Raw genomic sequence first — 144,179 nt, 5'->3', positions numbered from 1 at the left:
TTGATGCCAGTCAGGATCTACTTTATTGATTACAACAGTCATTTTTATATCTTTAGACAAAGAATGAGCAGTATGTGCCTTAAGTTGATTGGTACAACAGCTAATCACCTAATACATATTACAAAAGCTAAGCTCATGATTGGTTAGCAATTAAGCAACAAAATTCATTATTACTTCTCCTTTCTCCCGGCCCCCTCCGCGTATCCCTTGGCCACTGCATCCTGCTATTGTGCGACTGACAAGGGCTCGCTAGCCTTGCTCCTTATCAGTACAGAGCCTTTCACGCTGAGTTGTTCATATCTTGTGCAACTCTCGGCTTACAAGGTCTAGCACATCCTTCCTTATCAGTTGAAACTCACTAGGAGTCCTTCTAAGAGAGATTAAGTCACCCCCGTCATCTCCCCCTTCTTGTTGCACAATAAGGACCTTCTTCACTGAATTGGCTATTAGGTTCTGCACACACTGCAGGAAACAGGGTAAACAGAGTAACAAAAGGATGAAAACAACCAAAGCATACACAATCATTTTTACAAGGCTTCTTAACCATCCCGATAGGCCCCAACCTCCAAAAAGTTTGTCCAGCCAATCCCAGCTATCGTCTTGGTGGAGTTTAGAAACCCCATCCTTGAGTTGCTGTATACTAGCGTGAATCGATTCAGAATGATCCGAGAGGTTCATACAACACATACCATCAAAATCCTCACAGCCATGTCCTTGTGCTAAAAGCAAAAAATCTATAGCAGCTCTATTTTGCAAGGTAGCATGGCGAACACTATCTACATCTAACAAAAGACCAGACAACGCCTGACTAGTAGCATTAGTTTGTTTTGCAAGCCAGCAGCCTAACTTATCTAGAGTTGCCAAAGCTTTGCCAGCAGCAGCTCCGGGCAATAAAAGCGAGGCCGCAAAACGCTGACTAAAAGACCAAAAGTCCACATTATCATCGTCAGGAGTATAGGCATGGACACTGCGTCTTGCTCTGTGAGAAAAGCGATGCTGTAAAATCGAGGAGGTGTTGGGAGTTAATACTGAGAGGCGTCCAAGACTACAGGGGCCTCCTCTTATGTGAGAAGGAATAACAGGCCAAGCTCTATCCCCACAGATAAAGAATATGCCTGGGGGTAACAAAAGGGGGGTGCTAGCAGATTTAGACAAATTTGATGCTGTATAATTACACCAAGCACTAGCATTTCGGAAAATGGGATGAATAGGAGAGACATCCCATACTTTGGACTGGTTTTTGCCTGTATAATTGAATTTCACACAAAAGTCCATCCTTATTGACCCTAAAAGTTCAATTTCTTGAGGTTCCAAGGCAGCAAGCGGAAGCTGGGGAGTCCATATGTCCCAGCATTCTGTTATATTTTTAGATACATTTCTAGGTGGGAACAGTGCCTCGTGCCCAGTAACGGTCAAAAGCCTGGCAATGCTAACTTCTTTTTCTAAGCAAAACTCACACCAGCGTCCAGCAAGTGTAGCCCGACGCCACCATTTTTTCGCACAAGTATAACATTCACACAAAACCCAAGGGTCACAATTTTTGCATAAACCACAGGCAATTTCTGCAATGGACAGTTCTCGATACTTATTCATGTAATTTCTCCTTTGATGGTGGCATTTGGTTCCTCCAGCGTTGTTTTTTCTCCGGGTAATTCTTCTGTTTGCTGTCCAGAAGTCTGGTTGGAGCACTCCGGTCCCTCTCCCTTGATAAATAACGGGAGCAACTATTTTCTTTGCAATTTGTAAGTCTCCCTCTTTCAGAGCTTGTCGTCTAATATTTGCCCACACATCATGAGGATCGGGAGGATAAAGCTGCGGCTCCTCCTCTGGGTCCACTGGTCCTGGATCAAAAGGATCATCCTCTGGGGGGTACCCCGTGGCACACACCTCTAGCGGCGCAATGGATTTTTGACCCTCCGATGATAACGGGGGTATCGCAGAAGGGTCTTCCTCTCTCTCTGCTTTGTCTTTGTGACTTTTTTCCTGGGCTTTTAAAGTCTCAAAAATAGCCCTCCACCATGGAAGCATGCGCTGTGCCTCGGCATTCCCCATAGTTGCCGCATCCCATAGTTTCACCTCCACATCATCCCAAAGTTCCCGCGTAAAAATAGTAGATGCAGTTACGGTGGGTATTTTTACTTGTACCCATTTAAGCATTGCTTTAAGATCATGTCCGGAAATATTCTTTCCATGCTTTTGAAGAAGAGCTTTCATAAGCTCATATACGTCTCTCTCAGGGGAAGACGTTTGATTCCCCATGTTTCCCACAGCTCACCTCTCTACTCCGGAGGGATTTCAGGCCGGCCGGCTCCTGCTTCCTTTCAGCAGCTCATTCAACGGTCTGTGGGACTCGCAGCATGCCACGCAGATAGGTGGTTCTTAATCCCGCATCACGTCGGGGTCACCAATTTGCCGCGATTGAGAGACGGAGACCCGGCTTGATGCAAGTCAGGATCTACTTTATTGATTACAACAGTCATTTTTATATCTTTAGACAAAGAATGAGCAGTATGTGCCTTAAGTTGATTGGTACAACAGCTAATCACCTAATACATATTACAAAAGCTAAGCTCATGATTGGTTAGCAATTAAGCAACAAAATTCATTATTACTTCTCCTTTCTCCCGGCCCCCTCCGCGTATCCCTTGGCCACTGCATCCTGCTATTGTGCGACTGACAAGGGCTCGCTAGCCTTGCTCCTTATCAGTACAGAGCCTTTCACGCTGAGTTGTTCATATCTTGTGCAACTCTCGGCTTACAAGGTCTAGCACATCCTTCCTTATCAGTTGAAACTCACTAGGAGTCCTTCTAAGAGAGATTAAGTCACCCCCGTCAGTAAAGGAGGCAAAAGGCAGGCAGAATAACGGCTGCAGCATGCCCTCTCAAGCAGCCTGGGCAGCCCAAAATGAAGGAGAGCCCTCATCTCCCTATGAGTAAGGAAAACAAAAGGTCCTACACAAAAGTAAAAGCTTTTGGCTGTTGCCAGGAAGTTTACATCACTTGTTGATTGATATTATGCCTGTTGACTGTTTGCCTAGGACCTTACCTCTAGGATTTATCCCTCACACAGAGATGACAGCTTCCAAGTAGCTGCACCTAGCTTTACAATGTTCACCTCTGCTGCAGGCACAGGTAGTTGGAGAGGGCTGGCAGGACACCCAGCCCCTGTTCCTGGGCAAAAAGGGGTCAGCAGGCAACATTTAAGTCAGGCAGGGGTCAAGACATGAGTCAAGATCAAGTCAAACACTGGAAAAGCTTATGCAGGCTGACCGTGGAGCAAATACCATGTCTGATGTTCCCAGTGTGGATGTGTTTAGGATGCCCTAAGGCGCTGGACTCAAAAGTATTTTAAAGAGATTGTATGATATATCCTTTCTAGTACTTTATGAAGCTATTTATAATAGTTGAATGTCAGGAGTTTAGGGTTTTTTGAAAAACAAAGCAATTCTAGAAGTAGCCTTTCTTTTCTTTAATCTTGTTTTTTTATGGCAGATGGATAACATGGAGTAGTCATATTACTATTTCAGATTGGCATGTTCTATTAAAAATGAGTCAGGAGCTACCCTGTAATGTCTCCTGAATCCAACAGAGTTAATGCAGATTTACACTAACATTACTGAAAGGAGAAATTTGCCATTTTTGGACATCAACATTTTCTAAGCAGAGAGATATGTTGTATCTCCAGTAAGGCTTCATAACCCCTCATTAATGGGATTTATGGAACTTGAACAGAAAATGGACTGCTGGGCAACAACTTTATTCTTTGCAATCTGTGCAAGTTAGTGATACTTACCTTTAATAATGAAATACCTGCCCGGAGCACCTTTTACACTTTTGCTTGTCTGTGCATTGTGTCCAAGTATTTTATTTCTATCAGATAGCTATACTATCTGTAATATAATATGTTATACCTGAAGAGTTTTTACAGTGCTTAGTAAAGTTCTGTTTCCCTAAAATTGGATTTTGGAGTTCCCAAGTAGGGCATTCTCTGTAATAACTTTCCATCAACTCTTCCAACATTCTTTGTCTCTTTTGAAAATCATGGCTGATTAAAAGTCTAATGCAACAGCTGTTTGTGATCATATGATTGATATGTTTTCTAGACAGATGTGGAGTATTAGAAGCAGAAACATTCTTAATTCTTGGCAGTGCTCAAGAAATTTTGAACCAATACTTTTTAAAGTCACAGTAGGACAGAGCTGCCAGGCAATGCAGATTCTTTACATACTTAATTAAGAATTGGTGCAACTCCAAAGGTTGATCACACCACACAAAAAAAAACCCATAGGCATGACATTAGGAGGTGAAATTCTTTGCCTGCGTGAACGAAAAAGTGCTCTTAAAACTTTTAACAACTCACTATACCCATAGACTACTGTGCAATTTTTTTTTTTTTTTTTTTTCTGTTTAATGTCAGAAGTGAAGTCCCCTTGTGAAAAAGCATACTCATTAGCTAGCGTTAGCTGACCACTACGTAACAGCTAGCTGAAGGGGGATGAAACCAGCAGAAGTTGCAGGAGGAGCACAGCACATACAGCTTTTAAACAACTTGCAGTATGGAAGACATTAGGCTTTGTAATTGCCTTTAAAAAAATCAAAACCCTTGCAGTCAATCAAGGGCAGAAGTATCCCTGATGTCTGTTCTAGCCTCTGAAGAGTAAGTAAGCCTGCAGAGGCAGAGCCCTGCTCCCACACCTTTGGTAACATGTCCCCAGTTAGGTAACACACATGGATGGATTCTGAAGGCTGTCAGAACAGCTTCTTCCAAGGCCTGTCCTGACCATTTCCACCTCCCAGCTAGCTGGACGTTTAGGAGCCTGGTGGCCCAGCTGGACCCTGCAAACAGTTCACATTTAGGCACTTCAGGCAAATGGCCTAATTCCACTCTCTATATTTCCCCCTCACAACAGGCCCTCTACCCAGATGCTGTCAGGAGCCATCTCCCAGCAGCCTCTGTGGGGAGGGAAGGCCTCCCACAGCATACCTTAACTACCTTCTGCCTTGAGGCATGGCATACCCTAACTGCCTGCTGCCCTGATCGCTCCAGGCTGGGGAGGCATTTCAGAGCACCGATTCTCACTCAAACCTGCACCATGAGCCCGGCGCTGAGGCGCTCCCTGGCACCGAGAGCAACACCTCAGAGAGCCCTCACCAGCACCCCGTGGAGCACACTTGGCCTGCCTGGTGCTGGTTACGGCTTCAACACCCTGTGCTGTAGCTCACAGAGCACAGAATAACTCCCTCCAGCCCTTATTCCTCCTGTGAGGAAGCTGGAGAAGTAGCTTCAGCAAAGGTCTGCAACACAGCATGGCCCTCAAGGCACAGCAGCTCTGTGGACACGGCCCAGACGGGAGGGATGCACAGCACCTGGGCCCTGAGGGGCTGCACCTGTGCCCAGCCCAGGCCCAGAACCTTCCCCTCAGCAGAAGCTATATAGGGCCAGTCTCCAGCCAGCAGTAAACTCTTTGGGGTAGGTGCTCAGGTGGTGCCTCAGAAAGAGCTGAGGTACTCAGGTGAGTTGTTGCTGTTAACATCCCTTAAGGTCCTGACCCACTGTTGGAGTAGTCATGTGGGTGGTGAGAGCAAGGGGAAGGGAAGGTTTCCTTCTTATCTGGAGGTGTATTGGGGTCTGAGATTTTAAATGCCCTTGCTTCGCATTTAGGGTAAGGTTGCTCTTGGAGCAGCTGCATATGCTTGTGAAAACTTCCCTGTGTACATGCAGTTTCTGCTCTGTTGTTCCCAGGCTCTTCGTTTCACTTAGCCACCGTTGTAGTTTGAGGACGCTGCGGCTATGCATGTGTGCTGCGATGCAGAGAGGAAGCTTGGGCCCTTAAATGGTGCGTATAAGGAAACTGGGGAAAAGTTTCGATGAAGTTGTGCTCTAATTGCAGGGTGATGTGATTCCTAACAAACATTCATGAAGGAAGTCTGAATGGTGCCCTTATCTCTTGTACATGCTCTTAGTATCACTGGTTGTCTCACAGTGGTGTTGTCACAGATCATGAGCTTGGGTAAGATATTCTTCCTATAACAAACTAGTCTCTGAAAAGTAGCTGAAGATGTTTAATGTTTTTTTTTAAGGAGGAGAAATCTTCAGTGGCATGGCTTTCCTTCTAGGAGATGCATAATGTTGACGGTCAAATTGTATATACAATTTGTCTTTCTTGGTACTAGGAAGATTTTCCCTTTTTTTTTTTTTTTTTCTTTCCTTACTGGTAGGACCAGAAATTCTACTTGGATTCCAAAATTTTTATCACTTATCTCTGCAGCATGGACAAAGAAATACAAAGTAAATGCATGGCTTGCATTCACATTCTACCAAAGCTACACCTTAAATCAGTTATTGGTAGTTGCTTGGATTAAGGGCAGGGAAAAGAAGTTTATTCCATTTTGTGGAGTTAAATTCTATCTGGTCTTTTTATACACCAAGACTAAGGTCAACATAAAGTGACGTTTGAGAACCTAGTCTTGCAAATAATAAAAAACTTAAACATGGTGGTGTTTATCCACTCCTTGTTATTTTTCAAGGAAGATCACTTTTTATTGATAGAAGAATTCAGTCATAAAATGATTATTGTATAAATTGGAGAAGCAAAAGTAATATATTAGTTAACAGAGGTAGGCAGTGAACTTTGATTCTAAGAATACTACAATAATTTATGCTCTCGGCTATCAAACATTGTGTGTATGCTATGGGAACAAATAATAAACAGTATATGAAATGGACATTGCAAAAAAGCCTTATTCCATGTAATATGCAAGACAAATAGCCTGTGTGTTAAATCTGTGGCCCTTTAATATAGAGCTCGAAGAAAATTTCTGTTAATGGGAATCTACTTCTTGTATTTGGTGTTGAGCCCAGTTTGGCAGTGGTGTCTTTAGAAGTTTGACTCAAATGCAAAACCAAATAAATTTGTTTCCTACTTAGGAGAAGTTAAAGGAAAAGAACAGGACTCAGCACCTGAAGGGGTACAGAAAAGGCTTCTGAAAAAAGAGGGGACAGGGATAAAATCAAATATGTATCCTGAGTATTCCTATATTTGTGAAAGCATGCTTTGGGACAGGAGGAGCTATGTTTCTTCCATAACTATTGGAAGTTTCCCTTCAGCTATAAACTGATTATAAACACAAACATACAAAAATCTGTGGAGATAAAATGGTATGCATTCAGTTTGTCGCAGTTTTTCAGCCCCTTATAGTAAAGGGTTGTCAAAAAAAATTCAGCCAGGAAGTTGAATCAATGTATCAACACATACAAAAATATCCTAAACCAAATACCAATTAAATATTTCATATTGTTGTTTGCTACAAAGGAAAACAATAGATTTAGATCAGTTCAGATGATCTCAAATACAAGCTAGCAAATGTGTATGAACTGCAAGTACCCATATATCAACTGGTTCTTGATAAATCTCATTTTTAAGTTGCCTACCTCATTATACAGGGTGGAAATACTTGTACAGGTTCCTAAGATATAAACTACTCTCAAACTTGGGCCTAAGTGATGGTTTAATGGAAGTACTTGTAATAAACCTAAGCATATGCCTCTAAGATTTTTTTAGCTGATTTTTCTTTTTTGTATTTTCTTTAGGTATTTCTGCTTATGTTAGTAATGTGCCACACTTTTCACTTCATTATATCACACACTTAGTTTGCCTTTAATAACAGGAGCAAAAAAAATGGGTAGCTATCTAACATGAATGATGTCACTGAATTCAGGCTGTGTGACTAGAACTGTCTATAATATGTAACTGTAGTCCCCAGAAAAGCACTGCCTTTCTTGGTGTTGAGAAATGCCTTTGGAAAAAAGAAGGCCAAGCTGTATAGTGACTTACATAAAGCATAGCTTCCCTGAAGAAGTTTCAGTGGCTTTACTTCAGTTTGGTTTCTTCCATGCTTCATCAGGATAATTTCTTTTAAGCATGGATGCAATTGTAATTTTTACATATTCATGGGACTACTGTGGATCATTGAAATACAATAAGTTTGGGGGTTGTTTTCCATGTGGAGTAGCCATTAATTGTAAAATTCTTCTAACACAATCAGGGCTGATTAGCTGGTTGATTAGTTATCTTCTAAAGGAGCATGTAAACATCTGGGGAAACAGGTGGTGCCTCTCCTAAATGCATCTGCAAGAAGTGGAAAGCTGCATTGAATGTCTGCCCTGCTTGAATCTAGAGACTTTGTCTTTGACTGCCCATGAGCATTTTCCTGTATCTGGTCCCAGCTTCTGACTCAAATCGGATTGTGTCCATATCTGGCATTGTAACTATTTAAAATGCCACCCCTGTTTCTGGTGCCATGGTAAGAGCTCCATTGGTTAAAAATTGAAAGGCTTCTTCCTAAGTGCTTTCTTAACCCCTAGTAGGTTACATTCAAAACAATTTAAAGCAGATATCAGTTTTAGAACACAGATGGACAAGCTCAAGAGAAATAAGAGATCCACAGCTATGTACCCATAGGAAAGATGGATAAACTGATATGGAATTAAGTGTTGTATCACAAGACATCCTGGTGAATAATTTATATATGTATATTCTGGTAATATGGGTGCAGATGTAGTCTGCCACACAGCTTGCTTTATTAAGCAAATGTGGTTTTGAGGGAGTTCTAACATTATGGTCATAAAGACAGCTTTGCTATAAAGCTGACTCTGGGGAATTTAGGGCATATGTTTGTTTATTAATGGTGTACTTTGTACTATGTATATAAAGGAAGGCCATCAAAAAGTCCATTTCTGATTTGTAGCTTGAAATTCAGATCTTTATTAAAGTTTGTTTCTGTGCCAAATATTTGCTTATAAAGATACATGGGTTTGTGTGCAGTTTAGATATTCTGAGATTAAACTAGTGAAAAGAGGCAAGCTTGACTGCTTTGTTTATTAATGGGCAAAAGCACTGTCTGAAAATTTTACAATAGAAGAGTAGTTCTAGACAGACAGCAAGGCACCACTGTGGGAGCTGATTGCTCATTATATTTACAGATAAGCATAGAAGCAATGTGTGAAAGATTGCTTGAAGGGGTGAAGTTTTCTAGTATATGATATGAAGTACCAATTGCTGTTTCCGAGAGCTGTTGAGAATACAGATTTAGAAATGGGACCCTGTCTTTAACAGCTGCTTAAAGATAGCAAGTGAGAATCCTTTCTTTTTAAAGACTTTTTTTTTTGAAGTTGTAACAGCTTTTGTTGTGTGAGGACTTTTAATTAGCACCTGACTCTGTGTGCCTCATGAGTGACGAGAAACTTGTGAGCTCTTGAATAAAGGTCTATCAGAATGTTGCCTAATCTAATATCTGGGGTTGACAATAATCAGCAGTACCTTCACTTAATCTAATTTAGTCTTTGATTTACTTTATTTAATGTCCATTTGAAGCTGGTGGGCAATTCAATAAAGAGCTGGCTTCCCACTCAACCAGTTCAATGCACTGTGTATTTAGATAATACTTGAAAGTTGGGTGATCAGTATTATACCTGTGTTTTAACAGGGTCATTTTCCATGCTTGGGAATTTCTTAGACTTATCAAAGAGTACTAATTTATTTTTTAAGAGAAAGCCTTATGTAGCATTAAGTATGATTTTGAGACTTCGGACTTTAATTTCTGTACTCTGTTGAACCTAATGTGATTAATTCAACTTAAAAATTAAGCTTTTTCTTCTGAATCTTGTGTAGTATTAGAATTGCTGTAGCTGACATTTGAAACTTTCCTGTAATTTCTCTTTTCAACTTTTCTTACCATGTGCATTTTTCAGCCACTTCTGTAGGGAAAGACTAGCCAGGAATATCTTTCTCCTCCAATGACATGTTAAAATATAGGCTTAAGAATTGTATATGTCACAATTAATCTGTCTCCAAAATTAGCACTCTGAATTTGTTATTTGCTCTTTTTAAGTCTGTTACATGTTTGAAGTTTGAAACAATATAGTCTATGTTATACGGTTGTGTGGCTTCTCGTTAGAAAGTTTTGAAATTCTTTCTAGAAAACAAGCTGCTTTATCACCTCTTGTAGTTTGTGAGCTGACTGGAAGGCTAGCAAACCCAAATGTGTTGAAGTGCTGGTGGTATTACTGATGGACTGAAATGGAGGTCTTCCAGCAATGGGTCTGCACAGCCTTTGCTGTTTTGTGTAGGGGCTGTGACAGATATAGCAAAAAGATGCCAGTTAGCAACATCCTGTATCAGGTTCTTTCAGTCCCCACTTTAAGGTCACTGCTTGCTGTGGTTCCTTAGTGATGTTGGTGGGTTTGGTTTTTTTTTCCTTGTATGTTAAAGAAGGTGGCCTAACTTCAGACTTATGTCCCTAACTTCCCTGAATGCCCTGGGTGTTTGGGTACTGGCACACTCGCTTATACCTGGGACACTCGCTTATACCTGGGACACTCGCTTATACCTGGGACCACTTTTAAGTCTCAACAATGAATAAAAACAATATTCTAAGATTAAATATCTTATTCTGTGTAAGTTTGAAGAACTTTACAGCTACTGTAATGAGATAATATGCAACAAGTATGCATGATAAATTCTGTATTGCAAGCCAGGTTCCAGAAAATTTTCTAATGTCTGACTTCTGTCAATTTTTGCACATCTTATTTTCAGGATGTGTTAAGGAATTAAGACTGCTTTTGGCTTACTTTTTTTGAAGCATTATGTGCTTTGATTTGCCAAAGCAGCTGTACATAGAATCCCATGTTCATTGACTCTTTAATCTCAAAAAAAAAAAAAAAAAAAAAATCCCCCCCCAATCCTGAAAAAACCCACCCAACAAAAACACTACACCCACCCCCTCCCCCGAAACTAACACACACACAAAAATCCCCAGTGAACTGCAAGTTACATTAACCAAGATGTAAATTCCAGTCCAGGTTTCTGATGCCAGTTCATGGTCTCTTCTGTATTCTGCTGTGCAGATTTAGCTGTTCTATGCTGATATGCACTATCATTTTGGCATTTTCATATCAAAAGCATTCAGATGGAATATTGAATTGGGTATTACACATCAGGAAAAAAAACATTTTCCAGAAACAGTGATGAAAGAAGTATTGCTGATCTCATTTCAGTTTCCCTTTTTAGAGTAAGGGTAACAGCTCTGGAATGAGACTGACTAGGGTATTTTTGCCTTTATAATGGGAAGTAAACAGGTCATCTTGTCAGGTTTCCAGTACCTGAGGAACTACCTGGGTGGAAAAAAGCAAATACTGGATCCTCAGAGCTAAAATAAAGGATTGTGTTTATCTAGATTTTGCTTTTTTGCTTTATTATTACTTGGGTTTTCCAAGGTGACCAAGATAGTCATGTATTCAGTTTTTACTCCTAAAACATTGAAAATCCCAGCCCAAAAAGTAACTGAACAGACCAACAGCAAGTTTTCTGTCTCACAGAGACCACTATGGTAGTTGAAATTACCCTGCAAAATATTTCTTAATTTGCCACATTTCATTATCACACCATTTGACTTCATTCTTTATCTAACACAGCAGAACCTGGTTGCCTGCAAATAGCTTTGAGGCATGTTTCTGTGCTGCTGCTTGTGAATGATAAAAGCTTAACTTGCTTTCCTAAGGACCCTGCTTTTTAAAACTACTTAAAACTAGCAAATATAGAAACCGAATTAGTTTTGGACAGCTGCAAGTAAATAAAAATGCTACTTTATATCACCTTGTGCTGTGGAACCTCCCCTCAACCTTGAAGATCCATAGCACAATTAACAGTTACTGTGTAGTTTGAACAGGCTTCTCGGATTTTTAATAAATATTCATATAAGGAGAGACTTGCTTCTCAATATGCCTGTAAATTTTTGGAAGGGAAAGGGAAAGAGTGGTAATGGGGGGTCATTGAGTACCATAATTTATCATTATATCTTCACATGTTGGTTGTCACTGCCTTTCCTGCACATTTTTCTTGGACTCTGTTATGAGTAAATACTATTTTTGTGTGTACACCAAAAATGCATAGATTCTGGTAATACCTTGGTATGAGGGAAAGTTGAAACATTGCAGGAAATTATTTCTGCATTAACACTACCTCTTTTTGCTCATGCTTCTGTGCTTGTATATAATGTTTATAAAGTGAACGGACATCTGCTTCCCTTTCCTCAATTGTAGTCTTTGGATCCTGTGAAACAGCTTTGCCATATAATATTTAATTTTTTGAAGTGAGGATAGTTCTGCCTTTTAATGTGGATGTTGGTCCTTGTGCTTTTGGAGTTACTGCATGTCTCTTTGGGTGAAAAAGAGACAATCTGGGGCTTAACTGTCATGGTGGCAGCACGGGCCCCTTCCTGACAACAGCAGTAAAGCTTACTGGAGTGGAAAAAGTGTAAAGGGAGCAGGAAGATGGCTCAGTTCTGTCTGAAATTATTGTGCAGCAGGTTCCCTGAAGTAATGGTTTGTCTACTGCCAAATGTTATCCTTAGTGGTGTCCAGAGAAAATTGTATGGATTTTGCCCCCAGCCTACCAGTTTGGTGTATGACCCCTGACAACATGTAACAAAATCCTAACAAATTTAAAGATGTTCCTTGCAATATAATTAAATACTGCTTAGCAAAAGGCTTTGCAATCTTCCAGTTATACATGTGCATCAAGGCACAGATGTTAAATAAACCTGGAGTTTTTCAGTTCAGTGATTGAATTAATGCATTTGAAAGGAAGAGAGAGGAAATGGTTTCAGGACAAACCAAACCAGATGGGAGAAGGTGGGGGTTAGATTTCCCATCAATTTCTTTTGGGTGAACCCAAATATATGGTCTGAAATTAATGTTTTAACTTGGGAGTTATTATATATTTGTTTAATCTATATTAAAAGAGAGGTTATTTTTTTAGATGGAAAGTGTTTAATGTTTGCTTTAAAATACTGAAACAAATTACTCCGAGCTTCCAATTTTTGCCCTGTCTGTTTTGATTCACATTGATCATGCAATTTGACTGGAAATCACAAAAGGTTTCTTCTGAGTAAATGTATTTTATGGTTAATTGGTTAATTCATTATTTTACCGGGGGGGGTGGGGGGCGTGGCGTGGCAGGGAAGCCCAGTTGTTATGCTGAATGTTTTGGCTTGTTTATTGCATGTTTAGCTGCTGTTATATGTTCCTCAAGACTGTGATCTGAGACAAAAATGATTTCTAAGCTTGAGTTGCACTGAATGTCAGGTCTGTCCATATTGAATGATACAAAAAATGAACCTGTTGTACAACCTTGTTTTAATTTCCCCCAATGTCTCATTGAGGTTTTTTAGCTCAATATTATTTTTAAAAATTTATTGAGATAACAAATTACTATCTCTTCCCTGGATTGTGTACAGTAATACTAGATTTGGAAGCACTCATTTTTTTTATTCAAATAGAATTTTTGATGAGAAAAATGATAAGTCTTTCAGATCAGCAGAAATACCCACTGTAATTCTAATTTTTGAATCTCACTTGGTTAGATGATAAAGGCAATAGTCACATGTGCTAGTTGATGGAGCTATTTTCATCCCAGTCATAAAAGACTACACAGACTGATGCTATATATTACTCTGTTTACTTAGAGGATGATGTGTGTGGACAGTTGGAAAGGTTAGTGCTGTGGTTTCTGTACTGAATTTTATAGGGTAGTCTTCAAATAAGGATGTAAAAGAGCTACACAGATTGTTTCAAATAGCAGTGAATACTGTGGTTTTGGCTCAACATTTATGTCTTTCTAAATGAAAGTAGAACATAAGTTTGTTGGAAGCCAGAAGATTTTTTTTTTATGAACTCTAACAGTCTGGAAAAAAAAAGTTGGCTCAGAGAAAAGAAAAATGAGGTGAAAAAAATTAACTCCTGGAAAACAGTTTTTGCCACTTGCAAGAATATCACAAATGCCTTCATTGTTCACGTGTTCCTATGTTCTTGCTAAGTTTTGAAGCAGAAAGCAACAGCAGTCTGACTTCTAATGTCATAGGACAGAACAACTTCAAAATAGTATTTCAAGAGCATGAAAGAATTTAGCCAGGTACTGCTGCAACTTGTTGCCTAAAGCAGATGGGGTTTCACAGGGTATGCTTTCTGGATGGGGCTAATCCTCTTGTGCATATAAAAACGTCAAAAAGTAAAGAGCTGTTACAAGAGAAGTCCAACTTGTGAACATTAATAATTACTATAGTCACAGTCCAAAAAGATACTTATTTCTTAAAAGAAATGAGAAAATATTAACCAAATCAGGGAACAAAAATTTGGACTGTTTGTTTTGGTGTGGCAATGCAAACAACTGCACTGTGAGACGCTGAATCAGCATCTGTGCATGGGCATAGCTGTCTGAGGGTGCTGGCAGGAATGGGATGTTCATCTTCAAAAAATCCACCCCAAACCAAAACATTTCAATAAATAGAGAGCAATGAAATGTTTAAGGATTTTAGCCTGGGTCTGGCTACAAAAGGACTAATATTTATTTTCCAGAATTCACAATACATTTGAGACACTATTTTCCTTCAAAATATTTAAACCCTTCAATTTTAGAAATACCCACAAAGAGGGGGAAAAATCCAGTGGTTATACAAGCAAACTTAGAAGGATCAAAATTATAATCAAACTCTCAGTTCCTATTGCAATACTAGGAAAAGGAAAGCTTATTTTGAAGGTGAGGTAGCAAAGATTATTCTATTGCTACATTAGCAAATACCATCTTATTCAGGTAGCAGGGGGAGTAGGACAGACCTCTTTAGCTTGTGAGTGAGGGAATAAGGCCAATGACTTGCTAGATATCACCAGTCTGTGATCCAGTATAAACCTACCTTTGCAGTGGACTCCATTCCAGTGTCTGACAGCTCAGCCAGATTGCTAACTTAAATGAGGTGGTCTGGGAAAGGTGGATATCTAGTTTTGTAGAACTACACATGCAGACATAAGCCCAGCTGGATGTCAGTATTTCATCTTTTTTAAACTATCAAAGGGATTAATGATTGCAAAGGGCTGTTATCAAATATGGAAGTGAGCAAGAAGAGGGGTACAACAGCTGTATGCCATTTATTGCATGTCCCTTCATGCTCCTTTTTCTGATATATTTATTGACTTGTTTTCACCATTCCTGCAAAATGTCTCGCCTCTTCTTGCTGAATTATATTTTGATCTATACTGAGACACCATCTGATGCTTCTGTAGTCTCTCATGGCTTTTTTGAAAGATTTCGTTTCGCACAACCTTTCCAAATTTTTCCTCACTGGAATCTGTCTATAAAGTGCTCTTTTCTTATCTGTCAGTACTATTCTTCCTCCATCCTGATTGTGCCTCCTTCTTCTGCCATTCTTACCTGACCTATTCCCCAATGTCATTCAACTGTCATTGGTGTCCACAGTGCCCAAGTCACTCAATCACAGCTGTGCTGTCCCAAAGCAAGGCTACCTAAGACCAATACTGATGCCTTCCTTCAGGCTTGCACCATACTAAATGTCACTTGTTCCATTTTACTGTTGGTCTGTAGTGAGAAACTGGGTCATGTATTTTTGTCTACAAGTTTTTCTTCTGTTGTACTTCTGCTCAAGTATTTTTTTCTCTTTTACTGCCAAGTGTCTTGTGCTTGCAGTGTCAATCATCTGTAAAACTCCTTAGTTTCTCTCCCAAAATTTTTCCTGAAAAAATTCCTGAAAGGTGTGCTTCCAAGGAAAGATCTAAAAGCTTTCTGGAGGACAGATGATGGCTAGAAAGAAAAACAATCTTTCCTATCTTTAAAAATTGGGAACAAGGTAAGAGGAGTCACAGAATTATTGGTCTTCTGGTTGAAGTTAAATACCTTGAATTAATATTGGAATCAATGGTCCAACTTTTTAAAAACACTTGAAATGTGAGGAGAATGACAGTCACCATGGATTTGTAAGAAGCAAACTGTCAAATTAATTTCTGTTGCAGTGGGATAATAGGAATTGCTGAAAACAGAGAAGCCATAATTGTTTTCATTTTGTTAGTAAGGTTCAAGGTAGTTGTCAGTTATTTGCTCTCAAAATGAAAAGGTATTGAATGGTGGTATGCAAAGTTCTGTCCCAAGTCCAGGACTATTCAACAGCTTCACTAAGAACCTGGTGTTGAACATGAGCATCTTCACTAGCTTTACAAATAAGAATTAAATTGGGATAATGGGGGCTGCAAGTATATTGGGGAAATTGAAGAAATGGTTGGAAAGTGTATCCACTGTAGTCAGCAGTAGTAAAGCATCATCCAAATTACTTCATAAAATCTTGGGTGTGCCACTTCCAGAAACACTGAGATCCTAGAAAGATCATTGAAAATTATCAGGTATCTAAACTGGAAGAATCTGGGTGCTTTGGCATAAGATAACAAAACTGAGGGGAATGTCTTAAGGTATAAAACTTCCTCCATATAGGAAGAGGAAAAAAAAGCTTGTTCTCAAAGATATTACAGGCTTAATCATAGCATGAGAAATGAGGTGGACTTGATGTGACTTCTCAAATTACCTTATGGTTTCAAAATGTCATATGCTGGTAAAAATGTAAAGTAGCATTGTTTTAGATGAAAACACAGCTTATATACATTATATACATACAGAATAAAGGAGAAAACTGTTAATAGATTTTTTTGTTGCTCATATTGTATTGGACCATACGTCGTTAACACTGTTGAACCCTTGTGAGTGAGGAGTATAGACACATATACATGTTGCAGTTGATGATCTGCAGCTTAGAGATATTAGGCAACTGCCTTAGTCTTAAGCAGCTGAATTAATGTCTTAAGCACGCACATACTTTGATTTTCTAACATAGCATCTGCATGGATCTGAAAAGAGAATTCAGCTGTATAGTCACAACTTCTCTCCTTCCCACTGAGAGAATACATGCTTATGTATTCTATAATCTGAATACCTCTAAAATTTGGAGTGGAAGACCAAACTGTTATGTTTTTTCCCCCAAATCTTTCATGGACTAACATTAAAGCCTTTTGAACTTTTGAATGCATGTTTAAAGTTGTAATTTTATCTTGGGCCAGTCTCATGGAATTAAATTTGATACTGCTGACTTACACATTGTATAACTACCTCATTTTACATGAAGTGAATACATCTCAAAATTATTATTTCTTCATATGGGTCCGTGAAGATTTAGTAAATTTAATTATCCCAGACTAATATCATATTAATGGTATTTTTTCACTCCAAAGAAAAATCCTAGAGAATGGTGAGGTGATGTAATGGTTAAAGAGATAGCATAAGAAGAATTGATACTAGTGCCTGTCCCAATAGGAGTACATTTCACATATGTTATTTGTGATGTGAAGTGCCACTGGGGACAGATCCAGTAACTATGTACATAGTAATACCTTTAATTAGACTAACAGAATAAATATTGCACACAGGCTTTAGGGATCTCATAAAAGCTTTATCCCTGATGAAGAGGAAATTGGTGCAACTGCAGGATGATAACTCCAACAGGAACTGTAAACTGGGAAGATCGATATCTCCTAACTTGTACATTGATTCTTGCAGCACTTATGGATAAACTTACAATTCCTCTATGGCCTTTCAGAAGAAAACCTTCCTGTGAACTTGGAAAGCTTAAGAATAAAACTTACTTGTCAGTCAAATAACAAATGTCAGGTGAACTTCTGCTATCATTGTGCCTATATCAAGATTTTAAAAACAAACAAACAAATCTCTTTTGTAAGCACTACAGAGTTTATTGGAGCAGAAAAATATCTTTACCTGAGACTATGCTGTCTCTCCTCTGGGCTGCACTGCCTGAGGTACAGAGTTGAAGCTTGGGGGTACAAAGACTTCGAAGTTAAAAGCATAACAGCCTCTTTGTTTTCTGTTTTCCTTGCCATAAAGAGCACACAACTGGAGTGACAGAGTTCAGTGAATAGATGCTTTACATGGCTGCCCATTGCAACACCTGTTGGCAGCTGAGTGTGACACCACTGCAAACCTTTACCCATGGCACAGGAAGGAACACAGAAAACCCCTTGTTCAGTCTTGTGTTTTATAATAGTCAGAAATATACATGTGGTGGCTTGCATTTTCCTCATTCTTGAAGCCAGTTTTTCCATGTGTTTCAGTCAAAGCAATACCTGCATACATTAAGACTAATTTTCCAGCTCAGTACTTTAGAAGTAACTATGGCAATGCTACAGTCATATTGTGTCATCCTTAGCTTGTGGGGCTGGCTTCAATGTCTTTACAGTGGTCTGCAGGCACAGTTAGGTGAACAGGATATTTTAATAATATTGATTGTGCCTTGTAGCTTGTGTGTATCTTGAAATAAGACCAACTGGTCAGGCTCCAGAAAAGAAGACAAAATGGGGTTTTAAAATTGGACCTTTTTGTATGGTTGGTGCAAATTGAGGACTTCCACTTGAATGCTGATTGTGAGAAAGGTGGTAGGGGAATTAAGCTAACAAAACACTAAGCTGAACCTTGTGGGTGGGCTGGACAAGGTACACCCAAAACAGTGGAACCCCAATAACCTCTGTTGTAGACCCACTCGCATGACTTACTAGACTCCAGCTTGAAGCTGTCTTCTTTCCGTGCTCTGTTATCCTTTGCATGCCTTGTTCCATTAACATCACTCTTTGAACACACACATTTGAAGGTCAAATGATTTTTTTTTTAACAGTACCTCTCTAAATTGCTTAGTTTGGGTTTTTTAAATGTCTTTGTCCCTTGAAGAGTTATGAGAACTGCTCTTACAAAGAACATATCTTACAGCACCCATCAGATCTTTTTCTGATTTTTTAAATGTTCATTTCCAAATGCAAGGCTTGAAAAAATAGCAAACCTATATACTTTTACACAGTAGATGCCTCTAAGCCATGTTTGATATGGAATAGTTTTTTTTTAAATTCCAATGTTAAGTCTTATCTTAAGAGTTAATATCTTAATTTATCCACAAAAATTTCTATATGAAGTGAAAATTAATGTCTCTATTTTGCTGTTTAAATTTTTATCTGAAACAGCACTAGTGGCTATTTGCATGAGATGCAGGCTAAAACCTTATTAAAAGTAAAATCTGAGCACCCACTGCAGTATTTCATTCTTTATTTAGTTTTATTAATAGTTGAGAGCTTTCTTGGTAGGAGAAGTTATTCTGATAATCATAACATAAGAAAAAATTCTATACACGTATAAATAAAACTTGGTGATGAAAAGTAGGTCAGTCCTTCAGTCTGGCTTTTAGCTACATCTTAAAGATTTTTCTCTGCAGTGATTTGCTGATCCACTTATTCTTAATATAATCCTTAAATTTATAATCCTCAGTTATAGTTAATGATTGCTAACATGTATAATTTTCCTCATCCGGTGTCAACAGTGCCAGTGATACATTTGGTCATGTGTTCATAAGTGGCTGTCTGTTTCAGAATCTGGTTATTTAAAGTGTATCTAATTTAATTACCAAACAGCAAATACACTGTCTGCAAAAGTCACTGACCTAGAATGTTGCCTCTAAGCTTTTAAGCATGGGTGATAGTGAAATGACATGAAAGCTGAAGACATAATTGCTCATTGTGAATCTTTTTTCTCAGTAGCTAACATTATTCCGAAGATGAAAAGTGACAGTTATATATTTTTGGCAATGTTTCCCTGTAGGAAAGGAACATGCAACCTACTTATTTTTGCTGCTGTTAGGGCTGACTCAAAATTATATTCATAAAGTTTATTTACTGACATTATGGGCTGAATTTTTGAGTGGTCTCTAATTCAGGGCTCTTATAGTCTAGGTATGTAGTCATGCAAAATGAGCTGTTAGAGGTTTATCCACAAAATATCACAAGAGTTATTTCTAGGAGCAAATGCTGTGTTTTGGGCATATATAAAAAAAAAAAGTGAAGTATCCAAAATTCAGATGCTGCTTCTGAATATCTGGCCACACAAAACTTAAAAATGCCATCTGGTGACAGCTTTACCTTCTATACAGATTCCACAAGACTCTGAGTGCGTGTGTGTTCCCATTGCTTGCAAATTTACACTTGTAACTGATGGAAATGATACATGTGTGAAAGCTTAGAAAGCAGTTAGTGAGCAACCTTATTTTAAAAAGAGCGGATAAAATGTAGCAGCCAACAACCTTAAAGTGAACATGGAGCCTGAGCACATATTGCAGTATTCTGTGCTTGTTAAGTGTGCAGGCTCTGTGTTCACTTTAACACTGACTGTTACAGTTTCTGATGATAATAGAGGTACGTAAACTGCAGTCGGCTCAGGAACCTACCAGTCTCGTCTATGTGCAATGCAGAGATACCAACTTTATTGCTCAACAACTTGGGAGGGCTTGTTAAAACTGTGGCTCTTCCTTTTATGAGGATAATGGCACCAGCACCCTGTGAGCTCAAGCACATCAAGCTGCTAATGTAATCGTATTGATTTGAGGATCCAAGTCGGAATTTCTTTGTAGATGGGACGTACACGAGTCCATTTGTGCTAGAAAGATGGCAAAAGAATAGCCTGTGTAATTCTAATGACTACAAAGAGTCCTTAAAACATGGTCTATATTATTTATTTTAGGTCACTTTAGTTACCTTTCAGTTTCAGTTTGGCAAAGGCTAGTATATTCTCCTGGTAAATGTGTCCTCACAGAAAATGAATAAGGCAGGAATACTTCTCTTTCAGGAAAATATAGCTTAGGTACCTCATCTAAGTAGAGAGGAACCACTAGCACTAGATGTTATGACTGGTCAAAACTTGCTGGAAAGGTATGCACCTAAGTTCTAGCAAAAAAATATTTGTGCAGGTATGCATGTCTCGGACTTGGATTACTCCTGAGCAATGCTCCCGGCTCCTCACTAAACAGCAATAGATACAGTAGAGCCCCCAAAATCTCAATACAAAGTTTAAAGCAGAAGTCACGTTCCCACACAGGTAACAGTCTCTATAAAGGGGAAGGAAACCTAATGTGGTTTTGTTGTTTGTTTGTTTGTTTTTTTTTTTTTTTTTCCTTAAGTATGAAGTGTTTTAGGTGCCTGTCTGCATCCACAAAGACATTGATGAGATCAGTGGTGTAGCAATGGAGAGAGGGGAACAAAGGGAGGGCGTTTTGGGGTTGGTTTAATTTGTTGGTTTGGTTGTCGTTGTGTTTTGGGTTTTTTTGTTTGTTTGGTTTGGTTTTTTTGTGGAGTTTGTGGTTTTTGTTTGTTTGTTTTAGAATTAACTCTTAACAGTCAGTTTGTGGTGTTCACTTTTTCACTTTACTCTTGATGCATGTCATCTGGTTCCAGAAGGTGCTTCCAGTCAGCAGTTACAAGCATTTGTACATGTACCTGCATTGTCTGAAATTTTGCAGAACATAAATCATCTCTTGTAAAGGTTGATACAAGTCTGAAGTCAGTATGTGGTTCTAGACCAGAGAGGGGTGCTAATAGGGACCCCAAATCAAGGAGCTCCTGGATATTGTGACAGAAGGTATTTTAAATGTTGTGATAATGTTTTGCTTCGCCTTTTTTTTTTTCCTCAAATGTAACCAATGAATGGCTTAGTTTTACTACCTCTGTGTCAAAATAATGGGAAATTATCTAAAGTGCACAATGTGAAGAGAGAGAAAGGAAACAAGCTCCCGTTGCTTCATGTACACTTGTGCTGTGGGAGCCATCGTCAGACAAAAATATGCTATGAACTCTCTCCCACCCACATACCTCAAGCTTCATGAAGCAAAGGAGACTGTCATGTGGTGGCAAAGGCCAGATTATCATAATGTGGGTGTGATGTTTCTGCCCCAAAATACTCTACTGCTTGTTGTGTTCTGAAGCTCCTTATTTGTACCTGCAAAGCAGTAATCTGCACAAATGGAGTAGTTAGGTGTCCAAGTGCTGTGTGTCCAGAGCCACCCACAGTTTGTTCGTGGACAGAAATGTGCTTTCTGTAGGTGGGAACATGTGTTTTTCAAGTACATGTTCTTTTGTCCCAGCCCCAACCCCCACCCCCCCACCCCCCCCGAGTGACATCTACCTCTGACTACATTTTTATTTAGTGTAGGATGTGTGGGACCATACTTCTTTCACATTTCTCATGTGTTGGCTTGCCAAATCCTCAGCTTGTACAAATTGGCATAATTCCACTGAAATCAATAAAAGCATGTTGACTAAAACAAGCAGAGAATCTGAATTCATTAGTTAGCAGATCATGATCCACATGAACTTCTGGAATGATCTCCTGCAATGGTTTTAGGGATGTACAGAGACCTTCTGAGCCTGGAGAGGCTACAAAGACTTACTTTAAGATATTCTTTAGGCCACAGCTGGCTGCTGTCTTTAAAGTACTGTCTTTTTTTCCTGTTGTCTTCTACAGTTACATCCTGATGTCTGTCTGAAAGTTCTTTTAGTTTTGGTATCCCTCTAGCACTTTGTGGCTTCTCTATTCTGCAGGACAGTGGATGCAGTAATTTCATCATGTCTGTTAGTGTGGTAACCAGTGGCACATTGATACTGAGACAGTGAACTGGATGGCATTTAAATGTAAATCTATTGTCATGAACTTTAGGCTTATCATGGCTTGTTATTTTGAGGCAAACACAGTAACTGGTATGGGGTGTACTTTATGATAATTAGGAAGGTTTTACACATCAGATGGTGATGTTGACTTTTGAGGGAACCACCTGGACTCAGCTGTCACTAGCTAAAATTAGTATTTTTGTATTTCTTTTTATTTCAGTGTTTCAAAATGACTATGATAAAAATTTTAACTGTTTAGTCACTAAATAATAGATCCATGCAATCAATTAACTTAACATGATTTTTGGGATAACTTGCCAATACCCATAGGTGACAGTGTAGTTTAGATAAATAGTTTGTATAGTGTGGTTTATCTTGAGTGCAAAGTGAAACTTCAGCTATGCAAACTGCAACTTTGGTTATCTTAATGGCCAGGTGAATGTTACTTTCCAGCTCTCTTGCATCTTTGCCTGACCTGGTATCTGAACCTTCTGAATGCTCGTGTCCTAGAATTGTGGTATCTGGTCCATTTTAGACTTCTTTTTCATTATAAAGACTTAGTGTGACATTCCTAATAGAGAAAATATTGATGATTAAAAAAACAAAAAACACTAAACAAAACACAACAACTTATATCATCAGGAATCATGACAATCTATTTGCAAACTTAAGATAGGTTGAAGTGGCTTTATTAAAACATCATCAACATTTTTAGGGCTAGCTTGGAAGCATCTGTATCTCATGAAACAAAATTGGGAAAGGCCAGACTATATATCATTGGCATATATGGTAGCTGCAGAGCTAGGGGGCTTATTTCTGATGTGAAACAGCGACAAAGTTTCTGTTGTAATTCATGGCTTGTGTGGATTAGAGTATCTGCCCCTGAAGCTTTCCCTAAATTTTTGGTATCGGTTCAGATCCAGACTGAGGAGGAGGAGACTATTTTTCATTCTAGTGACAATGTGAAGGCAGTCTCATAACCAGCAGATGTAGAAGTTGAGCAATTCTATCAGTTTTTTTATAAGCCACATCTGGAAGCTGTGCGATTTGAATACTTGCTCTGTTTCCTCCTCAGATCAATACTTCCTAAACTCACACATAAATCTTTCCTTACATATATTGTCAGACATATCTGTGTATTCAATTTGTGATCACTGGTTGTTATGAAGTGAAGGCTCTAACATGGCAATGTAAAATGCTGAGCTTGTAAATACACTTTGGATGCAAACAGCAGGAGATGGCAGTTAACCATTATACTTGCTACATGAACAACGGAGGAGGATGCAATAATGTAAAATAGTGCTATCCTTTTACTTCTAATACGTTACTTATTGGACAGTAGTTAAGTTCTGTAACTACATTCCAGAAATTCTGTTTGCTTAAATTATATGACAGTATCTGCAGTATCTCCCAATAGTGACAAATGGCAAATGTTTTAAGGGTTCTCTTATGTCTATGCACCTTGAAGATACACTTCATTTATATGAGAGGGAACATTTTTTAAGCTTATGAAAAACTTGCTGGTTTTGTATTTATTCTTTCTATTGCCCCTTTTGCAGTTTGTACTTTTAAAATAATGTGGGGGAAATGAAACACAATTGTAAGTTGAAATATTTTCTTACTAAATCATGATAGACTTCTGCTGGTATTCAAAGTTCATTCCTACTACTACTTGCTGCCGTGGTTTCTAAGTTTCAAAACCTTAGTGATTTTTTGTGGGGGGGGAGGAGCTACATTTGGGGGGAAAAAAAAAACCAAAACAAAAACCAACTCTAAGTTAAAAAAAATTGCACATGCTGCATTTCAAGGGGATGAAATAATCTATTTCAAACTAGGAAAGAACTTGTGGACACTTCTATATCTATGGAAATAATGTTAGATAAATTTAAATGTGTTAACTGTGTGGTGCCATTACAAATGCTATTTTTGGCTAAAAAGGATCAGTACTTGCTTGTAAAATAAGGAGACATCAGACTATGTCAGCCAGCCTTGGCTGGGCTGTTTGGAATGTGGTCTGCATTTCTGGCACTTGCACTTAAGGAGGATGCACAGGAAGACTAAAAAAAAAAAAAAAGAAAGAAAATTATACAAACCTAAATAAAAGAAAGAGCAAGATATAAAAATTAATCTGGAGTGGGTGTCATCATGAAGTGCTTTAAAAAAAAAAGGTTTTCATTGTAACTCTGGCAAGGAACAAAGATAAACATCAAAGGAAAGAAAAAAAGGGGGTGGTCAGCAAGAAAAACATGGGTGTTCACATTAGGGAAAAGTCAGGATTACAGGAGCATGCTTTTTTTTTTTTTTTCCCTCTCCAGAAAGACACATGATTGGACTCCAAGATCATCTAGATACTGCTTGCAGTTAAGCTATAGACTACTTCTATATTTAACTCTTTAACTTACTGTATGGCACTTCACCATCTGTAAAGCAAGAGATGTTAATGTGGTGGTGTTAGGCTGTTCCAAAAAGCAAGTCTAACATATTCATCCTACCATGGTCCTCAATATCACAGACTATTTCTATCATAGGAATTCTTTGACTTGCAGTTTTAGAGATAAAACCAAGTGTCTTTTTGTACTTGCTAAACAGAAGTTATAGACTTGATGCAGAAACTGTTGGGTTAGATGTTTTGACCCATCTTATACCAGAAGTCAGGGAAAAAACCAAACCAAACAAACAAAAAAAACATTTAGAGTTAAGTAAAAACTTCAACAACTCCAAAGCTTATAACAAGCCCTTAGTACTGTCTCTGCTCTCTTTAAGCACAATACTGTGTGCACTGGGGAACGGCAACTATCTCTCATGTATGGAAAGTATACTCCTTCTCCTCTGCTGCTGTAAAACTAGTGCTCCTATTATGTCAAGGTCTGTTGTGTTTACTGCGACTTTGATATGCTTGACCTAAAAATATTGCTGTGAGTGAATTATTTACAATGACACTGAGGAGCAATTTTCTAGAATGTCTCTATGGCCTGTGGGCATTGCACTGAGTACATATGGATTGTATTAACAAAAAACATGAAAATGACCATGAAACCTTTCCACATTATTTCACAGCTACTGTTACCAAAACGAAATTGTTCTGTGGCTTTACAGCATAAGGAAAGACATGTGTGAGCCAGCATCTCTTGTGGGGTGTGGAATAATGGTATTGTTTCACCAATGAACATTCTGTAAATTACTAGTCTGTAGAAGTTGACTTTTAAGTTGTATGAAATAATATATATCTGTACACTAAGATGATATTTTTCTATCTCTGTATGAAAACATGTCACCTAAATCACTGACAAATTTTATACCAGGCACCATTAAAAGAGGCCAATGCTGTAGAGTCTCTCCAGAAACCAGTAAAAACTTGTGGTCCAGGTAAAAATATTTATTTTATATTGTGTAATGGGTGTGGACTATCTGTACCTACGTCAATGCTGACGGAGGTTTCTGCACTCTGTTCTAGTAGGATATGATACAAATTGTTGCTGTTTAGTGAGTGTATGAAAAAAATTATGATAGAAATCAGGGAAAAACATGCATTTTGAGGAAAAGTACTGCCTCAGAAAAAGATATAACTTTATCTCTTTCCTGCACTGGAATCTGTCCCCCCAAAACTAATCATACAGACACTATCAGTTAGCATAGAAAACATATATACAGAAACCACTCATGCTCCAGGACACTGGTTCTTTCCAGTGTTGCGAAGTTCCAGAATTGTCTATTTTGATAAGTATTTTCTCTGTTAAAAATACATAACACAACTATAACCAGCATTAATAAATGTATTGCAGAAACAGGACCTGATTTTTATGTTCCAATAAGGAACCTTGATGCCTACTGTTGCAAGAACATACTAGCCAAAACTTGATCTGAAATTTCTCCTCCTTGATACAGTATGTACCTTTGAGTCCTGCTTTTAATATTATCTTTAGCCATCTGCAATATGTAAGTCAGTAGTAACTCAAGTTCCCATTTTTGTACAAATGAGTAAACTTAAAAGATATAGGCTTATCTCTGAACAGTGTTGTTGAGAAGTCATACATCCATAGCAACCCTTCCTTTTAATACTCTGCTGTCTCTGATGAAAACAGTGTTCAGTGAGCAATAGACCCTGCGAATTCTTCTCTAGTAAATACTGCAATGAAAAAATATAATCTTCCCAAACATAAATTTTTAAATAATGTCCAGACAATTCCAGGATTTCATTTGTTAGTGTGGTTATGTCTTTGAGGAACTGATTTTTTTTTTTTCTGTATAAATATCAGTCTTGCATATGATTGTGGACCGATCTCTTTCAGGATTGAAATTTTTTTTTATCCTTTAAAGTAGACTGGTAACATAAAGTTCAAGAAGCAGCTACAGATGTATCCTCCCATGATAGCCTTGATGCTTGTATCCTGTTTGGTTGCAACATGGTGAAATGTGTACTGTACTTTCCTGTTTTATCCACAAGACAACTGTTGTGTAACTGATGTGCTGAGGAACCTTTGTAAATATTCAGACTAAAGTACTGTTAATGGACCCCCCGTTACGAGGAGGAACAATATGAACGCTGTGCGATTAACTAACTTTTGGAAGCAATTCCTACCACAGAATATCTGAGTTGCACTAAGTCTGAAGGCTGAACTTACCTTGGATGACAATGTGATGTGAGAAATGTAGATGGGTCCTTCAGTGTGTTTTATCAGATTAATAAAGGGTTGTAAAGAAATAAGGACAAAGTTGTGAGCTTTATTTACACTTTTATTTTCTTATCATCAGCAATACCAAAAGTATGACATAGATACCCAAAGTTTACAGTAATTTTACAATTTTACTGTTCTATTATTATTTCTGGATATACATTTCTGTCATCTTTCAGATTCCTAAAAAAGGCAAATGTAGTAGTATTTGCTGTCTAATAGTATTTATTTAGGTGCTTAAAATCAGTTTCATGTAAAACTAATTAATCTTTTATTTGATATAACATTTTTATCTGTATCTTTGAACTCTGGCTTCCATTTGTATTTGTAGTGACAATTATAGAAGAAATTTTTTAACTATTCCACAGTGCCTAGTTAAAATGAGATTTAAATATTCATTCCTCTTATGCTCAGAATCCTTAGGAGTGGATATACACAAAGTTCCCTGTACTGTTATTTATTTCCACATACATACTGAATAAGAATTTTCATGATTTTGGTGATGTTGAACCCTGGGAGGACAATATTCTGGAAAAAGGCAGTGATTTATTTTTTTCCTAGTCAGCTAAGTTAAACACACTTAAAAACAAGCAAGCAAAAAGTGAATATCCCCAATTATTTTTTGACCAGAAAAACGTAGCCTATAAGAAGTGTTTGCTTCTCACTACTGCTTTCAGAGCTGATGTTCCTCTCAACGGCAACTGTAAAATGTGGGGCCACAGTTGCATTCATTGTTCAGTGAGCTTGTCCACATAGTTAAACCCACCGACAGCAATGAATGTTGATTGTGACCTTTTTTGCAAAGCTTGGCAGGGTGGGGGAGAAACATCATGTGGTGGCTAGGTTGCTATCTTCAGTGTTAAGGCCTGAAAGCATGAAGTAAGGAGGAGGATGGTTAGCTGGAGGGTACAATCAACGGTCGATGGTTTTCACTTTAATTCCAAACTCACCGACAGCGTTGAATGTTCACTGAAGCAACCACTACAACAGAACTCCATTGACTTGACAGCATCCTCAAATGCCTGAAGGGGGGGGGTGTGTGTCAAAATTCACACAATGATTTTAATACAGATGATGCAACTTCAGTTATTTTTCTCTTACCGACACCAACACCATTCTCTGCCCATCCTATTTCAGTCTCTGTGCAAGAAGCTGGCAGGTTTTCAAACTTCTTTCTATGAAAAGATAAGACATTTCAGTTATTCAGGCTTCAACAACATAGGTTGGAGATTCAGTCACAAGTGGATTAATATTGTCTGTTATTTCACAAAATTGAACTTCATAGCAAACCACAGCACAAGATCCCATATATATGAACAGAGCTGGCTAAGAGTTTTATGAATCAGTGTTGCCAATTATAGATTGCCCAACTGGGTAAAATTTCTTCTGCTGACATGGTTCAAATGGATTTAAACTTGCTTAGGATTGATGAAAACTACATTTTCTTTTAAGAAGGCTTAATTTCTCAATAAATGTCTTAGAGACAGAGGGCCTTTTTCCCTTACAAATTGTCATACATGCAGAACCTGTTATGACAGTTTTCAGGAGAAAAAAAAATGAATGTACACCAAGGCTTGATGACCTAAACTTCTTTTCATATATTTTTTAGGTAGCAGCATGCTATCCATATCCAGAACTTGATCATCACACAGTAAAGTGCTTATTCTAAAAAAATTTCCCTAGTAGAACAACACTTTTTTTCTAATCTTCTGAGCTTTCCAACTCAATTGCCCTCATTCTTAATATAAATAAAAATTAAAAAAAAAAATATGTAGGGTTGCAATTTTTGTGTTGTAGGGGAAGGGCTTTTAGAGACTGGATCAGAAGCCAAAACATGGTAACCTAGGAATTTTACCTTATTTGCATTTGTGATCAGAGTTCTCCTGCAGAAGGTGGTCTCACAGCTCAGTTGGTCTGAATTCTCTTTTGCTAGGTCCACTCTTAGCTTGCTGCACTGAAATTGTGACTGATCCATTGGCTTCTATGAATTGTTGTTCACCTTGTCCTTTGGTAAAAGATGTCTTATACTCTTTCTAATCTGTTTCTGCTTATTTTAAAAATCTTTATAAATGTTGGGGTTTTTTGTTAAACTTGTTTGTACTTGCATAAAGGGAATCAGCATCAAAAAGCTGCAGGTCATAAGTGTGCTGCCTGTATCTTTTGTAAACAAACACCATGACAAGGACTTTGTCCTAGCTGTTTCTGGCAACTAATTGCTCTGCATGTAGAGGTATTTATTACATCATTTAACTCATCTGTATTTTCTATCAAATATATCTAAAGGACAGTCATTAATATAGCCTACTGGTGAACTAGACAAGAATGGAATCAACTAATTTTCTCCTTTGTGGTAGATTAGATGGGTTTTATTTAGGAAGGCCACTATGATTATGAATATATCTAGATTCTAATCAAATGTGGCAGTCAATCCCCCCCCCGATACAGCAGAATGGGATATTTGCTGCTAATACTTCAGCTCTGAAGTTTGTTGGGTTTTTTTTTTCTCCATTTATTTGTACTGGCTTTTCTACAGTTTAATTCCGTGGATGTTATGAAAGGACTTCCTTACACCAGCATGAGTGATGAAAGTATAAGGCTCTCCAACTCAGTAGTCTTTTGTGCATCTGCATCTGTTCAATGTTGTTATGGCCAAATGAATAGACTTTATGGTTTAGGGTCGCTCATATTTAACATCTGCCCTATTATAAGTTTTCTTTCTGTACACCATTTCTTTCAGTACTTATTCCTATACTCTTATTCCCTGCTTCCATCTGTCACTTCATATTTCAATATAGGGACTTGCCTGGCTGATACCTGGCAGTTAGGATGTGGTGTAGGGGAAGGAGAGGAGCTATGTAGAACTTGTGGCTGGGTGGATTGCATCTTAGAAGGAATTACTTTCACAGGTTATTATTCCCTCCCCACCCCCCATAATGGAAAAAAGTCAGTATTTCCTTGGTTACCTAGCCTCTGTTGAAATGGGCTGCAACTTATAAGTACAAAACCACAAAAAAGTATTCCTGAGCTCCAGCTCTGATTCCTGATGTGTGTAGGTTATGCAGGGTAAAAATGCTTTCATCTTCTCTCATCTGGTTTTCATCTTTTTAAAATCCCTTACTGGGCTTAGCTAGCTGTTACAAATGCCAGCTTTATTTTAAACTTTATTTCAGATCTGCAGGCTTATGTGAACATTCAGATTGGATGTGGGTTGGTTGGGGCTTTTTTGTTATTTAAGGTTAGTAGGTCATAAATAAACCAAAGCATTTTCCTTGCTATGAGCAATAGGGTCATGGTGTACGTGAAATACCGCTTTAAAAAAATTGGAACCTAACATGGATTGACAGAGGTACATGAGGAAGTAGTTCATTGTGTCGCTGTAAAGGCCATAGGGATTTGGACTGTTAGAGCTGCCTGTCTTAGGAATAGATTAGATATCTTGTCTGATGACCTGTGCTTAATTTAAGTGACTGCCTTTGCCAGTCCTTCCAGAGGGCAACTGTGTGAAGTAGAGCATCTCATCTTCAGTCTCCAGTCCTTTTCCTCCTCTTAATGGACTGACCTAAATTGAAGATATGGGTGTTGTGCTGCACAAACAGACAACTACTTCATTGCTATGTGAGCTGCATCTTCAGTTCTAATTAGCTTTTCCTTTTTGACCTTGATATCTTGAATCAAAAGACTAATGTTCAATTTCATTGTACTGGTTAATACTGACAACTGTTAGTAAACTCATGTTTAACAGCTACCTTATGTAAAACAGTAATAAAAGCTCCCTCTTCCTACTTAGAAATGGTGGCTGGAGCTGTGAAGTACTACTCTGCCCTGCTTATTGCCCCACCTCTTCCATTCTTCCTTCTCCCTCCCCCACATAAATGTTCAATGAAATATAAATGGTAGATGTCACATAGGTCTGGCTTGTAGGCTACTTGAAGCAGCTGGTTTGGTACTTTTAATGATAAACTGCTTGTACAGCAGTGAGATTGCTTAGGACAAATATTTGGTGAATACACAGACCTCAGGTTTTGGAGGTTTCTTATGATGTTAGATAATTTCCCTAATGATGCATTAAAACAGTTTATTCAGATTGTACACTGATTAAAATAGTGAGTTAACATTTATATGATAGATACTCTGCATGGCTTACAGCATCTTTTTTCTTTTGCTGGCATTCAGTTGTTACTGGAAGGTGGAGTTAAGACTTGAAAGCATGTATTCATTTGTATAAAAGACAGACAGCAGAACAATAGTGTTAATACTCATATTGCAAAGTTATCTCAGGGCTACAGTTGTTGGCTACACTTCCACATCCCTCTTGCCCTCTCCCACAGTCTAACAGGCTTCCAGTTATACACTTGGGGACAGGAAGAAATGCAATGCATGGCTGTATTTTTAATTGTGTTGCAAAAGTGAATTCCAGTGGCAGTGTCTAAAAACGGTACTAACACATTTGGGATCAGATTCTCAGCTAGTGTAAACTGACACAGCTCCATTGACGTCAGTGGCATCTGCATTTACACCAGCTGGCACCTGGATGCTCATCTGGAAAAAAAGTTAAGTAGAATGATCAGTTATCAGTTCTTATCACCTTTTTTTATTGTGTTGTGTGTTCATCTTTTTTATTAAACCTTCCTCAAATGACAAATTTTCATGTTGAATTGACATTTTACCTGCAATAAATTAGCAGTAAGACTAAATCTCAGTAAGTATTGACACTGCTGTGCTTCCACCAAAAGGAATTAAATTCAACTGACTGTAGTTATTAGAGGTTCAGTTTATTCTTGGATGGCTTTGAGTTATATGCTGAAAGAAAAAACTGTGCAGCTATCAAGAGGAAGTCCTTTTCTGACCAAGTGAAAAGTGCTCATTTCTTCTGTGGTCTTAAAAACTGCAAGAACAGAATCCAATAACTTTCATTGTAATCTCACTGCATACTACAAACACTAACTGCAGTTGTTTCTATAGTGTGTTGGAGTATAGCATTGGCTCCTAATTACTAATGCAGTAATTCTAAGGCCAATGTTTTTCAAGAAATCCAACTAGACAATCACAATGTTTTCATGTTGCCTTCAACGTATGGAAACATCTTTGTAAATGCCTGCTGGAAAAAAGATGTTTTAGGGAATATTTCAACATTTACTGGAGTACAGCTGTCTCTGGAGAAAAGTAGCAGCTGCATAACCTCTTGAAGCACTAGTGCATGCCAGCCTGAGACAGGAGGGAAAATTGTGATTGCCTTCTCCATTCTACAATGCTGCTTTTCTTCTACATTATGGTATGAAGAAATCTAAAGTTATGCAGAATCATCCTGGTTCTCGCTCATGAAATAAGAGGGGGAAAATACCTCGGCTCACCAGAAAACACTTTTTGAGGTGAAATAATAACCACAAGACTTTTTTTTTTTTTTTTTTTTAAACTAAATCAAAACTTATTTGACATCACAGAGCAATCTGCAGTTCATTGAGTCCTATCAGAGTTCTGCTGGCCTGGAAACCAGGACACCTCCCAAGACTGCTGGTTCATGTGTTTGTAGCCTTTGACTAAGTTTTTTAGTAAGTCTGCTGTCCAAAAATTGACTGTGCTTTTGAAATTAAACCCATCAGATAATATTACTTGTCTACAACACAGGCTACAAGGTGGGATCCTGATTAGCCAAGCTAATTTATGAACAGAACAAATGTGAGGAGCAGCAATGATATTAGTTTAACCAAATATTTGATTGCACTTCCAGAAATATTTTAATTGCAAAGTTCTAAACTATGCTTTGCCCATTAGAATTTTACCTGATTAGTATTTTGTTAAATTTTTATATTAAAGACACTTCCAAAACAAAATTTAATGTAAAAATACCCAAGACAATATTGGCTTTTTGCTTACTGCTGTAGACTTATTGTACCTCAATCAATACAAATTGTTACTCTAATTTAACAAATCATAGTTGCATTCATGTGTCCTAAACAGACTTTTATAACTCACCTATTGAGCCTCACTCTGTAATTTATTACTTCATGTTGCTAGTCCTGTCTGAAATTCTAAGAGCTTTTCCAACATACAGGATTGTGGCACTGGACCTATAAGCTTTGCTTTTTATTTCAAGCCAAGAAATTGCTGAATAAATTTTAATACTGCCTGCAGTTTCCCAGCCTTTTGGATGACAATTCTCCTCTCTTTGTTACTAGAACACATTACTATTTATGGAAGATATGCACATATTTCAGTGTCCATAAATCATATGCAAGCATCTGTTCTTCAGATCAGTAGACAGAGTATGGTAACTGCTTTTTACATTAATATCCATGAAGTAATGCTCACCTACTGACACTATGCTTAAACTTTAATATTTTAGTAAATATTTCAGTAATTTAACTTTTCAGGCAATGCAAGTAAAACCAGTAGAAATTGCAAATGGACTGGCATAGAGTTCTGTGTGGCCTGTACCCAAAAAAGTCAAACAGAAGTTGTACGATAGAGGGGATAAATGTTAAGAGCACCATGATCAACTCAGCTGAAACAGAAGAGGTTCTGTTAGTAATTCTCTGTACTCATCACTGCCTTTGAAGGGAATTTCTTATCCCCCCCCTCCCCTTCCTGTGATAGCCTTAAACAGGCATCCTTTTCTTATTTGATGAATCTGGATTATGTGTAGCAGTCTACATTTTTGTCTTAGTAGTATGATCTATTTCCCATGCAATCCTGCAGGCAAGATTCTAAGGCCAATAACTGTGAAGCTGTGCCCAGAAAACATATGGTACATGTGGAAACCAAGACTGTGTACAAGTTAAAATGTAAGATGTGGGAAAGACAATATTATATGATGGGGTGGGTGCTGGATGGAAAGGCAGAGGATAAGAGTTTTCTTATTCTGTCTGTCTTCAATCTCAGTATTTTTACGTGAAGTGTTTTTAGTGATAGTGAACAATCTTCAGAAAGTATCCTGTTGAGTGTTTGTCAAGCATTTATTTGGTTGTCATATGTACCAAGACTGTGGATTCATTGGTTGTTTTTCAACATCTCTTTTGTCTTTGTATTTATTTTATGGGAATGGAGACTTGATATTTTGAGGCTAGACTTATAAATGTCAGCATAGCAACTGACTTTTCATAGAATGCAAGTATGTATAAAAATGGAGGGTAAAAATACTCTATATTTCTAAATGCTATTGAATACTACTGTAGTCAATTGTTAGACAATACATTGCAGTACTTTACCTGCAGAAAATGAGCTGATTAGTTTTAACTTGCCTACTAATCCTCTTGGTTTTCAAAAAAAGGAAACTGCTTCAGAATGAATGGGGATCCCCAGCTTAGCATTTCTGGACTATTTCAGTACAGTTTGTATGTTGTCTTTTAGGTTCTTCATAATGACTATACAAAATACATATATTCAGAAAAACATGTTTGGGGGCTTTTAAAACAATTTAATTTGTGCATTTGATTTTTAATTATTTTTTAGAAGTTACCAGAAAAAGGTCCTGTTTGAGTGCAATTTAGCTTAGAGATTCTCTGTGTCTCTGTATCTAACTGCCAGAGCAGAGTACAGTAGCAACTGGCTTTAATATCCCATCCCCCTCTTCTTTCTGAGTCACCATAGGAATGGACTGCAAGAATTACCAAATTCAAATAATTATGGTCCTGCTGTACAAAGTTTCTTTTGATCAAGAGCAAGTCATTTGAACCCTAATGTTTAGTGGGTAATGCTTATAGCCTCATAAAAGTGTAGTGATGGCTGATATCTCATAGTGCTTTGAACATGTGAAGTGCTGTATAAACAATATAGGGCTATTGCACACAACTCAAGCTATTAGCATTTGAGGCACAGTGCCCCAGGCCCTTAGAGGGAAAATCACATCTTCCTTGGAAAAGAGGCACCTTTTTGAGTTCTGTCTGCTTCCAGATTAAGTATCAGGACCTTTCTAGGTAGCAAGTAGGTATGAAAAAGTATGTTTTTTCAAATACTGTGTTTATTACACAGGACTGGACAGTAACTAAAGGCAGACAGCATTCAGTTAGAGCTGCAATTCTGAAAATGTAAGGATGGTAAATCATTGCTTGTTTGCATTATTTCCTTTGCTGTAATTGTATTTTGGCAATCTTGCATTTTTTCCTCTGAAATTTCTGCATGCAAATCTATTCGTTGCTAACATACTCAGTATTTTTCATGTGTGATTTGAAACAGATGAGAGATTATGCTTCATCTTTGTTCCTAAAAATATGACTATACAGAAGTTAGACCACAAATGCAATTTTGAAAGTATGTTGAACACTCCATAGGGGTCTGTGTAAATGTTGGTGAAATCTTGTTCTTAAGATAACAATACAAGTTAAGAATAGTAGAGGGGCACTTGCTAAATAGCTGATGTAACATCTGTCTCTTAGAGCAGAAGGTACTGCTCAGATGGGAACAAAGTTTTCATAGGATAGGTGGAATTGCCTGATTTTTTTTGTTTTGTTTTCACTCTCCATCACATATTCTGTATGCTCTGATAAATAAAGGTTACGGCTTAGAACCCACAGGACATGCCTATATTGCAATCACTACAGTGTGCAGTCTTGGGTAGTAGAAAGGCTCATGGATATCTTCAGGGAGAAGAGGAAATTCCTTGAAATCTTTTTGTGACAGTCATTAGTCCAGTTTAAAAACAAAAGGTTTCGGTCCAGAGTTGGCAAAACATTCTCTTTGCCTTTTGATGGTGTAACTTCTTATTTGCAACAGTAGAGACCATTCTAAAGAATTGCATTTTTCTTCTTGCCTTTTTTTAGTGTCTTGAGCCAAGCTTTTAGGCGTGTTAATCATGTAAACAAGTTTTGGATTTTTGTTACTGTTATCTAGGAACAACCATTCAAAACAAATATGCTATTGACTCAACCCTACAAAGCTCTGAACAGAGAATAAACTCAGACTTTGAAGGACTGGGCACACAGTTTAAATATTTAGCATAGCAAAACCCATTGCAGTACAATCACTTGTACTGGATCCGATGATTTACAGCACAAATGCAAAGCATAATCCTGTGTATTCAGGGAGTAAATACCTAGTTTGTTTACTGTTACTGACCAACACACACAAACTACTTAATTTCTGCCCTGGCAAACATATTTTTAAGTAATATATTCTTCTGAAGAAAACAGCCCACAAATAGATAAAAGAATACAGGAACTGTTATAGAAGTCTTATCTCCATTGTTGAAAAATGGTGCACCCTTAATGTTTTTAATCTGCCTGTATTTTTGTGGCTCTCAACATCCTCCTCCTCATCCCTGTTGAGTTCAGCTGCCCTTTGAAAAGCTCTTTGTGCTCCAGTGACCACTTTAAACTTTCTATTGACAAAATTACGCTCGACTCCTAATTTAGTTTTCCAACAGAAAGTGCAAGTTGAAAGCGGTCATTGGCCCAAAAACCTATGGTTAGAGCAAAGATGATTTTATTGGGAAGGGGGAGTGATGTTTTGTCTCCTTTTCTCTGTCCTTCAATCCCCTTCTGCTAATTTCTTATAACTCTTGCTTCCTCCAACCTCCCAGAGTCCCAGGAAAATGTGGTTCCTACATACCTTGCTGAAGTTTCCCTTTTCCAGCCCCTCAGCAGTGAGGTTTCCCTTTCTGCAGCCATCTGCTGCAGTAAGGAAGCGTAGGCCAGGAAATAATGTTAGGTACCTCAATTGAAACTGGTTTGTGAATCCAAATTCTGTCTCTTAAAACCGTGGGAAGACTGATTGGGAGATTGGCAATGAAGTAAATGAGTGAATGGGATGAGGGAAAGTATGTATATGCAAAGTAAGCAGGGATTATTAAACCATTCCCTCTGCTTCATGTACATTTATGTGTATTTTAAAAATACATGTTAACACACATGCAGACACAGTTTAATGTGATGGAAGAAAGGGAAATGTCTCTTCCTTTTGGAGATTTAAGGGGATCAGATTTGCACATCTGTAACATCCAGAAGGCTCAAACATAATCAAAATGTATTTCTACACAACCGGGTCTTACTTTTCCACAGTACCTGACACATTTAAACACGCAACATCTAATGAATTAATAGTTTTTGGAGTAAGTAGATGGCATTTTATGCAATCAGCACCTTCTCTCAAAATCTCTAGAGATCTGCTATTACCATCTCAGTAACCACTCTTAATCAACAAATCATAATCTGAACAATCATAGGTGACATTGGCTATTCTGAGAAGTTTTGCTTCTTGCATCAATACTTCCCTAGATTTATAAAACCTTTCTTATTGGGTACCTACCAATTTTCTTGCTAAGGGTAATCAGGGAGTATGGGGCTCACAGGTTAAAATTTCTGTGCTGCTTAAAGGTGTTCTGCTTGTATTTTTCTTTAGAAAAATCTGGATGAAATTCCTTTCAGTGGGAAGGCTCCATCACTTAAGTCCTATGGTAACTCTATACTCTGAACACCTAATGCAGAGACATTATGCTGGCTTTTAGCAGATAGGGTGAATTTCATTCTTAGTGAATATGACCCAGGTGCTAAAAAGCTATAGCTGAAAGTGCTAGGTTAAAAGCATAAGTCAGCTAGGTACATAAATATTACATGGCTATATCTTTAATGGGTTCCTGTTGTAGACTTGCTTTGTTTAAAGATTTCCATAATCCTGCTGATTTATTGCATCTTTTCTAGAAGTATACTGTTAGCAGGAAACTCAGTTGAAGCACTTTCAATCATGTTGGAGTATCATTATACTTTCACTTGAATAACTAATTAGTTGCAAGAAATTAACCACTGCTGTTTAGCACAAAAACACTTCCAAGAAGGTCTTTCATTTTTGTTGTGGAAAATTACCTCAGGCTCTCGAGGAGGTGGGCAGAAGGGAGAAATAATGATCCTGCTGTCTTTTAATATAACTTTTGTTTTCAATTCAACCTGATAACTAGCATGCAGCGTAGCTGTCTGAATAGGGCACTGCACTTGGACTTGGGATAAGTATGTCCTAATCTTGCTGGTCCCGTGGATCTGATGGCTGACCTCATCCCATTGATTGAAACTGGTTTAAGGTTCCAAATACCGTCCCTTAAGGCTGTGGAAGACAGAATATGAGACTGAGGAAGAAATAAATTAGTGAATAGGATGGAAGAAAGAATAAATATGACTAAAGAAAGGATATAACCAGTCTGTTCATGTCTCGAACTTTTATTTCTTGTTGTGAAATGTGGAGCATGCTTAAATGGCATATGAGGGTCTAGTCTGAGTGTCTTGCATAAGAATTCAGTATTATTGTCATGTGTTGTTCACAGCACTGCTAATATAATGTAAGACACAGTGAAGTGAGGAAGGAGAATAAAAAAGCAGCTAAAATACTTAGCAATTTGCCTCACCTCTCCTAGAGTAAAAACTGGAAGGAAATTGCAGACAAATGGTTTGAGAGATCTAGATTTTTCTCTAATATATAAAATCCATTTAAAGAGGCAGTAACAGTGACAAATCCTGGTCCATTTTTTTATCTGGAACTGCAATTTCACCCCTGCTATTTGAGAAATACACCTGTGAAATATATTTTTAAATTCTAAAATAATCACTTATGATGCATATATGAATCGGTCATCTCCTTTCAGTCTTGTCCATCTATTGCAGCAGCAGCGAATTCTTCACGTATTTGGAGAAAGAGAAGTGTCATCCAGTAATGTGAGGTCAAAGGGGAGGGGAAGCTTATTGGTATTTCTTGCTTTCCCCTTCCTTCTCTCTACCCACACTTGCAAAATTATAAAGTTAAGTCTTCAATATATGTATCTGAGATGTGGTGATGCAGAAGTGCTGGGAATTATTCAGTGCAAAAAGGGAGTGGGCTACTGTAGTCATAACAAACTGCTCCTGAATATCAAAAATAAGGGTAGCACTACCCCATTCCTGTAATATTTAACACTTTTCCCGTCTCTGTTCTTTGTCTTCTTTCCAGTGCTTACTCTCAAGCACCTATTTTGGGTACCTAAAGGTTAGGATCAGAATCTCATTCAGCTGTTTATGATTATATTGGATTACTGGCATAGTGTGTCTTCTGAAAATATTCACATAAACCCAGTACTTGCTGGAAGTGGGTTCTCCCCCCCCACCCCCCGCCTTTTTTTTTTTGGCTAAGTTTACAACTTGGTTTTTTTGCACATGAGAATACAGGAGAGAGGAAGGTCACATCTGACTTCTGGGGTGGGGGCAGTTTGCATATGTATATGCCAGGAAACCTTAACTTCATGTGGAAGAAAACAGCAGAGCTGCCCTCTAGAAAGAGGACATGAGCAATGACATATCTTCCATCAAACCCATGACAGCATTTTTCTTGAGGAGCTATGGGGCAGATAATTTCAGATTGGGTATGCTGCCACTAAAACAAATTGACACAAACATAGGCAGCCCTAGAGCTTGTGTGTGTGCATGTGTGTGTTTACGCATACGCAAGTCACTCTGCTTCAGGACAGCTGTGCATAAGAACTTATTAGGAAAAAGGAAGGGAGAAGGGTTTAGTGAAAGTTCTTTACTCCTTTCTAGAAAATGACCTACCAAGCTTTTTAAAACAATATGTTACCCTGAAACTGCATGCAGGGAATTTCAAAAGCACCAAGGGATTTTAAAAGATCCCCTCCCTTGACGCTCAGTGGAATTTCTGCTAAAAAATTCCAGTGCTTGCTTTCAGGCATCACTGAAAAGTGCAATCTGAGTACAAGAATATCACAGAAATGTGTTAAGTTCAATGTAATGTATCGTTCAGATTAACACTATGTAATAGCCTAAGATTCTTTAGTTCTAATACCTGTGGCTCATTTGAACTATGTAGACACACTTTGTAGTAATTACAATTGAATAAAAAAACGGTAACAGACACCCAAGTTATAGGCTGTTGACAGATGTCCCAATTTTTCTTTCCACTTCATGAACATGTTCCGTTTGCTCCCATTACCTAATTTTGCTTTACTTGCTCTTCCATTTTGATCTGTAAGTGAGCTTAATGCATCTTCAAATAACAGGTGCTGACTTTGAGAGTAGTTTCAAACTTCAGTTTGGACTTCTGCCTGCAGTTCAGATTGGGTTTGTTTGAATTCTTACTCAGATTTAAATCTTGAAATTCCTTCCCACTTGGATACTCTTATTCATGCCACACCAAATACTGACTTGCTAATGTTTAGACATCAGCAGTCCCTATGCTATGGAAAATGTATGATCCTTCATAGTCTTGTATAATCAAAAGAAGTGGAAAATGTGTAGTCTAAAGAAACCTAAATATCTAGGGAGAAGAGAATGTAAGACTCTTTAAAGGAAAAACTTTGAAATAAAATTAAAACAAATAAGCAACTATGTCTCCCTTGCATTTACACTTCAGTTATTGGATGAAATCACAAATCACAATGGCTAGTCATGAATGAATCAACAGCAGAATAACACTAGATGTTTTTACTGAGAAAATGTGTCCACACAGACTGAGTATGTTAAGACACTGAAGGACAGGCAGAGAAATATAATTTTAAGGATTACAGGAAAAGGCATGTAACTATGTTCCATTCTTTCTATTAGTAAACTCCTATGTATTAGTTGTGTGTAAACATAGCTAATTTTTTACTTCAGTAGCTGTGCATGCATGTAGTTGAAAAGATGAAGTAAATGAGAAAAAGTGGGTTGGGTTGGTCATGCAGTTGAGAATCCTTGCTTTGATTGGGCCTATGCTGAGTAAACCAAATGTGAAGGGATCAGCTCCTAAAGCACATTCCAGGTGATTTCAGACAAATGGAAAGAAAGTTTCACTGTGTGAATTGAAAAAAAGGTTCTGAATTGGAGAGAGTATGCTTGCTTGTTTGGTATAGTCCAGTAAGACTTTTTTTCCTTTCCCCACCCTTTCCTCTTCTACTGAGGATATAAGCCAACCTTATTTGTCTTCCTTTCTGATTTCCTAAGGGTTAAGTATGTAAACATGTCTTTATGCTAATAAGTAAATATGTTTCTGCAAAATTTTTCAGTGCACAAGCATTCAAAGCTTGTGCTTTTCATCAATTGATTTAATTTTAACATTCAGCAATGAAACATGGCTGCTTTTCTCAAATCGTCAGCAGTTTTCCATATTGAGCTAGTGGTGATGAATTAGTTTCTATAGTTCAAAACTCCTTATAAGTGTAGTGAATGAGTATAAATTCACTATCTTTATAATTACAAAGACTCATTGAAATTTTACAATTCTGAGCAGAAATAGGGATAGTTTTACTGGTCCCCCCAAAAAAATGTACTCTGCAGATTATACCATGTCTCATGAAGAATAAGAATTAACAGTCTTTCTTGCATTATGGCTTCTCTGTGCCTAACATGTTTGATATATATTATAGATGTTTGTCAGAGATGCATAGTCAGAAGCTGAATGATGAACAAGGTCTGCATTCTCTTGGCTTTGGCATTTTGCCCAGGACTTTTTTACCTACTATCTTTAAAAAAAAAAAAAAAAAAAAGAAAAAAACTAATGTAGTCTTGGAGCTTAGGACATACTCTTTCTCATTCCTTCTTGTGCTGTTTTGAGCCTTTGTATAGCACTAGTATCAGCTGTTCAATCAGCATCTTTGAAAAGCACCTACCAGGCTGCCAGATTCCTGATGCAGAGAAGCTACATGGTGCCAGAAATCAGTCACTCTGTGCTAAATATTGCTGCTTGCTCTACTCCCTGTCTCTGTCTGTAGCAGTCTAATCTTCTGTTCTTCAGTGGAAAGATGGCAGGATTTAAAAATGCCATCTGAAGTTGCTGTTACTTAACAAATGTCTTGCCATCCTGTATGGTTAAGGAGTTAAACTGATCTCTGGTCTCAAATGGTAGCAAGGTCCTATTTTTTTCCTTTTGGTATCTTATCTTAGATGGAATGCCTTTATGCTCAGCTATTGTGGTATTTGTCATTCAGTTCTTCACTTACCAAGACTTTAGTGAATTTAGAAATTCTTCTATTTTAAACAAGGTGTTTTGCTGCTAGTCAAGTCTAAATATCCACATCAAACTGCCTTGCACATGCACAGAATGCCAACCAGCAGATTAGCTGTAAAGCAGTTCAGCTGCCCCCAGCTTTCACCACCCAGATCATGTCTGTATAGAGCTGTCATACTGAAAACTAAAATGGTGTAATATTAAAACTAAAATCAGAAAAAGTAATGCTGAAGCTAGTGTGCAAACAAATCCTTTCACAATTGTACATGCATCTTTATGGCATTTCCAGGTTTTATAAAATCCAGGGACCTTCCCAAAAATACCAAGAACCATCTGATCGTATAAAAAAGAACAAAATAATTTTTCCAATCACACTTAGAATAAGCAAATAATTTTTAGTAGGCATTTAAAACAAACATTACAAAATTAGCCTAGTGTAAACCCGATCAAGCTGCATTATTTTGTTTAAATGTGTTCCACAGCTGGCTTGGGTGCTTAACTACCACATAGCAGCTAAATTCAAAATCTGAATCCTCAAAACACCCTGTTCAGTGCTTGTCTTGCTATGGAAGTGCCCAAAGCCCCTGGCCACCAAAATATCTGCCAGATGAATTCCCTGTTGCTTAGGCCAGGCTGGTGCTGAGCACCCCTCTGCAGAAGTGCCCTGCTGGCCTCACTTCAACATCTTGCACAACAGGCTGAAGAAGCATGTGGTTTCCCCTGTGCTTTCTGTTCCTATGAGCAGTCACTGGAGCAAATTCTAAAGACAAGGGAGGTTGGTGTCTCAATTACCAACCTGTAGCTGAGCATATTCTCTATTGCCAGCTGAATATTTAATTGCTCTTTGCAAATTGTGAAAGCTTATTGAGGAGGCATCAGAATAACTGGTTGTAGGTAATGGGGAGATTTGGGTTCAAAATCCCATTGGTAAAGCTGGAATTTCAATCAAGGTCTTCCATGTTCTGGGTGGGTAAGCTATTCCTTGAGAAGGAGGCAGTAAAGTGCCTGCTCCTCTGTCAGTTGGGAGAGGAGTGTTTTCAGGGCTAAAATCCAGGACAGAGTTCCTGGTCATATTGCTGTAATGGCAGCAACATTTATATCCAAAGGTTCAAGGCTGCAGTTCTAGGACCATGGCACTCGCTATTCCCCCATCTAATTTAGGAATGCTCTCTTCAACCTACTGACTTCTGAGAGTTCTTACGTGTATAGTTCTTTAAGCAATATATGTAGCTGCCTGGATACAAATCTCTATGGATATTTTGGGTATAGATACTTGGAAGATAACTGCAACATTTATTATTTCTAAAACTTCAGTCCTTTCGTTGCTCTAACCTATCTTCAGGGTTTCCCCTGTGGCACCGCCCCCCCAGTTAGGAAATGAATGTAATGATTGTAAGTTTTGGTTGATTGCTCTTGTCCTTGACTAAGAGGCTAATATATTCTTTGCTGGATGTTCTGCTTTCTTCTTAGGCCTAACTTGATACTGCTCCTTCTGCTGAAGTGGCAGCTCCTGGGTGATGTGTGACATGGCACAGCCAAAAAACTGTATGCAGATATGTTTTCTCCAGCTGGATACTTCTTCAGGAAGAGGTTTAGCAGGTAAACTAGAGCTACAGTGTCTGTTTCCATTATCAAAGGGTTTAGCTTCAACTGCTAATTCTAGACATTTAATGTATGAACCCAGTATTTATGCATATGACTTTGATAGCTGAAAATGTTAGCATATTAATTTGATGGTCTGAGGATTTTTAGAATGCAGATTAGCTTTTAGCTAAGCCACACTGAAAGTAAACCTGAGAAGATAAAATAATACTAATATGTACCAAACTGAAGAGTTTATTTCTATCTATTACTCTGCCAGGAAGTAGTTGGATGGCCCAGATGAAAACAGAAGGCTCATATCTTACAAGTTCTTTTCTGGTGTTAAAATGATGGGAAACAGCTCCAAGAGATTTCTTGTTTTAAGATTATTAATATGGAGAATTACTAGTGGGAGCAACCTATAACCTCCAAGGCAGTTTTTCTCCTGTGTGTTTAAAAAACCAAAAAGCTTTGATAACCTTTGTTTTGATAATGTTATGATCCACCTTCAACGTACGGAAGTCTTAAGCCTTGCTTATCTGCAAAGTTGAACCTTAAAAAGTGCTGTGCAGTTTTCTCCTACTCTGAGTATGCCAACTAGAGTGTGTCTTAAAAAGGGGGATTTTTCTTTTTAGATGGGGATTTTCTAAGAAGGGATTTTACTTTTTAATTGACTTGGAAGGAGTTAACTGTGTGTTTTTAGCTTCCTTATCCATGTTCACATGCTTGAGTATGATGTTAGACTGCTTTATTACTGAAACTTTATGGTGATATTTTTTGTTTATTTTTCAGAGGATCAGGTAATTGAAAATAATCTAGTTGCTCTTCTCTAGATGCCTTTGGGAATACCTGAAAAAACTAATTGTAAAAATGTGTTACAGTATGAATCTTGCTGACTTTCATTTGATTTTTTTCTTTTGTTAATTTGAGACAAGGAGAACAAATGTTCCTTATGTAAAATGAGAGTGCAGAAACATGGAAAACATGCCTATTCTTGTGAGAGGTGTGGTGTCCAATAGCTTATGATGAGGTGCAGTTGAAGAGCTGTTATGACTAAGATGGATGCTGCCTAATACAGGTCTGGTAGAGCTACTGTTTCTGATTATGTATTTCCCTTCACCTTCCCTGCTGCTTCTCCCACCACTGCAGCACTGTCCTATATTTTCCTTTCATGGGGGAGGAAGAGTTTATGGGGGGAATACTAGTTGGTAACAGAAGCATGCTTCCAGCTGGACTTCAATGGTGAAACTCAGAAATACGTTGCAAAAATGCAGTGCAAGAAGGTAAAAAGTGAAAAAATAGCCTTGGGAGCTGTCCTTCTGTTGTGAACTGTGCTAATGTAGATTGCATCGCAAGGGGTTATATGTCTGTGGCTTATGATAAATTGGTAACTATAAACTGAAGATAACTCAGTGTGGTGTTTATATAATTTCTTGTTAAATTTGTCACAGATACTCACTTAAGATGTGATTCTATTTAGGTTTGGCTTTTTTGTCATAATGTATTTACATTGTTTCCTGCTTTTCTTATGTTGGGGGGGGTGGGGTGGGTGTGAATCAGAAAGCTTGTCCTGGATCAGGCAATAGAGGCATTTTTTCAGGACCAGAATGCAAGTATAGACGATTCTATGGGTTTGGGAAGTCTTTTGGGGTTGGTTTTGGTTTCTTTCCTCCTGAAGTATGGCTCTCCATACTTCTTTCAAATCAGACATAGGTACTTAATAATGAAAACTGAGAATGTTTTAACTGCCAGGTAAGTGATTAAAAATGTGTGTCAAAAATTGCAGCTTAAAAAGTCTCTGGATGAGCTCAGCAAAATAGTTCACAGATTATGCTAATTCATGTTCACTCTAGAGAATATCTATGGCAAATTGTCTGATTATAAAAGTAATTATTGAAGTGATAAGCAAACTCTCTCTACTGCGATAGCTTAAACTTTATTCTGATTTTCATATTAAGTCTACAACAATATTTGAAAATCATAGGTACAGTAGCTCTGCTACAAGTTTCTCTGCAGCTCTATGCATTTGAGTGATGATAAGCAGTGAAAAGCCCAGACTGGACAACTAGTTTCTATTTCTTTCTCCCCTTCTGTCCCATCACATGTCTCTGAATATAGGTGCTTGCTAATTGACTGTGCAAGGAAATGATTAAATATGTATGGCTGGATTTTTTAGTACACAAATTTGGTATTACAGACAGTTGTACTACCCTTGCATGCAAGTTGAAAAATGGAAGGAGGCAAGGAATTTATTTAGAGAAAACAGGCAAATATGTCTGAAATACTTAAAACAAATGAACACATAGAGATATTTTATCAGGAAATTAAACATTTGGTCACTGTGAACATGACTAAATGTTAACAGGTCTGAATAAAGGGGGATCTCTGAGAAACAAGCATAACAGAATTTTTTGATGGTAGAGAGTGAAAAAGGTTTTACAGTGTCAAATATTTTTGTCTGCTTGCTGAATTTCCCAAAGCAAAAACCTTCTGTGTAGTTGAGAAGCAAACCAAAATATTTTTGCATTGTTTTTTGTAAAGGCTTGTTTCCATCAGCACTCCATAAATAATATCTGCTTGAAAATCCACTGACTTAAGTGTTTAATTTTGTGCCTTTATACAAGTATTGAAGAATGCATGTATTGGAAAAGGTAGTATACCTATTTCATTTTGATACATCCTAAATGGAATAATAAATGGTATTTTTCTTGGATTTAAAGAGGAAGAAGATATGAAATTAAGCATATAACAAGGTATAAAATGGAATGTATTTTACCACTAATATATTTCCATGATTGTCAGGGATATAGTCTAACTTGAGACTTTTAAGAAGGGATACAAAGGGTACAGATCATTCTCACTTAGTTTTGGTTTGTGTTTAAACAGTCCTCTCCTTATTCTGTCATAATAAACAGTGAATTTCTATTGATGAGGTCAACAGGACATATCAGTAAGTTTAAAAATGGACCTGATTTCCCAGTTCAGAGCAGGGACAGAGGAAGGTATTCTAGTGTTTGCCCAGTAAGGTTTTTCATTTTATACCTGAAACACAAATTACAGCCAGCTAGTGGTCAAGCATGAATTATATCTGTCATGTTAATACCACATATTTTCAAGCAGATGTCTGAAGAGAATACCTAGTATTTTCATCTGTATTTAAAGGCCAGAGAACAAAATCTTCATTGAACCAACTAAAGGAGACACAGTCTATGCAGAAGATCTCCAATTCTTAAGTAATCAAACCTACTATCTTTCCATAGATACTTTTGGGGGTTTGTCATATTCGCTTATAAACAGTGGGTTGTTCCAGGGGTAGGTACTTTGGGCTAAACAGTATGTCTTCAGAGTAGGTTTTCAAAAGGGCCTAATGTTACTTTATTTTGCTCTCAATGCAGTTAAATGGGAATTTTTATGCTGACTTTTAGAGTTTAATTTAGGAAAGGCTAATTACTTCTGTGCAAGGAGGATTTTCAGATCAAATCGTCAGAACAAACCATCAGTACTTGGAATGAATCCAGTCTAGGCTGACTGCACCAACTTCTGAAGAGCCTTTGAGGCAGTTCTAGTGAATGATGTTAATTTAAAAGAAACGAAATATTAGTAAGGCATTGATGAATTTGGTCAGATTAAAATGATGCAAAACCTAAAAGTATCTTCAAAGGATCATCCATAGCTAGATTCAGTGATCATTACCAAGTCATTTAATATACCTTTACGTAGCTGTCGACTAAATTGAGAGCATCTACCAAGACTTACCATGGGGGTAGTATCTGACGTACCACAGCTATTTCTTTTTACAGAGGAGACCATAAGTCATGAAGAACAGCTAAATGCTATAGCAACAACATAGATATTCTTCCACTTCAGTCATTGGCTGATGACATAAGCCTATATGCAGAGTTGTTATTAAATAAATGTTTAAAGTTTTCCCTTGTATTATTACTGACATGTCAGAACAGGCTGGTATCTCCATTCTTGGTGATATTTAAAAATTGACTGGACAAGGCACCCAGCACAGGGTAATACCAGGTTTTGCTCTGGTTTGAGCAGGACATTGCACTAGGTGAGGTACTGAGGTCCCTTTCAACATCACTTATTTTGGGACTCTCTCTGATTTCAGTCATTCTAAGTATATATTGATGAGGCTTGATGGAACTGCTTCAGAGGCACTTCTGTTGATAAAAGATATTTCAGACAACTCAAGACTTTAAAGTAGATCTACTTCTTCATACTTTTGTCAGCTGTTTGAGAAGAACTTTTATATCTGAAAGATGCTCTGAGCTTTCTGATCTAAAAGTCAAGAATAATAAATGCATCTTTTTGACTATTGACACTTCAGGAAAAAAAATTACATTTGGGATCTTCATATGTGTGCATAAATTTCTCTGATGCCTATAGTGTGATGGGTATTTTGTTGTAGTTGTTTGACTGTGAGAAGGGGTGAGTCAATAGCTGGGGGGACTTTTGTTTTGCTTTCATACTCTGCTATCCAATGCAACATCATTGTATCTTTGGATGATGTTTAAAATGGAGTGCAGGGGGGAAATAAAAGACATTACATTGGAAGGGAAAAATAGAAGAAATAGAGAAGCTAGGTCACTCTTAAAATAGAAAATACTCTTTTCATTTAGGAAAAAGGTAAAATAATTTCAGCATTTTAAAAAAAACTTGTAGGCTGACCCCCTTCCCCCCCCCAAAAAAACCCCACCCAATCTTAAAGGTTTAGTTGAACTGTTGAATAAATTCAGTTGCCCTAGATAATCTTGGCAAGATTAGAACATGCCCAAAAAACTTCATGGATTCCTGATGTTTAGCTCTTTTGAGTTGAGACTATGACTTTAATAAGCAAAAATCACTGTTATTTTGCATATGGCATTAGAAATAAGAAATAAACCAATACAGAATAAAATTAGCTGTCTGCAGTTTAATAATGTGATTTTTTTTTTTTTTAGTGTGAATACTTTGAAACACTAACTTGAGGGTCTGAGTGTTCGGACTGATGAACTGCACATACTTTACATTGCAAAAACCCCTAGGGTTAAGCCACAACAATAGGAAGTCATGGAATCTTGAAAATTCTTCCTTAAATAAATCCTTTCATCTTAAGTGGAGCTGGCCATTTGAGGGCTGTAAGCAGCAGACCAGCTTACAGGAGCACAACATCCCCCCCCCCCCCCCCAAATTGCAGTTTTGTGACCCTGAAACAGCTTTCTTCGGGCTTTTGAGATGGAAAAAGTTTTAAATGCAAGTCAAAAATCTGGATTCATTACCTAGCTCTGTTAGTGACTTTATATGATTAGTTTAACTTTGTTAGAATAATTTCGAAAAATAAATGTCTCAAGATTTTGGCACACAGTTGTTTAGAAATTTGACTGTATTGTCTTCAGATGCTGTCAAAGTGCAAACTGTTATTTAATCAATAGTTGTTATTGTGAATAACTGTACATATGTACAGGTCAATAAATGCCTGCTTCTGGAAAACAGTTTTTCATTACATCTGGAATATTTTATTGAAAGTGGAAGCAAAAAATACTTAATATTTTAAAAACAAAAGACACAAAAAAGTCTGACCTGATCTAGTTAGAAGTTAGTTTATAGCACACTATTTCTGACTCCCTAACCATACCCTATATTTTAATTTTAAATTCTCCATAAATGTTTTTTTCTGGGTCTCTACTATTTGTACTTCTAAAAATTTTGTTAGTGTAAACAGGAGTCTTGGTTTATGTGATGAATGAAGTATTGCAGCCGCCTGAGTAAGAAATTTCAGTGGAGTCTAAAGATAGACTTGTCTCTTGTATCTCTTCTTTGGCAGGGGAAGAGGGTGACTGACAAGAAGTACAGTGTAAGAAAGAACAGTTAAAACACAGACACACTGACATTATAATATAGTGTCTCATCAGGTGATGTGGTGTTTTGACTATATGGCTGCAGCAGGTCTATAATTTAAATGCCATTAATGGCACAAAAAACAATAGCATGAAGACAGAAATACTGTAAAATCTCTGGGTCTGTACCTACAATGCAGGTAAAATAGCCCTTTGAACTTGTGGTGCCAAATCTTGTCCAAAGTTACCATTCTTCCTTGAGGAAAGCAGTTTTTGGTTTTGTAGTGTTTTATTTCTTCCCCTCCTCCTAGGACAGACAGACATTCTGTTTAGATTGCTTGGCTTGTGTCACTACAAAGATCCCAGGCAAAGGGAGGCTGCTTGTATTTTGCCTAATTCATGTCCTGTTCACACATTCAGTACAGAATTCGCTATTGTGAATGATCTTGGCTATGTTTTCTTTGTGCTCGTTGGCTTTTGAATATGCTTCTTTATACTTTTACTGAAGTAGCACACAGAACCAATTTCACCAGAAGCTATTGGTGATTAGCTGTAACAGAGTTACACATAGTCCTGTGACTGCATTCCGGTTATAATCTCTCATTTGTTTCCACTCGGCTGTTGTAATGTTCTCTGCCTTTTAGACTTGTTCTTTCCCTTGATTTCCTTTTTCTTTTAACCCCTATTTTAAATTATAACTGACTTTGTTTTGCTTATTGAACTTAACTGTGGGTAAGCATGTGTTTACATACCCTCACAGAAGCCAAACATTTAACGCACCTTAGTGTAATGTATGCTGTAATTGTTTGCCAAATTGGAGTGAATCTTTCCAGAAACAGTTCCTGATCTTTGAGAACCTTGCAAAATGTGTATAATATGTTAACTGTGAAGCTTTTTTTTAAGCATGCATTTCGAAAGAGGAGGAGAAATGCTGTATAAGTGAAACTTGTTTAAAGTGCTCCGCCACTTCTAGCAGGAGACTGTTGTACTAGTTGCATTATTTCTTTATACTGATAGAATGCAAACAAAAGAATGAAGCCTTTGTAAATTGCACTCAGGCTTTTTTTTTCCTTTAAACTGGTTCATTGGATAGAAGTCTGGTACTATACCATGTATGTACTAACTGTTTCCAGTTTTGGCTAAGTGGGTAGACTCTTTTCAAAATATTCATGCAGTGTTAACAAAGGTTAAATCCAACTTCTGTGAATAAATAAAAATTAAATAGTAATTGCTGAAGGGATAGGTAGGGAGTTTTGGAAAAGCTTTTTCTATAGTACAAGCCTCACATTCTAAGTGTGATAAATGTGTGCATGTATGTATGCCTTTCTCTTCTCACTTAAATACAAATCATACCTAAAATTCAATGCATATTTCTCTGCTAGAAAGTGACATGGATCTACTTTATACTGAGGGTAAAGAGAAGTGAAGAAAAATAAAGCTACTGCATTAATTTAGAAATTTCAGATCTTAGCAGAAGTTACTTATTAAGAATTATCTTAAACTGGTATGTCGTGTACCTACCTCTTTGAAGCAGTCTTATAAACCTGTGATCATCAAAATGGCTTTCTACTGATTCTGTGCATAACGCAGGTTCTCCCAAAATCTAGTACTAGAATGTGCAAAAAGAAATCTTACGACTGCTTTGGTTTTGGAAGAAATCTTGATCAGAACAGTCAATAAAATGCAAAAAGGTACGTTGGCCAAGTGTAAGCCATTGTCTGTGTTTTGTTCCCTTCTGAGTATTAGTAAAGAAAGATTTCACTTAAACCACTATGCACGGCTACTACAATCAGTAATTTTTAGTTTTGGCAGGGGGCAGAGGGTGTTCTTCAAAGAAGTGTTTAGTGGCTCTAAAAGTTTTTTGTCAGGCAGTCCAAGAATTTTAACTAAAAATTATGCCTCTAAGTTATAAATTTCAGAAGGTTAAGTTTTCTCAACTTCTAACAGCAAATGCAACAGATAAAACCTTGGAGTATGTTGGGGAACTGTACCACTTCTAGCTTCTCTCTTGCAGAGATCATTGTTTTCTTACTATTTGGAAGTGTCATGAGCAAAATATCAAAATTCTGGGTCTTGGGGTACAAGTATTGAGAAAACCTGGTTTCCCTTTATTTCCTCTTCCTCTATTTGTTGCTAGTTTCTTCTGTCACTGCCCTACCATTGTACTAACACTTCACTTTTGTTACAGTTTGTCTTTGTGCTTCACAGTGCAACAGAAATAATGCAAACAGAAATGATGTTTCTTGTATTTTCAGTTCCTAATGTAAATTTTTTCCTTGCTATCTCAAAGGAATCATTACTTATGAAATCCTTTGGCTTAGTGTGACTACACTTTCTCACTATGGCTAGTCACAGTGATTAAAACAACCTATTGTGTACCCACTATTACAAAAAAAAACCCCAGTAGTTCAAATAACTAGAGGCCTCTGACTTTTTGTGCTGAACTTTGCAAAAACACTGAATTTGGAAACAGACTTGTGTGTCTGTGCACGTAGCTCATGGTTTATCATGTACTATTTACACAGATGTGCAATCTACAAGTGTGAATTTTGTGTAAACTTTTGCTTCTTTAATTTCTATTATGTCTTTCCATGCAAGATAAAAATGACAGGGAATGCCTCTGTTGTAAATGTAGAATTTACATATGTCAATTGCTGAAAATTGTTGAAAGGGACTATCTACTTTCAACAGTCTTACAATTTTGCTTGTGACCTTTGAAAAATACTGATTTCCTTTTTAGCACCTTTGTCACAAAAGCTTGGCCTGGCAGCCTAGGGATTCTTTCCTTTCATTCTTGAAACCCATAGAAAACTAGAATTTACTTAGAGCTTAATCACCTATGCTGGAATCTCCTTCAAGTTAGTGGAAGAGTTTGTAAGAATAGTAAGAGTCGGGAAGAGCTTAGGGGTATTGTAACACCTGGTCACAAACCAAATGGCTAATACCTGTGAGGTGTCACAGACTTTGAAAGAAAAGTCCAGTGGTTTAATAATATAGCCATAATCCTCAGGTCTTTAAGATGCAACATGTTCTAGTAGGAAACTTAGGGGAAACAATAGAAAAATTTGCAGTGTATTTGCATCACCTTCTCGCTCTTACTTGGCCTTACTGTTCTTCATAATGCTTAGAGGGATTTGGCATAAGTACCAGATGATTTTTAAGAACAGAAGAAACTTTGAAATTAAAAATATTTCATCGAATATTTCAGAAATGGTCATATATTTCCCCATATTATGTTATTAACAGATTTGAAACTGTCAGCTTGAATAGCATGGAAGCAGTATTCTGATATGTTCATTAGCATAACTTGTGCCTTCAAGATCAGAAAATATATACTTCATGGAGATGGACTGGTACTGATATCTTAACTGTAGTATTATTACTCATACTGCTTCAAAGACTCTGAATGAAAGAAGGATTTATGGTCTTTAATGTTGCATCTCCTTTTCTGTACTCTGAAAACTATTGCAACAGCATAATCAGCAGAAAAAATTAATCAGTTGCTGAAAGAAGTGGAAAAATAAATATGAAGAAATGAAAAAGCTCAAGGATTAACTCACAATTTAGTTAAGAGCATTTGGAGACGTTAGGATGGTGTGCATGTACTTCACACAGAATAGACAGTATTTGAGTAGTATCTAGTGCCTACAGTCCCGTGGGAATCTGTGAAGCCAAATGGGAAGTAATGTAATATTTAGTGAGCCACAGTCCTGTGATTTACCTGCACAGAAGAGGAAAAATGTGTAAAGGTGTGCACAGGTGTTGGAAAAAGCTGGAGAGGACATGACAGCTGTTATGGTAAGAAGTTAATCTCACCTGGCCTCATTTACCACATATGGATCAAGGTTGCAAGTGGTCACCTCCCTGTCATATAACAGAATTTGTCTGAAGAGAAATGAGTGATTTTTCTTGCACTTGTTGCCACAAAGCCTCTGTGAGGAATAACATGAAACCAAAACACAACTTGAGAGAAGTAATGGCTAGCAATTTCCCAAACTGTTTTTTAAATAAGATCAGAATATGTGTTAGTGAAAAAACTCTTCTTAGTGGCAGGTTTGGTAAAATCAGTCTTAGGTATAACTTTTTTCTACTTAAGATATAATTTCTGGACTGAAAGGGAACTATTCTTCATGCTCAACTGGATTTTGAATATAGAGTGAACATGCACAATTTCTCCATGATGTACAAGCACATTATGCACTTAAATAATTTTTTCCTAATAAATGCCTTGTACACAAGTAATTTCTTCAGTAACCAAAATGGTTGTTACTTTTCTGCTAAAAGCCCTGAGTATATTCTGTAACAATTAAAACCCTGAGAGAGCACAGTTCACTTCCCAATATAGCAGTGCAGTCCCAGCTGCCCTCATGAGAGCAGAATTCCAGATGTTCCTGTTTTGCTGTATGGAGTGGTGCTGTAATTGTTGGACTGCAAGGATATGATTTGGCTATCTAATAGTGTTGTATCTGTTGAAATACTTTTGCTGTGGCTGTAGTGATGTGTATATACAGTATGAAGGAAACTATATCATGGATTGCAGTCTAAATGCATTCATATTGCTCAAATGAGTTCAAGAAGCACTTAGATTTGAGGATATGATAATGGCATCTCGGATCCCATGTAACGGGGGAATTAGCTAGTATCTAAAGCAGCATATAAGGTAACATGGCCAATGATTTGAACCTGCCATTCACAGAAACATTTAGGTGGGAAAAGACCTTTAAGATCACTGAGTCTGACCACTAACCTAGCACTGCCAAGTCCACCACCAAACCATGTCCCTAAGTGCCACATCTACGGGTCTTTTAAATACCTCCAGGGATGGGGACTCCACCACTTCCCTGGGCAGCCTGTTCCAATGCTTGACAACCCTTTTGGTGAAGAAATTTTTCCTAATATCCAATCTAAACCTCCCCTGGTGCAACTTGAGGCTGTCTCCTCTTGTCCTATGCCTTGTTACTTGGGAAAAGAGACTTGACAGCCACCTTGCTACAACCTCCTTCCAGGTATTTGTAGAGGGTGATAAGGTCTCCCCTGAGCCTCCTTTTCTCCAGGTTACAGAACCCCAGTTCCCTCAGCTGCTCCTCATAGTACTTGTTGTCTAGACCCTTCACCTTCATCATGCTACTTGCTTGCTCGCTCTAGTCATGATTACAGTATGTATGTATAGAGGGGAAGAAGAGAAACACATCTATGGAAGTGTTTCTGGTGTTTCTCCCACTGTTTCATGGGGCTGTTTTTAAAGGACGCTAAAATCTTAATAAAGCTTGGGTTCAGTGAAAACAAAGAATGTGAGAACAACTTTAGTTGTAGTTGTTGTTCCCATCTTTTTGGTATTATTTCCGAATAAGTTCTACCATGGTTGAATGTGTATGTGTTCAAATCTCGAACATGTTCATGACTGGCTTGGAGGTTGATCCTGGATTCCTTCCACACCTAATTATTCCATTAAATGCTGTGGATATTCTGGTAGTGGATTATCTTGTTTTAAATCATCACTACAGATCATCTAAGTGATTTTAAATGCCCTAGTAAGCAGTTGATCAAGGGCAGAAACCTTCTCAGGCACTAGCTTAATTTCCACTTGTGGCAGAAGAGAAATGCCAAACATGAATTTCTTTTCTGTTTCTGAACTCTGTGTGGCCACTTCTATTTTCCTCACCTGCTTAGCCTGAAAATGGCTTTTTTTTTTTTTTACAAGATGTAGCAAAAAAAGGGCCTTGATTTCAGCTGATGATGCTGATGTATGAATCATTGTAATAGAAATATGTAATCAGGATCACAGTAACAGTATCCAGCTCTGCCTACAGGACAAGAAAAATGGAGATGATGATTCCTGGATTCCTAGAATCCTACTTTGCTGTAGAAAGACTGGAGGGGCTAACATGGGCTTAGGAGTATGGAGAAAAGGATCTTTTCTCCCTTCTGGGCATGTAGAGTTGAACATCCACTTTGCTTTGTGGTCTAGGTTTATTACTAAATGCTCAGGCAAGCCTGGAGGAATCTCCTAAATGAGGTTGCAACTGTATAGCTTTTAAACTCAATTAGCCCTTTCTTCTGCTCTCTGCATACTGCATCAATTATAATGGAGTTTACTTGGCTATATGAGAATCGGAAAGGTGTGGGGGTCCCTGTAACCAGCCGCCTTCTTTCCCCATAGTGTGGTGGAACAGCTTCATCTTATGTGGCCCTTTGGCAGCAGCAGTTATCTCTCTAGAATCTTAAATTGTGAATTGTGCTTAAAGGGGGAGTGCTAGAAAAAAAGTCATTCAACAGCAAAGAAAGAAAGAAGTTAGCTTCCACTACCTGATGTGAGACTCCTTCAGAGTAGAAAGAATACCAAACTGGGCTATGCTTCGTGTAATATCAACATGATAGGTTGGCCCAGTGTTTCTTCCACACAGCAGTCTTCTGAGGCTTGTGGTCCTCTGTAAAATGCAAACTTGAGAAAGCAATCCTATGACAGCTATTACTAGTACCAAAAAAAAGTGTCCTAAGAAACTTGCTGTTCACATGAATAAGAACAGATTAGAGTGTATTTAACAAAGCAGCAGAACTGATATGTTACCATTAAAAAAAGTAACAAAAATGAAGGCAAAACACCTAATAACTTCCTTAAGGAAAACCCCCTTTGTTAGGGTTCAAGCACAAGAAAATACTTGGTCTGTTTTGAACAGCAGTGTTTTTATAACATGCTTTTGTTGGATCACAATCTTCTCTCTTTGATCTAAAAGTCCAACTGTGTTAATTTAACAAATTAACGTAATGCATTCAGCTTGTAATATGATTAAAGGTATTACTAGAACTTTATAGAAAGAATGTTTTTTCTCATTCTGTTAGTTTTTCCCTGTAATTGCAGATGTATACAAAACTGTAACTACATCTGGTTGAAAATTTATTTTTTTTCCCTGTGAGGAAAACACAAGGTGTTTTGAAGAAATATATTTTTCAATGGACATTTTTCTGGGAAGGCCTGTTGCATGAGGAGAAGAAAAAAGACCCCTTGCTGCCTGAGAATGGCTGATAGCCTGGTGTTTTTGGTGTGCCTCTGGAATGTCAGAGCTCTGTTGTTGTTGTTGAAGGGCCTGAAAAACCTGGGTTTCTGATACTCTGTGTGAAAATCTTAATGATCAGACTACTATCTATCTGGAAAGTGATGCTGCTGCCTAGTTTTTCTCCTCCTCTTCCCCTTGTTATGACCTCCTTTCCCCAAAAGAAAATTAAAATAATTTAGACATACCTCTCTTTAGTCTAACACAGAATAAAAAAATTCAAGATCTATTTTTAACTCTCCAAGAAAGAGATATTTTTTCTTATCAGTCTTAAAAGTAATGCATAGATCTATTGTTCTTCTTGTCTCTAGTAAAGAAAAAACTACAATAATGATATAGAGTTTGCCTTTAGCAATAAAGTGAAACAACTGTACACATATGGAGAGAAAGGTACAGTAGCTGTGGCTGAAGAGCTGTTTGGAGCAATGGAAAATTCTTGCATTTATTCTGCTGAGTCTTGCAAAGAAGCATCTTGCTGTCTGTGCACTTGTATATGTACTTAATATTTTGCTTTATTTATGCATAGTGAAAACTAGAACTAATGTTGACAATGTGAGGGTTGCTTTAAAATTACAAAACCAAACAGGAAAAAAAAAAAAATGGGTGTGAGGAAAAAAATCCTGTACATAAAGCCAAAGTGACTCTTTGTGGAAGCATAAAAAATAATCGATCTGAGAGATCTGAATCTCTCTTCCATTCATATAAAAACACGCAAAACCTTAGCTTAATTTTATTGTTGACTATTACAGCGTCTCTTTTGAAGTACAAATTGTAACTGAAACCATCAGTGTCTTTCAAAAAGTTCAGCATGTGTGCTAAGATATTACAGATTATGGTTTTCATGTTCTCGAACACAGATATGTCTGATTTTTTGTAAATCTTCTATCAGTGGGGAAAGGAAGGTGATGGCTGTATCATGCTCCTGTAGGATGCACCTCATTTTTAGTACTTAATGTTTTAATATTGGTCACTTGAATGTGTTTTTGGGTGTGCTTCTGAATCATTACTTTGCAAAAAGAAAGACATTGCTGTCCATCTCCAGGTAGGTTTCCACCTTGTTTAAAGACTGGTGCTTTGCTCCTTTATTTTTTATTAAAGATAATTTTAAATTAGATTCTGCGTTCCAGATAAGCTGCTCTTCATTTCTAATTCAAGGGAACAAGAAGAAGTAGCACTGGGGTATATTTGATCTCTTTGAAATATTTCAGTCTGTCTTTAAAAACTCACAGCACTGTAACTTTCTCTTGAAAGACTGCTGTGACATTCAGATGTTTGTTGGCTGGACTTGAAAGTATGCTTTGGATACTGTTTAGAACAGTCTAGTGCCCCATAAGTGCAATACACAATAAAAGGAAGTAATGCTCAAGACCTATTGTGTGTGGATTGCTGCACACTGCTTTTTTCGCTTAATGCTTTCAGCTTGCTGACCTGGAGAAAAGATGGTTTCTACATTTTATTCCAGTTCTCTATGCGAAATTCTTCATTTTGGCTCCTTTTTGGTTTTGCTTTGACCTGGTTTTACAGTTTTTAGTGCTGCCTGTTTAACATGTGTGCAGTGAACAGCTGCACTACTGAGTTCCTGCGGATGTTGTGAGCCAGTATGACTTTTATAACTGCTTCGATGATGTTCAGTCATGGAAGACTTGATTTAGGAAAAAGAAATTATGTTCAGCCATGGATGTCTTCAAATGTCCTGACATAAACCTAGAAAAAAAACGAGTATCGTATTTTCTGGCACTCTTTGTACTGGGCTGCCTGCGATGGTTTTCTTCTGTGGCTCCTAAACACATCAGATAAAGTTTGGAGCCATTCAGTAATTGCATGTTCCAAGTTCCTTTTCAAATTTACAGCAATCCTGTTAATGTTACCTCTTTTAAAGCTATTTGTTAGTGAATATCATCAGATATAAGGCTATGTACTCTGGATTTCTGCTCTGTACAAGTCCATTAAATAAATACAGTATTACCAGCTGACTGAATTCTGAGTTTAGTTTTGCTGAGGGGTTTAGTGGGCTGTTAACAACTACAGGTTTTTTGACTTCCCAGTTTGGGGGGAATTTTGCTTACCAGATCACCTCTGTTTTCCTGATTCCTTCATGTATGAACTTGCTCTAAAGCAGAGCCATGTCTAACTATATTTTCTTTATTATGAGTTCAAATTACTTATCTGAAAATAATTTTAGAAAGTGTTGAAAATAGTTGAAATAGTGGCCATGACACTACTATTTTGTATCTGTACTTTGATATAAGAAATTCATATATTTAAAATTCATAATTGATTTTCTTTTCAAGATGAATTTCAGAAAGACAAACCTTAAGCAGACCTGTATCTGTGTGCTTATCTGGGAACTAAGTCAGATGTTAGGGCTGTATCATAGTGTGTATGTGTGTTTGGAGGGGGGAGTTAAACTGTAGTGGCAATCTTACACACGGGTGTGCTATGCAGTTGTTTGCAGGACTTGGTATCTTACTTTGTATAGGTTTCAGTTGGGTTTGATGTTCTCCTTCCTCTGGAAAAGTAAAGTGTTTTCTGTGGCATCCTAGACCTCTTTTTTGTTTCTCCCACTTCTACCATCAAATCACTGTATCACAGGTATATATGCAGAACACTTTTTTTTTTATTCTCTTTATGGCAGTTGCTAAATAATGCTGCCAGGTTTGAGTGAGAAATGTAATCAATGCTCTACACAATGGGGTTTTTTTAGAGGCTGAGATTAAAAAGGAAATAAATAAAATCAGCACTGCTGGTCAAGAGTTGCAATGAGGTGTTTTCCAGGGGAAAGGATAGTAACAATAAAGCCAGGACTTGTTGGTCCTATTCTCTGTGCTAGTGCACAGCATTGTCTTTTTGTCCCTTCCTTATGCCCCACCAAAATAACTTGGCTGCAAGCCCCTCCAGTTTTGGGGGAATTAGAAATATAAAGATTTAATGTTCACTCTTTAGAAGTAATTTACTAGCTCTTTTCCTTGCTAAGATAGAATGGAAACCATAACTTATGAAGTAGAGAAGCTGTGTGGGAGGAGGTGTAAAGAACCTCCTCAAATACCCACTCTAACAGAGGGGCAAGGGGGAAACTGTATTGAATATAGGGTTTAAGCTTTAGAATTCTTTTGCTGTTCTCTCATATTCTTAGGCTTGTATGAAAATGGAAAATGGCAATTGATTTGCTACAGGTAAAGGCATCACGCAAAGGCCCCATGCCACCTAAAATTAATTTCTGATAAGAAATGGGGCACTTAATTTCCCTGTATCCATTTTGTGTCTGTTAAATCTTTATGGTATGAATCTCAAACATTTTTGAAATGTATTTAGTGAATAATTGTTTGCAAAGAGCTTGAGTGTGCCTCGAATCAGATGCAGTGTTTCAATGCAGCAACATTAACAACATCATTAGAGTAGTACTGAAATAGCAGCACTTAAAAAAAGGCATCTACCACAAATCTGAAATGATGGGTTTGTTTTGAGTACAAATAAACAAAGGGGAAATAGATGGGGTAATATTGATTCATGATGCATAAACTGAGATCAAAAATAGTTCACAGGTTTATGCTAATATAAATTGAGAAAAAAGAATAGGTTGGCAACGCTGGTTGACCTAAAAGCTGTCGAAGCAAGGCAACTAATGTTTCTCATAGGAAGTCCATACCTGCTGTTGAGGAAAGACAAAGGGTTGTTTTGAGATGTTTTTGTTGTTTAAATAACTTATTTTTGCAATAATTCATTGATCCCTCATCACTTTCTGATATGGAAAACAATATACAGCCTTGCCAGTTCATGGTAAAACGATTTGTAACTTATTTTAAACAGATTCAGGGTAAACAGACTAGAAACTTGAGAGAGAAGGTTTTTTTCTGAAAATAGTTAATTACAAGACACTTAACCAATGTATTTGAAAAATGTGGAGGCAATCTGGTTTTTAATCAGAGAGCTTTCTGTATCTAGATGCTGATTTTACTGGGCAGATGAAGCTGCTCTCAAGGAATGGTAAATATTGTTCAGTATGGGAAGATTGTTTTTACATGTTTGATGAACAACTCTCATATGTTTAAAAAAAAAAAAAAAGTAGAACTGCAGCTCTGTTATTTCACCTGCTCTTTTGGAAATGTCCTTTCTTGTTTGCTGACAACTCCCACTATGAAGTACTTGTCCACAGTCCCCGGAATTACTACTAACTCCCAAAGATGGGGGTGGGAAATTAGAACTGGTGAACATGGGCTAGAAGGGTACCAGCTGGAGGATACTTGTGACAGATAAGAATAACAGGAAGAGAGAGAAAAAAAGAAATGGTCAGCACTTTTAGCTTTTTAAAAGTGGGGTGCAGATGACTTGCTGTTATGTTTTTGCAATGTCTTGTTTCCAGACTGCTGGCTTAGCCACATCTTTAATTTGCCTGGTCTGTAACAGCTGCTTCTGCTGATACCACAAGAAAGAGAAATTATAGTTTCCGAGCTTTCATTTCATCCCCCTTACCTATAATCCTTAAGTTCCAGTCTGTCTGACCACTTGACTAGGCTTTTTTCAATTAGCAGATCTTTTTTGGGGCCCTTAAATATGTTTTGCATACGCAGAAACACTAAACAGCCTTGGAAACTCTTGATGAGATGAAAAACATCTTGCTGGGAATATAAAATGGCACATAGTGCCTAGAATAATGATTTCCATAATTGAGACTTTCATGTGCTGTATTAGAAGGCATCATTTACTTGGGGTCCTGTTCTTATGAAAAGAAAAAAATATTTAGCCATTTAAAAACTTGTCTAATTCAGTCTCTACTCTGTTTTGCTGATTCCTCTGAAGAAGGCTTACGGGTTTGGCATGAAATACCCAAAGAGCCCAAGGTGAAAACCAGCATTCAAATATTTGTGCAATCTGTGGTTCAGATGTACTTACTTGATTTGCCCAAATGAGGCAGGTGGAGTTTCATAATGATCTTGTCCTTGTACCTGAGACCACTGTGCTGCCTGATCATTTGGCTGAGGTGACACATTGTTAATGAAGTGCTAATAAACATCATAATCTGGGAAGGTACACTCTTCTGTAGGAGGTAATAGCTCTCACTGCTGCAAGTAACTTAATGTAATCAAAGAAAACAGCTTGTTTTATTCATTTACTAATTGTATGGCACAACCAACTAATCTCTGGGATGTACCTTGGAGACCTGATAACATGTTTCATCAACTTCTGGGGAACCGACACAGGTGATGTTGGTCAAATTGCCCTCAGTTCACTTCATTTGCTGGTCTGCAACACTGTGGTGATTTGCCTAGAATAAAAAAAAAATTAAAAAAAATTGTGTTATAGTTTAGGTTATGCTCAATGGATCAGTTGATAATTGGTCTTGACATTATCCATGGAAAAATTACTAGTGTCACTATAAAGGTCTGAGTGGGTTTGTATTATTTGTACTAATTCTTTTCTTTGGATTTTCAGGTAAAATGTTGTCCTTCAAATTAGTTCTAAGTGAAATTAAATTATTCAGAATATTAAACTGAGACACAATACTGTCCATAAGCCTTATATTTTCAATAATTTAAACATCATAAATACATTGGTCTGTGGTATTTTGTTTCATGCTGTTCTGGTTTGCTGTTCTTGTGAGCTTTAGACATATAAACCAATAAAAATTTGGTAGAAAATGAGTTCTAGGCTTATTTACCAGTGCTGCAGGTAAGTGTTGATAAGATCCTTCTCTGAAAACTCAAATATTAAACCTGTGTGCATTGGTCTTTTTCCATAGTGTAGTTTTGAATTCATTTTCTGTCTTAAAGAAAAATAATTCTAACTAAATACTCCAATACAGGTCTAGGTAATAGTCTGCTCTTTATTGGTACTATGCGCCAATCCTGATGAAATCTGCAAAAATCCTGCAGTTTTTCAATAGCTCTGATAATTGTTCCAACCTTAGCTTCCAACCTTCAAGGCACCCAAGGAGCTATATAAATGACAGTCCCCTGTCCCTGAAGTGCAGTGGGTTAGGTGATGGGATTCCCAAGGCCTTCTAAATTCTTGGCATTCAGGATTGAAAATGCCACGGCTCAAGTAACAAATGAGTTGCTTGTTAAAGCCACTTATTAAATCAGACTCATCTAAAGTCTAGTATCACGTAAGTATGGTATATTAAATCTAAAAAGAAATCTTTTCAAATGTATACTTTTCAATGTTCTAATGATTACTTTTTGAAGAGCTTGTGGTCTGCAAAATACTGTAATTATATTGCACATGTTTAAAAAGACAGGTCTGTAGTATTAACCTTCATGCAGTTTCATGGAAGACATTTTGAGAATTTCGGATCCATCTTGTTTTAGCTACACCTTCTCCATTATGATTCGTAGAGGAACATGCAAGTTTGAATTCTTCGAATAGCTTTTAAAAATCTCACATTTGTTATTTGTCTGTTTTATAGGACATGAAAAAAACCCCCGCCACCCCTCAGGGAATTAAAGCATGCTGCTTTAATTACATAATGCCCATTAATGCTAATAAACTTTATTCTAAGGACCTATGCTGTACCAGTGCCAGCTAAAACATAAGTCTCCTTCCTTTTCAAAACCTATGCCACATACTGCCTGGACATGTGGCCATTAAAATGAACTCTGTTGCAATGACAGGTATTAGACAAAGATGCAAGATTTCATTTTGACTTTCGATAGGTTTTATAGCTTGAAATAATTCTAGCATTTGATCTTCAAGTGATCTTTAAAAGCATTCAAATGGGAAGTGTTACCTGAGTGACAGAACAGGCCACTATATATGTGAAATCAAGTGAAAATATTTTTCAACTGCTGCAGTGTTTCTATAATCTGATATGACTTGAGTTTTCTCTCAGAAGATTCCTTTGTAATGGCAGTCTGAAGAATGAGTTTACCAGCTGTGTAGGTGTTGTGGTTTAACCCTAGCCAGCAACTAATTAACTCTATCCCAGCTGAAACCAGGACAATAGGAAAAAGCATGCTTGTAAGTCTTTATTCATAGATCTTTTTTCTTATTTCATTCTCTGCTCTGTATCTCTCACCTAGTCAATAACTGCAGCCCTCTTATCTTTTTTTTTTTTTTTTTTTTTTTTTAATATAGCTCTGCTGTTAGTACTCCTTCCTGAGTTTGGCCCCAGAACTAAGTCTCCTTCTCTTCCAGTATTTCTGGAAATCAGGCAAACAAATCACTCTTGATCTATGTGTTAAAGAGCAGCAGTTCTACTTTCTATGGGTGGAGTACAGGAGGAGGTTGGAATCCTCTTTATAAGAATTTGAAGGAAAAAAATGTATTGGTAAGAGGATCAAACTGGCAGATGCAGACTTTTTTCACATCTCTGTAGTGAGCCAACATTTAGGATCCCTTTGTACTAATGTGATGGTGGTTTGGTCTGATTGAGAATGGAGACCAAACAGGAATAGCTGTGCATGAGGAGGATGGCATTTTATCAGAGCAGATGAGAGGATTTTGTGGTAGCAGGAACATGAGGAGGAGGGGCCAAGTGATGGTTGGATGGTAAAATGCATAAAAAGAACAAAAAGTATTTAGATACTGTCTGGCTATGAAGACTTAGAAAACGCCTAGACTTAGCAAGTGGGAGGATAGTCGGATCAGCCAAAGGGCTGTGAAGAAATTTAATGAAAAATAAATTTAATGAAAAATAAATGTAAACTTGTAACTAAATGTGTAATGTTCAAGGTTTGGTCTTATGTTCCCTGTCCTTCACCTCAGATGCAATAAGGAGAATAGGGTTGTTTCTCAGCACAATCTTTGTTTTTCATATGCTATTTTTGACTACCCTAATCCCTGTACAATGATCAGTGTTGGTCTCCTGAAGTGGTTTTATTAGTTAGTCAAAGGATTACCAGCCCTTTCTTTAAGCCTACCATCAGAGCAGTCTTCAGGAGCAGACAGAAGGGAAGAGCAAGGGCTCTGACGTAGCACATGGGTTCAGAGTGAGAACTGTGCCACATCCTCATGGCCTGGGTCTGGGTGGGCTGGGGAAATGCCATGGTGTATGGCTGGGCTGAAAGGAGGGGGAATGTGAGGGTGAGGAGAAGGTAGAGCTGGGCCGGCAGCCTGCGGTGCTCTCTGCAGGGCAGGGAGCCTCCGGGAGCCCTCTTATAGAGAGCTCTTGGCAGTTGTATTTTATCCTCAATGCAAGCCTGTCAATTCAGGGCATTAGTCACTTTTTTAATATTTTCACTGTGTAATGTTTTCTATGTTCTGTTTATACCGCATTAGTGTTTCTGCTGAAAGACTGGAAGACTTTGGCTGAATTTGGGTGGCTCTGCCATCAGCTGTGTAGAAGCAGCCTCACATAAAAGAAAAAAGGGCTATTATAAGTAGAGAGTTTGTAAGAATGCTACATGTTGATAAGCAGTAATTAGAGCTGGGAGCATTTTGAAAACCTTACTGATGACTAAGTGTCCATTTTATACCTCTACTTCCCAAATTCCCAGTCAGATGGGAGTTTGTTATTTTTAACAGTAACTACTTTTGCCCCTGAGTCCTAATGGATTGGAATTGCGCTTAAAATAATTGATATTTTAAAATCTTATATGCTCTTGTTTTAAATATCCTTGTTATTTTTAAAGTAGTGAGAAACTTGAATCGTCCCAAAACTTCCCACCATCATTGGCACTTCTTCCCAACTTTCTGACTAGTTTCAAAGAGAAATCAGGTTCTTGCTTTTTCTTCTGCTCTGCTTGCCTGCATTCACCTCACTGCTGATCTCCCTGCTCACAGGCAGAGAGCTGTTCCAGCTCAGTGATGAGTGCCAGTCACGATAGCATAACAAGCCAAAAGTAGTAAACTTGCTATGAAAAGCTTGCAAACTTGGAAGTGCTTAGGTGCCAGGGTTTTAAACTCATTGCAACTTTATTAATGACACCCTGGAGGAAGAAAATTTTAATAGTAAACACATTCAAACAGATTTGAACTAAAAAAGTTGGATTTACTTTGTTTTGCTTGCATGTGTACTACAGCATTATCAGGAGATGATTTAGAGTAACAGTGGTGAGCTCTTAGCTTGGAGACTGTTGAACTGAAGGTTCTCCATGACTGAAAATGTTTTTTTCCAGCTTTATGGGAGCTTTCCCTCTCCCACCCCCTGTAGCACTTTGCATTTTAAAAAGAGCCGTGTGTTAAACAGCATTTGTTGAGCTTACTGAATAATCAAATATGATTTCATTTTTTCTTGAAACCTTCATTCCTGTTCTGCTTTTGAAATGATACGTGTTCTAGTGTGCTATTCTTCTCCCTGGTAGTTTCTACATGAAATCTATTTTCCCAGAGAAAATGGAATCTTTGTGTCTTTGTCTCCTCACTAGCTTTCAGGCATGTTTTGGCAGGAGCTCTGACTGTCAAGACATTGGAGAGGAGGGGCCTTGCACTCATTTGTCATTTTTTTTTTTTTGCATCTGTAATTTCTGCCCACTCAGCAGTACTGGAGGGGCTTAAAAAAGGGGAAGAGCTCATAGTTTTGGAAAGTCAAACTCTTGATAACTGCCGGACTGTAATAGTTTGGGAAAGGTGGGGGTGGGGAGAAACTACAAATGTTTTGGCTATAAAAATAGCTTTAGGTTTAAGGTTTTAACAACTCTTCATTTAATGTAACTGCATGCCTTTTCGCATGTATCTGTACAGGTGATGGTATTGTGTTTATAGACTTGTTTATTGTGTGTTGATAAACCAGCTTTTTTTTAACAGTGATGAAAATTATTTCACTGGTGTTCAAGACCTGGTTGTTTCCAACCAACAGCTTAATTTAAAACATTTTAAGTCTTCTCTAACTTTTGTACTAATCCTCTGCTGCAATCTTCTTTCGCAGACTGTATGCTTTCATCTCCTTGTGTAATGTAACCAAACAGAAATTAGTTTCTTCTTTATTAGAAGGCAGATCCCTTCATACTAAAGAAAGCATTTTTCCTCTTCAGCTTTTTATGAAATATTAATGTTGATCTCTCTTCCTTGTTTCAGTAGGCTATTTAAGTTCAGGGCTCATACTGTGAGCTGTTAATTAATCAGGGTGACAGATGAAGAAAGTATCCAACTATGAAAGAAAACCTTACTTCAGTGACTAACAATAAGGATGTGAGCCTGAGTGATTTAAAGGATTTTTTTTTGTGTGTGAACGTGTGATAAGGAGTCTTAAGCTGTTTGAGGTAATGATGTTTTTTTTACTCAGTTTGTGTCTTTGCACAAACATTAAAGGGGTCATCAATATTTTTGTCTTGAAAAGTCTAGACAGCAGTTAAAAGAGCCTCTCCTACAGTTTGAAGAGATCCTGTTTCCCATAATTAATAACAGGAAGCAAGTAAATAAGGCTTTACTGACAAATGAAAATGCAACAGTAACATGTACCCAGAGACATTAGCTCCTAGCTGAGAAATGTAGCTGAGGTCTGTTGGTTTCAGTGTACAGGAAAATATTGCTGTGGAAGCACATTAGAGTTATGCTGAAGTCTAATTCAGTTATGTGATAGCAGACTAAAAGTCCAAAAGTAATGATAATGCATTTTAATTATTGAGAGCAATTCCTGACCTTTGTTTACATCTGTGTTATAGTCCAAGAACCCTTCCCTGTCATTATTTGAAACTCTTTGAACTCAAAAGGAGATTTTCATGTTTACTTAAAAGCTACCAGAAGGCATTTCAGACATTTCCTGGAACAAACTGTATATATGTATTTTAGGAAGATAAGAAATGAAAGGAAACTTAAGGAAAAGGTTTTAATTTTCTTCCTTTTTGAAGATTGTATTTTCCTTTCAAAGATACCTTTCCAGAAAGTAGTTGGAAACCTTTCCCTCCTCCTCCCCAATTCCCCTCATTAAAATTGGTTAAACAACAAAAAGGGAGTTAGATCCTCGTCTCTTCTGCACCAGTGTAAAACCAAAGCAGTGCTATTTATCTCACTGAGTTGTTAAGGTCATTTCAGCAACTCCACATCACAATGACAAGAATTCAGTCTTGCTCTTGCCTGCTATACTTATGACTTTCTCTGGTTTGGGGGTTACATTAAGGGGTTGGGGGGAGGCTGAAGGGGGAGGAGAAGGAGGAGCTTTCTCTGTGTGTGGCTGGGGGGCAGTTGTTTTCCTAGGGAGCAGCAATGACTGAATGCAATATTCAGAAGCACTGGAAAGCACATTTAACTCTGTGTTTGTTCTGGACCTTAAGTCTGAGCTTGTTGAATTATGGGTTCATTGTCTGGTATGTTGACTGGATGATACAACTGTGTAATATAGACTATATGTCATCTTAGTGCTGACCTTGAAAAGAGAAGAAAAGTGAATCTGTTTCACTGATTCTTAGATAGACTAGACAGTAAATTCCTACTTGATTTAATTTACAGTTAACTACTAGAATTAATCCCCCCCCCCCCCAAAAGCTCAACAGCTCATCTACTAAAAATGACAAGAGAGGCCAAAATAAGCCTGTTTGTAGAGCTAATGTTTTTCCTTTTCTGTACATTTTAGATGATTAACAGCCGTTGCTGTACAGGATCATGGTGATGAATACTAAATAGCCCATCCATAAGGCATTTTGGAAGAAATTCAGTAAATTGAAAGAAATCCCAACATTGTATCCCATATCTTTGTTTATTTTTTCCACTGACCGTAGCTAACACTATGAAAGCAACAGACTATATCCAAAGAGAAGACACAGTATTTACAATACCTTGTCAGGTTACATGTTTACTGGCAGATATTCTTTTATTGTTGACTGATTAAATGGGAGATTTGAGCACATGTATCTCACTTTAAGCATAGGCTTTTTCCATTCAACTCAGTGTGATTATATATTTCCATAGCTCATAACTGGACTTCTGTTAAGTACTGAAGCTCTGCTAAGTACTGAGTTCTTTCACCTTGAATCATACACACCAGTATCCACCTAGACTTATGGCTTTTAAATGAGACAGCTTATGGAATACGATGCTACTCAACCCAAGTGCTTGGGTTCTTACTGCAAATAAATATCTCAGATGTCACTTCAGATGACTATTGTAACTGGAAAAAGTCAAAAGACAACTGTTGAAGATGTGCTTTCAGGGTAACTATAAGGTATTATGTCAAGCTTTTTCCCTAGTTTTCCCTAGCTCAGAACTGTAATAACTAGTCAGTTCCTGAGGGAAGCTTATTGCGGACAAGGTGCATTTTCTTTACCACAGAAAAAAGATATATTACACAGTAAAGCTTTGAAGAAAATTGTGTGAACTCTTCATTTATTTGGGACCTTTGAAAATCAGGTGTTTATATACTGCATGTAATAGATCTAGGGTTAGAAATTTCTCTAATTATAAAGAAAACAATATACAAGTCTTTTTAATAAACAATTTGAATGTCTTCAATTGCACATCTGAGAGAATTTTCATATCAAGCTTAATCTTTGTATTTAGCTTTTGATGTGTGTTTTGCATAACTAAGAAGGAAATTTTCATGTTTAGGGTGCTTCTTTTAGTAAAAAGGTGATCTGTCAGTGGAGAGTTTGAATTATTTTAATTGCCATATTATACATTACTAGTGTGTGCACTGGTACATGTAGATTGTTTAAATACATATTTCAGAGAGATTAACAAGTACAGTAAATAGTAGAATAGTGTAAAATGAGGTTCCTGATATAGACCCAGTTTAATCTAAAAGATGTTAATTATGAAAAACTATAGTCCTAACAGGACTGGATATTGGTAGAACTCTGTTATCTTAAACCTTATAGGTACATAGTTTCTAACTGAAACTCTCTTGATAACTAGCAGTTTCCAGGATATTATCTAGACTTCCTGTTTATTTTATGTGGTATTGGAAGTATCATCTTCTGCTTTTTTACAAAAAGCCTGTTTTTTCTAGGGTATTATCCAAAGCCCACTCAAAGTCGCAAGGTTCAAAGTAACTGTAGGTACCTTGATTATAACACACCTTATAACACAATATTTCTTTTTGTCCTCTAAGATTTTTAATTACTTTGAGCATATTTTTCTTTGTGTGATTCTGATAGGACCTGATGCATTCTTTCTCCACCATTTTTAAAGTAATTTTGATTGTCTAATCTACTCAAGGTTAAAGAGAAATTTTTCTCATTCAGCAGGAGGCTCCTTGTAAGAAACCTAACTAGAATAAAGTGAAGAAAATTACATTTGAATTCAACTTCAAATATTAAAGTTTCTAATTACATTCCAGACTATTTAAGTATTCGAAGGGTTTATTTTTATAGTGGTTCACATTAGGGTGGGAACTCTTCTGCAAATTCCTTTAATTCAGAGAAGCTGCTTATTTCTTTTAAGCAGTAACCTAATTTTGGCACACAATTTCAAGAAGGTATTCCTATTCATCCTCCTTGTAAATGAAATAATGATTGTATAGGTGAAAATACTGTAAATTACTCTAAATGTGTGAAAGTAGATGCATGCAGATGGCTTATGACTTAAAGAATTTGCCTGAAATGCTACTTTTACCATGACTGATATTGGCCAGCCCTTCGAAAGTTCACCCTACTTTGTGCAGGAGCTCTCCAGGCTTGCCAGCAAGCAGTGCAAAAGAAAAAATGTTCTGGGCTACCGGCAGGTAATAAAAACTATGGACTGCCAATAGGATATGTGAGTGCAGGCATTTAATTCTCAAAGGTGTTCACTTTAAGAGATTCAATTAAAAAAAAAAAACCTTTAGACTTTGGGTTTCTTGTTTATAAAATATGGAACAGGAGATACCTGCTAACATTAAAAGATTTTTAAGAAATATTATTTTCTGTAAAGTCGCAGCCACTTACTGCTGCATTTATTTCAGCAGAAAGAGCTGGCTGATGTTATAGAGTGGAGAAGGTTCTCTGAAGTCTTTCTGTCATATATCCTAGAAGGGGTTGAGGAAGAGGGGTAATGTCCTGGGAGTCCTCACTGTGCTCTCTACCATGACAGTCAGTAGTAGTGTCAAAAAAACAAAGAGAAATGCCAATATACTGAATGCTGATTCTGGAAGGAAAGACTCTTGTTTTACATACAACAATAATTTAAAAACAAAAGTAAAATTTCTTGTGATGCCCATTTCAATCATCAGAGACTGAAACTGACATGCACCACTGTTAATCAGAGGAGGAAGTAATAATGTGTAGTAAGGAGTTGCATTTATTTGGCAGCAGAGGAGTAAGGGAATACCTGCTGCTATTATTATTTCTTGATGTCCTAGTTTAAGCTCAGGCTCATCAAATCAGTGTGTATTATGTTCTTACTCCTTTAAACACAACTATCTATATTTTTTTTTTAAAAGCCGGGAGGTGGGAATATGTGATGATGAAACTGCATTTTTGTTTGCTTAAATGTTCTCATAAAGATTTTTATAACTACCTTGGCCTGTTTCTTTCCAGAAGCTTTATTTCTCCCAGGTAACCTAAATATAATGTGACCAGTTAAATAAGTGGATTTTTTTATAGTAAAGCATCTAGGGAGACAAAATAAAGGCCAAGGATACTTTCCTCTTCCACTGCTTTTTTTTTTTTCCCTGAATGGGGATAATTTTCCATGCTCACAAACAGCAAGTTCTATTCTCTTTTGTAAGTAGCCAGCACTTTTTCTTTTTTTTTTTTTTTTGAAAGTTCTCATCTTTTATTAGCTTGTATACTTGACATAGGTATAGTAGAAGCCTTCATTTATGATACAGGAAGGGAGTTTTGTTAAATTAGAAAACCACATACTTTTACACTTTTGCCAAGCTCTGTACAATACCTCTTCCTTAAGTAAAGTTAGTATAGGAAATGGGACTGATATGGCAAGCTTGCTTCATGAGTGCTTAAATCATACTATTCATCAAGAAATTTTTAGTAAATTTTGTAAATATTTTCTTCGCAGTAAGTCGAACAATATTTTGGTGCATGCAGTTGAGTCTTCCTTTTGAGTAGTATGGTGTACACAATACCTTCATTTTACTAATTAAATTAGCATATACAGACATTACCATGTAAATGCTCCATGCCTTCAAGTTAGGATGTGAAATACTTTTCAGCGTTTCTCCATCTTGTTTCACTTCCAGAATTTAAATTTGCTCTTCACCTGTAATAAGGTCATAGTTGGGAGAGGAATAAAAACCTATGGGGGCATATATTGTTGCACATTGTGCTTTTCTTGGTTGAAAGAATTTGGCCTTTGATTCTGTTCCTCTATCAGAAGTTGCTCTGATAATGGCAGAACAGCGTGTGCCCTGGCAAATATTACTGCTGCTGCAGATACTAAAGCCTGCTGTAGTGACATTGGTTCATTGAAGAGGTTTTAACAGTTAATTTTAATTCTTCTAGAAAAAAAGTTTTAAATCTGTATTCAGCAAAACCATTGTACCTCATGACACTGAGATCTGACATTGCAGAAGAGTGCTATGACTCTGCATTTTGCATGCTTCTAGGCAAAATTTCTCTGCAAACACAAGTAGCACATAGTGAACTGAGACCTACTGAGTTCCTTTTGTTACTTCATTTGATTGACTGTTAATAGCATTTTTCCTCTTAAATGTGTAGTTATGTATCTTTTTAGTGATTTCTTTAAAATTGTTATACTGATCCTTCTGCCTTAAAATACGTAGAGAACCTTCTACAAAAATCCATGTTAAAAAAAAAAAATCAACAACCTAAATTACCAGAATTATTTGAAGGATATGAAAAGTAGAGTGTATTCAAGTTTTACTGTTTTTTTTAAATTTTTTTTTAATCTAGAGATGTCTAACCTTGATGAAACTCCCATCAAATCAAATTTGAGCCCAGAATAAATTTTCATCAATCTCCACCTTTTATTCCCAAGCACAGTGTCATATGCTTGGCTTGCACTAGGTAGAAGAAGATATAGATTTGTTAAATATTTGCATAGCTCTCTTTTAATCATAGAAACCTTTCTAATTTAATGGGGTTTTGTCTTTGTAAAGAAATAACTATATTTTTTTACTGGACAATATTCCTTTTTTATGATACTCTAATAAACAACCAGCAGTTTTTTATCTTGTGAGGAAACTTTCTAGTGTTAAAAACCAACAAAAGCAAGTCCAGTACATGATTTGCAGTGAGAAATTTCTTTTAAGGGATTTGTTTTAAATATTAAGATAGCTCAAAATACATACAGGTTTTGTACTTACTAGAACTTTTTCTTCATTCTACAGCTCAAACAGATCAATCTTTACAGGCTCTCTCAAGCACCACCCCCCCCCCCCTTTTTTTTTTTCTCCTTAAAGTGTATATAAAGTATATTCTGCTGAAGTCCTGTGAAACCTGGGGGGTTCCTCTGTGAGAAGTCCCCTGCAATGTCTGACATCCAAAAGAGCACAGTTGCCTGACTCAGAAAATGGCAGCCTGCCATAATTTTATAATTGAAGATGCTTTTCAACAAGAGTAGCATCTCTTAAGCCTTGTTATCTATAATACTAAGATGAAGGTTTCAGAGACCTGGGAAAAGGTTATCGAGTGCCCTTTGTCAGCTATGCGTTTGCTTAGCTCTGGTCATAAGTAGAGGCTAAGAAGATCTTTATCTTGTCTGGTTTGTTCCAGGTATCACCTATTTTGTGATGGCAGAATCTTCTGGCAGCAAAAGAATTATTTTAAATACAAAGCTGACTCTCTCATTCCTTTTCCTCTTTCCCTCAAAATTACACTAAACAAAGTCCAAAAGTCATCCTTCCCCTCCCCTTAATAAATCTGCATAGCTCTTAACAATTGCAATTCCCTTTTAAAATACCTAAAGTGGATTTGGATCTGGGATGTGATAGTTTATTACTAAAATTAACTACTTTAGCTGGAGGACTGGTTAGGGCATTTTTATGTTTTGTTAAATGGTTTTAATGGATATTTAATTTGAAAAGTTGGCATAAGTAGTTGCACTTGTCCAAAATGGACTAAAAACTTTTTACTAGAAATTATGTAGTAGGTACTGTTGCACACAGGATTTCTTGTGAAAGTTCCCCACAAATTGTGCATTTAGTTCTATCTTGGGTTGCCAATTATGCCAAGCAATTTTGATGTACCTCTGACCCATTATATTAAACACTAAACTTAGGGGGAGGCCACATTCTTGTCATGCTTATATGAGGGTGAGATAAAGCAACAAGAATCAATGTTGAATACACGTGATCACTGAATGCTAGATTGCTAATTTATATGAAGTCCTTCACATATAGAAATGAATCACTATATACCATTCATTGCTTTTTTTAACTGGCAAACTGATAAATATTTCATGACCACAGGCAAGCAGAAAGCTCACTTTTTCCAGCCCACAAAACTTTGACTTCAAAACTAGTTCTGTTCTACATTAAATTTCATTGAAATTTAGGAAGAATGAAGAGATCTGTCTGAAACAGTCAATTTGCTGCTGAATGGGAAACAGCTATTTTGGAGTCAATGTGTCTGGTTTTGACTATAAATTCCCTTTTAATCCTTAGAAATGTTTTCCAAAGGAGTTTTCTTTAAAAATAGTACAACCCCACATGAAGTTTAACTTCATGAATCACCACCTTCCAGCTTGACAAAAAAGCTGATATTTAAAGACCGCACTAGTTGTGAATTAGGAGTCAAACATGAAATAAAATCTTCTTACGTTTTTGGTGAGAATTGACACTTTATCCTTGAGGCAAACAAATTCACTTCAACCTACGTGGCACATCACATCACATTCCTAACAAGTGCACTGGTGAGGCTATAAGATGAAATGCCACTTTCTGTTAAGTTAAAAGTAGGACACTTTTTTCCATTTCTGAAAATTCTATCACTTCATATAGTTGCTTTTGCAAATGAAAAATGGCAAGGGATGTGTACAGAAGTGGTCTATGAATTACAGAAAAGCAGCTTATTCTGAGTAGTGTGGCACAAGAAGATGCCAAGCATTTCATGAGGAGAGAATGCAGCACAGTCATGCAGAGATTACAGAGCCCACAAAATTTAGTTATGCCAAGTCTCTCATTCTTAACTAGTGAGGAGGATGAAAAAAATATAATTATGGCTATATTTTTATTTTAGCAGGCTCAACAGATATGGTGACCAAGATACTTACAGTACCTGGACAGAAAATACAGAGAGAACATATGGGGGGTGTTTAGTTTTAACTTCATGTTTTTATTGGTATCCTGATCTAGATTACTACTGCAAGGTTTTGAGGGTGATATACAACTCTGCATATGATATACCATATAGAATTGCCTAGATTTCTCTGTTACTGTATAGTAGTGTCCAAAATAGCCTCAATTTGCTTTTTTTAATAGAATGAGTAAAGGGAAATAATCTTAACATACGTTCCTACAGCCTGACAGTCGGGGAATAAGCGAAGAGGAGTTTCTCATGTCACATCATTCTGAATCTGGAACAGGAGCCCGGATGAACCTTGGTCTCCTGCTGGCTTCACCAGTAACTTGCTCTTTCCTTCCCCAAGAAGAAAAGGAAGCTTTATAAAAATGTTTCAATCAATACTAACAGATTTTGTTTATTAGATATTTTAATGAAATTCCAGGTTCTATGTTGGAATTGTGTTCTACATATGGCTAAAAGCAACTAAAAGGCTCACCCATAGAGGTAACAGAATGAATGAAGAGAATTTTGTTCTTTGTTCTATAGTTTGATAAATTGCCTCGTTATAACGGGTTTTTTGTTGTTGTTCTAATAGCTTTGAAACAATTTTATTTTCAAGAGTTTGAATCAGTGGAAGAAAAACAAAAGTAAGACTTAAAAACAAGAAATAAGATGCAGTGAGGAATGTAATTCTAGCTCACAAAAGCTTTGATTTATAATAATGACTGGAGTTGTAATTAGCTTTTTTTGGAGTGTTTTTCAGTCCAGCTGCATTAGACAATACTCTGACTTGTAGTTAATACATACAGACATATCTACTTATTTTCCTTTGCATTGCAGCATGTGTACTTCCCTAATTGGCAGCTTGCCATTTATATGTGCAGGACAAGACTGTATTAGCAAGAGGGAGAGACTGAGGTTTCCAATGTCTGCAGTGCACAAGTATCTTGGTTACATTAATGAAGGGAGATGAGATTTAAGTTTGAATTTAGTTATTTGGATCATAATGCACTTAGAGCCTCTATAAGGCTAGCTGTGAGTTACAAATCAAAGTCCAAGTTAGAATTCAGACTGCCCTTGCAAGACTTCATATTAGGACCACCTGTTAGTTTCAGTTAATGATGGTAGCTGTATGTAGATATCCAGCAAGAGTAGATACATTTAATAAAGCCACTTATTTTTCTCCTAATGCTGAAACTTAAATCAAACTGCTGACATACTTCTCCTCCTCCCCCCGCCCAAATGCAGAATAGCATTGTGAAGGCATTCTATTTTTTATGAAGTTAAACATCATAGGTAGGAGCAAGGTGATTGAATACAATGTTCTAGAAAATAAATACTCCTTACTCCAAGAACTAGAAAGTTACCATTAGTATCCCACACTTTCTCACAAATCAGAGAACTGATGTAGTAACAAGGGTTCTATCAGACACTGTATTGCTGCCCTTTTAAATGGATGTATTGCTAATCTTCAGGATCATTTGGCACCAAGTTTGTGTGGTCTAGCTAGGCCAGCATGGTCTAACTTGGCAGTAAAGCATTTACAGACAGAATGAATTCTGTCTCCTTTGGAAACTCTTGCTACATCTTTAATTTTTTTTCTTACTACATCTTAAGTGAAACTGATCATGAGTAGAACCAACTGTAGCTCTAGATCTTGTCTGAGAAGTCAAACATTTCCACTATAAAAAGTCAAGTTGTGCAAAATGCTTATATGGAACCAACAAGATTTAACCAACTGCCTAAATTCTAGAAGGCAGGATTTTCTTTTGTTCTTTTTAAGCAAGGATCTTGCATGCTTTTCATGTCTTAAGGCCACAGAAATCTAAAATCTTTTAAAAGTGCTTTCAGGTAGACTTGGTTTAGGACTTCAGTTTCCTGAAGTCCCTTTTCTCAGTGTCCCTTTTTCTGTTTAGTGCATGACAAGTGCTTGTAGTAAGTCAGGTGTTACGGATGATGGAAGAAGGTACCTAACATTTTCTATGATAATTACAGACAGAAAAGTGTTGTGTATTTTGGAGACTCTGTGCCTGCTAACATAAGGAACTGAATGAATAGGGGTTGAGTACTCAAAAGCAATGCCTTTCTAGACAGAGTACTTGAATTAGACAAACAGACTCAGAAGACTTTTTGACCCAGGCTGTTTGCTATAGCTTGCGTAAATCTGTGCTGAATGAGTATTCAAGCAGAATTACTTGAAAACAGTTGATGGAAGTATTGCCAAATGAAACAAACAATTCTCTTAGTTCTGTAAAACCAAGGTGGTCATCAATGAACATAGTATTTTATCTTATCATGAATTAGGAAGTTCAGTAACTTCCCTGCTGTAATCATTGAACCCTTACAATCCACTGGTTTAAGAGCCTATATGATCTCCATAGGTTTAAATAAAATCTCCAACTGATACAGCTAACCTTCAATCCAGCTTTGCTGTGAACTTATCCAGTTCCTCCCACAAGGAACTTATTTGCTTCCATAAAGTAAACTGAAGCATATTTCTTCCTCCTTTGACCCTTCCGTTTCCAACTACAGTAGTCCTGATCCTCTAGATAGGTTCTGTCAACTGAAACACAGCAGGTAAACAAATTTTCCAGACAATGCGAAGTGATCTTTTAAGCATCGTCAGTAGCCTCTTAAATACTTTTGATTTAGGTGTTGGTGTGAAAATTCTGATGTCATGCAATCTGCTTTGCTTTTCTTGCCCACTCTTATCTAACTTACATCAATCACCCTGTGAGCTGGCTGGTAATTATGGTGATACTAAGGAAAGGATACATTTCACAGAGTTCAGAAAAAGTTGGGTAGTGTAATTTCATCTCATTTATGAGTCTCTACAGAATTCTCTTTGTCTCTTCTCATCAGCCAAATCTATAATGTCTTGTTACACAGCTCTGATTCTGGCTTCACAGTTTTGAGGATAAACTAGTCCCTCTTCCTGGTCCAGTTCCAGGGGTTTCTGATGAGAAATCAAATCTTTTAGAATCTTAACTCCAAAACTAAAATGTGAGTTGAGATGCAACAATCTGATATAAAAATGACATGATCACACACATTGTGTAAATTTTAAAGCATGTTTTCCCTGCTTCATTCCACTAAAAAGATGTTTCTCTCCCAAATCCCTGTATTTACTTACCCATCTTCTTGCCCTACCAGGCAAAATCCATTCACTTTCCCAGTGCTCAAAAAAAAAGGAATTTAATTTTACTAGGTGGCTTAAAGGACAGCTAGCAAATACTCAAATACCTACTTACATTTGAAGTTTCTATGATTCTCTTTCAGTCTGAAATAAGTTTTATTAACTTTTTATGAAAAGCCACTTACTGAATATTTGTTCTTACTAGCAATCCTTTACTAAATACAGAAAATACCTGTTAAGATCAGTCTTACAGGACAAAGGGTCAATCATCCTTATGAAGAAATAAATGTAAAAAGTGTTTGAATAAGATATGTTATTAACTGAAATTTGAATTTTTATTCAAGAGGATAAAGAGAAGTGAGACATTCTTTAAGCATCACTGAGACAGATTAGTGCTGGTCTGTTGAAGAAAATGCTTACTCACCGTTTGTTTTGAAGAGAGACTGTAGATTTTGTTAATCTCAGTGAAAGGTAGAGTTACCAGCTCTGGAAGGCAAAGATGCCCAGCTTTCATTTGCCTCATAGCAAACTTCTGTGTTTGTTTTTAAGCAATCTGGAAGTAAGTGGAGGATGAAAATAATGAGTATTCTCATCAAAAAAGTCTGTCAAGGTTGCTTTTCACTGCCATGTTTAGGAAATGTGTTCTTGATTTATCAAGATAGGTATTATGATAGGTAAGAATGGGAGTGGCACTATATGAGGGACACATTGTCTGCTTGTCATTCTTAGGGTAAGATAAAATGTGAGACTTTTCTGAGGCTATGAGAAATAAGTTTTCAGTACATGAAATGTTTTTACTTTTAACTAAAAGGTTGAGCTCTACAATGCCACCATCTTTTAAAGATTAAATCCACATGGCACTATATGGAATACAATATCCATTGTTCGTACTTCTTGAATGACTTGGAATCATGTGTTAACATGATGAAACCAGATGGGATGTTCAAACACTAAACTCCATTCAGTGCTAGCCAGATGTTTTTCTGGAAGATGGGGGAGGGATCCTTCAAATAACAATTTCAGAAAAGATATTAACTATGAACTTTTGAGCAATTGATTCAAGTGATAAATATGCTTATTAATTATTCAGTGATTGCTTTTCTGCTTTTAGATAAGCTTGATCTGATCTCATCTTACATCCATATCTGAAGCCAGGAACTATCATCTGATCAAAAATGGTTTTTTTTATTGTTGTTTTTCCCCCCCAATTTAAATGAGTAAGTAAAAGTAAATATTAACTTGTTAAGTATACTGGGAGATACAGGGTTTGCTTTTGTGGCTCAACTACCATCTTACAAAGAAAAAAAATGGAAAAAGAGGGCAGTAGAGAACAAAGTAGGTAAGTCAAAAGTAAGCTGCAGAAGGTAGCACTAAATGAAAAAAAAGTTTGACAAATGGTTAGCAGTCACTCAGAAAGGTTGTATCTCTAAGTTAGATTAACAAATGTTTCTATAATGAGCCAGCTACATGGGTAGCTATGTTTGCAGAAAATGTGTTGCTATCTTCTTGTGTCTTAAAAAACAAACCAAAAAAAACCCTCTTCAGTTATGCTACCTTTGACCCTTACACAAATTCTGCTACAGTGGGCTTGCAGCAGTGTGGAGAGACTGTAAATATGTTTAGACAGCTGGTACAGTCTGAGGCCTTCTTAAGGAAATGGAAAACAATACAGAAGGTCTTCATTCAGAAATATTCTCATATGAAGAATGCCCAATATCTCTCAATGCAGAATGCCTTTTTCAGTGAATCTTATTGCTTGTCACAAAATAAAGTACTAGTTTTCAAGTGGAACAATTGAGTAGGTCTCCCTAACATTTCTCTTTCATGCTACGTTAACCTCACTTATTTTACATTTGTGCAGTGGAAGAAATGCCAGCCAAGTTAGGTTTCTAAATTTAAAAATACTGGATGACAAATCTTTGGCAAGGAGGGATGCACAGTTCTAGTCTTCATTATGTTTGCCATCTCCTGTTGTAGAGAGCTAAGGAAAAAAGGAGCAGGAAGCTCATTAAGATCTTGTAGCCAAAGGCCACAACCTCTTCTCCCATAAAAGTCTCAAATTTTCTTAACTGTCTGCTCTCCCTTTGCAAAGTCCAAAACACACAGTGAATCCTGAGGGCATCCAGTAGGAAATCATTGCTGTCTGGTCTGTGTAAATCCCAAAGAAAGGAAGAAAAGGACATAGGCACTGCGTAGTGCGTTACCCAGCAGAGAGGTGCTAGAGGAGAACAGAGTAGAGAGCTAGGTCTTAATACAATAAAAAGTTTGTGAATTCACCCAAGTGTCTCTGGTGTTTTCAATGGCCTCGATGTTCTCATAACCTGTGTATGCAAGGCATCAGTCTCCTACCAGGAGTGTGTCGGAAACACATGATGGAATCCTAGTCCATTGGAGCCTGCTAGGATGAAGCTAAATGTGATCCCCTGGGCTAGTTGCTACAAAATGACCTGCATGCGTACAGGCGTGTTGCCATGTCCCTTGGGGAACCAACTCACAGTTATGCAGTCAAGAAATATATCCATGAACTTGATACACATTCAGCGTTAGTCCCTGTTTCCTTTGACCTATTTCTTTCTCAAAGTTCAGGAATTTTTATTTTGTACAAATTTAAACCAGTCTTTCAGCAAAAAAGTCTTAATTCCTCTTTGAAAAGGACATGAACTTTAGCAACTTTTAAAGTAACTTGGGTTCCACTTCATTAATGTCACCAATAGATTCTATTTTTTTTTTTTTTTCCTATGGGAAAGATCTTAATTAAGTTACCCAAATTTGGCCACTAAGCCTGAAAAATTCAGCCACAATACTGGTACTGATAGAATAGTCTTGACGAATGGCTGTCAAAAAAGTTATGTAAACTTTATTCCCTGAATATATGTACAAAACTGGCAGAGGATATTGGTTAGAGGGATCTTTTTCCTCTTTTTTTTTTTTTTGTGTGTGTGATGTGTTTTGTAGAATTGAAGTGTGGATTTAACCATAAAATAAAACAGTAAAACTTAATAAACAAATACAACAAAAAGATAAAGTACATGAGTCACCAATGAGGTGAGGAAAAAGGAAGCTTGGATTTGGAAACAATGTCAGATGAATCCCACATATTTAAGTAACATTGTCCCATATTTTGACTTACTGAAATTTTATTAGACAGTGCTTGCTTTACTGTACTATTTTGTGTTTTGAGGAAATTTGCCTCTAATTTTTCAAGTAGGAAATTTATGAAAGAGAGACTAATCAGAATGTAAGCTGGTTATTTAAGTAAAATACAAAAAATCTCATCCTATCTAGAATAACTTTTCATATTTATGGCAACCTGTTCCAATTTTTACATCTTTACTTCTTACACCCTCTTTGCAGAGGAATATAGTGATTCAGGACACAGTGGTTTAAAGAAGCAGGTTGGATGGAGGTAGAAGAGATGGGTAAGAAGCAGCTCACCAGTGAATGGATTTCACAAGGGGAATCTGTCTTTAGTTTTAGAATTTAGTGAACTGATACTCTGCAGCACACCTGAGCTCTGATCCTGATGGTATGCCGGAATGGGAAGGAAGGATTTCTTCTCTTCCATGTCTATGATACATTAGGAAGTTGTTTATTGGAAGAAAATTGGTTTTTAAGTGTTATGCAAGACTGAAATATAGGTATTACAGAAGGAGACACCTGTTTGGGTGGTTTTTTTTTTTTGGTATGGCTTTTTTAACTGACTTGGAAAAGAACTTTAAACCCAAGCACAATTCAAAGATTGTTTTAACTTCCTTTCTTCAGGTAAAATGTGTAGTGCAAGCATGAAGAATGATTGTAAGTTTGAAGATGAGAGAAATGCATGTTCACAGAAAAAGCAGGTTCAGTAGACAATTTCCAGTATTTTAGATGCACTTATTGTGTGTGGAAGGGACTGGTTATTTATAAGGGTAAATGAATCAAGATACAAGAATAGTGTCCTACTTTCACCACGCTATTTTTTTCTGCAGATTTGATACGGTGTATAACAATTGTAAGAACTCAGTTTAGAATTTACAAGCAATAAGCTTTTATATGAGTCTTCTCTGAAAGACTTGATTTTGATGTTCCAAAACAACATTTGTTATCTATTTTTCTCTACTTAAATCAGAAACTTGACTGATTTCAGTTTTATTCAATTTTATACTTGCAAATCATTGTAAAAATCAGTCGTTTACAAACATTACAAGAACTTAATCTCAGATTGTAGTCCTGAAAAAGATTTATAGTAGCCACTGAAAGCAAGATAAATGAAAGCACTTTTTCCAGGCAAAGGATTCTGAAGTTCTCTAAGTGTAAATACCCAAATGGCTGCTTCCACTGATACACAGCAACCTCAAAAGTGATGATCTTGATGAGATAGTAGGACAAAACAGTGTGAAAAATTACTTTTCTGTTTATTTCAAGTCCATCTCTTCAGTGCTATGCATTTCCTTCACAGAAACAATGTCTGTTTTCAGTCTACCAAAGTAGTTGAATTCTTAGCTGTGCAAAAAAATATGATTATGACAAGTATATTTGACCTTCAGTGAAATTAAGAAGAGTACCACCTGCACTAAATATGTCTTGGAAACAGTGTCAGGAGCAATGGGATACAGTCTGGCTTGAAATCAAATCCAGTTGCATAGCTTACTACAATAATAACATTTCAGGTTGCTTTAAAGATTTGGCTTCTAATTGTACCCTACTCTTAAACAAGGAGTGTTGATGAGTTGTTAGCAGCTGTGCTGACAACAGGAGCATTCTTTGTGCTGAGATAAAGCTGCCCAGCTCTAGAAATAGTCTGTCATGCAATAAACAACTTTTCATTATTTTTTTTCTTGATTCTCTTGTAGTCCAAATATTACAAATGAAATCAAAGAATCTAAGAGAACTGTTTCAGGGCACTTCCCAGGATATTTTGATCCCTTGCCTTGTGCCTACTCCTAGAATAAACTAGTATAGCAAGATCCATGTTTTGTTTTAATGAAAAAACTTTTCCAAAACTGAATCCCTTAAGACTGTCTAGATAATGAAGATGGTCTAAATTAATTTATATATGGATGTCATAGGGAAACAACAAAGTATTCTTTTAGAAAGATACAGTATACTGCAGGCTGCTTGTCATATCTGAGAGACAATCCAGTAAAATAAATGCTTTAGTCCAGATCCAAACACATCTCTGTCATGGAAGTTCCCTAAATGTAAGCCCTCATCAGACCTCTTTTTATGCAAGTCTCACCTTGAAGTAATACCATACCTAGAAGAAGTGTTACCCTGGGTTATTTTGGCTAGACAGTTCTGACTACTGAGGTTCTCCACAAAGAGTACCTGCTGCTATTCACCTCTTAAACCTATACTTTTCCTCTTTTCTTTTCCTTCAGCTTAATGAAAATTTTGCAGTATAGTTCAGTGAGGAAGGAATGTGGGGGAAGTCAGTTAGTTATTTAAAGCTTTTAAATATCTAAATCATAATTTCAAAAATTTTTTAGGCATATGTAGCTGGCACAGATTGCAAATTGTAGGAAACATGTACTGGCCAGTCTCGTATTTCCAGTAACCTTTATACTGCTGTTGTACAGAGTGCATTTTAGTACATGGTATCATGCAGTGGAAAACTTAAGGATCTTAAATGTCAGGTCCGTATCTGAAGCAGGCATCAGTCCTGCAACATAATATGAATGGGGAGAACAGGTTCCTTGCCCACAGTGGGACAAAACGCCCATGGTAGGCTTTTCAGAAACAACATGAAATCTGTAATGGTCTCAAAGATGATGGTACCCAGCTTATACTTTTTCCCCAGCAAAGTGAAATTGCAACCCCTCAAAAATCTTAGCAACTGTCTATTGAATATAAGGCATAGATGAATAAACATTACATATGCGTGTGCTGTCTTATATATTATCTGCATCCCTGACAACTGTAGAATTTACAGCATCTCATATTTAATATACATTTTACTACACTCATTTTTGTAAATCAAAATTTAAATTATACAGACCTGATGTAGTTTAGCTTTTTTTATTATTAGTCTGTAAAACTGTTGTGTTTTTCTTTAAAATTCACATCAGTCCCAATATAATTAATAACTATACAAGAAATCAATTTATTTCTGGGGGAAATCAGCTGAAGTGCCTTGGCTGTTTTGTAGCAATGGGTCCTGTTTTTATGTCCCATTTCCATAGCAAAAAGAATTAATTTGAGAGATCAGTAGCATTGTTGGCATACGTTGCATACTCTTCCTGTAATTCACAGTGCTGGGGAGTGTGTGACATGAGTTTAAACTTAATCTTGTATCTTGTTATATAGAATTTTGCAAATGGAATATCCTTACAAAGAAGCTTTTTATTAATTTAACACAGTAATAACTAAAAAGGGAAAAATGCGTAAAACAAATCATTGTGTGTACATAAGATAAAAAAAGGTGCTAAGCCTTGATATTGGTTGTGTGTAATGGATGATGTGCAAAATGCTGTGTGCACTTTGCAGTGTGTGAAACCTGCACAAACTTTCCAATAATGTTAAAGCACTTGCAAAAATGTTGCACCTGGAGCAGGGAGGAGTGAAGGGGGCAAAGGTCAGCATTAGGCATTAAGACACTGACTAAACAGACTTTACACTCGGTGAAAAGTCCAGACAACCCCTGCAGTGTCATCTTACAACTCTGGTTTTCTTCTTTTCAGGACATAGTAATCCATAAATACACTCAAGTCACCAGCAGCTAAGCTCTTCCCCCCCTTCCCCCCCCTTTTTAACTCTTCTTTCATTTTTAATTCTTACATAAAGATCTGAAATTTTAACCCTTTTTATGTCTTTTAATCAACCTTGGGAACTGCTTTTATTCACTGTTGTCATTTGTTAGACTTCTCATTTTTAAATCCTCTTTTTTGCAAATTATACTCTTAGAAAAGTGGTTTTGAATCAACTAAAAATAATGCTTGAAATCAGTAGCACAAATTCAGTGTATGGATAAGACATTCTGGGAAATTATCAGATTTTTATTTCTAAAACAAGTCCATTATCAAACTCTGTAAACAAATCCATCCTTTTTTCTGAAGCTTCTTAACCAGAGACTTCATGTAATATATTTCATGGGATGTAGTATAAAATTTGTTTTTACAGCCTCTGAGCTTATTTTTCTGGATAGAGGAAACCAGTTGCAACTGGCATGCTGCAAGAAAATAATCATCTTGCTTGCTATTGTTATGGGTTTTAATAAAAAAAAAAAAAACTACTAAAACCCTCACAGTTTCTCTAAACTGGAAAAAAAAGTAGAGGTAAAACACAAAGAGGTGTTTGTACTTTTATCATATGATTAAGTCTTTCAGTTTTGCATCTATTACACTTAGCAGCTGAAATCATGAGACCAAACTGATTTTAATCATTTTATCTGATCCCATTAGCCACATCCTATGGCTTAAGAGTCTGGATAGACTCCTAATATAGTCTTGAGCCTTGACAGTAAAAATAGGTTGGTGAAATACAGCCCATCAATTGCACGTAACCATGCACATTTTGCTGACTTCCTCTCCTCGTTCTGAGCACTGCACAAGGCCGTACTTCCACGCAGGATATTTCCCTGTTGCCTGCTTCACGCTACCCCAACCCTTCTGCAAACCCGCTGTGATGACCAGCAGATCTGCCACATTGACTTTTTCTTAATTTTTACAACTTCTGAACAGCACTGACGCAAGATAGCTGAAAGTCTGAGTATTTCTCTCATACTGTGCATGAATATTGATTAATAGAAACATTCAGCAGAAAATTATTTTTTCCTTTTGCACAGAGATCCCTCATACTTGCTCATGAAGGGAAAACAAAGTTTTCAGTTCCATGTGCACAACACCGTCATTTCAGTCACAAAATGGCGGCCTGAAAACATCTTCTGTGAAATCTCATGAATACTTCAGGCCTACTGATCTCTTTTCCTGTGCAGTGATTGTTAGAGTTGCTACCCAAGGGTTTCTAACTCAGTCTGTTCAATGGTGGGAATCAAAGAATCATCAATAGAAACAGAAAGGTGAAATTGGCACCACAATTTAATGACTACCAGCAAAGGTATTTACTTCTCGTGGCAAAGGGTTCTGTAGAAATTGAAGACCTAGTTCAGCAGGATGCTTTAAGCATGTGCCAAACTTTGAGCATGGTGGTGGTTTGCTAGATTGCCTTTGGGATTTAAAAGTAAGAATGTGCTTAATGCCATTACAAGATCAGATCCTTGGTGCACAAATACTGGAGGTAGTAAATGTCTAGGGCTCAGGTCTGATACTCCTGGTCACATGGTGAAGCATTTTAGCCTGCAGTTAGTCTCACTGGTACCACAGGACAGTCTGTTAAATAAGCTATTACTCTACAGGAGTCAGCATTTTAGTGTTAGGGCTTGCATGACAGGACTTTATGTTGAATATAGAGAGAGCATCGTTACAGACGGAGTAGTGTCTTCCATTTATCCTATATTCTGAGCTTTTGTTGCATGTTAGCAAAAAATAAAAAGTGAATGTTCAAGTACCTGAAAAACTTAAGAAAATTAAGCTAGAACTGAGTTATATGAACCTCTTGAGAAACAGGCTTTGTATCTTGTCTAGTTATAGAAATACCACACCAAAAATGATCTGATTTAATAGTAACAACAAAAGCCTATTGTTCTGTCTAGAATTTTATGTTCTTTTCAAGCATGTGAGGTGTCTCCAGTACTCTTTGCTGTGGTATCTCAATGCCGACCTTGCAATAATAATCATAAATTCAAAACTTGAATTCTACTAATATGATGTAGATGAGAAGTCAGGCAGTTAAATGATTTGCCCAAGGCTACAAAGCATCTTCCTGGAGAGCTGAAACTAGACCTTTTACCACATCTGCCTGGCCAGTTCCAAAGTCTGTGCTTTGTTTTATGTTCTCAGGCATGCTTCTTCACGCACATGTTACTTGGACTGCATGCAAAGGCCACGCTGCCCACTGCATTTTCTCCAGAGTTGTTTTTCACCTACATTTAAAAAGTGACTGGAGTTTTCATTAAAACCTGATTTAACTGAAGAAAAGGCTATCTTGCTGAAACCATTTTCATAATTATTTTTCAAAAATTATTTTCCAGAGCTGTTTGGTTGTTTCTTGATTCAAGCTTATAGTGATAATCTGAAACCATCAACCACTCAAGCATAATGTTAAACTAAACTGTGAATAGTACAGGGAATTTGTACAAAATAGTACAGGAATAATAAATCTGTTGCTAATTTTTTTCCTTGTGTAAAAAATGAAACAAAACAAAAAAAAAACAAACAAAAAACCAAACCAAAACCAAACAAAACCAACCAAACTTACAATGTATTGCTTTCAATTCATCTTCCCCCCTGCCCCCTTCTTCTAAAGGATTCATTTTACCCGCTTACCTTATCCATGGGCAATGTAAACATATGGGTAGGATCTTGTGCATCTTTTACATTCTCTATTTGCAAAATCTCGATAAATATTGTTATATTGCTCCACAGATATCTCACTAAATCCAAATAGACTGTAATGATGTCATCTGTGTGCATATTTCTGTAGATAATGTTTGTGTGTGATATATACAGTATTTACAATCTGTACTTTGCATGCAGATCACAGACACAAGTGAGACTGTGATCACCAACCCACATAGCGTAGGTGGGGTATGTGTGTGTAAAATCTATGTAGGCAAGTTAATAGCAATTGAAGATTACAGATGTTTTAAGGGTGAGCATTTTGGACAGTGGAAAATTATAATTTTTTAGCATTTTTAGTTTTTTTTTAATTTGAGAAGTACTATATTCTTCACATCTTCTGACTATTAGACAAGGCAAAGCAGTTCATGCTTTAATTCAGACACCTTTATTTTTTGTTCACTCTTTTCCTGAGGGTTTTTATTTTTTTTAAAGTATTTGGCAATTAAATGATGCTGAGTACCTGTTTGTCTGGTGTATGATAGACATATGTATTCCTTGTTGCATGCATTTGTAAGAGAGGAACTTGCAATGATTTTTGCCTGAACGTAAAAAGATTTGCTGCTGTACGAATAATATAAATTAAATATTCTTAATTATTTTAGCTCATGCTAGAAAAGATTCAGGACAAAGGGGAGATTGATGCAGTGTGCCTTACAATGGCCCTACTGATTTCTCTACTGGCCCTTCCTTTGCACATGGTCAATTAGAATTGAAAATCCTGTGCTGATTTCATTCGCTGGAATTTTTAAGCAGGTCAGGAAGAAAGATGTTATTGAAAGGAAAAGTCTCATCTAAATAAGAAAAGAACACGTGGCCATCTGGTCTAACTGTACCATGCCGAAAGTCCTTTTGGCTCAGCTGTAGTTTGAGCTTTGCAACAGTTTGCCAAAATATCAAACAGAAATCTGTTTACATTAAAACACTCTGTGCTTTTTAATCTATAAAAATGCAATGCGCAGTTCTCTTCCTATCTGTAATGCATGAGCTCATTTGACCCCATTACCTTATTGAGACTGCCTATGTTTCTGTTAGGCACTCAAGTTACTTCTGCTGTGTAAAGGTGTAAGTGAAACAACCAATCTTTTGAAAGTTTTGGAAGTAATCCTGAAGACTTCATTCTTATGACTAAAACTTGCAATTCTGCTTGAAGTAGGAAAGGCTCAAACAAGCAGATGCAATAGAAGAAGTATGGGGGGAAGAGGGGAGAGGAGAGTTTAAAAAAGGAAATTAGAACTTGAAGTTTGTGTAAGTAGCACCACGGAGTTTGCACAACCAATTGGAGGCCATGGACTAAGAGATGAGCTGTAACAGACATCAAATTTTTAAGGAATGGAGTCATAAATATGCATAAGCTTCTGTGATTGCTTTGTTTCTACATTAACTGTTTAAAAGTTTAAAGAAGTCAGCAAAAAAACACAGGTCAGAATTTTTCACTTTTAGGTAAATAAGCTCTTTGCTAAAACACATAGCTCCAAATCTCAGGTGCCTGGACAACAGCAGCTGGATGATAATGCCTTATTTGCAAAAACACTGGGCATTTGTATCTCCTGACTACTTTAGTAAAAGCTGCTGAACACCTAGTGTTCACAAAAACCAAGAGAACTTACTGGGAGAAGGGGAGTGTTGAACTAAACATGGAGGCAAGAGCCCTGTATTCATATGCTCAGGTTTAATGCTTAACTCTTACATGATTATTCATTACTGTTGCATTGACAAACAATATATAAACTGCTAGTTAAGATATCCCTTCCAATGCAAGCTACTGTGTAAATGACTTCTGAAGCCTAGAGGAATTGATTTCTGTAGGATTTCAGTCTTCAGGAAATGGATAAAAATATGATTACTTATTGTCATTACCTTAAGAAAATAAGCACTTCCAAACGTAGCTGCAGGCATTACTTTGAAATACATTTGTGAAACATAAATGACAAATTTTATTTTTTCCAGCACAATATGCCAGGAAAAGTAGAAAGGAAATTAGCACATGAATACTAGTGAACTTGTGTATATGCATGTAATTTACAAGTATATACTTCTCATATACGACTCTTGTGTTGTGTTTGCTTGTACATTTCATATAAGGTATATAACATGTTGCTTCAGAAAAGTGTTAAATATCTTGTTTTTAAAAAAAATAAAACAGGAATACAAATTTAACCACAGTGCTCAATTCATTCTCTTCATTTCTCTGAAATCTATTTTCTAGAATCTTTACCTTGCCTGTGGATATTGTTGCCACTACATGCTATCTTTTCTTTGTATGTGTCTGCTGCTATTTGGAAAGGAAGGGGTTTTTTTTAAGACTGTATTTGTGGGATACCTATGCTGTGTTCCTTTTTTAATAGTGTTTATTAGCAATATTAAAAAAGCTAAAAAAGCACCTATCTTTCTATCATGATGCCTGTTAGTGTGACTAAAATACAGTTTAAGCCTTTTCAGGGAGTAAATTAAAAGCAGTGTATGTGTGTGTTTGCGCATGTGTGTTTAAAAACTTATTTTAAGTCTTTTTCACCCAAAGTCCATATTGAAAAGCAAAAATTAATCATGTGTATCATACCATACCAGAAGACAATGCAGTTCCAAAGAACTTTTAGAAAACAGGTCCACATGGCATACATTTAAAATTTAAATAGAATAAATGCTTTGAATGTCCCTTTTCCCAGTATGTGTCTGCTGACCCCACCCATAGCCACACCAAACGGAGAGCAACTATTTTGCGGAGTACTGCATTCCCAAGACCAACTTTGTGGCATGATGACACTGGGCCAGTCGGTGTTCCTCTGGGCTGTGGCAACAGGAAGACTGAGGGTTGCAAGACCAGCTAACTAGTCCCCTGCCATGCTCCCCTCCTTTGGTTTGAAGACAACCTACTTGTAAAGCATTTTGCTACTGCCTTGTTTAAAACTGCCACAAAACTGCCTAGGAGATCTTGCTAATCTCTCTAAACCCAAATATGTTCAAGTATTTCAGCTAAACTGCCTTTCAGATGTAGGTCTCTGTACACTAGCTGTTTGCCTTTATGTAGTATATTGTATACGTATACAAAATCTTTCCATAGTATTTGAGAGCTACACAGCAATTATGTAAGTGACGCATGAACTTAACATAAAATACTGCATTGACTGTAAAGCTAGAGTAGAAACCACTGTAAAATGAGAAACAGTAGATGCCCTTAGTTACACTGTGTTGGAAAGCGTGTGCACATATGCATGTGTTTTGTGTAATAATGTGCATATATGTTCACAAAGTTCCTTATTTCATATTTTTTGCGAATCACAATGAAGTTGAAACTGAGCCTGGCAGACATAAGGAGGAAAGGCTTGTGTTTGTCTTTAATCTTTCTGCAGCACGGTTCAGACTTCTGTCTGATTTGCACATAGCAGAGCAAGGGGCTTGCCATGCATTGCGTGCAGGCTCCTTGATTGTGGAGGGGAAAAAAAAAAAAAAAAAAAAAAAATCTGGCTGGAATCCAGACAGGCGAGCGCAGTGCTCTGTTGATCATTGTGTCTAGCCTTCAGGTGTCTCAGCTCACAGTGGGCGGCGGTTGGGGGAGGGGGAGATAACAGGAGAGCAGACAAAGAATAAAATGGTGTATTTAAAAAAAAAAAAATGTAAAAAATTCATGTCAAATCCTTTTTTAAAAAATGCTTCTTTTAACGTTCCTTTCCCCACAGAGGGAGCAAGCAAACATCTGCCCAGGAAGATTTATTTAAGCCATAATTAGTAGCGTCTGGAGTCTTTCAACAATTTCTCCTTATTGCCCTTAATTTTTTTTTGTTTTTAAAAGAAGTCTGCTCATCTTTCACTTAGAAACTGTTTTCACTTCATGCTTTATTAGAGATCCAGCCTAGCCAGGACCGAGTCAGATTTCTATTGTCTTTGGTTTTTCCCTTCTGATCGTAGTTTTCAGGATCTAACTTTTGGTAGGGGAGGGGGGAGGGGGTGTGGGAAGGAGTATGCAGGCGGAGGCGGGGGGGAAGATCTTATTAAAGGTCTTATGAACGTGTGGGGAAAAAAGAGAGCAAAAATACAAATCAGTGCTTCTTATTATACAGTTATCCATTTGGGTTCAATTTCTTTTCCGGAAAAGAAGAAGAAGGAAAAAAAACTCTCCTTTGTCTGTTGCTTCTGTTTGAGAACTCCCATAAATCTTGCCCAGAAAGCAACTTGGGCTTTAGCAGATCTGGCCAGCAAAGCTCTGGGAAGCAATTGTAATGTCTCTTGCTATGGATATTCTTTCTGCCCCCTTCATCCCCGCTGCCCCCTCCACTCTGACCTTCTGACGTTATGCTGTAAAAAGCCCCACACCCTTTCCCACCCCACCAGGATTCTGAGTGAATGCAAGCCGTGATCTAGAGGTAAAGTTGCTTATCAAAAAGCCTCTCCTCGTGCTGAGCGAGTCCAGATATTACACTAGTTGTGTTTTTTCAGTCCAGCCATAACCCTTTTCTAACACTCCCCTGATGGTTCGTTTCTCCCCCTCCCCCCGTGGAAGGGGTGGGATGGGAACCTTGCTCCACTTCATTGTTCCAAATGTAAGAGCTATTTGCCCCAAAGTGTCTTTGCTGTCTTTCATAGCTAATTATAATAACTGTCAGATGTCTGGAAAGTCTGGGCTGCCCTTGTTGGTGGAGTTAAAGTTTGCCTTTATTTTTTCCCCTTGGGGACAGATCAGGCCTGATTAGACACAGTACAAATAAAAGTGAACAACGTACGTGTGGAGGGCTTTTTGTCTTTGTTTTTCTTTATGAACAAAGCAGCATGCTGGCTATGTCAGGAAGCAATGTGGCATGCAGCGTGCATGCAAGCACTGCCCTGGAGGATAACTCTTTTTTTTTCTTTTTTTTTTTTCCTTTTACTGAAGCATGCAAGAAATATTTCTGAATTTGAATAACACTTTAGATACTTGTTCATCTCATAAGAAAAAGTAACCATTGATCTAGCGCACATAGCATTTTGACAATTTTAAGAGATTGGCTTTTCTGGGTGAAAATAAAAATAAATAGACCCAGTACTCACAGTTTTGTTGTGCTGTGCAGGTCGTTGTCTCCTTCTGCAGAGACAAGGAGGGTCAGAGGATGTCAAGGGTGCAGAATCCCAGTTTAATTCAGGAGAAACGTACAAATGTGCTTCCTGAAGTCGCCTGGAAGTCAGCCACTTGTGCTCAGACATCCCATTGCTGCTCTGCACGCTATACTATCTGCAGTTCTGAATTGAACTAAATACTGCCCATGTGAAAGACAGGGGAAACAGAGTCATGTGGGACACACAAATCCACTCTATTGGCTCCGAAGGCACAACTTCAGCATTCTTGCATTTCCACCATTGGTTAACAGTTCAAGCTGAAACAGTCCTGGTCCTCCTAGTGAGTCCGTTTTCCCTTTATGTGTTGAAGAATGACTGTAGGATTTTACAGTGACAGGATTAGTTAGGAAAGGGACTGAAGTCATCCCTTTGACTGAAGCTGGTGGGTGGGGTTTGGAAGCTGTGCTTTTCTCCTGTTGACGTTTTTCCTTTTTCTGCCCGAGTTCTGTGTGTCAGGAAATGCTTGCAGTTAACTTGGGCAGCACGGAGAAACTAAGTGACTTTCTTCAGGTTCAGGGATAGGGACTTGACTTTTAGAGTAACACACTGTTACAGATCGTACAATGATTTTTACAGAATAACTATTCTTTCTGGCTAAAGTGGGGTTATTTTCTCTTTTCTAAATTTTTTTTTTTTTTTAGCCCAGAAAGGGCTATATCAGGATCATATAACTTGAGCTTTTTCACCATATAAGCCAGGCAAATGAATCCCGCAGTTCCAAAGCCTAGACTAATAATTTGAGTGATAACAGAAAATAGATTTTACAGAACTATTGGATCTCTGGGGAATATTATGATGTGGTCATAATAATATTTTGAAAGAAGCAGTGAATTCCATATAATTGCTGATATTTGGTCATTTTGAGAATAATGAAACTATAAAGATTAAATAGGAGGGAAGAAGATTGACTATTCCTTGGTTTGGTGTTCTGTCATTTGCCTGATTTAGTTACGCCAGTGTGAGCAGTAATTTGAAATGGTACTCAGTCATGTGTGACATACTTCTCCAATTAACCCTTATTAAAAAGACCTTTCCCAAATCCCACATGCGTGTTTTCCTAGAACCACAGAAAGTAGAGGGATGACAGATTTGTCAGGGTTTGTGTCCATCCTCCTCTCTGGGCGGGTTTATTTCCTTTTCTATGTTTCCAGGGCTTTGTCTAGTGTAGCATTAAATACCCTGAACGTGTGGCTCCTGTTGGTGGACTGGTTGAACTTAGGGCCTAATTTAGCAGTTGAAGGGCTTAACTATACTTGGAAATTTACTAGAATAATTATTCTGGAATAGTAAATTCATTATATGCCTGTGGTGTACACAATGCCAAGCACAGACAGACTGCAATGCTGGCGTTTGTACTAGGTGCAAGCTCCTATACAGCAGCTTATGCCTGGCTCTGGGTGTCAGGACATCTTTTTGTTTCTACTAGTCAAGCTTGTTCAGACCACCTTAAAACAATGCTTCTTCCTCTTTAGAGTTCACCCTCTTAAGGTATTTATAGACTTTTATCATCACCTCACTGTCCACCCTTGTCATCACTTAGCAGAACACCATATTCCAGGTGTAGCTGTGTAAGATATGGGAAAGTTCCTCCATAGCCTGTGACCTGGTATCGCTGCAACAAATCAACATGTGTTTGCTCAACATGTGAGCAGGAAAAATATATATCTTAAAAATATACTTACACACCTGACAAACAGGATTTCAAAAAAGATGAATACACTACATGTTATACTCTGAGTTAAGAAGAAGGCCTTGTAAGGCCTTCTTTGCTTGTAAGTGCTAAGAAGATACAGAGGGTTTACTTTTCTTTAGCAAGTTCACTTAAAAATAGTGTTTAGTAATAATATATAAAAGGTGGGGTTTGGTTTTATTGTTGTTTGTTTTTTTAATCTTCATGAAGAAAGGTAATTGGCTGGTTTGGATAAAATAATGCTACAGCAGTAGCATCAAAACTTTCTCTCCTCCCTCCAAAAATGTTTTCAGCTCCACTGGGCTTTCCACATCTGGACTCCAGAACACTGAGGGGAAAGAACTGAAAACCCTGGGAGACATTTTCTTTTTTTCACAGCGCTGGTGGTCTTCATAATTTTGGTTACTTTTTTTGTTGTTGTTTAATTCAATTAAAGTGGGAAGAAATACTAATAAAAGAAACCTTACTCCAGAGAGCAGTAAAGTCTTTGGTTTTAAGACCAGTACATGGTCTTGTCTTAAATACATCTTTTTCATGAATGTCAGTTTCTGATTTTAAAATGCTGAAAAGCTATTTAAAGAGAGGGAATAAACATCTGAATTAATTTAGTAATGTTTAGCTCTTTCCTCAAATGAATCATGAGTGAATTTCAGGAAAATTTAGGGAATCTGGAGTAATGATTATTTACCTGCACTTCTTGAGCCATGAATCAAAGACTTAGGTGATACAAGCAGACATTTTTGTGACTCTTACAGTATTTCAGAGACCAAATTAATACTTGGCATCATTGCTGTCTGCAGAGAGAGAATTAAGTGCATCTTTATAAGTATTCATGTATTTCAACAGACAACTTATTTTCCATATCATCGCCATTGAAAAGAAATCAAAATGAAGACAGGCTATATCACGTTCCCTTTCCTTGAATAATAAACTGCTGGTTTCTCCATTATTGGTTACTAGAGAAGAATTCATGACTGTAAGAGACAATGAGAGCATCATAAAATTACCACCATGTGGAAAATAACATTACTTTGCAAATGCCATCGTGATGACGCTTAAGACGTGAGACAAGATGATGTTGTACAGACAGGGCTGTCAGAGTCTGAAGACCGTACTGTTACTGCTATGTGGTCCTCTGTGACTCCATCCATTGACAGAATAGACTTCTATTTCTGGTTTTGGGTTAGGGTTTTTTGAGTTTGGGGCTTTTTTTCCATGATCTAGCAAAGATTGGTAAAGACACTTAACTTCTGCCTAATAGAGGTCCTGTTCCTAAGAATTTTTCACTGTCCCCTGGCCAGGAACTCTAGGAACTAAGAGATGACTGAAGTAAGTTAGAAATGGTAGTCACTAAACCAGCTCTTTTTCATTCTTTGGAATTATTGGTGAGCGTTTGGTGTGAGGGGGGAAAAAGTAGGATGGCCTTGATCCTCTTGTATGGGATGCATTCCCAAACAAGTTTACAAAACAGTTAGTGATTTTTTTTTTCTTGTGTAAATCAAAGCTCAATGACTGTTTAGGGGGTGGAGGAGATTTGCCCCTTGGCTTCTTTTTAGCGGTGTGCTACATTTAGAAAGGCAAAAGTCACATAAATTTTCTTTCAAAACCAGTTAGAATAAAGGCACTTACGCCATTTGTGTGTTGATGTGTTGCCTTATATAAATGGATACTTCTGAAAACATCTTAACTGTTTCCTTAGAAAATCAAATGCAGTTCTCGTGGGTGTATGATGTAGATTTTATGTTGCCCAGAACTTTTAAGGCTTTCCATTTTTCTTTCTATGGAAAGTAATTGAGCTTTACTGTATAGACTCTGAATTTGCTTGCAACTTTGCCAGAGAATTCTTGCTGTTCTTATACACCTTTGCTTTTTATAATTCAGCAGTAGGTGGTATCTGCTAAAGTTTAAATCTTATATTAGTCACTGCTGGTAAAATCCCTCGATGTTGGTAATGCATAAGAAAAGAAGAAATCAGTCAAAAACCCCTAGGAAATACTGGAGAAGTTGAAAAAGGCAGGGAAGAAGCAAAGTCATTGAAAATCTTCGAGAGCAAGCAAATGAACATAGGGCACCCAAAAGCCATTTCACGGAGTGGAATTACCAGGGCCTGGAAACATGCACATCACTTGCAGTGTGTCCATATATTCTGGAAATGGTTTTATACCCTAGTTAAGAACAGCCCTAAGCTAACACGAGTAGTTTTTCAAATTCATCTGGTACAGGAGGGCTGTGAAGGAAGGTTTGTTCTCATCTCCTGTAGCAGGAGGAGTAAAACTAGCTGAAATGTTGTCTGAGCAAGTCATCTGTGCTGTATATTAACCAGCTGACCAAGCTGCAGTATCTACCATTTACATAAAGAAAAATCACCAGCAAAGCTGTTAATACCTGATAAGGGGTGGTGGTGTATGTTTTGTTTGTGTTTTTTTTCTAGCCGAGTCTTTTCCCATTTCTCTGTCTCCTCTAACATTTTTGTAGATAAAATGAATGAACCCACATGAGACACTGGGAAGATTTTCATCAGGCGGAGAGGAAGCTGGTATCTCATTACCAGTGAAAGTCAGAACTTATTCCTGTTTTCTCTGCAGGCCTTCTTTCTGTTTAGGGTCAAGTTTTGGTGGGTAGCTTAGATAACCTGGCTGCAATTTAACCGCTACAAAAATCATCTCAGATTCAGTAAGTTCTTGAACTATATGTACTGAAATTCATGCATATTTTTAGCTATTAGTTGTTTCATATTTATTAATCTGATTTTGGTTACAGGACTGTTGGTGAGGAATTCAGATCTTATCAACATCTCATTCAGGTTAAATCATAACATTAGGAAAAAATCCAGGATTTTCATCTAATCCATTCTAAAATTTTTACAAGTTTATACAAGTGAAAATTAATATAATCCATTAACAGCCATATTTGTAGGAGAAAATTTCTAGGTAAAACAGAACATTATGTAAACAGTGGGTTGGTGATTGCAATAATGTTCAGATAGAGTGATACAAATGTTTTAGAGCTTGGCCATATTTAGAATGCCATAGAATTGTCATGTCCAGAAATATTTGATCAACAAAGCTAGAACTAACCATGCTTTTAAGCTGATATACCTCAAGTTTAAAATATATAAAATCCCTTGTAACCATTAAGGTACCATTGAAATGAAAGATACTTGAACAATTTTTATAGCACATCTGCACATTCCAGAAAGTCTGGTGATTTCTTTTAAATGATGCTTTCTTTTTCCTGGGCTATTTCTTCAATTTTTGTTGACTTCTCCCATTTTTATCCCTTTTCTTTGGTCACTTGTTCCCAGAAGTGCTTTCAGTATAAAGAAATTGTTTTCCCTAAAATACACAGGCCTGAAACTTGACTCGTCCCATTTTTACCAAAAAAAAATGAAGGACTTTGTAAGGGCAGTCTGACTTGGTGACCATAACAGCTCTTTTTCCCTCAGACTACTATTACAAAGTTAGGTAGCTTTTTCTGGTTTCAGGTAAATTCTTTCATCCCCAATTACCCTATAATAATATATTGTAGCGTTCACCACATATCAAGGTGCCACGATTAGATCAACCCCCCAGACCAGGGAAAGAGATAACACACACAGTGTGAGCGCCAACTTCCGCCTTTTATTGCGCAGTTAATTCCTTTTATACTAACAAGGGGAGGCGGGATCACAGGTACATCACAAGGCTGCGACTAACCCTCTAACTTTCCGTGACATCGCGAGATCTTCCGAACGCCGAACCCTACAATATATAAATATATATACCTTATAAATTATATATTAAACTGTCATTTCCTTATAGAAGTCTGCAACTGGCACTTTATATTCTAATTTCCTTCTGCTGTAAGATATTCTATTAGTTTCAAAATCTGAAACTTATCAAAATTTTGTGCAATCCAGTATTTAGTGAAGAATGGTAGTATTTAGCAGTTCATGTTTCAAATGTAGAAGTCTTTTGATTGAAAAGTTATATGTGGTCTAATTTTGAATTTTTTTTATTGAATAGTCATTCCCTGAGATAAATAATCTCTCTTTTCACAGAGGAAATAGATGAATGTTTAAGTATTTCACACTATATGTAACAAAATTAAACAGAGCATTCTCTCCGCTGTCTCACCCCTACAGCACTGTCTGCAACAGAAGTGCAGTGTTATTGGTGAGATTAAAGCATCACAAGGAAACAAGTCATGAGCAGTTGCAACTTCTTTTTCAGTAAAAATATACTAAAGTTAAAATATGTTACAACTTTTTTTCAAAGTAATGTATTGTTTGGGGACCAATATAATAAATCTTGGAGATGATGTTTCTTTTTGAATAATTTTGATCTAAAGAGATGTCCCATTTTTTGACTCATTATTCTTGTCTGATATCTCAGTCTTTCAGGCATTAAGATAGTAGGTAGTTTGCCCTGTTTCTGTTTCAATTTTGGGTGGTCCTAAACCAAGATAGTTTCAAAAAGGATTTTTTTTTTTTTAACCATCTGCTCTCCACATTTTACTCCTTAATGAAATAATTTATTTTGTTCTTTTAAGGGAAGTTAATGCTGCATAAAAGTAATACTAATGCCATAGTTTTCCTTGCAAGAAGCCAGACCTGTTACTTTAAGGATGTGTATTTTTCCTCTCGTAGCTTATGAAAATTTAAATTAAAAGGATTTAATAATTTAAGCAGCATAGCTTAGTACTGAATGTTGAAGAACAGAGGAGTTTGATATTGCTAGCAAAACACTAGATGTTTCAGAGAATATAGTTCAATACTGCCTTCAGGCACTGATCCTTGCTAGGTGCATGCAGGGTAGAGATGGTTTCATAAATAGATTATTATATAGTTGAATAGAACTGCTACTCTAGTAATGATATTTTATCTTTAATTATATATTGTATTATATATTCTATATTGATTAATTAATTTCTTATACACTAAAGACCAAAGAATTGCTTTACCAAGAGGGTTTTGATCTTGGTTAAAGAACAAGGTGTAGGCAGAGGGGAGGAAAGTGGAGGGGCAGAGGGGGGAAGTAAATGCAAACTGCACTTGTTCAAATAATTGCAGTCACCAAAGTATGTTCACATATTTGACTCTTGTAGGGACATAAAATCCTACCCTGAGCCCTCCTGAATGTCCTCCTACTTTAAGTAATCTCTCTTGTGGGGGTTTTGGGGGGTTTGTTGGTTTTGTTTTTTTTATAGAGCCATCATGATGGCATCTAAATATCCTATTACTGTGTCCCTCTTGCTGTTTCTTTTGTTCTTTCCCACTGTTTAATTATGGACCTCATTTGTAGCATATCACAATCTAAACTGGAGGTTTCTTGCTTGAGGGACCTTGACTGAGATCCTGACCTTAGTGAAATCAAGGAGGAGAGTGGGTTTCAGCGTCTTAAGTGGCACCAGGATTTCACCCCTGCCTTTACTCAGGACATCTCTGGACAAAGGGAACAAATAAGAATGAAGTGCTTGAGTATTAAGCCAATTATCTCTTTTAATTAGGACATGTATAGAGAACTCTTAAACTGAAGAAAGGGTGAAATCTGCTGAATAAATTATTCATAGTAAATAGTCCACCCAGCTTTAGTTCTGACAGAGATAAAGCTGCAGCAGCATCAAAGTGTCTGCTCTTACAGGGTGTTGCTCTGACACAGATGTCAAATGACAAATCAACATGAGGTGAACAGATGAGTCTTATTCCCTGCCTTGCTCAGCTGGAGAGATCACTAAGGGTGGTCAAATAGGCTCCAATGATGCTCTAAGCATCCTTTAGCTGTAAAAGTTAAATAAAACTGGCCAGGAGGTAACTTTTGTAATTCCTTAAATCTGCTTTGCAGATATTACAAAGGGTAGACTACAAATAGCTTGGGAGCTTTTTACCACAGCATGGAGGGAGGAAGGGAAATCAGCAAGACCTTGTGGCCATCTCCTCTAAGACTGAGAAGAGATCTGAAAATTTAAAACAGTTTTTCTACTGGTGAAATGGGTGTTTTTAAAAAGGAGTTTAGCTATGGCTTATTTCATCAGTACTGAATTTACCTCCATATTCTTCTCTGGTCTCTGGTAAGATATCTTTAAGACTAGGTAAAAGTGATGGGAATTATTGAAGATGTTATGAATAACTAGTGATTCAAACCCCGTTCTGGGAACAATGTTCTGACTGTTCATGTTTTTGCAAAATGCCATGAAAATCAGGGTTTCCTTTGGCCTTCTGCTACCCTGTGCAATTCCTGTACCACCTGCTGAGTATCTCTTATCTTTTTAGCCAGTTTTCCATAAAATTGAGTGCTTAATCAGGGAAAAACAAAACCATTGGACAAAAGGTGGTTTAAATGCTTCCTCAGGACAGGCATGTAGGAAAGGGCCTCATTCATAATATTCACCATTCATGTAGGACTTTGGTACAGCTATTTAAGCATATGCTGTGAAAACAGTCCTGTCTACGTGCAGAACCTGACGTGGCAGCTGGGTGACATGGAGTCGGGCAGCAGTAGCTCCAGCTCTGTAGCCACAGAGAGGAAATCAGAGAATTCAAATCGGATGCCTCTCTAGCCATCAAGATGTCATTCATGCATTTTAAATGGCATAACACTGATAAAGGCTAATTTTGTCTGAAATAATCTTTACTGCACCAGATTTTACTTTAGGTAATGAAACAGACTGTTACAAAAAAGTAAATTCTTTCACTTGTTTCTTAAAAAAGAATACAAAAATGAAAACAAGTACTGTTTCCTGCTTTTTGTCCCTCCTTCTGTGAGACAGCGCTACCTTTACAGTCTTTGTCCTGAATGCAACATTTCAAGCCACAATTTAAAATCAGTGTAATTTTGTATCAGATTTTTGGCATTCTTTTAATGGTTTTTAGAAACTCTGTGCAATGAAGTTGAAATGCAGTTTACATTCTTTTGACATAGTGAAAATCCTTATTTTGTAGTGGCACATTTTCACAGAGTAAAGATGATAATTAATGTATACGGTATCTTGGTTAAATTTCTGTAGCTTTTTAATTCCAGTATGCTAAAATTTCTATAAATCAAAAATAGAATTATACTAAAGATTAGTTTTATCGTACTGTTAAAAACTGTACATCATAGACAAACAATTCATGTAGAAATATGTGCTTGTTCCTTTGAGAGAGGTGAATAGATAAACTGTCCAAGGTACAAGGAAATAGAGCATGGATAATGCGGGTTTGAGATATTCTGTTGCTTAAGTGATGCATTAAATCAATATTCTGCAAAGCTTTTTCTTGTTAAGTTATTTACTTGGCTGCTGTCACAATTCACCATTTAGGTCATCGTCTTTTTAAAAAAATATATTTTCTTGTGGCCTAATTTAACTTTATCTAAATACTTCAGTTTCTCAAGTAATACTACAACTTCAAATACTGAAATTATAGCACTGTTTTAATGCCAATATTTACACTGAAATTCTTACTTGGTTAATAGGCTAAGGAAAGAATTGACTTTCAAGTGAACTACTAGTTTATCTGCATGAAAATCTATTACCACAAATGAATAGCAAAATGAATAAAAAGTGATGTTAATTTAATAAAAAGGGGAAATTCTTTAATAAAGTTCCGGAAAGAGAATACTGAAAAGACAGACAAGTATTTCTTCAGCTATTTTAATTTTAACATGTATCTGCATAAATGGAATTTATGCAGATCAGAAGTTGCTTCTTCTCAACAGTCAAAACATCAATTCAGAAATAATTATGGAGATAATCAGTGCCTTGTTTTAACAGGAGGCAAAGGTGTGCACTCAGTAAGGACACCTCAAGGAAACCTTCATCCTCCCATCATTCAAATGGCTGAGTAAGAGCCGCAGAACTTCAGCACCCTGGAGGTATTTCGTTTGTCAAAAAAAATAGGTATATCCTGGATCATGAATCACCTCTGTTGTGTAAGAATTTACTGAGCTTCAGATAAAAAAAATCATTTTAAACCAAACCATTTCTACAATGTTTTTCCCTTTAATCAAGATTCAAAAGGGTAAGATCACTCACTTCCCTTTGTAAACTGTCTTAATGGTCTATCAACTATACAGTGCTGTCTGTGAGACAGGGTTTACGTAACATGTTTAGTCACAGTGTCTATATGGGTATGTGGCTAAGTCTGCACTTCAGTTTTAGATAGTTTTGTATTTTTTTTAAGAATTTTTGAAGGAATTATAATTATGAGTGACAGCCACGGGGCTGTGCTGGGGTTTTTGTTTTTTTGTTTTTTTTTTTTTCTTTCTATGCTGTTTCTTTTAATTGTAAACTGGACTAAGAAACAGTTTTTCCAAAGAAAATTTCCTCATCCTTGCTAAGGTATTTTATAAATATGGGTGTTCAAATACTGATGAAAACAGCCAAGTAAATGCAGGGGTGTTGGGTGAAGGAGACTGCAAAGATTAGGAATGATTGTTTAAGAAAGCAGAAGAATTAAAATGGGTCGTGAGGAAAAAAACTGCAAAGTACAGAAGCTCGTAGAGAAGAGAGACTGGGAATGCCTGTGTTCATTGTCTTTCTTGCAAGGAATGAGAGAGGTCTTCAACCTAATCTGAAGATAGAAAAATCAAATTCAGTTGTTAGGAAAGGAAGTGCTTTTTCATACAATGTGTGATAAAATTGTGGAGCTCACTGACAAGATTACTAAGGCTAGACCTGTTTCCTAATTACTATATGGATATGGACTTCTCTGATGCCCTTCCTTTTTTTTTTTCTTCATTCATAATCTCTCCCTACCCCATCAAGTTTTATTAATCTGTTTCTATGATGCCTTTTCTCATGCACCTTTTCCGGTTTGTGGGAACCAAATGCAAAACAAAACATCTACTGTCTTGCTATCTACTTTTCTTCAAATTGCAGAACCTTGTTAAGAAAATACAGATAGGGCAGCGTAGTTATATTTCACCAGTACTCTGAAAGGTTGTTATGTGGTCATTCAGAAAATAAGCACAATTCACTGACATGCTACGAAAAAATAAGGTGGATCTTGTTAACATTGCTTAGATAAGAACATTTTTGGCATGTGTCATTTCCCTGAGGAAAGCTACCGTCTTTTTAATTCTTGATATCAGGTGAAAAGAGAAACAGATCTGTTCTTGAAATCTGATTAATAGAGTTTCAACTGTGTAAGACATTGTACTCAGTGAAGGTAATGGTGAAAGAAGTTAAAATTGTCTGGAGTTAATTAACCTGGTTTTCAGATTAATAAGGTAACGAAGAAATATTTATATAAATAAATATTACTTGATAAATAAAAGTGGCAGGACCCTTTTCAAATTTTTATATCCTTTATAATCTGTTAACGATTTTGTGGAAATACTGTATTACATTTTTACTGAGGAATGCTGTATGTAATGAAACATGTAGTATGACTGTCAAAAGCAGCGGAAACTCCATTTCCTGACTAGATAAAACACCGAAACTCTATGAAGCAATAGGCTTTGTAATCAAACTAGTTGTGGAGTAGGTACTATGGCTACTCAAATATGAGCAAGCTGGATCCCATGTCAAATCAAAAGCTTTTAGTATGTTCTTAGTGGGCTAAGATTGCAAGAGGATGCTATTGCTGATATGGAACAAAGTACACCAAGAAAAAAATGATGGAATTGCTGAACTGATGAGAACAAGTAGTTCCAATGAACCAAAAATTCACTAAATCCAAAAATGTAAAGTACTGACCCCTATTGACCTCAACAAGTTGTTAATTAGCAGAGGATTAACACCCTTTTCATGTGGTGGCAATCACTAGAAAAAAATGTGCATGCATCAAAGAACTTTAGGTTCCAACAAAAGATTAAATACAAAGATTCTGTGGATTATAAAAGTGGAATCTGAGAGGGGCACTACACTGTCCAGTTTTGAAAAATGATCAATAACTTAGAAAATAAAAAATTTGGAGAAGAACTGAAATAGAAACATAGTGTTAAAAAAACCTTATTTCTATTGCATTCATTTGTAAATTCAGTGTCTTTAATGTTAATGTTTTACAGCAAGAGTTATTAGAGAAAAATCTGGACACATTTTAGAACATTGCCAATTTATTATAAGGTAGCCAATAAGGAAATATTTTTTCTTAAATTAATTTTTCAAAAAAGCTTTGGAAAGTTTCATTCCTGTTTTAAATTACTATGGACACCAGGTTATTCAGTAGTCTACATAAAACCATGACCTGAGGTGAATACTGTAAAACAAGCAAACAAACAAAAACCAGAATCCCCCTATTCTTTCTATTTTGAATCTGGTTTGGGCTTGCAAAGGCTGATGAGGGTTGAATTGTGTTTTGTATCAGAGGACCTGTGAGGAGTAGTAGCAACCTACAGCATTTTGCATGTCAGCATGCCTTGGAGACGCGGTGCTGCTGTGAACCGCTGGGGCAGGGAGAGGGGCAGCAGAGGGAGGGAGGGAGAGCCCCAGGCCCAGCACTGCCATCGGCCAGGCAAGCGCAGCCTTTGTGAGCCCCACCGCTTTGCAGGTCCTGGCTATGTCAGGGGTCAGATGAGTAGTGCTCAGGAGACCCTCGGTACAGTTGTGACATGAGTGAGAACACTGAGGAGTCAGAGTCAGCGTTAGCTGGGCCGTTGACTGTATCCCAACAGTTGAAAGCTTAAATCACAATGCATTTCTGGCTTGGCTGACAAGGATTGAAACCACATCAGCAAACACAAGCAGAAATAAGGTATTTTTGAGACTTTTACAATGACCATAACTTTGTAAATGTGTTTCTAATAGTTTAGAATGCAGTACAATTTCAATCAAAGATGTATTGCTTTCTCCAAAAGGGTTGGTTGCTTCTTAATTCTGAAAACGTGGCTAATATTCTGAATGTACCTGCTGCAAAATAGAACTGATTTCCTTTCAAGATGCACACAATACATTATAAGTTACTTCTGTCATAGGTTTGTAGCTTTTACTCTGATTTGGACGCCTGAGGCCACATGGGTGTTGGAGAGCTGCCTATGCGCTGTGCTGGTTTGCAGATGACACAGAGGGCTGGGTCCCTCCTGGGTTGCTCTGTATCACAACCCGTGCTGGCAGTGAAGCTGCACACCTCAGCTAAGTGGTGAATGTGAAGAAACTGAAACCCTGTAAATGTAGCTGAGAAGCATGTGGCTTCCACTGCTCTTGTAATTGCCAATATCAGAAACTTCTGCAAGTCAGCTGACCACTGGGAAAATTTATGCACAGCCCAGGCCTCACCCAAGCTTGTGAATTACAGCATGAAGCAGTGGGTTGATGAGCACTTTCCTCTTGTTGTAAAGACCCTCTTTAATTTCACTATCCAGACAAATATCTGAGCCATTAAACAAATAAAACTCTTGATTTGTCTAATCACTTGCAGGTAGTGAGTTCTGCAGGTTAGTTACGCTGTAAAAATATATCTCTCTCTTCATAACCAGAAGAGGTAACTTTTGTGACTTCAGTTTTATCAGAAGGACAGTAGTTCTGCCTTTATAGGATGATAAATGCCTATTAGAACATTACTTGCTGTTTATTTTTACTTCAGTCATGTCTAGCTTCATCTTAAGTCCTTTTTCTTGTTTCTGCGTTACGAATTTGGCATATTTAAGTCTTCATGATGGACAGATTATGGAGTAATTTGTATCATGAAAGGGGAGTAATGGTGATTCCAACTGTGATTTTCAGTGCTGCATTAATAGTTGCACTCATCAGAAGGAACCTATGCTTTGACTCTTGTATTTAAGGTCAGTCTTGTGGGGCTGACAACTGAGAAAAATATTTTTCAGGTAAACTGAGTGAATCGGACCTGGAAGTTTCTGAAAGATAGTAAACAGGAAGCTGTGGAACTTTTAGACTCAAGAGGTGCAATTGAAGAGCAAAGACATTCTCTCTGTTGTGAATTTGATTTCCTAATACTTGTGATAGATTCTGTATTTCCAAGGGGTTTTTATATTATTCATTATACTCCAATGTTGACTAGGACATACTATTGGTATGTTTGGTTTGTCTGTGTCTCTCACCTGTTCAACTATTGAATAAGCATTTGAAGCCTCCTGTTGATGCATAGGTCTGCAAAAATATACCATTTAATGTTGCCCAGTTAATTCCCAGATTTTTGAAACATAACCTGATTCAGCTTCAGACCTTATATTTTAATAGTTAAAAAGAAAATGAAAAGATCCAATCTTCTTAAGAAGAAATTAACATAATGAGCTCTAATCATATGTAACCATAAATGAGAAAAGCTATTGGTAGCCTAAGTAACCAATAAATAAATAGGAACTAATTTAACTCTTCTTTTTTCAGGTAAGTAGGGAGTTAATTCAGAAAGGGTTCATATATGTCAGCAAAAGCATGACTGTGTTTGATTCTGCATTATGGTTGCTTCAGGATTCTGGTGAAATACTTCCTGTCAGTTTTCTCTCTTCCTAATTAGATAAAGGTTTCAACCAAACTTCTTGGAGGGCCAGATTTAAATTGTGCTTCCAGAAAAGCTTTCTGCAAATGTTCATGACAGCAGAGTTGATTATTTGAATACCATTGGAAAACAACTAAAGTCAAATGACTATTTATAAAAGTTATTGCTCTTTCAGATCTGGGAACTGAACCTAGAGAGATATATTGTGTTAGACCTTCAGCTGCACAGCTATAACTGTTTCCAGCAAAATCTGTATTAGTGTATACTAGATTAAGCCTTCCTCTTTTTATCTAAGACAATGGTTCCATAAATACCTTAAACTACTCAAGTCATTCCTCACTGAAAGGCAGCATTGCCCTTTCCAGTAGAAATATGTAACTGGGCACAGGAGAGGTGGGACTCCAGTAGAAATATGTAACTGGGGATGGGAGAGGTGGGACTTTTCCATTTGCTAACATGGTGTTAGAATGGTGTAAATCAACCATGAACTCCACCCTAAAGTATGATAGAGAGAAAAGGCAAGAACAAAACCAGATAAATTCTTTTTCATATGATTTTCTACCACTTAAATCTAGATGAATGTTTCATCAGAGTTCTCATACTTTTCTCAAGACTTGATAAATATAGATTATTTTCACTCTTCAAAAGTCACAAACAGCATCTTTTGTTGTCAATAACTAAAACCCAGAAGTGCTGTCTAAAAATACTCAAAACCAATGTATGAATTTTTAAAAGATTCATGTTCCTGGAACTAAATCCCTATTTCAGTACTTTACTGTTTGTTTTCAATTCTTTCTGTTAACAAACTCAAGTGTTTGCTGCAATAACTAGAATCTACACACACTGAGGCATGCACTACTTGGAATTACTTAGAATAAAGATGGTGGCCACAAACATACTTGTAGGTTCTGCTGGTTTTCCTTTTTCCTTGAGCATTAGATCAGGTGTGGCAGTTGTCTGAAATGGTGTGCTGAGGGGATGTGAAATGCTTTCCATATCCAATAAGAATATAGATTAAAAGCATTAATATTTGTGCGGTAAATGATTCTATGACATCCTGAGCCTCTCTTGTGAAACTGTCCTGCAGATTTCAATATTGAAGTTACTGTGAAAAGTAGATTAAGTTCAATTACAAGACTAAGTGAATCAATTCAAGTTTTTTTTTTTTCCTTGAAGGCACTGGTTTTCATAATTTTGCATTCTCTTTCCCTGTAAAAGGAGTATCGAGGGATTGAAGGAGCCGATTTCCTCGTTTTTCAGAAGTTGAGTTTGTCATGGAAAGTTTAGTAGATCAACAGAAATAAAAGCGTGGGGAGGGCATTGGTGTATAATAATCCTACTCTTCTACTGCTCCTGCTAATTCCAAACTTAACCCCTGCTTATCACATGGTGGGAGCTATTCTCCTTATTATTTTCCTTAATGCTGTTCATGTTCAAAGTTAGGTTAGCACTGCACATCCCATTTATCACAAACTCAGTATGGAAAAGCCATCTGGTGATCAAGGCTGGGAATTGTGCCCCAAGTTTCACACTAAATGCACTTATAGGGTCTTATGGCTACTTACACTTGGTGCCCATCTGTTAGGATGGCAGGGGGCCCACTGCTAGGCTGGCCAGACAATTGCCCTTGAGGATAGTTGCCAGACAATGTTTGAGCTTCAGTGGGCAACACAGCAATGGAAAAACCATTGTTTTTGCTAAAACTGCTTCCTTATACCAACAATGGCTTCTTACACATGGTGATAATTTCTACTTCACATAGAAAATATATGAAATAAAAACATGACAATGATGATTTCTGCCCCTTGCAGTGGTACAGGTTATATTGCAGTGAGCAGATGTAAAAAATCATCAACAAGAAATATTTCAAGTCAGACTGCAGTAGGTTAAAATTACGACTCTTCAGTATACAGGAGATTTCATGTCAAATAGGAAACTAGAAAACACACTGATGTAATACATCTGTGGCAAAACTAAAGATGCAAATTCTAAATATGCTTCAGGAGTTTAGCACTCAGCTTCAGGGAGAAAAGACTGAATGATTCAAGTTGGTATCCACCATTCAGAAGGTGGGATGATCTTTGCTAATTTCAAATGACCAAACATTTTGCTTCATTATAAAGCTAAGGAATGGAAGTTTGTTTTGTTTTGGGTTTTTTTTTGGGGGGGCGAGGCGGAATACTTAAAGCTTTGCAATCTAAAACAAATTTGGATGTTGAAGACAGTGTATGAAAATAAAAGTAGGGAGAGCAAGATAATAAGGAATAAGGGTATACGTGATATAGTAAATGAATTTTGCAGGATATAGAAGTAGAGATTAAGCTAAGGAAAGAGGAAGAAGGAATTGGGCGGCATCAAGGATGTATCGGAAGCAGGGAGAAACAGAAAATGCAGGCAGCTCTGTTTATTTCCATTAAAAGGAATATATTGTAGTCAAAGTCTTAGGTATCAACTAGGGATTGACTACATTGAAGATGAAGGCAGACAGTCATGACTCCAGGAAGGAGAGAGAAAACATAAGCAGGAAAAAGCATTCAGTCTAAGAAAAAAAATAAGCTTTCATGTGATGAGGAGCTGGGAAAAAACCAAGAAATTAAAAGCAGGAGTTAGTAAGTGAAGTTCAGCTCTTCTATTGAGTTGTAGGCCTGAGTAGGTCTGAACCCTTGATTGTTTGACAGTGCAACTGAGAAGAAAAAAATTCTGTTGCTCTCAAAGTACTTCCTGGGTCTGGACAGCTCTCTTGCATCTAAAAGTTCTATTCTGTCAATATATCATCTTTGCCTATACAGAAAATGATTTATTTATCACTTTAATAGCACTGTTTTCTGGAGCTGCAACTTTCCAAGGAGCTTTATAGTCTCATTTGAAAGATCAAGTTAAGCAGAAGTACGTGTTACTGAAAAATACCAATAACTTGACATTAAAACTTCTTGTGGGAGTATAACAGTTTTGATTGAGATTGTATTGGAAAAGATCTTTGTGTCCAGATGGACAAAACTAATTAAGAACACCGTTTGGTGGTCAGAACAATTGCATATGATGGAGAAAGTTGCATGCCAGGTCTTATTGTACCTGATTCATTCCAGGAAATGTTGATTTCCTACATGTCAGGCAAGTGCCCTCACTCTCTGGATTTTCTGGAGGAAATGATCACCTTCTCCATTGTCTTGTTTTCATCTTGAAAGGGATCACTGGAATGGAATATTTTTAAAAACATAAAAACTTCCAAGGTCACAGGATGAAGGAACTGTTTTCTGTGAAGCTTTAATGAGGAACAGGATATTACTGACTCTAGGATGTGGTGTCCGATCCTGGAAGGATCCAGTATGTGAAAATGGTTGTAGATCCATTGTCAGAACTCCCATTGGATAACAAGGAGGAAGGTCTAATTTCTGCTGTGAAGATGTTAGGAACCAGCTTGACCCTCTCCAGTCTGAAAGGGGACACCATCCTCTGTTGAACTAGTTGGCTAAAGAAATGCTTGAATTAGAATTCTTGTTAGGGAATCTGGTCACTTTTCTGCCCTGTTTCTAACATTCATTTACTAAATAGGTATTTTCTAAAATAATGCAAGACACTCATTCTTTTGTGCTGCAGGAGATTAGGTCAAACACGTGAAATGATAATGGAACCACTGATGCAAAACAGTAATTTTTCTTAGAATCATATTTTTGTAAGGACCCTTCACTCCGTAAAAAAGTTTGGTTGTGTTGTGTTGGCTTTATGGCATTCTGTAGCAATCACAAGATTAAATGGTTAAAAATGAGGTTCTATGTTCCTTAGTATGTCTTTTGGCTGTGTAACTTTCATAAAGAGGAATTATCTAGATTCACATTGAATTTCTAGGAGGCTTTTCAGATGCGAACAGAAATGTGAATTTAATTTTGAGGTTGGCCCAACATCTAAAATTAAACATATGAGAACCCAGTTATGCAGTTCATTCTGGACCTGAGCTCTAGCAAAAACTTTTGTATTTTAAGTCTCCCTGAAATAATTGAAACACAGTACCTATTAGTAACCAGATGTAATTTAAGCCAAATACTTTGTTTTAACAGATGGGCCTTTCAAAACCAACTATATGAAACTAGTTTATTTAGAATGTTTTGTTCCTGGAGGGGCAGCTTTTTATTTAACATCATAGGTCTTATTTGCATATTGTTTCATTTGTTTCATGACCACATTAATTAGAAGAAAAGACTATCTTGCTGTACATAACATTTCAGTCCCTGAATGAACAAGGACATAAGCTTCAGGCAAGTTGCATTAATTTGGTCTGTATAGAAATTAATAACAAGTGTACTTCAAACTTTCCCCTCAAAAATAATAATTTGAATATTTATGCATTATAAACGGCCATTCCTGACCTGTGGCCAAGAGATTATGTTGTTGTCTTATCCACAGGAAAATATTTTATGTTGACAATCCATTACATGAGTGATTTTTGAAACATAAACGGAGCATACTGTTCTTACAAAGGCCTGATAACAAATTTATTTCTTGGATGCTTGATTATGGCCTGAGAGGTTACTCTTGATCTGGGGAAGGAAATGTCAGATGTCCATTTCTAGAGAAGTTCTAGATATAAAATCTGTACTTCCTAATGAAAATCCCAAATGTTGGGTTGTGGATCATGTAATGACCAAAAGAAAAGAAGTTAAGGAGGAATGTTAATGTAATTAATGAATTTTGAGGCCAGAAGAGACTATACCAAATTTAATCCAGTATATTGTTACTGAAAATGCTTCCAAAACTATCTTCTTGAAATATGTCCAATCTTGAAGTGTGGATTTCATGAAGGAGCCACTGTTACAGTTACTACACTAGAAAAGTACAACATTATAGGGAGCTGTGCTGACACTTCACTGCCATCCTTGAAGAGGATGTTTAGACAGGTATTAGAAATATTGAAAATAAATCTGCTTGGAACTAGAAGAGAAATTTCATCACATATACCTCATTTCTGGGAGGTGGACTTAAATCTTAGAAGTTTTATTAGGCACTCTTGATAAGCAAAGCATGCTCAGAGAGAATAGCTTCAACAAGAAGCCACAAGTAGTCTATAAAGCCATGTCAACACAAATATTTTTCTTTGAAGATATTGTAGTCTTGTGCTTTCCATTGGAGAAGAAAATCCTTTTCCACTCCACCTTTTCCTGGAGTGTTCTATATTTGCAGACTGCATACCTTCTAAGATCAGGGAGAGCTATAGTTGTCCTTTTACCTGTGGCTTTCACATTGTTTAGCTGGAACTAGGACTAACTATCCTGCCCTAAACTTCATAAGGTTATTCATTCTTAGGAACTTAACATTAAAAAATCTCATCTTTAAAGTCATTGTGATTAGTGCATAAAAATAAATAAATTGGGTTTAGAAGCTATTTTTTATCATGGCATGGGGAAATTTTGTAGCAACTTTCTGTGCTTTTATTTCATTTATTAATATCTTCTTTCTGCCTTTCACTTTTACAGGTGTTTAAGAAATTCAACTATATTCCTTCAATGACAATGTCATTCTCAGAACCACCTCAGAAAATAGCAATTTCCTTTTCACGTTGACTTTTCATTTACATTTTCCTTTTTCCTATATTTTGCTTCAACCTTATTTTCCTACCAGTTCAGTAATTCTAGTCCTATTTCCAGCTGAACCTGAATGTTTTGACTTTCAGATGGATTGCAAGAGGCCTCCTAGACTCTCTAAGAGAGAATGAACTGAGGTACAGAGAAAAGGTCAACAACTTCTTACACTCCTCTATGTACCTTATTATCTTAATCTGAAGACAAAATGTCCAAAAACTGATTACGACAATAATAATTTAAAAAGCCGTATCCCCTTTCATGTTCATTAGAACAATAATTTCTCAAAATAAACAAGGCAAGTAATCATCCAAAGTAGTAGAGATTAGGTTTATTTGGCAATAATGGTTCATCTTATGCACTTGATTTTACTTACAATCAGAAAGAAGGGCATCAGGTTATGGCAGCTCAAATGAGGACAAAGTGTAATCTATGGTTTGAAATATTTCCTTGACAGCCCACAGAGAAGCCTCAGACATTTGCAGCCCTCTGCTTCAGCACTGAAGTCAATGATATTGTATCTGCTTCTGCAACAGTTGCATGAATTCCATTCATTTAATCTATATGCATTTAATTCTTTTTTTTTTTTTATTCCAAGTTTCCCAATACTCTTCTTGCAGATAATTGCACAGCTTACAAATTCAGTCTAATAAAACAATTGTATTGGGTTTTGCACCTAGTCCGTCTAGGTCCTTATTGAATCTTAGAAAATTAAATATATGGCACTAGCCATTATCTTGTAAATGCAAGCAAATGATGTTTAAGGGAGCTGTGGTACCCCAGCAAATCTCCTTTTATTCTGCAGCTCTTTTCTTACTTGCGTTTTGTTAATTTTTGAAGTGCTGCTCATGAAGCCAGGAAAGCAGTAAAGTCTTTGAAAAGCATGAAATAAATTCTGTTCAGTGAGTGGGTAATTGTTCAAGGTCATCTGTTCGTTGTCTTTGTCTTGATTGTTTGAATTAGCAGCTAATAATGGGGCTGAACCGTGAATGAATTATTATCCATAGGGCATATTTTGGGGAGTGTCAGGAAATATTACAGGGTAATTAAGGTTATCCAATAGCAAGGCTGTGTTACCAGCAGATGTCTAGTAATTGCTATGTTTAAAAAGTGTGGGGATTAAACTAAGATTATAGCTTTTATATTGTCTGCCTTTACAAGTCATATTTGGAATTTATTCAGTTTATTCTGCTGCCCTTTTCCTTTTGTTCTGATTCTGTCACTTAAATTCCAACCTAAACACAGAACTTTCCTGGTGAATTAAAATAAACATCAGCAGATGGTATGTAGTGCATGTGTATACAAAATAGCAGTGTGGTTATTGAGGACTACAAAGATAACTGCATTGAGAAATACTGCTACTATTTATTCGTTGACAAATTCTGATTCCATTCTAGGGCTTGAACGTTAGGCCTTTTAGGTCCTAAATTAGCGCAAAGATGAGTTTTTGGAAATATTTTTCAACAATGTAACAGTATTTAATATAACAGGACAGCTCATTTGCACATTTAATTTTAATTTGTTGAGTTTTTCATCTTCAGGCAAAACCAAAAGTCCTGAGTTCAAAGTTCTGCTGTTATTACTGACCCTAAGCTGGCTTAGTGCTACCAGAGGCCAGGGAAGGGGAAGCATTTGTTTAGTTGCCGATCCAGTAAATTTGATTTTAGCAGATGGGCTGAAGGGAGATAATGTAATGGACAAGTATCTGTGGCATCTGGAATGTCTGGATTTAGCACAGTTGACTGGCACTTGGGTGGGGGGGACAGCGCAGAAGCTGTCTGTGCAAAGTGTGGGCCTTAAAGGTAGTGAGAAACCTCTCAAAAGAAAAGGGTGATGACTAGGGAGAAAATGTCAGGATATTGAGGGTTTACAGCCATAAAAGAGGAAAAGTGGGAGGCCTGAAAAATGGAGGGGAGGTACAAAATGAATGTGACGGGAAAAGGAAATCTGGACAACAGTAAGTGAAGGCTTCTGAGCAAGTGTTTATATGCTTTCTGGGACCTCTTCGAAGAGGAGCATACCAGCACCTTGTTTTTTTCCTTAACAATGATTTTAAACCACAATTGAAATAAAAAGTTCACTTTGCAAATTGTAGGTAACTTCCTGAAGTCTAAAGCTTTTTGATTCTACCCTTCCACTCTTCCATCCTTTTTCATATGACTAGCATTAAGTATTGGTAAGCTTTTAGTGTATTTATTTTGCATGCTGCTTGCAGTGCAAGAGAGGATTATGCAGAAGCACTACGGATTTGAAACTCTAGCTGCCATTTTAGTGATTTTTATTGGTATGTGGTTAGCAGCAGGTGAATTAGTCTATGGCAAATGTTGCTAGTTATTGTAGTCCAAGCCTCTGCTCACTCTAGCTGGCTTCTCTAGCCATCTTATGCCAATCACAGTGATACCCATTAAAACACATTTCATAATTTCAGAAATTATTTTAGCCACACTAGAAGGCATTCATTAACATTGCATTGACAACTTCTTTGGCTTTAAAATAAGTGTGGTAAATGTTATGTGTTTATGACTAAAGATTGCACTAATTTTAAAATACTAATTACTTACCTGCATGCATGAGCAAAGAAAAATAACCAACAGTAACCTGACATGCCAACAGGGGTAAGTGGCTTACTGTGGAAAAGCAGTACTAGGATAAAACTTTGTGATGAAGTCTAGGATGTGTAATGCATAGTAATTGTCTTAACTGCATGTGGGATTTTATTAAAGTCAAAGGCATTTTTCGTGATCTAAAATTAAGGACCACCTCAAGTTTTTTACTTAACTAAAACATCCTTACAAAATTCTCACTTGAAGAAATTCAAAATTAAAGCTAAAATATGCTCAGAATCAAAGCTAGATCTTCTAATATTTAAAAATTGACTCATCCAAATTGATTTTTTTTGGCATTAATTTTCAAAAAACCAAAGTTATGACTTTTCACTTGTTAACCCCTATTGGAATTAATGCTTGACTTCTGGTGTAGGTGAAAAGCTGAGGACATGGAAGGGGAGGGACAGGGAAGGGCAGAAATAACCAGCAGAACATTTGGGTTTTGTGCAGTTAAAGATAAAGGTGAAATAGGAGGTGTCTATGAATGTCTGTTTGCAATTATTCTGAGTTTAAGTCCATATTCATCCAATATATTACAACAGGATTTTCATCTGTTTAGGTATCCTGAGTTTAAAAAATGTAGGTCCCTCATCAAATCAATTAAGAACTTCAATAGATATTACTCCCTTCAGTGAAATACTGTAATGCCTCTTGTTTGTATTCCAAGTCATTGATATCCATATGTTAGCATGATAAATGGCAAAAGCTGATGTAAAATGCTTCTAGCTTTATAAAAGACATCTATCTTTCTTGGTTGTCCAGTTATTACCATACAAATGCCTGAGCCAGAGCCTATTTAAACTTAATGAGAGTATTTTTACTGACCTCATTGTACTTTGGATCCAAATAGAAAACTGCTCAACTTTTCTTTTAGCAAGTTATGAGTTTTGTTTAAAGAAAGTAACATTGACATTTTGTTTGATGGAATTAGTTAAAATACAGCAGTGGGAAAAGAGAAAGTTCAAACACTTAATCTTACCTTTTGATCTGATGGTAAATTAACAGTCACTGAATTAGCAAAAGCCACTGTAGTTTTTATGGCATCATTTTTGTATAGTTGGGAAAGGAGCTTACTGGAAAAGCTATATTTTACCCTAAAGCTCTTCTTTCACTTTGTAATGAAAAGAAACACCAATGATCGCATTTTCCTCTGCGGAGTTTACTGTTGCAGCGATAATGCTTTTACTGAAATCTCAACACTACCAAACATAAGCAAAGGCAGTAAGTACACAGAGCGCTGCATTACTCCCTTGAGTGCTAATAATGACCTTGGTTACTAAAGAAAAGCGGTCTCTGCAATTTCATGAGCCTCTCATGCAAGAAAGGGGATAAAACTGGAGCGTTGGTTAACAATGAAGGAATAGACAATGTCATGAAGATCTGTCATGTGTGAGACGTAGACAGTACCAGTAAAGGTAGAAAACACTACTGTAGCCATGGTCTGATTTTAGGACGTTTGCAGATTTCCTTAACTTTAATCAACATGTGGCAAAGCCATACTTTTGCTTACTTTTGGAAAATTGTCTGTGTGATTCTCTAAAACCGGGAATCTCCCACACTCAGAGTAACATTCAATAACCTTCAACAAATTTAAGAAGAAAAAAAAAAAAGTCCACTCTTGTGACAGGAGACCTTGTTAGAGACCTCAGAAACTGACCAAAACACTAAAGCAGATTTAACAGTACAAGTTAGATGAACTAATGAGGCATGTTAGAGAATGTGCAGGACATCCCTGTTTTAAAATGTATGCATATATTTGTATTGGCATGAGACATTTTACCTCTCACATTGATGCTGTTATGCTGAAGTAGATTGTAGAGGGGTTTGAACTTTTATTGTCCTTTTTCTACCAGAAAGGGAATAAAGAGTACAAAGGAACATATGCAGTCAGTACTTTGCCTTATGATTTAGAAAAGAATGACCATTTGTTTAGTCCCGCCACCACATTTGAGTTTCAAGTGTAGTGAAAGGTCGATATAAAACAGATGTAAAAAAATAAAGTTCAGAAATTAGGGATGCTGGTTGACAAAAAGAGACTTGAATATTACTGTTTTTGCGGCATTGGTTGGAGTAAAGAAATGGGAGAACTTTTGAACACTTTGTGGTTTTGTTTTAATCCTCTGAATATAATTATTTTAAAGCTGTAATTTTGCATGGGTGATTACTAATGACTTTCCTCTATTTAAACCTTAGATACTTCTAAAATCATCTTGACAGACAAAATTAACTGTGTATGGAAATTAGTGAAACAGAATCTGCATGTGCTTAACTTTGGAAATAAATAGGATTGCTCACATATAAGAGGCTAAGCATGTGTTGATGTATTTGCATGACCAGAGTTGTAGAGATAGGGAGGTTGCACTGAAGTCCTCAATTTGCCAGGCCAAGGTTTTTAGGATTGTATAAGATGTCTTTTCTGGGTGAGCGTGTGTCCTAAATCAATGTTTGCACACTGACCCGTGTTGTATGGGCCAGCCTGTATCCTGGCAAGTTCAGCCTGCTCCCTGCAGCTGAGTCTGCCCAGCCAGGTAGCACACTACCCAGCTGTCTTCCAGCGAGCTGGTGTTGTTAGTGACCTATGAATTGGTAATAAGATGGATCAAGAGGTATCCTGACTTCACTGTCAAGGAAAATGTGAAAGAATAGCTGATTTGCTGTAAGAAAACAATGACCTTTTTGGAAAAGTAAATATTTTCAGAATTTTGGCTTAAAAAAGACCTTTATAGTTTGAAGCTGTCCATAATAAAAATGAAGTTTCAATAAAGGTTAGTTAATTTGCAAATCAAATAAAATTTTTTTATTAGTTTGTCCTAAATCTATTATTGCTTAAAAGGTTTTGGTTTGGCCACTCAACTGAGAGACCCATTTTTCACAGAGTTCCATTCTCAATTTCATTGCGTAGAATTTGAGGCTATAACTTTTCCTCTGAGATGAGAATAGTGAAAACTGTACAGCATAGATGGCAATTCCTCATCTGAGTCTAAAACCTTGTGAACGCCAAGGCAAAACATCTTGGTGTGAAAGTCTGTAACTTTAACTTCTTTTACTTTCAACACCTCGGATTACTAAAGCTTAAATCTGAGGTATATTAAGCATTCTTGCAGACATTTGTTTTTTATCAATCAAGAATGCACACTCCAACATAAAATCTTAAAAGTAGGGGAAATAGTTTGCTGCAATTTCGTCAAATCCCTTTTCTACTTTCCTATATATCTTTAAAAATATCCAGCCTGAAGATTGCTTTCTTTTGTAACTTCAAATGTGAGTTGTTATAGCTGGGAGAAGAAATAATTTTATGTTTATTTTTGATCTACAATACCCTCATCTGGCTCTGGATTTAACAAGAAGGATGGCTGGTGTTTATTTTTAACATGTTAAATCAAAAAGCAAATACAAATGGTCATTTCTTGAAACATGATTTGCTGAACTCTTAAAAGAAAAGGGTAATTTAGAAGGGTATCCTGTGACAGGAAATGACAAGCTACCTTCACCAGGGTATAGGCTGGGCTGCGGTGCTTGGATAAGTATGTAGCTGTTGAGTTAGGAGAGAGATGCTTGCACAGAAAAAGCAATACTGTGTTCAAGTCACCGTACAGTCTGAGGATTTGGGGAGGAGGCAGGGAGGGGCTGAGGGTTTACACTAAAAAGGCCAGAGTCATCAGACTTCAAAATAGCATGTGTGGCCTTGTTCAGTGAAAATAAAGAGTAATGTGGCTATAAAAAGCAAAGTAAACTACCAGTTGACTGACTCTTTTATGCCATACACATCTTTGAAGGTTAAATTTGTTATTTTAGAAAAACATATGGTAGGTTTGAAAAGAAAACCCAGGTTGTTTGGCTTCAGCTTTTTATTATGTGAACAAAAAAGTTGTTTTGCACTGAAGAAGCAAAAATCCTCACCTTTAATGTAGTTATATTAATGAATACAAGTGTGCTACCTTTCAAAATTCCATTAATAACATTTTTTAGTATTTAATAATTAAGTGCAGTTTGTAAACATAAATGTGACTGTCATACTAACTCGTAACTATAAAAAGGAACTTCAAAAAAATGCGAAGAACTAAATATCCATACTGCAAATCTTTCTAGTTGTTAAAATTTTTTCTTATTCAATTTTCAAATAAATACCATTTATTTTTTGCCTATCAATGTTTGTCAGACATAAGCAATGTGCAAAATCACTAATTCTCCTTTGATTTTACAGGATTATTGAAAGAAAATTAAATTTAAAAATTATAAATATAAATTGTAGAGACTTTAATAGGAAAATGAAAGTAGACATCTTATCCTCAACATGTAATACCTGTAATGAAAGACAAGTCTCATATAAGCTAGCAACACCTTCAAATTTCGTGGAACAGTAATGCTTAAAACTTTTTTGGAATTTTCTGCTCCTAACCCTTTATCCAAATCCTACCTAACATGAGGAGGATCTTTTTGTTTTCTTTCTGTCTTAGCAGCAGTGGAGCTTAGATGTACAAAGCCAGAATTATTAAAATAATAGCTCAGTATATACTAGAAATCAGATTTAGAAATGAGCAAAATGCAGGAAACTTTTAAAGCATTTTTAAAAGCTCTAATTTTATTCATCCAATGTTGAAAGCACACTGGTTGCTCTGTTTTGGCTCAACTCAAATCTATTAAGTTATTTAGAAGTATCAGAACTTCAACTCTTTCAAACTCTCTCACACTGCCTCACCTGGAAACTGGCTGTCTTTGCAAGTAACTTTCTTGGGGTTCTTTGGATGTTTCAGCGGTTCATTTGGATCTCTAATGAGCTTTCACAATTAGGAGTAGTAATCAATGTTCTTTAAGCTATGCAATTTATTTACCCTTGATTTCCTTTATAAAGGGGACCAACTATTAGAGATAGAATTATATGTACATGTGAGGTTTTTTTACAGTTAAAATCATTAATGATTATTGCAGGTCCAGGCAATTTGATACTGTCATGGGGTTTTACCCTTTTTATACCTCCCTGTCCCTTAAGTATAGTGAAAATGACAATTCCAGGGGTTACTGTTCTTTATCCCTTTTTTCCACTACAGCTCAACTACAACCATTTCCCTTCTCCTAAGTGTTATTGTCCCTACCGAAAGTGTTTTCTAATGCTCAGAAAATTGCTTACCAATATGTATTTTTTATTTGGGAAGTATTAGAGTTGCTTGGGACAAATATCTTGTCTGTCTGAATTAACCATCAGGTGTTCTGTGCAAGCAATTGATGTGTGCTGTTGAAATTAGGATTGTCAGCTAATCTATGCAATGATGCTTCTGTTCAAGTGGATAAGTACTCCTGTTGCAAATATTTTTGCCTGAACTTCAGTACTTTCCTCGAATACTTACGCGTGTGCCTTTGAACTTACCTTCCATAACCATTTGTGCTTATAAGGCTCGTAAACTCTTTCATGGAACTGATTGCCAAGGGGCCATGGACACAGTCTAGGAAGATTAATTTTTAAAAACAACAACACCCAAGTATTGAGTTATTGAGAACATTCGACTGAATTCATTCCTCTTGGGTAATCACATACAAAGTGAATATTTGGAAAGGGTGGTTAAGATTAATTTATAGAGTTAACATTGTTGGATGTACTATTTGTTTTTCTTTTCACCTGTATAATTTGCTGCCTGCTCTAACATCTCCTTTCCTCTTTTTCTAAAGAAACTTGCTTTTATATATCAAGCAATTTTTTATTCCCTTTTTTTTAAAAAGAATTTTAATAAGAACTGACAGCTTTTAATGATTTAATGAATGCAGACTGTTAAAAGGCAACTGAGTCATAGTCATGATATAAAACACTTGGGTGATCTTACACTTTTAACTTTGTGGAGTTGAGTAGCTAATCAGTTCTTTCACAAATTAGAGATTTTACTCATTTATGGGATTTCTTCTGCTAAAATATTTTTGATTGTAGTATGATCATAGTTTATTTCTGATTATGTTATTCTGGAGTTTTCTATTTCAAAGAAAACATGACATTTTAAGAAAATCTTATTGAAGTGAATGTACAATAACTTGCAAAAACATGTTCACCTAAAGAATGTAGCTGGAAAGGGAGCACAACGATAGAGAAATGCAGAAATGAAAGAGATTGCTTCTTTTGGAGGCGGTGGCACTGGAGATTTCTCACTGCTAAGATTATTTCATGAGACAGTGTTTGGATGTTGGTTCAATGCAATGTGGTAACCTGAACAGTTCATGTCTGAAGGAAGTATATACATCTGTTATTTAGTTTACAATATCTGTCTTATGGCATCAGATCAATTAGGGTAAACATCTCAACTAGGAAGCTGGTAAATAAACATAGAGGTGTTCCTCCCAGTGTGCAGATTTACAAGGAAATATTTTTATTATTGAAAGTCCATTTCTAGTGTCTTTTTGACATAAGATAGTGTGAGTCATATTTTAGAGCTAGCAGGTCTGAGGGTTTTTCTCATTGGTGTTCAGAAGTGGAAAGCGTTGTGCTATCAATGTTCCTGGAGTGGGAGGTATGGCAGACCTGCATGTGCACGAGGTGCTGAGCCTAAGGTGAAAATATCACTGAATGTGGATGGGTGGTAGGAATGAAGAGGCAGCAGTCCTTGAGCTGGGGAGACAGAGGAGGAGAAAGAGGGAGGAGCTGGCCCAAGGAACAGAATAATGTCAAATATCTCATGTGGGGCTAGGTATGACATAGAATGACTATGCCTTGCTGAATAAGTCAGGCCAATATGAGAGCATAATCCAGCATTTAGTAGATGATGATGATGATCTCCATCTGTGTCTGTGTAGTTTCACAAAAATGAAAAAGAATATCTTATGTGAGTGATCTGTGATAGCCTTTTTCTGCCTTTTCCCTCTGTTATTAAAAAAGGAGGGAAGAGAAGTTTTTACAGATCTATGAGCCAGTAAACCTCTGGCTATTGCAAACTAGATGAGTATAACAGAAAAACTATAATTGTGTGATTGCCTGGTACTTACATGCTTCGCTAGCATCTGTTTAGCCAATGCTTGAGGCAGGCCTGATACTACAACATCTTGGCTTCCTCCAGTAGGGTCATTTTACCTGCTTATAAACAGACCTGGCCCAGACTAAAATGAGATGCCTAGTATGTTAGGGAAGTTGTTTTCTCCAGCTTAGTGCTGGAAGGGATCTTCCAGGTCGTAACATTTAACCAGGTGTTGTTCCAGGTCTAAAGGGCTGGGAAAGGTGAGATTTTGCAACAGCTGAAAGAGCAGACAAGAAGCCTGTACCCTTGGGGGATTTCCCACAGCAGAACAGAAAACTGAAGTTGAGAGGAAAAGATGATGACTTCATCAAGCTGCCAGTGGAGATGATTTCTACTGCAGGGCTGGGCACACAAGCTAATGAAGCAGGAGGGTGAAAAAGCCAAATCCACCGCCACCACCAAAACCTAGAATACCTTCCCTATTTCAGTAAAGGATGTGGAAAGATTTCTACCCTTCCAGAGGTCATTCCCCAGCACTGAGGATGCTGAAACAAGGCACTGTGTTTTGCACCTTTTAATTTTTTTTTTCTCCTGGGCCAGTGTCCCTTTTGTCTCAGAAACCTTTGGAAGGCCTGTCAGTCTCTGTTTTTTACAATTTCATGTACTTAAAGAGGTATCACTAGACGAGACAGCCCAGAGTTCTAGAGCACTAAAAGTTTTGCTTTGTGCCTGCCAAGTGTTGAAGTCCCACGTTGTGGGCGGCGTGACAGACTTTGCTCTGAGAACGTGCCAGAAAGGGGAAGAAAGAAGCAGCTGCCTTGCTATAGCAAAGGAAAGTCAGGAGGATATGGGGTGACAGTCAGGAGGATATGGAGTGACAGAAAGGCACCCAAGCGCAGCTGGTTGTTTAGTGTCCTCTGGGGACTTCTCTGTTAAGGTTGGATAACACGAGAAAACAACTTCTTATTTGTTCGACAAGGTGGGATCTGTGGTTCACCAAACGTTACGCAAAAAATGGTGAATCATAGATGATGTGTGTATTTTGACATTTTCTCACCTATAAATACTACTCTGACTTCATGAGACACAGACTTCGTTTTATTCCAACACTAAAGGGTCCTTTCTGGCTTTATGATCTGTCTTATAGACTCCATAAGCTCTCCCTCAAGACCCTGTAAAATGATATTAGCTAACAGTGCTAACATCAAAGGTGCTTTATTGAATATGATCAAGGAACCTCTAATGTCAATATAAGGGGTGTTCATTTTGCAGCTGGCTGGCAGGCAGCCAGTTGCCATGCAGTTATGGAGCTCCTTAGTGTTGAAGAAGCTTTAAAAGTGGGGTGAGAAAGACTGATGGAAGGACTACAGCTCTAGATTATGCAGGGAAGGGATTGCTTGTGTAATACAAAGGTAATATTTTTTGGGTTATGTTTGGGGGGGGGGAGAAAAAAAAGACAACTATGTATTTTTTCAGCTGTGTATGCCAACCTGGTGACCAGTGAGAATTAGTGAAATGTTACCAGTGACCTCTTGTCTCACCAAAGATGAATAAATAAAGTGAGGTAGAAAATTTAATGTAAAATATACAGCAGAATGGCAGAAACTCTTGTGACCCTCCTTATTAGAAATTTCGTGCCTCTGGATTTGAGTCCTTCTTGTGTGGCAGGCAGTAACAGGAGACATTTCAGCCCTGACTTGATTCATACAGTGAAGGCTGAAAGTAACAGCTGCCAGTGTAGGTGACCAAAGGTTGAATACTTTGACTTTAAATTATGCATTTGAAGGAAGCTTAATGGCAGGTTATTTTGTAACTTGTCACATTTATAACCTAGTGGAGACTAGGCTTATAAGGTGTATTAGCACCTGTACCTTGGGCAGCTGCACACCTTGTTTATGGATGTTTCTTCTGGTACTGTCTGGACAAATCAGCTTAAAACTGCAGTGGTATTGTCAGGCATCTTCTAGTGGTGTTGGAGTTACGGAGCTGTCTGCAGGCTGTTTTGGTGAGACAGCTGAAAGACAAACAGTAAAGTTTTCTCTTTGCCATGAGATTTTGGAGAAGTGCAACAGGAATCAGTGTATCAGGCTTCTATAGAAAGACCAGATACAGATGGAAGCATAGAATATCTACAGTATAGACAGATTAATTTTAGTCAGTTTTCTGTGTGAATGGATGCTATTCAAGTTATTGTGTTGCCTTCTTGGATTGTGTATGTTAATTTTTTTACTTTCAAAAAATGTGTGCATCTCAGTCTCTGTTAATGATCCATCACCTATACAAAAGAAAGCATGTAAATAGTAAAATCCAGCCTTCCCTCCACATCATTTTCTCAGTCCAAAACTAAAAAAACACTAGTTAAGACTTTAAGCTACCCTTAAGTGAATGAAATGACTCCATTGGTTTGTCATATAATCAGCTGATGCTATTGTTACCCGTGAATGCAGGGATAAATTGTGAATAACATAGTGCATGGGAGCAGTGAATGAGGCCTGAAAGGACTGTCCGTGAAAGCTCCTGATCTGACTGCAGTTGCTGGCACAGAAAGGAGAAAAGGTTGATTTACATACTTATTAACTTCACATTTTTGTATGAATATTGTTTACAAAATCTAAACTTTATCTTAATACTGCAAAATGAGTTTACACAAAGTCTGGGAATGCAGAATGAAAGATAGATTGTCTGCTCTGACAAAGTGCATCGTGGCATATCATTGGCAAGCTGGAGCGAGGAAAGGGTACGTTTATGCACATTTTCTCATGAAGGGAAAGAAAGCGTGATAGCTAACAAGCTGGTGTTTAGTGTTTGCACTGACAAATATATGCATATCTGTGTATAAGAAATTTCCAAACAAGCTCTTAGCAATGTATAAAAATAAACAATCAAATACTTGTGGTCTGATAAGGGCATATATTTATTTATAAAGTTGAATGCACATGTTGAAACCTGGTTCTCGTTTTGTTACAAGCGTATGGTTTCTACAATGAAATGATGAGCTATTTCTAATTTTAGTGGTTTACAGGTTCATTGTTTTAAAAATGAAACTAAAATGTGTAAAATGGCTGTTTCTTTACAAGTCTAGTTGCACGCACAGTTTAATTAAAATGTGGTAATTTTAAGATTTTTTTTTTAAGTCTTTATGGTCTTTACGGTCTTTTAAAACTGGCAAATGTTCTCATTAACTAAAAAGATTATAAAATAAAATTTCTAATTCAAAGGAAAGATTTAAGTAAGTTCTTAGTGTCTAAATTAAAACTTTAAGTTGAATTTAGGTCATACCTGTAGCTTTAGTTAATGTAAAAGTATAGAACTGGCAAATACTGAATAAGTAACTGCTTTTTTGAGAGTAGTAAATGCAAAAAATCAGACAGATTTTTGCAATAGAAAAATTCTGTATCAGTTTCACTAATCATCTCATTTGAATTTCTTACATAAAAACAATGAGGTGTTTTATGAATTAGAAAAGTGAAATGAAAACATAAACCATAGGATGAACTTGTCTGATGTTTCAACACAAGCATTACAGTAGCTGAACAATCTTGACATATTATTAAAAAATTATAATTATGCATTGGTGGTAGAAGTAAAGCTATTTTCACTAAATGCTATAAAAACATTGCTGTAATCATCTTCAGATTTTTGCATTATAAAAATTCTAGTGAAAAATACAAACATGGGAATTCAGAATTTTTCTTTGAGATCCTTCCCAAATAAGTAGAGGAAATGAAAATAGTCACCTACTTATGTTATTGTCTCTGTTGCATCTTTTTTGTGAGAGATTCTGGATACTGTTCTTTTTTTCATTCTACATTAAGTACTTTAGTCCTTTCTCTCTTACTAACTCCCCCAAATCAGTATCCAACACACCTTTCTGAACTGCTGTAGCAGCCAAGCAAGCCCAAACAGTTCTAATTCTTAGGCCATAAAAAGTTTTCTAAGAATTAAATTAATTGTGAATTTCCACTTAGATTTGAACTGATCACCTAACTTTTGGTCTTGTCCTCTTCTTTAAATTCCATTCTTTATTTTTCCTGTATTCCTGTAATACGGAACCTCTTACAAAAATGGAATTGATAAATTTGAATCCATGCTCTAGCCAGACAAACTGAATTTGAAGCATCTCATTCTAATGTTAAGATATATTGTTTTAAAAGTTTTGCTGCATTTTACATTTAAAAAAACCATTAATTAACATATTTAGTAATATTAGTGACATAACAGTGTTATCAATCTTATTATTAATGCATTTGTAATGTATTTTGTTGGAGGGAGAGGAAGTGCTGGCTGTTGTGTTTAAGTAGTGGCACAAACGCTCCATAAACAAGTGATGCTAATAAACATGAACTGATTAGAGTGCCTTTTTTCCCCTTTGAGTCTGTAAGAGCCACAGAGACCAACCTTGGTAGTGCTCCTGGCTGCCACACAAACTGTAGCTGAGGTTCCTTGGCTGGGCATGTTTTTAGTGCCAGAGCACTGAGCTATTTGGATGTAGATTCATGGATCAGATGATTCTCTATAAACCCTGATCGTTTTGCTGTCTTGTTCATGAATGCCTTAGAACTGACCTTTCTGGATAATAAGAATTTCTTTTTAATCTAAACTTAGTCTACTCCTCTGTATGATTAATTTGACTAAGTGAAATCCTCTGGTTGTGAACATGCTTCTATTTTCAGCTGGAAAAAAGTTTTGAAATAGGTATTTTAATGTTTCTTTCCCTTTGATTGCAGACAGTATCCCTACTACTCAGCAAATATTTCTTTAGCATTTTTCAACTTCAGTCCTTACAGACTACCTACTTAATATTCTCTTAGTGATGTCAACAATCTGTATTTTATGAGATCAGAGGATATCAGCAATGACTTTTTTTAAATTAGCTATTGATTGACTGATTTTATAAAAGCATAAAGGCATTTCTGTGACATTTTGTCATCACAGTCTGCACGTTTTGATTTAAATAAAAGCACTTTTTTTTTTTTGCGGGGGGGGGGGTCTTTAGCATTCTGTATGGAAACTGGTTTGTATTTTCATTAGAGGCAGGTCTAAAAACAGATGACAGTTTAGAATTTTTGAGTCATGTCATCATCCTTTACCCTAAATGAAGTTGAGCTTGCTTCATGAAATGGTGATCTATATGAAGAGTTACCAGACTGTCATGTACAGGCTCTTCTGCTGCAGCTGTCCTTTTTCTTTTCTTTATAACAAATAAGTAAACTAGCTGTGTGAGAGCGAGTGTACAATATTTGTAGTGATTTAGAGTATATGTCAGTGTTAAAACACACTGATTTGCTGGGCTGTTATCATATTCTCAGTTACTATCTAAGGAAACACCAGTTAGTTAAATATTTCATTGCAATTTTGAATAAAAGTGTAGGTGGATGTTTTACCCTAATAAGGTTAAAATATACTTTTGTTAATGCAGCATGAGTTTTAAGTCAATTGGATGGATCTCCAGAGTCCTCTGGAAAATGAAGCAAACATTATATTTCCCAGAAGAGCCATTGTATGTCTGTCAGAAGATAGCGGCTCTTGGAAATACAGAGTTTTCATGTGTTTTGCTGTTTTTAAGAAAGGTTTACTTTTTCAAGTTTCTTGTAATTCGAAAGAATATGGGATAATTCAGAACAGTAGACTTTGCTGTATTAACTATTAATCTCATAACAGCTATATTGTATGGAAAAAAAGTTACTTATTTTTTCTTGCTATGAATATTTCAGTAAAGACCATTGAAGTCTTGACATGGGAAATAGTATATATAGATCATTTTGGTCACATCTGCCTGCACACATTCAGGACTGTTTGGGTTTATTTTCTTTAGACAAGAATTATCTCCTTCAACAGCCTGGTGTGCAGATATTTGTAAACCTTCTCCCAAACGAGTCTTTTTTTTTTTTTTTTTTTTTTTTTTTCCGGAAAGGTGGAAGTGGTAAGAAGCCGTTAAACCAGTGGTTAAGAAGGTAGGTGTCTGTGGGTGTTGATGGGAAATAGTCGTTAGAGGAAAGCTGCATCACCACACAGGAAGAAGCATAAAACTCTTGAAAGTGTTTTCTCCAGCTGTTGCGGAAGAACAATTTAGACAGTAGAACTTGAAAGCCACAGTTCTTATACCTCATTTCTAGCTGAGAGAGTCCTTCCAGAAAAAGGACTGATTAGCTGCACTCTTAACACCTCTCACAAAGGCTCAGGTTTTTCACAGAAAAGATGGGTTTAACAGTAGGGAAATAATAAATTGCAAATGCGTAATCAAATTTTTACAGGATGGCCTTCAAGCTTTGCAAAGAAAATCACAAAATATGAAAGAAAAATAGTGGATCTTTGATTTTTTGAAAGAATATAGCACCGTAATTTATTACCAACCTGTTTGCCAATAAATAACAGCCAGCAAAACTTCTACAAAAATGACATTTAAAGCCACTTATGACTGTAACTAAAGCCCCTTCACCCAGTCATATGATTTCTTTACTCTTTCAGCTATTACATTTTGTGTTAAGGCTGGGCAAGATTTCCCTGTGACTTCAAGTCAGTTATCTGCAAAGCCTCTGAGCTGACAGCTCAGAGTTCCTCTTTCTCCCCCTGCTCCCCCTAGTCTGTCTCAAAAACTAGAGACACTATTTTTCCCACATAAATGTCCAGTGCTCTGCCATTAAGTAACTTCAATACTTATTTCATATGACATATTGTTGGTAGCTATTCCGTTTTTAAAAGATTGCCCACTACCACCCTTGGAATAAATATTTACAACTTTTCTTTGAAGTATGTATTTGGAGACAAAGCAGACCAGCGTGCACTTTAAGCCAATATTTTTCTTTCAAGTAAGATTTAAGGGAAGCAACATGATAGTTTATGAGAGTAGTACATGTTTCACTTAACTGATGGCGCATTTTATAGTCCTATTTCTGTTACTGACCTGTTACATCATCATAGGCAAGATATTTCTTCTCTGTTTTTGTCCTTTCCAAGGCAAGGGTGGTCACTATTTTTTTTTTTCCCCCCTGTATATTTTGAAGCAGCATTTATTAAATTGTGTCTTGTGTAGTGGATGTGTGTTTGTGTATGTATGATTGCAAGACTTGCAGTCCTATCTTTGTTCATCACTTTTTGAAATTTAAAAAGGTTTTTTCCAATAACAGCTCAGAGTGACATTCTTCTATAAGGAACAGCCTGTCTTCCACCCCCCAAGTAGAAGCTATGTCCTGTTGTTCTTGAGGACATCCAAATGAAGGTGTCTCTCAAGCACATAGGAGAGCTTCTCCTCTCCAGTGACAGCAAAACCAAGCTGCGCTTGAGGTAGCACACTTGTAGAGACATTCTGAAGCAAAAACACAGTGCAAAAATTTTCTCAAAAAGCTAGTTAACTATCCTTCAAGGTTTATAGCAGTCTCAAATATTAAACAGAACTGGATTTTTTTCATGGTCCTTCTACAGTGCAAACTTCAGGTTTCTCTCTATATGTTGTGTGTTTCTGTAACTTAATTTATAATAGGTGGTTTTGAGGTACATGTTACATCCTGTATTGATGCATGTTTCCAATTTAACAGGCATAGATTTTTATCTAGGAGTAATCTGCATGCTAGGAGTAATCTGCATAATTTCATATGCTAAAGGATGACAAAGAAGGTAGTGAGAGACATGATAGTTCATACATATTGAGAGGTGCAAAGTTGCAAACTGTGCTACAGTCAGGAATTGGGGGGGGCAAGTTGAGAAAGGGAAACGGAATGATGCTAGACAGGATTATTTTGACAATCTTTGGAATTCGGGATCTCAAGGCAATAATAGACAGGAGTCTTACAGGGAATTTTGTTTGCAAATTATCTATAAATTTACTGTAGATTGCTTTGGTCATTCCCAAACTATGGTCATAGTAAGTGATGCCCATGTGGGTTTTAGACAATATTGTGTTTACAGGGATGTTGTTCTTTGCGGGGTGGGGGGAAACCATGGTACAATTGTTTAGAAAAAAACTCCTGAAGGGTGACAGTGATCCCAAATATTTTGGCACAAATAGGCAAAACTGAACACCTGTGTGTCAGCTGAAAAGAAGGACACAGTATAGTCTACAGTTCTTCTCCATGGTATCCAGCACCTGCAAGAATAACCTCAGGAAAAGCAACTTTTCTACTATGCAGGCAACCCCAGAACTCTAAAAATACATAGATGATGTATTTGGTATGTATTAGCTTGACTTTAACATCTTGACCCAGAAATACACTCTCTCATACTGATAATCTGCATTCTCTGTGAAGTAAAAAAGTGATGGAGGTAGTACACACCTACTGTAGTACAGATGTTGCTATTTGATACCAAGAACTGAATCAACTGTGCTGTCTTTACTGGAAATCTTAGTTAATGTTTTTATTGTGTTACTATTTCTATGTGCTGATCCCCTTGGGCAACACCTCAAAGTACTTGTATTTCATAGCTAAAAAATTTTAGTCTCATTGAAAATCAGCGGGATTTGAATTTTTGAGGTTCCTTGTTTTGTTTTTTTTCAATTTATACCAATTACTACATCAGAGCAATACATAAAACAAGGGGGTTTAGCTTCTTTGGGCAGATATCCAAAAGGCATGTGGTCTGAAACATGGGAAAAGAGGCATGACTCTCTTCGATGCCACAGATACCTATGTCATTTTGAACAAGTAATTTAATATTTCTGTTCCTCACATCTCCACTAAGGAAAGGAAAATTGTGGTATTTCTGTACTTGGAAATATCACCTTACAGAGGCTACTGTATTTATGGTTGTATGTAAAATATCTTTGGTTGCCTTGTTTGCCAGACACCTTGTTCCCACATATTGTACCAGTATTATAACTTTAGAGGAGAGAGCCCTGTCAAAGACTGCACCTAAGTGGGTGCATCAAGTGCTACTTCTGTTCTCAAAGGGTCATTTGAGAAACGTTTTAGAGGCAATGAATTGCTGTGCTGTTAATGTTTCAACTCCTCTAACTCAACCACTGAAAGAAAACAAGTGCCAAGGTTTCTGCCACTTACTTTCACAGTGGGGATGGGATTAAAGATGTTGCCCTTCTGTGTCTATATACTTCATACATGAGTATGATGATACACTAGAGATGTATATTCTTATAAGAGCAGGTGGTATCTGTCCATAGTTCAGGCAGCCTGTGAAAGCCAAAAAACTTCTGAAACTCTTCCAAGAATAATGACTTGTTCCCCAAGACAAACTTATTCAGGATGCTGTTACCAGACAGAATTCAACAGTCTCTATTAAGAGAAGCTGTTTGAGCAAAGGCAGTTATTACATGCTATGACATTTTGAAAATGAAATTGATGGATTCTTCTCAAGTCTGGAGCAGACACTAATGGAAACTCTTGTGAATGGGCTGACACCGTTCAAACAAGCCACTAGAGAGCTAACTGCTGAAACAGCGTAGTTAAGCCAAGTCATACCACCAGTTCTTATTCTGTGATTATTGATGCATGACTCCTCTCCTCCCCACCACCCCTGAAGTCATCCAACAAGGAATCTTATTTGTTGCCAAAACATTTAGGGGAGAGAAAAAAAGATGGTGCAGACTATTTAAACCAGTTTTCAGGTTTAGAAAAAAAGTCTCTATTTTTATGGAAGCTTGCTTCTAAATCCCTTTCTTTGAAAAAGTTAGTGGAAAGTTTGTGTCAGAGAGGTAATAAGACAGCTAAGTGACCAAAGATTTCTGAAGAGCTGTGGAACGTTCATATTCCTTCAGCTACCGCTATTTCTATAAATTCTATTTAAACATTGCTTAGGGGGATGAGCAGACAAAATTTTATTTGTTAAAGCAAGCAAAAGAAAGTCACATACTGTTGCTGTTCTTTGCCTTTGCTAACTCATTGAGCCCAACTTAAAGCAAAAATCAGATACTCATCTGCTGGGATTTCAAATAAACCATCTGGCTAACTAATGTGATAATTAAGTGTCTTGAATTCCATACCACTAATTTGTCATTTAAAACAATGACAACACTTTAGTAGTTGAAGCTTTTTTAATTTTTTTTTTTTTTTTTTAATTCTGTTCAGGTCACGTTTAAATCTCAAAGTCTGAGTAGCTAGTCTGTCAGGCAGACTATTCGGTTTGAACTGCTGATACTCATTTATAAAAGTCACTTCAGATAGCATTAAAGAACTGGTTAATTAGTCTTTAAGCAAAAAAACATAAAAGGGCCTGCTTTGGAAAGGACTTTTGTTTCTGCACATATTTATTATTCCTTAATTTCACTGAATGGATAGGATAAAGAGGTTTTTTTGTTGTATTGTTTGCAAACTGTTCATAAACTCTGTGCAGTGCAATTTGTTCTGTGGTTGTTCCCTGTTTACACTTGGATTTATTGGAAAATACATACTCCTTACTAAAATTCTGAATGTTTCCAGTACAAATGGTGAAATTTAGAAGGATTGAATTTATTTTAATGCTGTATAAATATGGTGGAGTAATAATGTTGTAGAGCACTGACCAAAAGTTGGGCCAGCTCTGTGCTAGAAGATAAGTCTGCAGCATTGGGCTGCGACCAATTTCACCAGTGTGTCCTCTTACACAGACCCCTTTGAACACTGTACAGACTGTTCCTTACAGTACCCTGATGGAGCAGTTGGATTGTTGCTGAACAACTGAAAAGTGCTAGCGTCCACCAATAATTCTTATAAACTCAGCGGGGAAACTTGTGATGTAGTGTTACCTAAAAAATAATCTCTTCATATCTTCTACTGATTTTTCATTGGTACAAAGAGAGTTTGATTTTTCTGGAAATCACATAACCTATACGTGGTCTTAGTAAAGTGTTAGCTAGTGTGTGTTTCTGTGTGTTTAAGACCTATGGATAGTCTCCCTTTAGCTGACACATTTTAAGGAATAAAATGAAACAGGTATCTGATATAAAAATCAGAATCACATAGGTGCTGGCTTTAAATTATCTGCTGCTAGTCACCAGAGTATTTCTGATCATTAGAGTTGCAAGGGGGTGTACACAATTATTGGACATAGCTAAGGAAAGGAAAAGTCTGTAAAAAGGTTATCAGCATCTGTATTTAAACCAATGATACAGCAAGCTGCTCTAAGCCTTGCTTTGAGCAGGAAGTTGGACCAGATGATCTTCAGAGCTCCTTTCCAAACTAAACTATTCTATGTCAGAAGTATTTTAACTAAACATTCCCCTGTCCAAAAGTCTTGGTTACTTGACAACAGAACTCCTCAGGGGAAGCTCTTGACTTTGAAAGTTATGCTGGAAATAAAAGGGAGAGGGGGAACAGAGGAGCCCAGAAGACCTAGGTATTTGGGTTAATTACCTGACATGTGGTGACACAAGTTAAGGTCCAAGCTTTGATCCAGAAAATAAGTGAACCGCTTCTCTTAATCTTCCTGTATTTTTAATTGATTTTGCAAGGTCTGTTTTATTTTGATGTGTAATAAAAACAAATTATGGAACATCAAAAAATGCTGTAAACTTGGTAATTCCTGGTTTCTCACCAGCCATACTCAACTGGACCTAGTTAGGGGAAAACATTAGACCTTATGTAGTCCTATTGTTTCCTTTTCTCTCTTGACTATAATAGAGAATTGCTTAATATTTCTTGCTAATTATGTCATTCTAATTCGGAATGTCTATTACTTCAACATACGTTCTTAAGAGATAAATATTTATGTATTGTTTCACAACTATTTTAGGAAGATTAGTTCTTATAATTCACTCAAACCTGGGCTGAGGGGGAGGTGGTCCAAAGAGCATGTAAGAAATATCGTAGTGATATAGCCAGTTTATAGTCTGAACAAAAATATTAAAAGCTATCAGACGAATTTCAATCATAAGGGTAAATATTTTTCTTTGCTGTGGGTGGGTATCCATATGGTAAGAAAAGGTATGAAAATCTTATATGTTTCATTCTTCAGCTATAGTAAAGTAGAAGAACAATAGATAGGGCAGAGTAAATTTAAACCAAAAATTTTTCTAGGGAAAAGTCAAATATTTAAACACATCATAATAGAATGCCCAACCAAAGGTGTCTATAGAAGCAACTTCTTCTGTAGCCTAATAAATATTTAAGGTCAAGAGACTTAAGTAGCTCACTGCTTGACTCCCAACAAATGAGAACAATGATCTCACTCGGCATTGGATAAAACAAGGGAGCAGCAGGCTGACAGAAAAACAGCTGCACTTCTTACTGGTGCAGTGAATGTAACTCTGAATAAATGTTGACAAGACGGTGTCTCTAAAAAGTAAGATGGAACCAAATTAGGACGCATTATCTAGGAAAAATACTGTGTTACAATTTACAGTCTAGTCCTAAACTGAATAGTTGTCATATGGTGCTAATACACATTTTGCTCTTCTATGGAGCAGGTTTGGGATTTAACATCTTGAGATTGGCTTAATCTAAAACATATGTGTTTTCTGTTATTTCACATGTGTGTTCTGCATTTCCCTTTTTCCAAGATCTAGGACCAGTGTGATAATATGCTGTGATGAGAGAAATACAGAGTTCATTGTTGTGATATAGCTACAGAAACAATATGGGACCTACAATAAAATATATGTGTTCTCTTTTATGGGTTTTATTTTGTGGCACAGGCTAGTGTTTCTGTTAAGATTAGAAAGTGAAAGTTTCCCCTATTGGGCACGGTAAGTGTGTGTCATCATGTGTCTGTCCCCACCTTCCCCCAAAAAAGCTTTAGTAACTTAACTGAATATTTACTAAATTTTGCAGCACAGGTTGAAGCAGTGTGAAATTATAAACCCTCAACATGTGTCTGTCTTCTACCATGGGAATGCTGTAAAAGAGGATTCTGTCAAAGGCTTGGGAACGCTTAGATTTTTGTGGGTTTTTTTGTCTGGATCTATTTAAATCTAGCTTTTTAGGACGAAGGACTGAAAGACTTTTTCAAATAAAAGGATAACTTATAGCATTAGTTTATCAAAATGGAATCAAAATATATATTTAACTTGAAAAGCATTTTATGTAAAGATGTTGTTTCCTTTCAGTACTAGAATGTAAGTATATCCCATAATATTTTCTTTTGTTATGTAGACCTACACTACAGTATAGTACAAAATAAATTAAAGTCCTGTCATAACAATGTGTTATATGCAATTCTAGCAGAATTGTTTGTCCAACACAATTTTCTTTCTAGTCAGAAAACCTCTAACTGCCGTGATAAAACTGTCTTTTCTGGCAAAAGAAATTCCCTTGATCAGTGCTACATCCCCACAAGGGATTTTCTTTTGTCTTGTCTGGTCATAAGGTTGTCTTACTGTGAAACTAGTTCAGTATGGTAGATAAAGTCTCAGCTGAAAACTGATTATGTAGCACAGTGCCTCTTCCTAATGCGTTGTTTCCTTTTGCTAGAGCCTCTGTTTTTAAATAAGTGAATACGGAAAGTATATTTGAATTATAAATAGCCTGAAAAGGAAAATCCAGAAAAGAGACTTGCTGTCTTTTCTAATAGGCATCAAACATCTTTTATGTGTTTTAGCTGTTGCATTTGCATGGAGACTCCTTTTTACCCTAGTGAGAATTCAAAGGAACTTATTGGATGTATTTGAGCATGCTCATTGATGCTGGGAAGTAATGACAGAAGCTACCAAAAACAAACCTTCTATTTGACCTAATCTACAGTTTTCTTCAGTCTTCACAAGACTGCAAACATAAAATTCTCTTTCGTGATAACAGTCATGTTGTAAGTCTGGGAAGAGCATTAAATTCTACCATATAATCAACATCAGACATACAGTCTCTGCGCTGCTATTCTAAATGGAACAGTAAAGAGTTGGGAAAAAAATATGAAATAAACCCTGGTATCATCCTGCATAAACTGAATAAAGGAAAAGTTTCAATTCTGTATAAGAGCAGAAGAATGAAGGGTATGGGAAGACACTAGGTGGTCACCTGCTGTACTGCTTGAGAGGGTGCGCCTTGCACTTTGCTCAGTGTTGGCCAAGCACGCAGTGAGGAAGAGGGGCAGCCATGTAGCCTTATCTTCACCAGAATGTGAAATATTTAATGGGGGAAATGTGCAACACTGCTAGGTCTTCTCTCATCATTTATTTTCTGGGTTTTACAGGGTATCGAGGCAGGGTTTTGATTCTAGCTTGTACAGATCAAGCTACACAGGTAGATCAAACCTGTTTTCCCTGTGTGGAAAATGTGGGAGGAGCATATTTGGCTCTAGTAGTTGTGAAGAAGTCCAAATACAACAGGTTTTGCTCTGCTTTTTGCATAGACTCTTCCAAAAATGATCTCCTTAGTTACGCACTGAGGTACAAATCAGGTGAAAGCTGACTCTTACGCATTGCTCGAGTTTCCTCACGCACTAGATAATGAGATATTAAAAAACTGTATGGCTTTAAAGATTTTTAAGGGATTAAATAATATTTTTTTTCCCTTGCCCTGAAAATTCTGTGGGTTTTTTCTCTAATTGAAATCAATATCAGCCTCAAGGACATTATTTTCTGAAATTTGTCAGCATCTAAAATTGAAATCCTCATGCAGCCTGCACTGCTGTGCAGCAGATGTGGCCTCTGCTGAAAGAATAGTACATAATGTGTGCATTGTTTATCAGTAGTATATATATACGGGTTAATTTGGTCTAACTAAGAGTACATCCCTAAGTGATATTTGCCAAATAAAACCAGTTGGTGCTTCGTTCTTAGACTGTTAGTTCTTAACCAGAGGAATGGGTTCTTCACAGCACAGCTTCAAAATCTACACTCAGAAACTTTTCAGAAACATTCTTAATATACAAAATTTCACAGACCACTAGAAAAGCTGTGATTTAATCTTTTGTAATGGTGCTACCCAAATTGAATTTCTTTGGCCACTGTGTTGCATGATTTGTAAACATATAGTTTTATTATTCATTGGACAGATATTTGAATTTTTTTAAGCAAATGGTCTTTGCAATGCAGGAATGCATGTATAAAGATGTAGCAGAAGTTATAGATACGTATACAAAGGGTACAGGTAGCAAGGAAATGTCGGATCAGTGTCATTCCTCTGACTGTTAAAATGTACAGGCTTAATTTTTTTGCCATTATATTGTTATGTGACATGAAAACATTCAATGATAGATGATGAATAACATTGTGTTATTATATATACAAATATGTTTGTCAACCTCTTTGTTCTCTGAAATGAAACAAACAGGAAACTTCATGTCTGGTCTGCCAATGATGTGTGTCTTTTTATCACAAATAGGAAAGCCTGCAATCTAGTTTGTATTTTTTTGATCTCCTGTATTCAGGTTCTATGTCCATGCTACCCCTCCTTTTAGAAGGCAGCGTAAATCTATCCCATACAAATATTTCATTTATATTGTTATGAGAAAAGCAACAAAAATTAATCTTATTTTTTCCAAGTAAAGACTGTATTTTAGCAAGAGAACACAGTCCAAGACAGAAACATAAACAGGGAGACTAGGACAGTGTTTTCATATCCATATGGTTTATCCTGCTGAGAAGCTAGGGAAAGTTTGATTTCTGTCATCCATTTACAAGTATTTAAGACCTTTCTAAGTTCTACTTCCTAACTTTAAAACCTTTTTAACTTTTCACCTATTCAAAACTTGCATCACAGGGAACTGCCTTGGCGGAGAATGAATAATTTATGCGATGGAATTCCATCTTCAATTTCTGTGCTTCTGCAAGATACAAGTGTAATGTTATGAACTGTATCTCTTCCTTTTAAAAAGGTTGTTTTACCTTATTGGTTAATAAGGCATTTTAAGCCATTGTTTTTAAGGCATTTGTTTAAATAGAATGAGTTATTTAAGGGTTTGGAGGTTTTTTAAGCTTGATTTTGCTTGTGACTTGTCTCTGAAGAGACCTGCTGTGTGGGAGGAAAAAAAAAAAAGAAAGTGTGTCTATAGAAGGTACTGCCAAGACAAAACAAAAAAAAAAGGGCAATAAAAAAATGAGAACAGTTTGGTTTTTTTCTTGTAACGATGGTGGGTTCATGATTTAGAGGTTAGAAACCTGAGCATGAGAAGGATCAACTGGGCTGTTAGACTGACAATTGTGTAGCAAGCAGTTAATCTAGGTGGACCCAAGGGACATCTGCTCCTCCTCCTCCCAGAGGCTGCAGGGGGCTTCTGATATGCTGTAACAAGCCTAAAGCCATGATAAAAGATCGATGGTTACAATGTGCCACAGGAAGAAGGTAGGAGACCTCAGAAGCTTTATTAGTATCAGAGGACACTGCAGCAGCAGGGAATTTGCTAAGTGAAATTTCCAGGTGAGCCTCAGATGTAAGGCAGGGTCTGCACTAGCAGGGGAGACCCACAGTCCAGGCACTTCTGCCAGGCAGCCCTGTGGGGAAATGCCTTCCTGGCTGCAATCTGGCAATCTGTTAAGTGCTTGAGCCAAGCATCACACGAGCTTCAGAAGTTTTTACATCAGCCAAAGTGTTCTGTTCCTATTTCTAGCTACAGCTACATTTCCTCAGAAAAATACCCCAGAAGATGGCTAATATGTCACCTTGGGGAAAGTGATGGGGGAGAGTAGGTGATGGAAAGAAAAGCTGCTAGATCCTGCAGCAATCAGTGAGATTGCTGAAGCAAGGGGGAATACAAGCTTAATACAAATGTCCTTTTGAACCATCTCGTCACCACCCTCATAGTGCATACTAAAAAACTATATGGTTTTAGAGAAATGCTCTGTATCTGCAGAGAGCTGCCTCTTGTGTGTTCTGTACCCCTTCTCGCTGAGCAGTTAGGTAAGACACATGAGGCTCTCTGGATTTTGGTCACTGTGACCATGAGGTGTGGGATTAAAAAGAAATGTAGAAAGGGTACTTTTGTGTTTTGGTGAAAATCAAAGCCAATCCACATCTAACATCAGCAGCTGGCTTCTGTTATGGTTGAATGAAACAAAAAAAAACAGAGTTCAAGAACACTTGTATCATTAGGACTGTCTTCTTGTTAAACATTTCCCAAAATACTCTTGTAATAAAAAGCTAAAAATAAATGTTAACTGCAAATTTGAGATATTTGAGTATTAAGGTTTTTCCTTTGTGAGTATTTTTGAGAGTGGCCTGTTTCTGAATAAATAATGCTTGACCAAATCAGTTATCAAGGTGGTTATTAATCATACATATGTTAATAATTTTGGCTTGTTTTAATTCATACTTTACTTCATTGAAACTAGTATCTATTAGCCTGGCTTTGTTTTTTCTAAGCTACTCTCAACTTTAAGGAAACATATGGTAAGGTCATATATTATTTATTAACAACATCTTTGTAGCATTAACACTGAAGTTGAGCACCATTTTATACCTGACACTTTTCATTCCTATTTCTCTGTTACACCTTAACATGTGGTAATGAGAAAATGACAGGTCCGTGCAGCCCACCTGTCCTCACAGAGCCCATTCTTCTCCTCTCACTGTTACCTGCATAGGCCTGAGCAAAACAAAAGCGTATTATGTTTTACTACTTTATCCTCAAAACACAGGTAATTTGAACTTACCCTTAAAAAGTTGGATGTATCTTTGTTGATTCAAAACCTGTTTATTAACTGATGTGTGTTTGAGACATGTCTGTCTCTAGATGCCTAGTTCTCATTACTTCAGATATTTAACTTGAATGATCAGTGAATTCCCATGAATGATTTAAAGCACTTGATATAAGCTGAAATAAGTTAAATGCCTAATTTTAAGCATAGATAATTGAGTGACCCACTTCCTTTCTGCTTAAGATGTTCAAAGAGGCTTAATTTCAGTTTCTGACGGATGTGTTGCTGTTTTATCCAACTCTCTTAATCCAAGCCTTATATAAACCATAGCATTGGTGTATTTTTAAGCAGAAGACTGAGACAGGAGCTTCCATGTGTATACTCAGAGAATGAATGTGGTTTGGCAGCCTGAAAACTCTGAATCAGACTAACTTCCTAGTAATGTTCCTTGGGCCTGAAGAGGATACAGCATCCTGCAGAAGTGTGAGGGGGAAACATTCCTAATGCACTGTCTGATAGAGGGTAATGGAGCTGCTAGATAAAGGAATTGGTCTTTCACTCAAATTGGTTCAGGTCTGTATTTCAGTGTGGCAGTTCCCAGGCTTTAATCCTCTTGGCTTCCATAGAATTGCTATATAACTCAATGGGTTTACATTCAGACAGGAATTTTTTTATCACTGTCTTAAACAATTAACCTTTCATTGCTGCTGGAAAAGAACAGTAGTACCATTCTGTGATCCTTGTCTTAAATAATCTTATGTCCTCTCCACACCAGCTCACAAACTACGTAAGCCCAAGACCCCAAAAGGTCAGCTCTGCATCCAGACTTTCCCAGTGTGAGAAGCTCTCTTCATCTTGGACTTCAGCCACCCACCCTAGAAACAAAGGCCAAATGCTAAGATTTGAAAGGGATTGGACTCAAACATCACCCAACTCTAGTTGTACAACAGGCTTTGATTGCTTTGCAGTTCTAAAGGTAGTGATTCTTGAGCTTTGACAGAAATAGCTTTGGAACACAGTTATAGCTAGCATAGATCTACTGTGGTTCAGTGCATTTTATAGGATTTATACATGTTACCTTACTTGAAGTTATGCCATCCAGAATGTGGCTTACCCAAACAAGTTCTTCTATGAACAGCAGAGTCCAGTTTTATGGACCCTGTAAATCCAATGGATTTACATCCCACATCACTAAACTCCTTCTGCCCTTATCTTCTGTTTCCCTGCTTCTTGTATTGTTTTCCCTGATCCCTTTGCTATGCTGCCAGGTATCCTTATGTCTCTTAAACTTGCTGGGCTGAAAATAATTCTGCAGAATTATTAATACATTTGGTAACTATGGGTGTAGTGTAAATGATAGTATAGGTTTATGTCTTAAAAAATTTAAAAGCACATAAATACTAAACAAACCTGAAATATACTTAAAATTTTTGTAGAGTTTTTGATTGCTTTTTCCCCACAACCTTTGAGGGGGTTGCAGTGCATCCAGATCCTAAATTATAGTGGCTCTGAGTAAATGAATTGGAGTAATGAAAGCTGAGAATATTGGAAAACTAAGTAGCACATAGTTCTGTCCAGCACCCAACAGCAATGGCTGATTTAAAGAAAATGTCTATCTGCTTGCTGGGGGTGGTATTAAAGCACATAACTTCTCTCCCTTTATTGAAAGGAATGAGAAAGCTTTGATATGTAAGTACTGATACTTTTTCAGCTTCAGTAAACTTTTACAAAGCTTTTGTGCACTTTAACCATAAAACAATGGAAGTTTATACCATATCTTAAGTTTGTATACTGTATCTCAGGCTCAAGTGATGTTCTGGAAACCCTGAAGCTTTCTTCAGAAAGTTGACTTGAGTTTCTTGTGCATGAACACTTTTCCAATCTGCCTTACAGTAGACTTTTTGATCCCTGAGGTTTTTGTCCACTATGACTAAAATCATGTAGGGTTTTTTTTTTCTTCCGTGTCTAAGCCCATTCATTTCACATGTGAACAAAGACACCATTTTTTTTCAAAGGTGGTAAATGCTGCAATGTCAATTAAGACTATAGGAGCAGCAAGAAATGAGATCAGTTGAATGATATCAAGAATAAATTTGGCCATAGACTTTTATGAAAAAAAAAGAAAAAAAAGGCATTTTTATATGGAAAGGTTCTTCACTACCACTTCATTAAGAAAAAAATTGCTTTATTCTTGTGTTCTCTCTTTTCCCTTTAAGCCTCTGTGGTTATAATTTCATTCTCCAATACCTAAATTTAGTTTTGAATCAAGTACAGTAGCTCAATAGAACACCATGCATTAAGATCCACATTGAATTTCACATGACAGGCTTTACATTTGCTGAAGGCTTGGGGGCTGTAGTTTTAACAGTCATATCGCTCACATTTTGCTTGAATGCAGTTTGATGCACGTCTAGGAAATTTGTGTTTTGCTCACACAGGAGATGATTCAAGTCTACAGCTGTCGCAAACAGTATGCGGGACCTAATTCATGAATAAGCTGTCAGTTACTATGTTCCCACAATAAAAGCAAATTAGAATCACAAAAGGAAATTGGCATGAAACATAAGATGAGAATTTAAAAATTTTTTTTCTAATCACAGTAGTATTAAATTTGGATGAAGATTCACCTTAAAAATTAGGATACATACCCCTGCCTCAACTTGCATTATTGCAATTGGATCTCTGTAAAGCACACCTCAGCTATGAATGTAGAATTCTACACATGAAGAGTATTATTTACCCTTAAAAAGACAATAATTCATCTACAATGCTGTGAAAATAGTTATAATGAGAAAAACATTTATTCACATAATCATGCTGTTCTCCCGGCATTTATGTCATCAAGCTACCATGTAAGAAAAGTACTAAGAAATACCATGCAAGGAAATTGCCCTTTCATAGCTAAAATGAGAACTTCTCAAGAACTTAAGAAGCTGTCCAACAAACCTTTCTGAAAGTTTCCAACTTTATCTTCTAAGACTGGGGTAAAACCATCAAATGCAGAACATACTTCATAGCAGATTTTATTATTTCACCCTTCTGTGTGCAGGACTTTCTGCCCATTTCGCCATAATACAGTATTATGCATTTATTTACAGAAGTTTACTGACATAACGTTTCAGATGGTCAAGTGACATTTCTAGTCTTTTTCCAAGCTTAAAAATAAGCATGAAGTGCCTATTGGCATAGAAGTATTATTTGATCCAATTGTATGTGTTAGTACCCAGACAGTAGAAAATATTGTATGTATTATTCAGATAAATATGAACTAAGGTTAGACATATACAAATAATATAAAACTAATTAAGCTAGTACTTGCTGAAAAGTAAGAACTGGTAGTGATTTGATATCAGAAAATATTATATGGGATTAGACACCCATTATTTTTACTGAAGTGGATAAACTATAAAAAATACCAGAAGGAACATATTTATTTAGTATTTCTGATGGTGCATTTTGGAGCCCTCTCATGGGAAATTTGTCCCCCAAAAGGCCACTTCTGTTCACCTGATCTCATATGTTCGTTTTCACTTACACTTATCTGGGATGGTACTTTTGGCTGATTGTGTGCATGTCATTATGCTTTATTTCTAAATCTTAATTTCTAATCTAGATTCACAGCATCAACATGAATAAAGTTCCCCCATTTCCCTTCTTTCTGTGTCACTTGAATAAAAATCTCCACCCTTAGCTTACACTTTGAGAAAACTCACTTTCCCTGAAAGCCTCTTCCCGCCAGAGCTTCAGAGATGCAAAGGTGGCTTGTTACATGAACATACTTTTCTCTTTTATGCCTAAAGTTTGTTTGACATCCCGGTGAGACTACAAGTATGCATGCAGTAACACATGTGCTTAGGTTGCTGCTGGCTCAAATGTCAAGGGATGTATGCGCCCCAGTTTATACCAACTGTTGGGTAAGAACAGTTAAATACTAATCTGATAATTATTAGTGCAACATAAGAATTACAGTGCAAGATCATCCAGCTGGTAGAAACAGGTGCAGTTCATAATGATCTATTTTTTGTACAGGAAAGCTCCATCTGTAGCCATTCCTGAATATCACGTGTTGTACAGGGATTGTGTGGCATAGTTATTTAAAATCATAAATTACTGCATTTAAATATAACTAAAAGCAAACAAGCTTGCATATTTCAGAAATTAGTATTTCCTTACCATGTGCGAAGTACCTGCCATCACACAATGCCAGCGTACTATTTGTTAAAAACCACTAGAGTGCAAGCTGTATGCCCTGAAATGTTCATCAAATAAGACCTTTAGTAAATGCAATATCATTGCTACAAACAAGACCAAGGAATTGTTTCAGACAATTAAAGCTGCACCACACAATAGATCATTCGTGTATGTAACTTCACTTCCAGTTCAATTGTCTCTGTGTGCAGATCACTCAAGTGCTCTTATCTAGTTTTCTCCAAGCTTGTTCGGACAAGTTTGAATAGTGGTGGTTTGTTCTGAAGCAGTCAGTCCTTCTAACAATGCAAAGAATTAGTCTTTTGTCAGTGCATACCAAGTGCAACAAAGGCACTGTTCTGCACAGCCTGATTCGGTGGCTGTTTTTCAGCAGAACTGATGACTACATTTCCAAATTGTGACAACTTAACACTGCTAGTGTGGCTGGAGCTTCTTTTTTTTCTTATGTGCTCAGTGCCAAAAAAGCTCACAGTTTAAATTGTTGCTATTTTAGAAGAGCTCATTTTATTATCATAGTTGTTGTTGGCTTTTAAGGACTACATGCCTTACTTTCTGGCTATACATAGTCATACTTGTTTTTATTTGGCATTTAGGGGAAATGTCATACCATTTTCTGAAACTTTTAAAAATATTTAACAAATGTTTCTGGTCGTATTTTATTCTTAATTCTCAAAACATCTCTAATTTATATTTCAGTATTCAAAGAGAGAATTTTGGGAAGGGACAGTTGATTATAGTAATAGTTACTGAGATTTATTTTGGTTTATTCTATTTTAATCAGCTTTAATGTAAAACTTATTTTTAAAATTACATGGATATGAATTTTATATCTAAATTGAAATTATAATTTTTAATTCTTTAGATTGCTATTATACTGATATGTGTTCCTACATCAGAAACTGACCCTACCTCATTTTTATTAGATGAAATTTGAATTATTTTACTTACAGATGTATAAAATTTTCTCTATCCCTGGAAGTCTTCAACCTTTCTGAAAGATCTTGCTATAGTTCATGAAAGACTATTAGGTGTAACACCCATATTATCTGAGGAAACTGTTTATGGAATAATGTGTGTTTAAAAAAAAAAAGTAAATAGTGATAATGGTCCACTGTATCCTTTAACTCAATAATTCCTTTAATGGTTGGAAGATGTGGAATGTAAAAATATTATACAGGAAGACAGAAAAACAATGCAGTTGTATAAGAAAGAAGAATAAATCAGTTTTGATGGAACTGTTTTCAGTTAGAAAATGCATTTCAACCATGAGTCAATATTTTTATTTCAAATATATGTCATAATTTCATTTTTACTTGTATTATATTCATATT

The 144,179-nt window shown here is 36.9% G+C and overlaps 1 long non-coding RNA gene across 8 annotated transcripts; it reads right to left on the bottom strand.

The window, feature by feature from the left end:
* Positions 1–27,100: 27,100 nt before the first annotated feature.
* LOC142036002 (uncharacterized) lies at positions 27,101–92,486 on the bottom strand. 8 transcript variants are annotated; one of them, XR_012652028.1, is made up of 8 exons: positions 91,984–92,486; positions 77,952–78,080; positions 61,551–61,664; positions 55,656–55,777; positions 31,495–31,590; positions 28,153–28,226; positions 28,002–28,073; positions 27,101–27,917 (listed from the first exon to the last, which is right to left on the bottom strand). It is a non-coding gene; the product is annotated as an uncharacterized LOC142036002 (long non-coding RNA). The 8 variants fall into 8 exon arrangements; XR_012652023.1 differs by adding an exon at positions 61,292–61,471 and having other exon boundaries at positions 27,101–28,226; XR_012652026.1 differs by lacking the exon at positions 55,656–55,777 and adding an exon at positions 61,292–61,471 and having other exon boundaries at positions 27,101–28,226.
* Between the last annotated feature and the right edge of the window lie 51,693 nt (positions 92,487–144,179).

This window comes from Buteo buteo, chromosome 10, assembly GCF_964188355.1.
Source record: "Buteo buteo chromosome 10, bButBut1.hap1.1, whole genome shotgun sequence".
NCBI lineage: Eukaryota > Metazoa > Chordata > Aves > Accipitriformes > Accipitridae > Buteo > Buteo buteo.
This window is presented reverse-complemented; position numbering and strand designations above follow the sequence as displayed.